General features: G+C 35.7%; 5 long non-coding RNA genes across 6 annotated transcripts in view; 3 read left to right on the top strand and 2 right to left on the bottom strand.

Moving 5' to 3' along the window:
• The first annotated feature begins 62,052 nt into the window (after positions 1-62,052).
• Positions 62,053-69,768, top strand: LOC126825615 (uncharacterized). Its single transcript, XR_007682078.1, has 6 exons — positions 62,053-62,169; positions 65,359-65,486; positions 66,395-66,518; positions 67,146-67,273; positions 68,520-68,631; positions 69,648-69,768. It is a non-coding gene; the product is annotated as an uncharacterized LOC126825615 (long non-coding RNA).
• Positions 69,769-72,577: 2,809 nt separating this feature from the next.
• Positions 72,578-83,161, top strand: LOC126825614 (uncharacterized). Its single transcript, XR_007682077.2, has 5 exons — positions 72,578-72,696; positions 77,086-77,197; positions 82,015-82,151; positions 82,826-82,849; positions 83,144-83,161. It is a non-coding gene; the product is annotated as an uncharacterized LOC126825614 (long non-coding RNA).
• A 7,060-nt stretch (positions 83,162-90,221) lies between these two features.
• On the top strand, positions 90,222-108,794 carry LOC126825613 (uncharacterized). Of its 2 annotated transcripts, XR_007682076.2 has the most exons (9): positions 90,222-90,331; positions 90,839-90,894; positions 98,492-98,533; positions 100,561-100,686; positions 102,326-102,410; positions 102,925-103,058; positions 104,130-104,232; positions 105,765-105,874; positions 107,064-108,794. It is a non-coding gene; the product is annotated as an uncharacterized LOC126825613 (long non-coding RNA). The 2 variants fall into 2 exon arrangements; XR_007682075.2 differs by lacking the exon at positions 90,222-90,331 and having other exon boundaries at positions 90,539-90,894.
• A 2,199-nt stretch (positions 108,795-110,993) lies between these two features.
• On the bottom strand, positions 110,994-139,441 carry LOC126825612 (uncharacterized). Its single transcript, XR_007682074.2, has 15 exons — positions 139,389-139,441; positions 135,263-135,340; positions 133,318-133,383; positions 127,798-127,848; positions 125,730-125,807; positions 125,042-125,116; positions 124,043-124,093; positions 121,382-121,447; positions 120,445-120,480; positions 119,593-119,680; positions 117,291-117,439; positions 116,461-116,557; positions 113,457-113,575; positions 113,182-113,226; positions 110,994-112,229 (listed from the first exon to the last, which is right to left on the bottom strand). It is a non-coding gene; the product is annotated as an uncharacterized LOC126825612 (long non-coding RNA).
• A 2,127-nt stretch (positions 139,442-141,568) lies between these two features.
• Positions 141,569-144,179, bottom strand: part of LOC130013091 (uncharacterized) — an 11,313-nt gene continuing 8,702 nt past the window's right edge. The window contains exons 8-10 of the long non-coding RNA XR_008788431.1: position 144,179; positions 142,426-142,476; positions 141,569-141,615 (exon numbers count right to left, since the gene is read on the bottom strand). The exon at position 144,179 is cut by the window's right edge and continues 65 nt beyond it. This is a non-coding gene — a long non-coding RNA (uncharacterized LOC130013091). The remainder of the gene's footprint in view (positions 141,616-142,425; positions 142,477-144,178) is intronic.

The following is a 144,179-nucleotide window of genomic DNA, read 5'->3' as shown; positions in this document are numbered from 1 at the left end:
TCAAAGACTTGAATGTAGAAATTGGTTAGATCCCTTTAACTTATATACATTATGAACTATGTCTACATGTACACAATCTATCATTTGGTCCACAAAAAGAAGACTAACTAGGTAGACATTAAGGGATTCCAGAACTACATCCTGGAACAGACTGTCGTTCATTGGTTGTTTTTGACAGGACATTCCAAACGGGCGCTCGTGCAGAAAACTTGTAAACCAATCGTCTACCAGGGACTCGTTCTAAAATTCCCACTTTGTAATAATACCTGGAAATAAATCAATTCAATTGTATGTTATATATTGTTTGGAATAAAATACACGTTGGCCAGTTCTATAATTCAAAGAGAATTAATCAACTTTCTTTCCCTTATACCTTAAATAGAAACATATTCATTAGTTTACGTAAATGGAAAAACCCTTTGTAATAATGCTTATTTGGTTACTATAGTCATACGTATAGGTCTATATATACAATGATCTGTCGAGTTATTGTTAGAACATTACAAAACAACTCAAACACACATAACAATCAGCTAGTATTCAAACTTGAGCAAAAGGATCTAAGATTAATGTGTGTAACTATTGAGTACAGGGCAATTCTGCCAATTGGTCTAACTTACACTGTAACATGGACGTAAATAAAATGAATTTGGGTGTAACGCCCATCTTTTCTGCAATAAACTAAATAAAGAGAAAGAGTTTCAAGTTTTTCATGTTTTTTTTTTAGGTTAACAATTAATGACTATAAGTATATAGTGAAAATGCCTGTTCTTATATAAACAGAAAGAGTTTCAAGTTATTCATGGTTTTTTTTAGGTTAACAATTAATGACTATTATTTATATTGTGAAAAATAAACATTGGGAAGTGTGGGAAAGGAAATAATGCAAACAAAACAATAAATAATCCTCAACACGTTTCAGAGAACACTTCCTATAACGCGGAACGAAATATTATTTGAGTCTCATATTACTTTTAATGCCATATTTCTACTAGTTTAATATTGAAGATATAAGAACTGATTTCTTATCACATTGCTGACAACTTAAGAACTGATTACTTATCACATTGCTGACAACTTTAAGAACAGATTTCTTATCACATTGCTGACAACTTGCTGAGAAATGATTTCTTATCACGTAGCTGACAACTTTGAAAACTGATTTCTTATCACATAGCTGACAACTTTGAGAATTGATTTCTTATCACATAGTTGACAACTTTAAGAACTGATTTTTTTTTTATCACAATGGTGACGAATCAATATCTTATTTTAATCACTACATTTTAAGAACTGATTTCGAATCACAATGGCGACAACTTGTCGCAATGGTGGCGTTGCATGAACTTATTTCTTACGAGAGCTCTTTTGGGAAGTTCCTATAACAATGGAATCAAATTTAGGGGTTAATTTGTTATCATAACGTTGAAAATTTAAGAACTATTTTTTATCACTATGACAATGACACATCAACAATCGATTGGAACCGCAATGATAACTGCATTAAGAATCATTACGTATCACGATGGACAGGCCTTAAGAGAGGGGGGTGCAGTCGGTGCGCCGCCCCAGGGCCCATAAGAGTCTATGGGGCCCATGTTGGAATATCATCAGCAAGGGCAATACTGAAGCGGAGGAAAAGTTACATTGAATTTAACTAAAAACTGTACTTGATTAAAGTTTTATAGGCCTGTAAGGCGGTAAATGATATGACTACTTTCTTATGTCACTAACACTTATGGCAGTATGACAAAATGGCCCACAGACGTTTTAAAAAGATTAGTGATTCCTCAGAACAATGGAAAGAGTTTAACAGGTGATTTATTAGACCGGGTCACTTTAAGAACTGATTTACATTTGGTTTATGAAATATCCAAACTGTCAGCTCATACAGCAACAATCAATGACCGGATTCGTGCTAGGATATGGACATGATTTGCATTTTTAGAATACTTAAAGTGAGGGTTTTTTTTATTATTTTGATTGAAACCTGTATCATTGGACGCTTATGGCTGGTCCTCGGATCCATTCACTTGAGTTGATGTATACATAAATATGTTGCTTGTAGTGGCTGAGTGGTTTGTGAGTCTTGTCCGCAGGTTTGTCTTATGTGTTTTGTTTACGTGTAGTGCGGTCCTCCTGCACTTAATATTAATGCCACTTCTTGTATTTTGTGGTAGATCACGTAGTGAATCTTTTATTTTGCACTTTTGTGCAATGGCTACGGCTACCGTTTTAGTCAGTCGAATGAAAAGAGACATTACTCACCTAAAGCCTCGACTCATCTTCTCATAATTCATACAGGAATTATTTTTACACACACCCCATCTTCGTGCAATCTCATTAGGGTTAACTAAAGCGAACATGCCTCTACTCCGATCTACCCATTCGATTAGAGAGGGGTTCGTTTTGCTGCTTTCCAGAAGATTCACTATAAATTTAAATAGTCGTGGTTGCCCTTGAGAATCTGAAATAATAAAGAACGTTTTTGTTGTTACAAGTTCGCTTAAAAATCGAAAATCAGATTGTCGAACGACTCTCGAGAGGCGAACGAAATAATGTTTTTAAATACCATTAAAACTCTTTCTAAACGATAAGAGAGGTTACATGCAAATATGAGTTTAAAGAGGTGTACTTCATAATCCTTAAGTGGCATTTAGCGGTTCGGTTAAGTACATTAAAAACGCAACGCCCATTTAGATGAAACGCAACCATCTGTTAGAAATATATCCTGTCCGCAGTATCTCTAATAGATCCTTATCTGGAGATCTTATTATACGCTGCGAGATATTTATGGTTGGAAGGGGCAATACAATTGATAAAAATATATTTATAAGTTTGTAACAGAATTATTGAAAAATATTCTCTTATTGACAGGTGAACAGTGAGAGTGTTTCAAGACTGGAGTCGTACGTTGAAAAGGTTTACATTTGGCTGGTATACTTATACCTATTGCTGTTTTGGATGTTTTGAAGACGTTGAATGGTGGATGCTATGGCGAATTATTGACAATTATTCTTGTATCATTTTCAAGCACAAATGAATAGATGCACTTCAATTTTAGAATTCCTATCCCTTTCACATTTGAATGTATTATAATGAAGTATATTATATTATGTATTTTATCCAGAACAAAATGTAATGAGCTGAACTATGGGAACTTTTACACGATAATATTTGCATGCAAATCTCAGTTTTATGAGAAAAGTCACCAATTTTAGAATGTAAAAATTGGTGCAGGCCTTCTATTGTACATAATACAGTACCCGACAGAAATAAGTGCAGGGTGTCTTTTGTACGTTATACAGTACCCTATAGAAACCTTCACGTTCACCGATTTCAGTTTTCTGTATTCAGATTGATAATTAGTTTTAATTCAAGGGCGTGTCTTAGTTCACACAATGTTAAAGTTTGTCTGAATCTTTGACGATTTTCACATCACATCTTTTTGATGTCTTGTTTAATAAAGCCACCGATTTTATTTGTTCATTTCTATGGGTGCGGTTCAATGAAACGGGGGGTTGAGATCTGTCTTTTCTGCACCAACTGGGATAATGAAGATGAGCACACACCATGCAATGCGGCATGGGATAAATTTAGCCGGGACAGCAGTGTTTAGTATATTCCACGATTTCCAACTGTCAAGATTTCTTTTACGTGCCGCTCCCGGTGTTGGCCGAGAAAGTTCATCGGGGTTTTCAGGCGTGTTTTCCCTTTATCAGCTGTCTAGTTGTTCGGATGGAACGAAAACCGAGGTCAAGTCAACATATTGGCGTGCATGTAAAAGATTTCTTGGTAATTGGAATTCGATATAAGAGTATTTCCCTCATAGCTCACTGTATGGCGTATGCCCGTCTTCATTATCCCAGTCAGAGCAGAACAGTAGAACGTTAAACCACATTTCATTTCATATTTTCTTTTACGTGCACTACAAAGTTCCAGACACCTCTTCAAAATTCAAAGGAATCAACCTGGGCCCTCCTAGTTAGTGACCCGGTGTCTGGCTGTGGCTCCGATCCCCTTGGAGCACACCACACAAAAACAAAACTCACAGGGACCAACCTGCGGAAATATACACTAAAAGCAATACGCAAAATATATATCAAATCAACTGAATGGATCCGGTTGCAGTATTTGGTTGAAATTTCAATATTATTATGCGTAGGAAGTAAAATTATAAAAACAGAATTTAATAGTATGATTTGAGTTTTTGTAAAATACGGTTAAAATTGCATTACTTATCCATGGTATGCAGACTATAGATTTTCTTTTCTCATACATTACATCAGGTCTTTCAACTCACGATGTATTTTGACGCTAAGGTCATATTAGTCATACTTCAAGCTTCGTTAAGCTCACAATATATTTTAAAATTAACAAAAGATTTAGGGAATTCCCCTCAACTTTCCCAGCTTTACTTGTATGGAGATCAAAATATGCACGATTCATAGACAACTGGTGAAAACTATATGTGTTTGTTTACCTTGTGCATACATCTTGTTATATGTTATTTTACTGTATGCATACATAACTAGCTTAAATAGACATTGTGCGTGAAATATTTTGTAGACATAATAAAATAATAATAATAATCATTTATAACCAATTAAAAAATTACAAGTATGTGCTAAAATTACACAATACAAGTCCAACTAGCTGATGGCAACAGTTTTTGAAATATTTGGAATACATATTTAGATTTGATGTGTGAAAACAAATTTAAAAACTGCAATAATGATGGAATGGACAATTTGTTCATGATTGATCATTAAAACTAAAATCAGGTCATTCGAATAAACAGTTCCAGCTTTCATTATTTTAGTAAAAAGAAACTTTCGGAAATTTTCTTAATTATCATAAGTTATTGTATCTTAGGAGTACCTGAACTTGCTAAAGACATCTATCATCAAATATTTTTCTTTCCACACCAAAAAGGGGGCTGGTTATATCCTTGTAAACCCGGGTTCCTTATTCATCTATTCTTGGAAATACACCACAACACAACACAAGAACAACAATTACAAATATGTTGTTCAAAAGAACTACAAAACGGCTATACTGTGTTTCTTACATAAAATATCGATTTTCGATTTTAATGGACCTACTGTCATATGCATCAATAGTTTTAGTTTATAGTTGGACTTCATTAAATATACATTATGCCAGGTTTAGACAAAGAGATGCCCATTCTTGCTCCAATTACTCTAGGTCAAAAACAGATAATCAAAAATTAATACAATGAATATTACTGTCAAATTACTTTATTCTGGGCAAAGTTATGAATGGCTACGTGTATCGGGTTTCAGACAGCGGATGCAATGAAATTTGTATTAAATATTTTTAATCCAAAAAGGACTGCTAATATTTGAAAATAGAAAACTGTATAACTCCATTGTTTGTTTCTGGAATTACAGGCATTGGTATGCCATTACCTTGAATAATGACAATTTATTAGCGGTTATATCAAAATGGATATCCTTCCTTTAGCACGTCACTTCGCCCAATTACTTTTTTTCTAAACAAAGACTTTTAATATTCAAAAATAGAAAACTGTGTATAACGCCTTTGTTTTTCGTGGAATTACAGTGATTTTTATGTATAGTTACCTTGAATAATGACACTTTACTACTAGCGGTTATATTAAAAGGGATATCCACTTTATGATTAATGATAGCATTCAGATATATGAATGACATTTTGTTGCTATATGATTCATAACTCGGGTAACATGGACTTGTATATATATAAAACACTGCATCTAAAATTTCGCATGTGCTGTATATATATATATATATATACCTTTTTATATAGCACATGCGAAATTTTAGATGCAGTGATTTTTAAACCCGTAATAGAAATAGACAATATTATATGTAGTGTTGAGCAACAATATGGGATTTTTTATTGCCCACATCTTTTTTTAAAGACCTTTATCATTACCATTACTATAGCTTCTGTTGTTTTCCCTGCAACAACTTAGTACACTTTCAAGTCTTAAAGTCAGCATCAAACATTATGTATATCGAATAACTTTTTTATTTGAAAAAATATCATTGTTTCTTTCCATAATTGTATTAATTAATAACACAATATGAATAGTTTGGAATATATACATGTATTTAAGTAAACTAATTGTAATTATGTTGATTTGTTGAAGGGAGAGAGGTGGGTGTGTCTAGGCTGTTCCCCAATCCTAATCTTATTAAATAAAAATATAGTTTAAAAAAATAAATGACCTGGCCACTTAGTTAAACCATCAAGGTTGGCATTTTTACGGTCAATTACGCTTTTAACTAATCATAATGTTGAAGAAATAGTTATATCGTCATTTATTCTTGACTAATATAATATATAAATAGTATCGAAATAATGGCATGAACTTAATCAGCCTGATCCTTAAAAACATCATATACTTTTTATTGAGGTAGGAAAAAGAATTTCACTTAAATTGGCGACCTTATTAATCTCATATGCATTTACCAAAAATGTTCCTAATGCTAATATTAAAACAGTCATTAGTTAATACAGTCGGGGTAGCATTAGTTGTTATAAAAGGTAAAATACAAGTTGACATGCGTAGAATATTTAGGGTAAGTAACAAGGTGGCTTATATTAAGGTATAATGTATAGTTGACCTTGATCTACGTCTAGCCTGCAAAGGCATGCGTTGCATATAACATAAAGTAGGTCAATACCATCCCTTACGATTATAATTCGATACTTAGAAAAGCCGATTGAATACCTAGAAAACTTGAATAAACTCCTCCATACTTGCTGTGTGATACGCCGTAATTGCACTTAAGAGAAGGGTTCTTTTAAATCAAGTATATTAGTGTACAAAGGAATGTTTCTATAGATAGAATTAAAATGCATTATTTGTTTAAAAATAGTTTAATCCAAATTTATTGGTAGACAAGAGCAACAACAGATAAGAAAACTCATTACATTTAACGAAGAAAACTCATTACAAAAAGCCAAAAATAGGAAAACTCTTTACAAAAATAGCCCCAAAATAGGAAAACTCATTACAAATACCCCCCCCCCCCCTCCAAACAAAACAACCCCCCCCCCCCCAAAACCCCAAAAAACAAACTCATTACAAACAGCCAAAATTAAGAAAACTCATTACAAAAAGCCAAAATTAAGAAAACTCATGAAAAATAGCCAATAAATAAGAGATATGAATACATTTTTTTTAAAAAAATCTTTTTTGAAGTATACACCTTAAAATATAATAAAACTTGGTTATTATGAACCACGAAGGCATTATTACGCTTCTTCAACAAATACCATTTGTTTTAGTATGCAGAAAGTATCGGTGTCTTTGTGCACCCGATCCAATATTATTGCCGCCTAGAAGGGGGCAATAATAACGAAATAAATCGGCCTATAAGGAGGTAAACCACACACACAGTAGCTTTATTAAAGAAAAATAAATATTTCAAGATATTATGAATAACCGAGACATAAACATTTAGACATAGTTAAATCGTACATAATAAATTAGACTTTGTACATGCGTTTAAGCTATCTGGCCTAGCTTTAGTTTCTTTTATGGCCAAGTGCCATCATTTAATTTTAACGGGGAATTTTTGTTACAAGTTCAAATGCACTACAATACTATACGCAATAACATATCTACGAGCTGAACATGCTGTAACCGAGACATAAACATTTAGACAATTATTTATATTCTCTGGCGTGTTCGCTCGACTAGTCACTTGAACGTGTACCTTGATATAGGATAAATCGACCTAAATATACCCCACCCCCAAAAAACTTCCCAAAGCTCAAGTTTCTAATGTCGCACATGCGTTTCTTATTACTTTATATAATAGACAAACCCATAGTGAACTTGACTGCTTCTCAAAAAGAAAAAAAAATTCTACCCTTGACCTTATAATGCATAATATAAGATCCACGTTTCTACGGATATAAATGTTTCAAGTAAATAAATTGTTTTGAATAATTTAAACAATGTAAGATTTAAATAAAAACATGTTTAAAATCGTATATTACACCAAATCAAACTTTGTAAAAAGGCTTTAACCTATCTGCATTAAATAGTAGGTTTAGTTTAGGGCAGACTGCCAGACACGTGTATGTTCCATTTTAATAATTGAATTAAACTATAGTTAAATCGTACATAATAAATTTGACTTTGTACATGCGTTTAAGCTATCTGGCCTAGCTTTAGTTTCTTTTATGGCCAAGTGCCATCATTTAATTTTAACGGGGAATTTTTGTTACAAGTTCAAATGCACTACAATACTATACGCAATAACATATCTACGAGCTGAACATGCTAATCTGAAAACACATTTACATATTAATAATTTTTGTAATTATCAATTCTTATCCTACGAGATAAATTTTAAAACAAGATAAACCTTGTATCAAAAAATGATTTTAATAGATATTTGAAATAAAACATGTCAAGTTTGAATATTTTACCTGCTAGCCGATCAAAAGCGAAACAGGGCTTCAAGGGAAACAACTCTCAATTGCTTAGTCGATATCGTATGGACACAGAACACCATTAATTTGCCCAGTTGACTCTAACTCTTTGACTGGCTCTAACTTTCCCCAGATTATCGCGGGGTTGAACGCTTTCTACCACAGATTGAACAACATACTGTGGCAACCTATGGCTCAAAGGCATTTTAAGGTTCACCATGGAAATTTTGAGATACACATACTGGAGTAAACTGTCCGCCCTACGTTTCAACCTAACCAATCTCTTAACTCTCTTATCCTTCCGCCTCAAAATCATGAATATTCACCAAAACCTGACAGGAAATAGTGCCCTGCGTCCATATTGCTCAAAGGTTCCAGATTTACTGACCATTACTGAATGACAGATTGTATTAAAACTATGTTGTTAAAACAGGTTACTAAAGAAACCGACCCTCGGAATTAGATTATTCACCCATTTGTATCTAGATGTCCATCCACGATATAATAAATATTATGGCACATATTATGAACATCACATGATAACTTCGAATACTCCATGTTACCGATTTCATTTTGTAGGAAAATATTTATAGCATTCAATTGTAAGAAATATGGATATTTATCAAGTAAACTCAAATCTTAATTTGATTTTTTAAAAGTCTGGTTTGGCTAAATATTTGGAGTATGTACTGGATAAAGGGCATAATCAAGAGAATCAATTAGGGATCTTAGCCCACCCCCCTCCCCCACTCCACCTCTTTGTACAAGTTCCATAATAGTGCCAACTAAAGCATAAACCTGATTTTAATTGAACATTTTTTCTATTCCGTGTATGCCTTTGTCCACTCCGTTAACGTAGAAAACATGATTAAGAAAATCGCGTTCTTGGTCTCTGATTTTGGATATACATCAATTATACGTTTATAATCCAAAACCTTTCAGAAGAATTTAGTGTGGTAGGTTGACCCGGCGTCGACCAATGACAACCGCTAATTAATGAAAGGTCATGTTTTACGCAATTTAGAATTGGAGTTAACAACCGGGATATTAAACTACTGTAACACCAATGCCATTAGTAATAAAAACAAGAAACAGAACAATAAACAGGTTTTTCAATTCCGAATTGTTAATACATTGAATCAGACGTTTGTTGATCAAAATTAGGTTATATCGTACCTTTATTTGGTAAATGATGTAGTGGTAGAGTTGGATGCGTTGGTAATGATGAAGACGATGTTGAAGATGATGATGATGGCGATGATGATGATGCTATAGTGGTAGTTGAGCTAGCTGTTTCTGGATCTATCAATCCGAGATCTTCCAATGTTTTATCCAGGGTTGCATCGCTGATCTCATCGAAATCATCTGAAATATTAAATACACATTCAAACATAACTGTCAAAATATAATTAAAATCTATCAGTTCAAACTTAATATACTGCCATTTAAAGTTTACAGACTGTCTATCAACTTCACAATGTAATTAGTGTGTGCTTTAGGCAAATAAAATAGTAATCATTAAGTTATATCGGATTTATATTAAAATCATACATCATTGACTTTTGACGGGCTTCTTGTTCGTTTATTGAGGAATAATAAGCTATTTTAGAATTCCAAAGCTACTCCTGACATATTTTGATACAGATGTTTTATTTCATATGAAGATTTGTGATGCATGTGCAATGTTGCTAAAATTATTCAAATAAAAATCTATAAATCAGATAAGCGTTGGCGATGAAATATAGAGTTGTCTCCCCTATCAATCCGACTCGCAGCGTTAAAGGAAATATTTCAATGGGATGACGTCCTATTTTGGGTTTTATTTAGTTAATTCCTTTTGAGAACTATGATGTACTAAAAAGATTATTAGAAATATCAATATTTTTCAATTATCACAATCTTCTGTTTGGAATCTCCAAACATTTAGTGGTTGATAGTAATGCCAAAATATACGTCATGGCAAAATAATCATTTTCACATAACCCAACAATAATAAAGATCAATGTCCATTTTAATAGCGAAAAATAACCTCAACAAAAAATGACGATAAAGATGTGTATTGACATAGGTTAATATTCAACGAGTTACACCATCTAGCAGGAGCTACTTGAAACAAGAGATAACCAAAAGGTGTCATCCTGTAGGTGTGTGTGATCAGTTTATTTGATAGGATTACAGGTAGGGTACGATAAAATATACAGTCAGCGACTGATATTAGCAAATAAAAGCCAAGATATATTAGACCATTGCGAATCACAAGGGATTTTACCTTTGCATCCCTCCTATACGCAGGGACGAGGTGGGGCTAAAACAACAGATACGAGACCATCCAGAAAACCGGCGCAGCTCATGGCGAACCACCTAAACCGGTGCTGCTCTTGGCGAAACATCAAAACCATTACTTGTTACGAATACGGGCGACAGAACCCCGTCGACCAACGAAGACGGTGATATAAGTTCTATTGACTTTATCTCATTCACCCCAGATCGATGCCAACTCTCACCGGGCCACCTCGTCACAGCCCTTTATGTTTAGAGTCAGTTTTTAGTTATAAAAAAAGCACGGAGACTCTCTCCGTTTGTGTTATCTACCAGTCAGAAGGAGTCATGGCAATGAAAGCTCACTGGAACATAGACGGGAGATTGTCCTTCTCCAACAAGAACCTTATCCGGAATCACATTCGCAAACAGATAGATAACTCCAAAGTCATCACAATATTGTAAATTTTGAGAGGTTTCCTTCTAAAAACTCTATGAAGCATCCCACCAAGATTTTAAAAATGATATTGAGAACTTTGTCCTGGATTGCACCATGTTTGCAAGTTGATAATTTTGGAATGCAGATAGAAACTTCAATATACATTAATGAATTCTTTCTTTTTACAAATCTGGCATGAATTGCTTCCACAAAATCAAAAGCTCAAACGGTAAGATAACTAAGTAATATGACCGGAAAGGCATTTCTGATCCTAAACTGTTGAAATTCAAAAAGGTGCTGCCTTACACTGTAATGGTCAGTTTAACTACATTTTCACAAATACAGCCAAAAACCCTGATCTGTATCGAGTTCACCAAATTTGAAAAGTTTGTGAACTTATAAACAATTTCCGCAGGTGTGATTAAAATTTATCAAGAACTCTGATTTATAGTGTGGCATCAAGAAATTATGGACAGACGAATCGAAAGAATCAGATGGCGACAGTATATGGGGTATAAAAGTCATTATTACTAAGAATGTAGCTTACCGTCTTGTAGTTGTAATACTGTAGACGGTATGGTAGATTGTGATGGCTGTTGTAACGCTATGGTTGATTGTGATGATAGTGACCGCTGTGGTGGTGTTATGGTTGATCGTGATGACAGTGACCGCTGCTGTGACGATATGGTTGATTGTGATGGTAGTGGCCGTTGCTGTGACGTTATGGCTCGTTGTGGTGGCGTTGATTGTGATGATCGTGGTCGCTGTTGTGACATTATGGTTCGTTGTGGCGGTTGTGGCCTCTGATGTGCTGGTATGGTTGATGATGGTAGATGTGACAGATGATGTGGATATGGTGATTGAAGTGGACAACAAAGTGATGATGTGTATAGTTGTGGAGGTGTGTATACATCTGGTGTATAAAGACAGGTGGGTGGGCAGTTATAAACATGATGTTGTGATTCCAGTTGTTGGGAACAGCAACTAAAACTGTCGGAGAGATCCGTCAATTCTTGTGATGAGCATGGAGCTGTAACGAACATGTCCAAATCAGTAAAACGTAGAAGCAGTTATTTTATGAAAAACAAGGGCGTGCCAAAGGATGCTAATTAACACAATGGCACATATTTATTGTAGTCCGCCTATTTTAAACAATTCACAAATCAAGGCCAACTTATTAGTTAATTTGCTCTGACATTTTAATATACGACCAACTCTATATTAAGCAAGTAGACAAGGGAACAGAAAAATTGGGCGCTTACATGACTGTCCATAACTGAGAATCAATCTGGATATGTTGATTTGGCCCCTGTGGATACATAGCACATATTCAGAATATCCCTATTTTTATTCAGTGTAATGGAAAGTACCCTCGGTTTATAATTTCAAAAGTAAAGGCAATATAAAGTTTCAAAATCTGTTTTACGTAAGATATTAATGTTTAACCTACCAGTTTCAGTAGTCCTATAGTATACAGATTTACCAGGCTCTGTCTTTACCAGACCAGATAATACAGCATTCATAATTTCCTCAGCTTCTCCAGGCGGTGATACGTTATAAGAGAACTGTAGGCGACTATCGTCAGACGAATTATTCCCTTTCTGAACCATTCTTTCAGCCATGCATTAGTAAGTATATCTGAAAGAGTGACATGAAAAATAAAATTCGATTCAATACTTTATTAAATTTACCAACTTATTAAAATGGATGATAATAAGACAATATGTGAGCATAAAAATATGACATGACATATTTCATTTATATTGTCTATCACAATTATTTACAATTGAAAAAAGCTTTAGAAAACTTAGCAGCCACCATGGGAATTATCAAATATTATATTATTGCAATATAGAACAGCAAGGCCATCATTTCTAGGCAGGTAATGATATACATGTACATCTATAAATTATAAATAAAATTAATCAGAATAATAATGAAAACTATCAACTTTAGATCACCAAAATTTAAATGAAATTTATCTTAGCTTTGTGATGAAAACGATGATCTACAAATGTAACTCTCGAACGTCAGCAAGTTAATTTGTAATGGAAATGAAGAACTACAATTATATCAATCATTACTTGGGTATTTATTATACAGCTTATATTAGAACTAAATTTTAGCAAATCGATTTTTATCAACAATTTACAAATACAATTAACCACAACAGTTTGTAATGAAAAAGATCAACTTTAGAAATTCATCAGAACAGCAAGATCACATCTCAGCATATAAGATGTGCATCAGAACAGCTTTGATATGAAAACAATGAACTATGCATATAATAAGTAGTACTTTAAAAATAGTAATTATAATCACATCTTAGCTAAATCGATGTTCATCGATAATCGATAATTACTACTATTAAACTTAAACAGAAGAAACAGCAATGAAAATTACCAATTGAAAATGTTAATAGCATTAATATTGGTGTTATAACAATGATAGTACGACAAGTTGTAATCCGTAGTAAAATTATTATCATATTTATACCCTTATCAACGTACTTTTATTTCTAAAAATAAAAACACGAAGGTAACTATTTTAGAACTTCATTCACATTTTTCGAGACATTTGTGAACACGAGGAAGTTTTGACAGTAAAGGTTTTCCTGTTCTCCTTAAGCTGCAGACAGTTCGTGGTTATTTATGTTATCAAATATAGGCCAACAGAGAACAACCTGAGGTTTTCTGTGGTTATCTATCACAACCAACCAAACGCGACCACGCCTGATGTTCATTGGCTAAAATTTAATGTTTTGTCTTATTATTTTTTAAAAAGGAAATTAAAAGCACGGATATTGTGTAATTTAATGTCGCTTATTAATATACTTTACAGTACGAAAACGGAAAAAGATGAAAATCTCTGATTCGCCAACAGCAAAAGTGCATTTCCTATATTTAAGTAATATTTTCGACAAATAGATGACAATATCCTTAAACCGCTAAAATGTGTTTCACAGTGTATTAATTCACATTATATTGCACCACTACATACATCTTGTTTTCCCTCACTGCTAAAGACGCCTACGCGCTTACGCATTACCGAAATGAAATTGAACTATATGTTAGTCCCCAAATGACCGGGTTTGTGTCGAGTAGACGTTACACCCCGTTTCTCTGTCTCGCTCTCATACATCTTTTGTATCACTTCAAGAAATTTATTTTTCTTAAAATATTTCTCTTTTATATTATTTTATCAGTTAACCTTTTATCAGCAATTTCGGAACGGGTTTTAAACAGGGGTTTAAATATACGATATGAACACCAGATACGCAACCGGAAAACTCGCCATGTTGGAAAGGGTGGTCTTCCAGCAACATTGAGGTAGGAAATACTTCACATCTTATAAAAACACCACGAAAACGGCCGCTAGCATTAGATCTTCTTGGTCGCTAGTGATTTATAGATGAGGAAAATATAGCCTATACTACATCTACTAAGAAGAAAATATCAGACAGGTCTATCCATATTTGTTTCATTTTTGCCAGATTCAAACATTTACAATCTTAAAGTAAATTTAGAAGACTTCTTCGCCGTAATCTTTGATGCTACTTTTAAGGAATTAAGACCTCTACGCGCAAGCGAATGATTGAAATAAAATTGAACCATGTGTTAGGCCCGAAATGACCTAGTTTGTGTCGAGTGGACGTTAAACCTCATTTCTCTCTCTCTCTCTCTCTTAATAATATGGCGTCACAAATAATAGTTCGTAACTATAATATTCTGGAGGAATATTTTTGGCATAATCGAAGTTTATATGCTGGAAAATTGTGTTTGCTCAAGAGAAGTTTCAATTTATTTTAAAATTTTGCTGCTTTGACGTCACGAAGTTTGAAATTCTTCAAGTAAGAGTAGTTTAGTGACGACCAATGTAATATTTCATTTTGTTCAGCGAGATCAAAACATCAACATTAAGACTAAATTGACGTCATCTGAAACGAACACAAAATAAATGAAATGAGGTTTAACGTCCTACTGTTCTGCTCTGACTAAACGAAAACAATTGTTGCCGCATATTATCATGGTTTAAATCATAATCAAAAGTCTTTAGCATGTCGTATAAATAATTAAGAGAGAAGAAAACAAAGGAATAGTAACTGTTTTAGCATATTATTTATGAACGTAAAACTTTCAAAAGGACAAAATAGCGTAGACGCTGTACAAAACATCACCAAACAGGTGACATATTAAAGTGCCAATCCCAATAATATGTTGGAGAATAAAACTGCTTAATTTTGTGACCAAAGGGCCGAGCAACTAACCCAATATTTGTGATACTTTTTCAAACAACTTAAACCTATCAGTCTTCATCTGGAAATGGAGACCGGTGTCACAAACTGTATTATGCGGCTTATGGATAAACCAGATTTTTACTTATAAAAATAATGTGTAGGGGAATTTTACCTTTCGTTATCAAGTACAGCACATGGGTCATTCATTGTGTAGACCTCTAAAGGAAAGGGGATCGATTATCATGTCACCAACGAAAAAAATGACCAGAAATCTTAAAAGGGTTACGTGTCCGGATAAGCATTTATGATGTTCACGTCCAAACGACTAAATATTGTGAGCTGAATTTTTGAGACAAGGTAAACACACCATTCAAACATCTGGAAATGGAAATGGAGACCAGTGTCCCAAGCTGTATTATACGGTGTCTGGATAAAACCAGACTTTTATTTTATAAAAATAACGTGTAGGTGAAATTTACCCTGCGTTATCAAGTACAGCACGTGGGGCATGCACTGTATAATACCCCTAGATGAACGGCAATAGCTTATTAGGTCACCCAAAGAAAAAATTGACCCAGAATCTTAAAAGGGTTACGTGTGCAGATAAGCCGTTTTGACGTTCACAAAGGTAAATACACAATTCCTCTATATTTTCCGCTTAAATTTCATACGTACACGGACTTTTATTTCCCAGACTCTGTTAAAATCGGGATAGTCCCTTTGTTATTGGGAATTTGACGGTAACTTAATACAGATTTTGCAATGATAGCCATACGGACTAATATAACTGAACAATTTGAAAATATAAAGACCAAGAAAGGATTCATAAACAAAGCTTACCTGCCGTGGAGTAGATATATGTTCCAGGTGTACTAAGCGAAACCGGTAATCATTGTAAAAACAACGATGAAATCCATATCAACTAAATCTTTAAAATTCCAAGTAAATTTATAGGTTGTGAAATTACATATTGTATTGCACAATTCTTGTGTTTAGACAAGACACTTCGATTTCAGGAAGTTTGGGTTTAATTCATAATATATAGTTATGTATAGACAAAGCAAAGAGTGGACTGTCCAATGAATAGCAGTTATAATCGACAGTACTCAAAATATTGCATGGATTCTGGGAATGACATGTCTACGCTTGACCCCGCCGACGACCGTTATTTTTCCCCCATGTTCCTGTATTTTCCCTCTTCCTAGTTAGAAATTTCCAAATCGCCTAAACATGATTAAACGTAATGTCCGTAACATATATAGCTCAGAACAATATTAGCAAACACATAATCAAAACCAAGGTACCGAGGCTTCCCACTGTTCGTAACTACATCTTTTTAGTACATAAACATCTTAAACGTAAAATCAGATCAAATTATGGCAACACAACATAAGATGCAAGCCTGATATTTTCATTTGGTTCTGGCGTGGTTTATTCACTACAATTTATCTCTGGACATCGAGTTACAACTAGGCACAAACCTTGAAAGATTTCAAACGTTGTGTAGCGAATAAACGATCAAACATCCACAGTACCTACCAGCATCGATGATCCCAAACGGCAAAATCTTCAAATCCAAAAGTATCAGGACAAATCGATTTGTAGGAGCTATTGGGCGTTCCGGAAGTTTGTAGACGTAGACTATTTATAATTTTGCTTTGTAACTGATATGTCATCGACACCTTTGATGACATACTATCTGCAGCACTACAGGCACATTATATCATATCCATACCTTATGATTGTTGCGCATTTGTTAATAACAATGCTAATTGTAATTTTTTGACTTTTGAACTATTACTAATTTTATTAATGTCACAAGCGTATCTAAGACGTCATAACCAGCAGTGATTAAGTAGCTGTCTTTTCACTAAAGCCAGCCGCACATTGATTCAAATAAACAAATAACAGAAAATAAAATCGTATATTTGTTGTTGCTCGTATCAATGTGACAAAACAGCTTAGCTAAACAATAAACCGAAAGCTTCCACCCCACCCCCACCAATGTTTGTTTATTGTTTATTGTTGGACCAAGCCTTTGTTGGACCAATCATATTTAAGAGCGCCAGTATCACGTGGCATTCAAACTGGCAATTCCCATCGAAGTTACTTGGGCATCTAAATCCGAGGAAAATCTTATTGATGCATGGGCTGAAAGACGTTACTTGTAGAAATTAAATGAACTAGTACAATTTAAATATTATTACTGTGCGCCACCGTATTGAAATGGAGTGATTTTCCTTTGATTTCGCTACCCAGTCGCAGTGTTATTTGGTCGCTTACGTTTGATAGTGTATGGTTTATGTTTCTAATTTGCGGATAGTACATTATAAACAAGAAACTGTTTTCGGTTTATTTGAATGAGAGTGCACATGGCTTAAAATTGAAAGAACTGAATAAAATATCAACATTGGCAATCTGGTTAAAATACAGATCTATATTTCTTTTCGTTTTGTTATACTTTTGATGGCCTACACTACATTAAGATCTGAAAAGTTGTACTCGAAGGTCATGTCAGGGGTCGTATGACGTCAGACATTGATTCATCAATCAGCGTTGGTGTTTCTAGTGGTTTACCCACAGTTCCGTGCATGGCACGCCAAAAAGTCGCCGTAACAGACTGTTTCATTGCCTTATCCCTCAACGCCACCCAAAACGCCGGTAATATAACAATTCTTCCAGATCCTAGCGTAGTAAAGACAAGTAAAGCAAAATTTTGAACTATAAAAACGAAACAACATTGGTTGAATTTGTACATTCTAATATTAAGAAGTTAAGGGTATTAAAATTACTGGCATAATATGAAGGGGCATGACTTACAGTTAAGGTTTACCGCGCGTCCGTTTTCTGGTTTCAAATGTTATTCATAGACATTTATTCACATGACAAGCCCATAAACACCGGTGGTCGAGATATTGAATGATTAGAACATCTGAATCATTCAATAGCGTTAAGTGGATAATCGAGACTTCGTTTATCATTGTAGCAAGCGTACTTAACAATCGTGAATATTTACTTCCAAACTTCAAACACTTCTAACTTTGCCTACAATAAAGTAATTTGACTGAAATTTTCAATATATTTCATTCTTTATTATCTATTTTTGAACGAGTATAGCAAGGTTAGAACGTCCAGCTCTTTATTTAAATCTTACATAATGCATCATTAATGATTACTGCATACTTAATACGTAGCGCTTTCGGGGAGCTTCGGCGGTAAGTAAAATAGCACATTTTAACCCAGTTTACTACATAGTTGCAGTTAAATTAGAATGTATTCAAAACTAACAAGATATCGCTGAATCTTTAATTATAATTTATAAGTCGTACAACACATACTCTTAAAAATGAGTTTACTGGAAGTAGGTCAGTGCAAGAATATCTGAATATAATATTACGAAAAAAAGTAATTACATTTATTTTATTAAAAACTTTGCAAGAGTAATAATGCCACTTTAATGGCAAATATTTTCGCTATTAAGCGTCATCTGTTCATTGAAAAAACTATTATTTTACACTGTGATTTATGTTCTTGGAAAAAGAGGATTTATGTCAGTTGTAATTTTTTCAAACAAAACAGATAAACCATAAAAAACAAAACGAAAACAAGAAAATGCATCCAAAAAATAAATACTATGGAAGTAATAAATTATATTCTTCTAGCAACGTAAAATTACCAAAGGATTTCAGGTGCTCTGGAAAAATATAAGTATACCCTGCCACGTACATATAGGTTTTTAACTTACTTTTAGATCAAAGGAACGCTCATAGCTGCATCATGCTGTTTCCCTTTCACTTAAACATATACTATCTGTATCCATTTTCCAGTGACTGATACCAAGAGATGCAAATGCGAGGGATATCATATCATTGGGTAATATATTTTGTGGCATTTTATTATAGTTACGTGCTACATATTTGTTTTCCCAAATTTGACAGAAGCGACATCAGAAACTGTCAAATGAACAGATATGTCTAGAAATCTATGAGTTTCGTGATATTAGCCAACGATGAAAGACCGTCAATCTATAAAAAGAATCTTTTGGACAGACGTACTGTCACTTAGCGACCATAATTGTCTTATCAGATACCTTAAGATGAAAATCATAACCCTACAAGTCTCCCGTGATAATATCTTTGTCAGCATTTTACATACATCTATCCTTTAATAAATACACATTTTAAAAATCTACTATACGTGTGCTAAAACAGATATTATGTAAGATTTAGATAAATTGACGGTGTTCAAAAATAATGAAAAATTAATATATTGGAACTTCAGTCAAATTATTTTATTCTGAGCGAAATCATAAGTTTTGAAGTTTGGCAAGAAATAGTCGATTGTCAAGCAGTACCATTGCCATGCTAATAAACGATGTCTCGATTATCAGTCCTTTTATTGAGTGGCATCCATTTAAATACTAAACTATCATATGGAGCGGATGTCCAACCCATTCAATATCTCGGCCATGCGATGATCTGGTCTAGAGAGTTTATTATGGGCTTGTCATGTGAATAAATGCCTCAATAATAATTTATAACATTTGCAGCCAGAAAAAAGACCCAATAGATAGCTTTAGCTCTTTTAAAGACAAACTTCTTCCAAGGTGGAGATCCTACCAATAATTACAATACATACATATTCAAACTATCGACAAAAATATATTTGTTGCTAAAAACGTTACATATCAAGGGATATTTCATGCGAAGCACATTTTAGTCAGTATTAATTCCCTATACATGCATGATACGACTACTAGAACATGCGCAAATTTTCTGTGCGACGATAGCACGTTCTGTTTTCAAATGTCCAAATACTGGTTGAACGTATAGAATAACACACTTTATCAATTTAATACAAGCTTAATATAGTTTGTATATTAGTGATAGTCAAACATTAAAACAGAGAATTAGGCTTAAATCTCAAGGATGTGTGCAATATTTTGAAATACCGAACAAGCAGTTCTCATGAGACCAATCCTTATGAATAACCAATTAATCCTAGCAAGATGACTTTAAAATCTATTTTAAAAAATCGCAACCTGTAGAGCGTTTATATTGCCGTGATATGGGCAATAACTCCGTATAAAATTATTCTATGCTTGACTTTTGATTGGGTTCCTCGATATGGTGTAACAGTAACACAACAGATGATAGAACATCAACGTAATGATAAGAACTTTATTACGAACATGAAATAGAAATAAGTAGGAAGGAACTCTATTCCAAGTCCCTTTTACGGTCAGTAAACTCGTGGTTGTATAGCGTCCAACAATAGGGAAAGTGGATACGAACATCTTATAAGGAACAGGGTCACAAATCACAAGGTCATAACTATATATAGAGTTGTTTTATACCACATGTTATTGTATGATTAACTGACCACTGCGTATTTAATTTGAAGAAATGACCAGACTGTACAGAGACCATCTGTAACTTGCCAATAACATGTGGGATTTAGTAAATCTGTAATTAAAACACTCGAAATATGTGTGTATAAAGCGGTTTGTAGGGGTGAATATAATGAATAGCCAATATCATATACAATTAAAATCAGGCGAGTTTCAGTGCATCTAAATAAAGGTGAATATTTTATATGATAGAAATTAGTCTAAATTTGATGAAAGTTATGGAACCCTTACTTTGTCACAATGGCTATACCAAGAAACTTCAAAAACACCGTTCAGGCAGGGGAGACGACCATATAGTCTATTTTCTTATAAATATATGTTTTATGGGTCGAACATAGCCCACATTAATTAATTGTATTACCCCAAGTATTTAATGGAGGAAAGTTAATGAACTTTAGCGAAGGAGTTTCCATAACTGTTTACCATAGTTGTTATAAGGCACCCAACACGACTGTGTATATTAAGTATGGTGGTCTATAGTGGCCATGTACAATCCCATGAAAGAAAATCGCGACAATGTCTGATATTATTTCTAGGACACCTGATACCATTTCTCGCGGTAGTCCATATAGCTAAGCAGTCGTGGTGCTTTTGTAGGCTGGAAAATGTGAGTCCCAAGGAGCTTTTCGCTTAAACGAAACCAAACTATTGCTACAATTACATATACGTGGTGACGTATGCGGAACACGAGGCAGGTTAGATTAACCATTCCAGAAAATCTAATACCACTTCTCATTCGAGGAACTTACATAGCTAACTAACTTTGTTATACGGTTGTATTTTAGATTTCTTGAATAACATCAAGAATAATTTACGTTTGTACATAAAATGTTTCATAATTTTGAAGAGAAAAAATAAGCTAAATTAATCATTACTGTTCGTAAATCTCTTTTGTACCAGCATTATTTATATTCATTTAACTTCCTTGCATGATGTAATGAGTTTTCTATATTATTTATGGTTTGTACCTTGTAGAAAGAGACTAAGGCGATAAGTCGTTAACGCGACGTTACAACAATCTAGCGATAGCATCGTATATTCCCTTTGCCGGGTCTTCACTATAATGCTATAGTTATTCCGTGGCGTTGACAGATTTCACACATTAGTCAACATTGCTAAACAAACAATGTTTATGTTCTACCACCACTTTGGTATTTCTGATTGGATTTTCTCACATTGTAGGAAGTAATGTGCTCGAAAAGCCGAGAAAAACCTTGATTTTTAACCGTTACTACGAACTGAAAACAAATTTCAGGAAGTTTACTTACAGTTAAGTCTCTTTATATTTGAAGAGCTTTTCGAATGAATTATTTGAAGGACAGATACACTGGTTGTAAAGGTATCTCTAGGTGAACTATCGCCATACTGCTTGATGTACATTATTTACACCTTATTTGAGCTGTCCATCATCCACGGTTGACGTAATTTGTTGGCACCTGCATCCATGGTTCTGTACATTCTGTAAATGTTCGTACAACAAAAACGCGTTCACCATATTTGGACTGAGTATTATTTTCGCTCGAACATCAGTAGGCCATCAATACTGGATCATACGGGACGAGAAGGAATATATACATATACATTAAGTAACGCTGAAGATAAGTTGGAGTAAGATTATTTATACACTTAAACGTTTTAACATCATAATTTTAAAATCAACCAACGCAATGAAGATTAAGAAGTTCCAGAAATAAATCTTTCAGTGACACTTTGAAGCCTATTTTTCTTATTAAGAACTTAGTCACAAGAGATTAAATAGTTTTAGTTGCATCAGCAGATACAGATTGTTTGATCATTGATGGTAATGGTAATAGTTGTAATGGTAATTCTATGCTCATGATTGCTTCACATATGGATCCAAAGTTTCTAACACTAATAGAAGAAGAAGAAATAACTGCATTTTCGCCAGCACGGACTGAGACATCGCCAGGAAGTCGTCATCCAATGATTTATATCACCACTTCCCCCGTTCGATGTTAAACCTTAATTTATCAAACTCATTTGGGGCAGATGGATTAAAGAAATATATAATTGAGTGTGGCCCGCGTACAGTTTCAATGATACACCATGCTGTCGAACAGAGTAAAAGTGTATATGCAGAAAAGTATCTGTCCCAAAACAGAGCCTCGTGGAACACCATTTTGTAGATGGGATTTTTCAGAGAAAATTCCGGTGACATTAACACATTTAGTTCTACCTGATAGGTAAGACCGTACCAGTCAGTTTAGAGTGTCTTATGCGGTCGCCAATCGACCAGCAGTAGTAGCACACAATTTCGATTGTCCAGAGATAACAATACGCCATTATGGACTTTAACTAATGATGTTGCAGTGCTGTAAAATTTTGATGTGCGCGCCCCGAAAGAATTCTAGGAGTTTATTACTCTTAAAATGTGCAACAATTTGTTAAGAAATAAGACATCCCATCAGAAGTTAAGAGATAAAAATGAGTTTATAAACAGGTTTATATGAACTAATTGCAAGCTTAATTAGTTATCATTGTAAGTAAAATAGAGACACATTCCTGTAGGATCTGGGTGGTTACTGGGTCCAAAATACATGATTTAGAGGCAAATTGAAATATGAGAATTGATGTTTCGGACTCATTAATGTTTTGAAAACTTAGTTGTTTAACCATAATGGTCAGATCAGTTGATCGATCATGATAATCCTTCACGATTTTTATCAATCTTTGTTTGACGTAAAGTAGGAGAAGAATCTGTCAGCAAGCCACGACTACGAGTCCCCTTCAGGTAAGATGGTAACACAATATTTGGGGTTAGTTAATGTGTTTACAATTTTGAAGATAATTTAAACTAAATGTTATTTAAAATGGTGGATGTCCCACAAGGAGTTTATCTAAGTTCTATTTTGTTTATAATTGTAATGTATTGTTGAGAGCTAAATATTTTTAATTCTAACATTCAAATGAATATTTTTGACTCGCTTAAGTATCTTGATGTTCATCTTGATTATGAGATTAATATGAAAAACCATGTCACTCAGCTATGTAAAGTCTGCTTCTAGATCTCAGGTCAGTCAGGTTACAAATGATGCTGCTCATTCTTTAGTGAGATTCTCACTACTCCACTATTGTAATCAGAACCGGTTTCGACGGATTTGCACTGGATGCCAATCAGCCCCCCCACCCCCCAAAGAATCAATTTTAAAGTCACGTGTATCGCCCACAAATATTGTGGCAACACTTTGTACACGTTATCCTTTGAATCTCAAAGCTTCACAATGTTTTGAAACTTTTATAATATCTAAACTAAAACTTAATCTGTTTCAACTATAAAACTTTCAAATGAAAACTAAAATTTCATCTATTTTAGCCCTATTATAATTAGTGAAATATGAAATTGGTTTTAAGCTAAAAAGCTAAACAAACTTGTGCTCTAAAATTAAATGGATTTATGAAAGTCGAAAGTCATAACGGTAAGCCAATCAACGCAAGTCCGTTTGGCTGACGTAAGCTTAGATGCGCATTTGTTGATTGTAAAGCCCTTAACTGCTCTGCTGGGTCAAAAGATTTGAAATTCACTTTCTAAGGTTGCAGTCCAATGAGGTTTTAGGCCCAGCACCAATACAGTACAATGGTATTTCTTTTTTTAAACTTGGGCACCATGAGGATATATTTTTAACAGATTGACCGGAAGTTAAATATTATTTCTTAAAATTTATACTTTCTGATCCGATGGTAAATAATTTGATAAAGAATTTCAACCCATAAGCCTCTTTTAAATATAAATTCGATGGTCAAATGAGTAGCGTCATGCTGTTCAAAATATTTTATCCATGCAGTTATATTAATTGTCAAAAAGCATTATATTTTCTTTTTAAAGACAATATCTTTGGTTCTTATAATTTATACAATGTAAAGGCATTTATTTATTTCTTTTCTGAACAGAAAACATCAATTTTGCTTTCTTCTCTATAAAACCCTTGTGACAGATGTTAATTTCAAACAAAGCCTTATTTCTGTAATTTTCTGAGACCAGTGAGAGCAACCAAGCCGTTTATCTACTATAATTTCTCCACGTAATGTAGTTGTTAACTTATTATTAGTTTTGTATATTAGATATTGTTTTATTTTTATCGGAATTACGCATTTCTCCCTGGCGTCATATACGTGTCAGAACAGCTTAATCTTTCTAGGGAATTTAAACAACATTCTGGTTGCAGAAGGATTAAAATTAAGAAGCTGTACATCTTTAGAACATTTGTGCCTTTTCCTGATTTGCAAGGATGTCTTAAATATGCATTTTTTTCTAGGGAATATTAATCGCATCCTGAATGCTAACATACGCATATTTGCAATCAGTTTCCTTTTTTGCGGAGAAATTGACACTTTTCCTGCTTTTTCTAAGTGCAATATTCATTATTTATCAATGAGATGAATGCATTAATATTTTGCCGATGGCATTTATCCTCATTATGATTAGTTCTATGGCGATAGGTTGTCGATATTACAAAAAAGGTAACTTTACTTCCTTTTAAACCCTTGTTTGCGTCGTTTTCTAATATCTCCCTGGTGCTTAATTGGTAAGAATTAGTCAATATAATGATAATTTAATGATGAACAATGCACATATCATGTCGATATAATCTGAATTAGTTTGTAAGTACTGTAAAGTAGACTTCTTCATAATGGGGGAATATTATCATTTCCGTTATACATACCGCCAAATGTTTTAAGGAAACTACGATTATCACTGAAATCTTTTCCATGGCCCCTTTATAATCCTATTGAATCCCAGTCGGGAAATTATTTAACGTTGATTTTTTGATTTTGTGATCTTAATTTAATGTTAAGTAATCAATTTGAGAACATTTTAGAGAAATTTATATTTTCCAAAGAATTAAAATGACGCACACAGACTTAAAACACCTCGTTACGAATTTCACTCATCTAACTTTGCTTGTTGTAAGTTTATTTAAAAGATATACATCTTCCCAAGAACAAGTAACCAAGTGAGTTTATAAATCAAATGTGGATATTGAAAAATTCCAAAGAATTACTTGATGGTTTGCAATCTAGATCCCTTGCTTCAGTCTCTTCTATTCAAACGTTTGACTTTTCTACATTGTACACTAAAATTCCCCATAGTAAATTAAAAGCCCGGTTGAAAGACATTATTCACAGCGTCTTTTCGTCTAAATCAGGTACTGCTAGATATCAATATTTAGTTGTAAATTACAATTCTACATATTTCGTTAAGAATCACAGTGATTCCAAAAACAAATTCACGGCCATCAAGATAATTCAGATGTTGGATTTTTTAATTGATAACATCTTTGTTGAATTTGGAGGGGAAATATATCAGCAAGTGGTTGGCATCCCCATGGGCACAAACTGTGCACCTTTGCTTGCTGATCTGTTTCTCTATTCGTACGAAGCCGATTACATACAGACGCTCGTAAAAACTAATAAACGATCAGTCAGACTTTTTAATTTCACTTATCGATATATCGATGACGTTTTATCACTTAATAATCCTAAATTTAGTGATTATGTAGAATTCATATATCCTGATGAGCTCGAAATTAAAAACACCACTGACAGTGACAATTACGCTTCCTACTTGGATCTGTGTCTCGATTTTGACAATTGCCATAAACTGAGTGTTAAATTGTACGATAAACGTGATGACTTTGACTTTCCGATTGTTAACTGTCCATTTATTAGTAGTAACATTCCAATATCACCAGCTTATGGAGTGTTTGTGTCTCAGCTAATTCGTTACGCGAGAGCTTGTTCCTTTTATTCTGATTTTTTAAGTAGATCGAGGCATTTGTCATCTAAGCTTCAACTACAAGGATACTTGCGCACTAAACTTATTAAAACCTTTAAAAAGTTTTATGGCCGTCATATTGATTTGATTGGTAAATATAACGTGTCTCTCTCGGCTATTATTCTAGATATATTTAATTGACACGTATAATATTACTATCTCCCTGATAATGTCTACTACATCGTTAACACAGTTCATCGCGTGCATTTTGCATACCGATAGTTCATTGGCCAATCACGCTATTTTACCGACATAGTTTGGATGTAGCTATGGCGGGTGTGGCGCCAGGCAGGATAAGCTTACTCTTCCGGACACCTGTTACCACTGTTTGTCGTGTATTTTGTACACGAGGAGCAGTCCATTTGCTGATTACACTATTTTGCTTTAATACACTATTTTGCCTATAACGTTTTTAGGACTTCGAATTTTGTCTTATGGTTTGGATTGTACGTACTTGGTTTTATTTTATTTCTACAGTTTTATTAATATATTAACGATTTCTGAAATTATTTATGTGCACCCATCTTCTACCAATGGGTCAATCTATCTAATTATATATACAACTGTAGAACAACATCTCTACACAATTCTATTTAGATTTGTATACCACCATCCCTACACAATTTTACTTACATTTGTATAACAACATCCCTACACGATTTTACGTACATTTGTATAACAACATCCCTACACAATTCGATTTACAGATGTAAACCAACATTCATACACAACTGTATTTACAATTTGTGTACCAGCATCCCTACACAATTATGATTTACGATTTGTATACCAATAACCCTACACAGTTATATTAATTTACATTTGTATACCAACATCACTATACACTTATGTATACCAAACATCCCTCCACAATTATATTTATTTTGTACCAACATCCCAATATTCTGTATACCAACATTTATACATAATTATATCATCAAGCCGAACATATTACACCTGTATATTAATACAACTCGAAAAGCATATCACAACTACAAATTTCATTTAGACAACCGAATATCATGCCTGCCAACTGTTGAAATCCTAAAGCGTTTTATCTGAACATATATATAACTTTATCAGGCACCAAGTGGGTAGGACAGGACCACCTTAGCGCCATCCGGATCTAAATGCTTTATCTCATTATGTAGAGGATGTCAAAAATTTAAGAAGTTAAGGGATGTCGTACGCGGGTTATGCATAAGCATTTCGTGCTACACAGAAAGTTGTATAAAGTCTTTTGGGTTGGGGCCTGTCTCGAGAAATGTACCAAATACACGAGACAAAGGGATATATTCATGTTAAATATTAAATAAGTAATACCGTCCAAAGTGTCTAGTCCACCAACTTTTAAACCTGAAAGTGATAATTATTCTTGAGTTATTCCCTTATTGTTTCTTCTTGTTTTTCAATTTAAGTGAAGTCTGTATCACTACAGGCCCGCGGCTTCCAGCACAGTGATCTGATATCTACGTTTGTTGTGTGTGGTGTCTGTATATTGTGTTTTGTCTGTAGGTTTGTCTCGAGTAATGTTTGTGTGTGGTGCGGTCCCCCTTCACTTACTATTAAGACTATAAAAAGATTATCTACAGTGAGTTAAATGGAATTAGATACCATAAAGTCATTCCATAATGTATTCACTAACCACTGCACATATCTAATTCCCCTCGTAGTACATTGTATCGCGCATGCCCGTCTTGATTAGCCCAGTCGGAGCTAATTATTTCCTGTGTCTTACAGTAACGCACTGCCCTTGCGATTATATTAGCTAACCCTTCAAAATTACACATTTTTCCCCGATAAATACTGGTTGATTCAAATTGAAAATAATATGTGAGTTATAGGCAGTATTGGCTATAGTAACATTTATTTCCTCAAGATCTGAATAATAAATTGGCTTTTTAAAATTTAAAGAGGCACTGAAACTACAAGCCAGGATGATTTGTTTCCATTAATCGGCTTTATATTTGACTGCTGATTATCCATATTATTTCAGATTTTAGGAATTTTAAGCTCTTGTGTTTGCAATATTCTCTAATAGTGTTAACTGTTTACCTCTCGACAACGTCACTAGGTTTCGAACTAATTTAATAGATTCGAGTTTTCATACTGCATGTGCGAGTTTGTAAGATCTAACAGGTTTGTTGACAACCATTATAAATCCCTGCAAAGACTTAAAATGTTAGGGTTTTATTTTGTTTTTGTTTGTTTGTTTTTTTGGGGGGGTTTTGTGGGGAGGGGGGTATAAATTAATAACAGTATTGCTACTTTAAACAAATGTATAGTAATATCTTACTGTATGACATCACGCAAGGAAATAGACCGGATGTTACCTATGCCGGATTTAAAAGTAACATTAGCTGTATATCATTCAAGTATATCATGTAGTTGATGGTTTACAAAAAAAGGGGAAATGTATTTTAGGGGCATGTGAAGGAGTATAACTATAGATTTACAATAAAGTACACCGCTGGCGTGTTAAAGGCGTAGGGTGTATTAATTGCAATCAATGCTGTTTTCTGTTAGTGACTGTAGTGATATCAATCCTCAAAAACAAAAACACAAATCATCGGATTTAATCATTTTTTCGCCCAAATGTAAGAGGTCATGGGTCATCCAAATAAGTATTTCTTATCCCCCATTCCAGGTGATATACGAAGGAAAAAGTAAGAACTTTAGTTTTATTTTACCATATGTGAATAAATAACACTGACCTATCCACAAACACTGTGAATAGAGTAGCCTACCATTCAAGTTTTCCGTAAAATTAGAAATAAAACAAGACATATGACGCTAAATATAATTTGATGAATTAAAGCACCCCACAGAAGTTATATTCATTATTGGAAACAAGAAAACCACAAACACGGGGAAAAAGAAGCATTGTATTGCTTATCGCCTTATTCGCGCCAAGATTCATACAGAATTCCTAGACAATATTTTAAAATCATTGTGCACATACAAGAATATAACAAAATCAAACGAAACAGATAATTATGTTCAAATATCTTATTTTATTGTTTACTAGGTGAGTTTGGCTAATTGCGAAATATCCCCAACCTCACCCCCTACACCTTCTAAAACATGATTTGCAATGAAAATAGCAATGGGTGGGGTATCTGTAAAATGCCTTTTGTAAAATTTGTATACTAGTCAAGGATATCAATCATGGACTAAAGTTACTATCTTTAAGATCATATATTTTGTATAGAAACTAGTTGAATAAGGATATCATAATACAAAAATGATATCACTTAACCAGGATAAAATAATAACGTTACTATTATAAGAATACATAAAAAATGTGTCTTCACAATATAAACATCAAAACATTTGTACGAATGGGGAGATAGAGAGAGAGAGTGAGAGAGAGAGAGAGAGAGAGAGAGAGAGAGGGGGGGGGGTAACTTCCACTTGACATAAACTAGGTCATTTTGGGACTTCACATGGTTCAATTTTATTTCAATAAAACCGGAAGGATAACGGAGGACCCGTAGAAAAACCACGAGGTTGGACAAGCTACCCTAGTCCTTGTCACGTTTCACGTCCACTCGACACAAACATGGTTCGATTTAATTTCAATAATTCGCTGGTAGCAGTGAAAGGAAACCGGAGGTCCGGGAGAAATCTCACGAGGTTGGACAGGCGACCCTGCTTCTTGTCATATACAACCGGGGAATCAAAACCACGCCAGTTGACTTAATGACAAACCTTATGATACAGCGCGCACACCATTCGGTCACCCCCACCCCCAATCCCCTCCGTATCGACTGGAAATGATTGAGAAAAATTCCAATTTATATACCAATTGATATAATTATCAAGACATTAAAATTAATAGAGTATGATTTGGTTAGAGGATGTTTAAATTTAAATGTTTTCTTTTCTCATTTTAAAAAAGATAACTTGACAGCGATACATGTAAGACTACTGAAACGTTGCATGTAATAAACTAAAAAGTTGTAAATACATAAAGAGTGTCTTCTCAAAGGTACGTTACCTAATATCATATCAGAATATCACTTAAGTACCCAACAACACTTGTCTTAGTATAGTGTAGTCATACAAACAACCTACCTTCACAGCAGTTCTCGAACCAGTTTTCTGAATAAAGATTGGGATTCCACAGCCCTTCACAAAGAGGTGTTGCAGTAATGGGGTTTAAGTATATATTGATTTGAAATTTATTTCGCTGCATAGTAAAGATTGGTGGCTTTATTTTACACTATGACGAAATACCATTACCAGTATAATAAACTCAACACAAGGAAGTCACGAAATACATTTTCAATGAGAGGTTAGGGGTTATGTTTACGTTTTAGACCAATGAAAATTCTTTACTAATGTGAGCCGTGATGACGATTCACAAACTGTTCGCTGAATGGTGGATTTCTATCAATGTGGGAAAACTGTGACGAGGAAGGATAATTAGACTGACAATGTGCACGATAAATATTTCAGTAAAAGATAACTATATTATGGCTAAAAAATTATCGAATGAAAATCGTTTATTTTTTGATTCAATTGTTACATTAAATTCTAAAGTGTGATTTTCTTTTTCAAAATAAATCTCTATAAATTTTTAATTTTCTGTTCTGATAAGCCAATTGTTTAAAACAATTTCTATATCCGATAACCGTATTGTTTACCTATTGATTGCCAAAGGGGTTTTCCGATTATTTCACTGCTAAAAGCAATTTCTATATCCGATAACCGTATAGTCTACCTGTCTAGATAGCAATACCCTGGAAGTTAGGGAAAAACTGGAACTTGTTAAATTTAGTTGAATATAGAATTACCATTTCACATGATACTAGTTAGAGAAACTAATCACCACAAACAAACATTTCTGCTTCTTTTCAGCTTATTGGTAATCATTACTGACCGTGTACGATACGTCATTTTTATTTTTTAATAATATATAAATAGAACTGCACTTAAAAATACATTTTAACTTACTCCACTAGGGTATTGCAACTTTGTCAATTTTAGGCCAACAATGAAATGAAATGGGGTTTAACGACCTACTGTTCTGCTCCGACTGGGCATGCACTATGGCCTGCTCTTATATCGAATTCCAACTTTCAAGGGATCTTTTACGTGCATGTCAATATATACACGGGACCTCGGTTTTTCGTCCCATCGGAACGACTAGACAGCTGTCCTTGTCAGGCCCTCCGTCCTGCATCATTGTCATTGACAAGGGGAAACCACGTCGGAAATTTCCGATGAACTTTCTCGACCAATGCAGGGATCGAACACGCGACTAACGTGGCTCCCTTTAGGTGAACATAATGTGTATAATACTGGATGGAAAGCTGAACTGTCGTGGTATCTTTTGCGTCATCTACTGGGACTGTTCCTTCTCCGATCGCAAGAGTTAGTTTCTGTCCTCTAGTCGATCAGATAAACTTCAAATCTTTTGTCGTGTTTCCCCCCACGGTAATAAACACTGGTCCTACAGTTTCCTCCTACAATAATAACCACTGAGGTCCCCGGTTTCCTCCTTCAATAATAGTCCCAGATACCCCCGGTTTTCTTCTACAATAATATTCGCTTGAATCTTTGGTTTCTTCATCCAATAATTATGCTTGACTCTCACATCTTCTACAGTGACAATAGCCCCGTAGCTCTCCAGTTTCCTTATCCAATAATAATGCTTGGCTCTGACATCCATACTAGCCCCTTGGCTCTCCTGTGTCTACATACAATGCCCGGCCCTCAAGTTTCCTCGATATCAAAGGGGGTAAGCTCACCGGTCAGAAATTTAGGGAATTACATACTCCAGTGTCAGTGTATCTGATAATAACGAACCAGGAACCGAGCATGGGGGCATTGCAGCCATTTTTTTTTTAGATTATGACTTCATATCAAAAATCGAATTTTAATCATTATGGAATAATCAGTTAGTGGATCACATTTGATGTTTTTGTCATTGATGCCTATAATTAAAATACAGTTTCTATCATTTGAATCCGCGGTAAATCGGTCCTACCTGAAAGTAAATTATTGTGCTTATTGTGGACATGACACTCTGCATCGCTTTATCATCTGCTTCGTTAAATTAAGATTTCTTGTAGCACATAGCCGATCATGACTCGCACCAGAAAATTTCGATTTTCTTGGATTGTTTCCATTATTTTTAGTTTAGGGTGAAGCCTATATCAATACGGGCCCTGGACTGTACAGCGCAGTGGATGTTTACAGCTCGCCCCCGGATCCATTCACCATTTTTGATATGTACGTTTGTTGTGTGATGCATCTGTTTATTGTGTGGGTCACGTTTGTGGGTTTGCGTGGGTCTTAATGAACTTATCATTAAGGTAATTGCAGAGATATTTACCACCTCACCTGTGCTTGGTAATAAAACAGTGTTTAATAAAACCGTGTTGGACTATGCAGGTATAAAGTTTTGTCGGTACAGCTTGGTCTGTTCTGACTGATCGACCAGATTTCTATGTAAAGATGCATTGTGTAAACTATTATGTAGACATTATTTATTAACATGACAAGAACATAGTCAACTCTCTAGTCCACCGGATGACATAGATTTAAATGAATTAGAATAAATAGCATTTACGAATAAAACAACAATTCGCTGATATTTTACATACATGTAGCTGTACACCTTGGTTATAATTTCTTTGATCGGAAGTCCAGATTTCGTAACAAATTATGAACTTTGGCGGAATACTAATATCTGCGTTCACGCTGAATTAATGCCGACACTATCCACGTTTTATCAGACGCAACTCTGTGTCAGTTGAAAGCCTTCACACTGAGATACATTAGATATGAACCCACATAATTGTTCAATGTGATCTTGTAGTATCTTTTGCCACACATCACAAGGTTGTTTATGTCTCTTCAAATCTGAAAGCACATCATGAAAATTACGTGGATTATTACTTGCAGAAATATAAGTGCTGAGGCAGTAGGCCCTATCGCTTTGGGTAAATCAATTTCCGACCGATCCGTCTAGAACAGACTCATGCTTTCGAGCCAATTTCACCAAGTAATTTAGCGACTATCACTGCTTGTTTTTTTTCCCTGTAATTAGGTCAGTCTAAGGCCCGTTTTTCATGCTTGCATTTCCGCACGTCTTTTAGCCTGCGAAAAAGTCTGTATAATGCAGATAACGCGGCCGTTCCCGTTTGCGTGTAGCTAATAATAAGCGTGGGAAAAACGTGTGCATTCCGATTTCTATTTACAAAGCCGTGGACTAGTTAGGTCGCGAGTATCAAACTTATAAAGACTCATACTTGAAAGTGAATTATTGAATTAAAAATATACCATATTACATATACCATGGACTGGTTGGTGTGAAGTGGATGGCTGTCTCCTCTCTTGCACAACATTCCATAATAAAAGAAGGACGGTATTCGATTTAGCTGACATTTGGTTTAAATACTTACTTTTGCCGAAAAAGTGGTAAAGTGGATATACCAAATTACAAACGCACTTATTTTTTGGCATCCGGTATTAGCCTAATTCGTCAAATTTAAAGTTACAATTTCATATTTTCTAAGGAAGTCCACCATGGAGTAGCTAACTTCAAACGTTTGAATTTGAAGATGAAAATGATATTTTTGTCAATTTCTCAACTGGCAATAGTGAATTATAGGATTAATAGGATTATTCTTTAACAAGGTAGGACTGTTTATAGATACCATCTATTTTAAGGCTTTATTTTAATAAATTTTAAAAATATAACTTAAAAATATGAAATTGCAACTTTAAATTAGACATATTTCAGGAACCGTTAGTCCGGTCAAGCTAAAATTTGAATAGCAGCTTGTTCAGTTATAATAAGGGTATAAACCAAATTTCAGCATATTCAAACGGGGAGGGTCAACCTCTTTGGATGAGTTGACACGTAATGACCCAAAACACGACTGAAGTATAGGTCATTTATATCAATCATGAACGGCCAGTTAAAAAGGATATTCGTTGAACACTGTTCATCCTTTGTTTGTTAATTTTAGATAAGGAGAATCATAATTAACCGGTATGATTTTAGGTTTTAATTAATTGACAAATTACCAGTTTTTGGTGTCATCCAATATTTGTGTAAATGACCGAATCGACCGTCTCTGGACTTCATCATGGGTTCAGAAATTATACCCAACATTAAACAGCCATTGATACCAGGCGTATATGCCATTATTCATTATATTAGGTGTCAAACAGAGTAGCCAAATGTACAGGGGCGGATCCAGGAATTTTTGAAGGGGGGGGGGGGGTGTCATGTTCCTGAGACAATGTATCTCCCCCCCCCTCTCCCGCTTGGTCTCTATCGTCATTTTGGCGTATATACATACACATTGAGCATTTTAAACAGAGAAATTCAACACCTCGTTTGACGTCAATTTTTATTATGAATTAATACAATGACTTTGTAATTCAATTTCATGGTTGCAAAGCATTAATTGTGATATCACATAATGTCTATATCATTATCTCGTGCTTTGAGTGCCCATCCTGTCCCAAGTCTGACGATAAATGATAAAGCACACGGCCGAGAAACCTTTCTCATAAAAAGTGTTGATTTACAAAAAATATTATGTAGCCGAGCAGGGGGAGGGGGGGGGGGTCGAACCCCCACCCCCCCCCTCTGAATCCGCCCCTGAATGTATTGTTTAGTATTTGTTTTTATTGTGAAAAATCAGAACCATTTAATTTCAAATCCAGTATTTTGAGACAAATAATTTACTTGCCAAAAGATCTTGAACAATCTGTTTATAATATTTGGTTAAAGATACATTAGTTAAGAGTTTAATATAGAGTTGGTCATTCTTGCTATAATAATTCAAAAATAGATGATAAAAAAAGAAAATATTGAAAATTTCATTCAAATTACTTCATTCTCTGCCAAGTTATCATTGTTTGTAGTTTTGACAAGATGTGTGGACACTGGTATAATCGGGCCATTTTTAAATGGAGAACCGTTTTAATCTAGTTAAAATCTCGAGTTTCCGATGCCATCGAGAGTCGATTAGGGTCTTGTTTTGTTAATAAATGTCTAATTTATATAACATTTCAGGCCTAACGAGGACCTGCAATAGGCAGATTTAGGTTGCATAATGTATGTTTAAACACTCAACTCTTCTGGATTTTAACTTTTTTTGTCAGTTTAAATGACGTTTTATTGTCGGTTCAACGTGATACAAGGCCACAGACATAATCAAGATTTAGTAAACAACCACCGTGTAATTTTTATTTCGTGTTTTCTGATCTTTTAATTATGTTTTTATTATACTTATATTTAGGTTGTATACTACTTGTAACATAATGTATATATATATATATCACACTGCGTTTATAACATATAAATAACCGGATAGTTCCCATTGCGTTATAATTACCTGTCCATTAAGTTAGGTTTTGTCATAAAACCGTGCTAGTAGTTAGTAGGTCCATCTTTCTTTGCATTACGAGCGGGGGGAGATGGCCGAATGGTTAGCACGTGCGCGCTGTATCATAAAGCCTGTCATTGAGTCAACTGGCGTGGTTTCCAATCCCCGGTTGTACGTGACAAGGAGTAGGATCGCCTGTCCAACCTCGTGGGTTTTCTCCGGGTCCTTAGGTTACCTCCCACTGCTAAAGACCCTGCGCGCAAGCGAATTATTGAAATAAAATTAAACCATATGTTAGTCCCAAATGACATAGTTTGTGTCGCGTGGACGTTAAACCCATCTCTCTCTCTCTCTCTCTCTGCATTACGAAAATACCGTAATATGTTACTGCGCTTGTTTTAATATTCTATTTGAACATTCAATCAAGAAGAAGAAACCCTATTTGCGTAAGTAAGTTGCTCGCCGTTTAGACGGTAAAGATGACCTATCTTTAAATTCCTGTCTTAAAGGAGCTAAATCGCTAACATTTGGGACCTAGAAATTGACAAAAGTGGGTCGCAACGCATATAATACTGTAATATGATTGTATATAAACTGATTTACATTCAATGGTTTCCGTTTTTACTCCAATTTCAAATGAGTTATGTTTGGCGAAATAAGCCAGCAGTCTCAAGCGAGTGCAAATTTCTAGCGTCTGGTTATTCAAGTCTACATAAGCCGTTTGATTTGGAGCAATGTGTCTAGCCTCGTCCCTCGAGTCTCTTGATACATCTGGGGCTGAAGCGCATTATGGTACACGATTCGTGTACTAATGGTAAAATGTTTATTTTGTCTCAAATATTGGATATCAAAAGCCCATCTTTTCCGGTAAGATCACAACATGAATGTTGAATTAATTTGACAAATAAATCGTGTTTTCAATGTTGAAGATTTTGGATAATATTGAGTTAGATACTTAGCTACTTTAAAGGAGGAGAGTATAGATTCTACAAGGAATTTTAAACATCTTATTTATTCTGAATGCTGAATATGATGTTGTCAATCAGATGTTACACTTAAGTACGTATGCACAGTTGGTGCTTTTGACTTCTTTACTTCAAAAGGTCACGAAAAACACATGCGACTGATAAGCTTGTCATTTTAAGACCTGTTGAGACAGTAAAATTAAGCTGGCCCAATCTATGAAAAGCTACCTAGCGAGAAGATGAATTTAAGTCTGGTTAAGCTAGCTGAACGTAAATGTTTTTTTAGGCTAACTTAACATGAACTTTGCGTAAAATACAACGCGGTTAAACCCACATACGAATTCGATCAAAGAAAATCAGGAAGTAATGGGGATAGAGCTTTCAGTGTAAAATATCGGAGGATTCGTAACAAACACATTGCAAGTTTTCAGTACACCTTCGCATGGACGTGGGCGTGGGATCAACCAGTGGAAACCTGACGAGTTTGATAAGACGAACTTTCTTGATTGTAAACAGATATTAAATCAATGCGAGTAATTTCGATCGAATTTCTCATATTCTTATTCAATCAGCATTTCGGATTAATTCTGGTACTTGTCGACTTATTTGAAGTTATACTTGGACATCGTCTTGTCGAAAGGGTTAGCCCAGAAAGTGTGTGTGTGTGGTGGGGGGTAATTTCTCATTAAGATTTAGCACTGGATAATAACGGTTGATGGTGGCACATTAATACAAATCACTAAACACTCTGACTGTTAGATCGTTTAAAAGAAAAGTCATCCGACGGCAGATGTGAGGGTATAATATGTATCTGAGATGACTTTTATTAAAACGTCATTTAAGGGATGATTAATCTCTTACAAACGACAATAGTATGACAATTGAATCTTCTATTAAAGGCATAATAGTCCAAAATTGATCAAATTCCGTTCAATATTTACAAAGATGTGATGGACTGAAAATTTGTGAACCTTATAAACCTGACTGATATTTTAAATAACGATAAATTTCAGTCAGTCCACGTGTCCTAATTTGAAAGTGAACTAGATGAAACAAGTCAGCTGGGGGGAGATTAAGTTATATTTACCTACACATTAATTACACCCACTACTATGTGAAAGCCTACATTATTTTAGGATCGTGTCTGACGTTACACCTTTAAGAATACGCAATAAAGATCATGACCATGCAGGTCTACCTCCTCCGGGGTTATCGACCCACAATTCGTTTCTATTTGTTCTTGTTATTTTTTGAGAGTCCGATGTTTGCTCATTTAATTCCGGGATCAAAGTTACAAACGTAGGGGGCTGACTGGGATAGGAAATTTCACGCTATCGTGTTCTAATTGGCGTATCCCAAACATTTGTACATATTCCTTTATGGAAATCTTTTTAATGTTAGAAAATCAGTTTCACACAAAAGGGTAATTAAAGATGAATTATGTAAGATTTGGATAAAGAGCTGTTGTTCTTGCTATAAGAGCTCAAGGACAGATAATACAAACTGAATGTATTGAAAATTTTATTTTAAATTACTTTATTGTAGGTGAAATTATAACTGTTTTTGGTTTTTACAAGATGTGGCATATATTGTTTATTATTGTTATTCGCAACTTATCCTAGATTCGCCATTTTGGAATTTAATCATTAACCGATGAGCCAGAGAGTTGACTAAACACTTGTTATGTCAATAAATGTTTTATTAATAGTTTATATAACATATGAAGCCAAAATTAAGACTTTCTTACTTAGGCCGATTTACATAATGCATCTTGAATAAAAAAAAATACCAACTAAAAAAACTATGTGCTTTCTTCGGTAGGGTAAACATTATGCAAATATACGGCACACTTACTTAATAAATTACTTACTTAGCGATGAAAGTGTCTTTTTCAGTATGGAAGGGTGTCGCTGCCAATATTAAATGCTCTGTTAAAATGCCTTTTCCATTGATTATATGTAAAAAGTACAAAGTACAAAGCCCTAAAACCGGTAATGATGAAGTCAAAATACCTCTAAGGCCAAAGTTAAACTTACAAATGTAATGTGTCAAATGACAAATGTTTGATTGAGAAAAGGCTGTTTTTTGACGTCTCTACATTTTACATTTCCCTCAGTACATTTTACATTTGCGTTCTGCCGCATCTGATTTGACCTTCAAGCTTTCTACATAGCATCTTACGCAGAGCATTAAATATGATATGCAAATGTAGGATACCACGTGACTTATTAACATATACGGAAACGAGACTGAGATCAACCTGACACACTATAAGCCAGCACACGATAAGGGCGAATCAACCTGGCGGACTGTAAGAAATTTACTTATCTTGAAAAAACGATCAAATTTGGATGCTACTAAACAATATTACCATAATTACGGAGAGAGGGAAGGTATGCAATGTCAAAATACGGGTCATAATGCGATATTCACGATATCATGTTACATATCAGTGAAAAGCACTTTCATACTCTTTCCTCTCTTTAATTAGCCTACATTATTTGTTGGGCACAATGATTATATTTTGTTTAAAAAATGGATTAAAGTTAATTAGCCTGCACTAAAATTTTTAAGAGAGGGTGTGGGGGTGGTGGCGAGGGTTTAAAATGTCAAAATACGGGTCTTAATACGAAATTCCAGTTATCGCGTTATACATCACCGGAAAGTATGTTTCTATGGCTCTTTAAAGCTATCAGTTATTTCCTGGCACATTCATATTTACGGGCTTTGGAGAAAGAAAAATCCCCCTTGTTTTGGCGAAAGAAATGGGTCGCTCTCCGACAGTAAACTAATTACTAAGTATAGACTATACTGTCAATTTATGTTATTTGTCAAAGGCTCGGATTAGTCATTAGAGATTTGGGGGAGCGGATCTAGGGTGGTTATTGTATCTTATTAAAAATTTTAATGATTTATTATTAATTTATAAGGATGTTATCGAATATCTCTTTATATAATTCTCTGTATAAATTAGTGAACTAATTTTAATCCATCCTCGGTATCCCCACTCATCTCATTCCGTTCCGTTCCATGGGGGAGACACGTATTCAAATTATCTGCCCTTAATGGTTGTGCTATTTTTATCGACCAATACGCTTGATAGTATAAAGACATGCCACTGCCTGTTTTGACAGACATAAAATAACATCTTTCCCATCAACAAGGTGTTTTAGGATACCTTTTTGTTATTTTTGTGCATGTTACTTCTTTTATATGGAATTTCTTGAAAACTTTCTCATAATTATATTTTATGTTTTAGGATACCTTTTTGTTATTTTTGTGCATGTTACTTCTTTTATAGGGAATTTCTTGAAAAGTTTCTCATAATTATATTTTAGAGGCATTTAGTAACTGGATAGAGCAATACACAAAAACACATACTTATGGAAAAATAGCTACTTATTTATTTAGGCGACGTTTTCGAAGAGTATTCTCTCAACATTATCAACGTTAGCTTGATATGGCGACTTGTTCGCTCGATTATGAGAAATACACAAAAACACATACTTATGGAAAAACAGCTTCGTATTTATTTAGGCGACGTTTTCGAAGAGTATTCTCTCAAAGTTATCAACGTTGATAACGTTGAGAGAAAACTCTTCGAAACGTCTACTAGTTTTTTGTGTGTTTCTTATAATCGAGCGAACAAGTCGCCATATTGTTGTAAATGTAAACAATAATGATGCGACTGGTTTGAAAACTGTTTTTGATTGGTTCGTAGAATCAAGCTACGATCAAGGACAGATAGTTTGAATATGTGAATACCCCATGGATGAACCTAGGGTATAGGAAACGAATGAGACCACTGGGACCGAAGATGATTTTAAATGCGGTTAATCAGACTGATGAGCAAAATGGAAAGCGATAATTATGTTTTGAGCGTTGAAAGAGTTTTATCAGTGAAAGTGTTCATGTTGTCTATTGTATTGAATTTCTTAAGAAAACCCAGCAGGTCAGAGATTTTGATATAATCATTTTTTCTGTTCACACGGCAATAAGAAACCCTGTCGGCTACATCATTATACAGGATATAAATTGGGTACATCTTCCACATAAGTGCCCCGATGTGCTTAACAATAAGAAATAAATAACAATTGTAAAACACCCAAAAAAGATCTCAACGGTAAAAAATCAAATTATCAATAAGCATTAAAAAAGGAAAGTTAAGAAGTGTTATAAAAGGCAATTTTTAAAAAAGGCGCGTTCTGGGTTTTGATTTAAAAACAGCTTGTTCCGGGGATTGGGTGCTTTAAACGAAACTTCTCCATAAGAAAGTTCAATTAGTATGAAATTGTCTGAACTGGAACGGAGCTGTCTTAAAGTTTTATAAAATTGAAGGAGATCGGATAGATATTTTAATGCATTTAAAAGTTAATAGTAAAATATTATAGTCAATTCGATAGGACACAGGTAACCAGTGGAGTTTTACTAGTATTTTAGTAATATGACAGTGGCGAGGTGCACGTGTAATAGGTCTAGTAGCAGAGTTTTGTAGAGACTGAAGTTGAAGGTGTCGAGTCAAGCAGTGACAAGGGCTTGAACCAAGGTCTTGATTGTATCATCAGAGTTTCTAATTTTACTTATGTTAATTTAGGATTCCATAGACATGTGGCTGTCAAATATAGCTTCGATGTTTCGAGCGGAAGCAGAGGAGAAGATTGTGACATCACAAACACAATTGTCTTATGGTACATTAAAACTAGGGATGGGACTAAGTGTACTTTTCTACCATCTGAAAATTCTGCAGGGGTGTTTCTTAGGCGAAATTGTTCCAATATGTCTTTTAATAGGTTTTCGAGTATGCCGAGTTCAAAATATTATATTCCAACGTGTTTCGAATAATGGCGGCCATCTTGGATCCAATATGGCCGCCAAAATAGCGGCCATATTGGCCAAAAATGGATTTTTTGGAAATTTTGTTGTCACATGCGGTCAGATGTGTGGTCCAATATGTATTTTAATATGTTTTCGAGTATCCCGAGTACAAACAATTACACTCCAACGCGTTTCGATCAACTGTGGCCATCTTGGATCCAATATGGAGGCCAAAATGGCGGCCAATGGCGGCCATATTGGCCAAAAATGGATTTTCGTTTTACATTTTGTTGTGGCATGCTGTAGACATGTGTTCCAATATGTCTTTCAATAGGTTTTCGGGGATGCCAAGTCCAATAAATTACATTCCAGCGTTATTCATGTAAAGGCAGCAATCTTGAATCCAATATGACCGCCAAAATTAGTACTAAACAGTCAATAACAATAACATAAAGCAACATATAATACAACTAAATAGTATAACATTTTTTTTAGAATTACAAATGCATCATTAATTATACTATATACTATGACTCATTATGCGGTTTTAGTGCATCTAGTCAGTTAGGTGGTGAATCCAGTCTAAAGAACGAGTTTGAGCAATGTAGTAATGCAGGTAATGCAGGTAATGTAGTGTATCTAGTCAGATTCAGTAATATTAGTAGCACAGACTGATGGTCATCAATTGAAAGACAAATATCATTGTGCGCTCTTAAAAGAGCCGTCTCCGTACTGTGGTGTTTGCGATACGCACTTTGGGAGGTCTCTAACAGATTGTAGTCACTAATGTGATCAACGATTAGATACAAAACGTAAATTAGTAACTGGGCGGTGGTTTTTCAAAATGTTCAAGTGCTGCTTTCTCAATCAATGGAGTGACCCCCTCGACCCCCTCCCCCCATTGCAAAATTGACAATTTCTATTACAACTTGTAATAATTCACGAAGACAATCCTTTAAGAACTTGGTAGGAATACGGAAATAATTTACAGGTTTTAGAAGCACTTTTCAGAACAAGTTTGGCAACGTCAGATTAGGTTTGGAGGACAAATCACTCAAGGCAGGGAGTGAAACAAGGATAGGTATACATGTAGAGGCCTAATACAAGGAGCACAGTCGTGTTGACTTGGGGTTGAAGACTGCCATGTATGGTCTGATTCTTGCATGTAAAACAGTCTGAAAATGTGTTTGCCAAGTCAGATGAAGATTCACAATCAGACAGGATGCTTTGTCAGTAGTTGTGGCTGAGTATTATAAAGGCCTAGGTACAGGATATAATTACAAGCAGAGAAAGACATCGGGCCCTTTTAAAAACATAACCAACTTGAATAGCAAGTATCCATATTCACACAATAAACACTTAAGATAAGGGCCCCACTTTGGGTTGTCAAACGAATCGTACATTATGATATACTACATGTATAAGGAAATAAAATAAAATAAACGGGGTTTAACGTCCTACTATTCTGCTACGACTGGGCTAAAGAATACGCCATGCAGTGTGTTATGGCGGAAATTTTAACTACAGTCTACTCTTATATCGAATTCCAACTGCCAAGGGTTCTTTTACCCTGTCAATGTGTACACGGGACCGCGGTTTTTCATCCCACCCGAACCGAACTATTATTATACGTTATTCCTCACCAGGCCCCCGTCCTGCACCACTGACAAGGGTGAAACACGCCGGAAAATCCCGATGAACTTTCTCGGTCAACACAGGCGACCTCCAGGATGCGAGCCAACGTCCTACTCACTGAGCCACCGCGGCTTCCTTATACTATAAGGAAAGCTCCTATTGAAATATTTAGACCATAATTTATAATGTAAGTCCACGTAGTTTAGTTTTCTTTTTACCGCTAAAGCTGACTAGTATCCCTATTTACATAGCCTACGTGATGATGGTGACGTGAAAAAGATAAGATCTGCTTACTCCATCTAGAATATCTGATGTCACTTCTCATCTCAACCGATTAGTCCCCTTAGCTACCAGATGGGTGTTGTACAAATGAACTTTGGTAATAAAACTTCGATAAAGATAATATCAACCATGGCCCATCATTCTATTTGAAAATGGAGGGGGGGGGGGTGGATGGCCGAATGGTTGGCGCGAGTGCGTTCTATCATAAGGTCTGTCATTGAGTCAGTTGGCGTGGTTTCGATTCCCCGGTTGTACGTGACAAGGAGTTGGGTCGCCTGTCCAACCTCGTGGGTTTTCTCCGGATCCTCCAGTTTCCTCCCATTGCTAAAAACCCCTACACGCAAGCGAATTATTCAAATAAAATTGAACCATATGTTAGTCCCGAAATGACCTACTTTGTGTCAAGTGGACGTTACTCCTCTCTCTCTCTCTCTCTCTCTCTCTCTCTCGTTGAAAATGCTTGAGATCTATGGAGATGATATTTTGCGTCAATGCACGCTATATCTAGAAAATCTGAGAAAAGTCAACCCCACCCCGGAAGTACTTTAATAACATAGAAAACCAGACCTTCTCCGAAATTATTCTTTTGAATTCTTCAAGAGCTCTGTTATGTTGAAATAGTACAGAGAACAACGGAATGACATTTGTGACAACAGTATAAGGTACAGTTTACATGTGGGCATACTTTTAACCCAGCATCCACGCCCTTTCCGGAAGTGCAATATAATTTACTCATAGGATTACTGATTATGACAAACCAATAGCTAAATATCTTTCTGATTAGGAGAATAGCTCGCCATTCAGATCTAGTACAGACTTAAAGGACAATATTGGTACCAGTCATTATCACATATGTGATAGAGCTGGTTAAACACATTCCAAATATAATTTTAACACAGAGATCATTGCTACGATAGATGAGTAATACCGGATTTTCTGAATCGGAAGTGACGAACGCCAAAGGAAAACACGAGTCATCTCTCTATATAACTGACTGATGTGACGAGTGATAACAGATGCACGACCGAATTTCTGCTCATTAATAATTCCTTCTTCCGATTCAAGAAACCTGTATTACTCAGCTATCGTAGCAATGATCTGTGTTAAAATTATATTTGGAATGTGTTTAACCAGCTCTATCACATTTTGTGATAATGACTGGCACCAATATTGTCCTGTAAGTGTGAAAAAAAACCAACATTATAGACGGTTGTGATAATATGGGCGTATAAAACGTTTGTGAACGGGACTTAGTCATCGTGTTGTCAATGGATATCCGAGTATTTAGTAATAGTATAAAGAATTAAACAAGCCTATATATTTATAGTATTTTGTTATATTCATATACATGTACGTGTTATGACCAACGGCGTTAAGAAATGGGCCAGTCGGAGAAGGGGATCGGCCTCGAGCATCCATTTCGCGTGGGCATCCAATCAACGAGTGAAATTAGAATTAAGTCTTTTAATATTTTAAATTAAATGTGTTGTACTATAGATTGCCCTACATAATTTTAATAAAAACATTTATTTCATCTATTTATACAATGTTAAATTGCATCCCTTTCTCCCATTTCTGGTGTCTTTGGGGAGGAGACGGGCTATTGATGACATTTAGAATTATTCTCAAACTTTGGTAACTTGGGTGTAGTTCGTTAACAATACCGTTAAATCCCTCAAACGAGAAGTGGTTCTCTTAGGAAGAGTGAGCATACACTGCCCCGTATGGGACACAAACCATTACTTACAGCTAAATGGAGCCATGTTTGTTTACTCTAATTTCAGAATTTCAAGCCAAAGGCCAACAGCAGTCACTAGTCCAGTGGGTTAAATGCATAATGGTTACCTGCGTGAACTCTTCAAATCAGATGAGAACTGTTATCAGGTGTTTGGGAAACAGTAAGCTTGAAGGGAGAATGTTCTTTTATTCGAAATTGCTGTGTAGGCATTTATTTGGGTTATATATGCCGAGATGTGTATAGCGAGTTTTAGAAATTTGAGAGCTACGTCCTGTGTGTCTGTGTGTGTGTGTGGGGGGGGGGGCAGCTTAGTGTATCCCAACGTTATGGATTGTTCCTATAAAATTCACACGGACTTAAATCGGTTACGGCATGTATGTATATTGTATTGACACTTACTACTGCAGGGAAAAATGTTATAAATTTAATAGTCACCGCTTTTTCTGTACTAATTAATATTAATAATCTGGTAAACTTGTCGAATCACGTATGCAGACATTACTTATCAGATATTGGTAAGATTATTTTAAGAATACTATTTTACAGTCGAAGCAGTTGATCAAGGGAAATAACCTACATAAATAATGATTAGGTTTCAGACTACAGTTAAACGGTAGCTGATCAAAATCTCGTATTGTCGCAGATCAAAACTTTTCCTGAAGGTACAGTTAGTACTTTTGACATCGAAGGGATAAATATTAGTACAAGTACTCTGTTAGTAGTGTTAGTCACGAGTGTAGAAGATACCTATCGTAGGACAATGTTACGTTTCTGACGTAATTCTTTATTATCATTAATATTACACATATTCGAAGACATCCATAAATTAATAAATAGTACTAAGAGGTTTCAATTCTCTTTTACATATTGTTGAATCCAACAGTTATATCGCGTGTATTGGTATATTTGTTCAGTTTTAACATTTGTTATGTCCGATCTTATTTTTAAACACTACTGTATATGTATCCATATAGGAAAGAACTTATATGGACCTTGCCTGTTTTAATCATTTTCAAATGAATAAAATAGTGTTCATTGTAAACTAATATTACACAAAACTTACACAATAAACCAAAAAACTCTTTTCTTTTCTTTAAATCAAGGAAAGGTGGTCAAGAAACATTTCTTTTCATTGAAATAAAGGACTCATTTAACAACCTACTAATCGAATATCATAATACCTTTTCAGCTTGTGAAATGATATAATATTTTCATTGTCATAAAGTTGCAATTAGCAGCCACCTATCATTATATGATAGACTGTGGTAGAATCTAAATAGATGGAGAGACTATTTGGGTTATTTTTAAACAATTCGGAGAAAATGTTTCTTTATTTTAACCCTCTTCTTACCCAGTAATTAATTTCGGCAACCCAAATCAAAGTCATTTTTTTTCTTCTTCAGAAATCTTCATGTTACCGTAAGTCAGCTTCTTACCCAGTAGTTTCTGCTATTGAAATCGAAACCATTTTTTCTTCTTCAGAAATCTTCATTTTACACCGAGTCTTACCCAGCAGTTTCATTTTCTGAAATTAAAACCAGTATTATTCTTCAAACTTCTGACGTTTTACTTATCGGTCTCCGCCATAATCGATTAGGTGCATTTAATCACATGCATTATACCAGTTTAACCGAACAAGTGGTTTAAAATTTATTGTTCAACCAGATGAAACGATGCCTATATCTCCCGTAATAAAAGGTTACATAGAGATTTAAAGTATAACTGATTGAGATAAGAATACGAAACTAAAACTCTAAATCAAAGCAGTAGAACCATTTTGATTTAATTCAAAATAAAATGTTAAATCAGGTTATTCTGTTGGCTTTATTAGAAACGGGGTAGAGGATTACACAATTTGAGTTTGGGGAGGCAGATCTGTTCTTTTACTAGTCGGTAAATATATTATATATATCTTTAAAGTACAAGTACTTCTTTGTTAACGGTTATATAGATAAATGCATAAATAAATTAAAAAAATACGTCCAGGTAACGAATTCTCCACTTAACCTCATTCTTACATACAATAAATCATATAAGCTATATATATATATTCAAGTAGATTACATTACAAGTATTTCTATATTTACGGTAGAAATGCAATTAGATTTCATAAAAAATATAGTTTATTTGCAATATAGATATATGCGTATATACAAACGGAATCCGAACAAATTATGCAATTTACGAATCTTCTCCCAGTATATTCTCAAATATATATTTAGAATTACCACTGAAATTTAATTTAATACATAGTTATAGGATATTAATAGTGAATATTAATAGTGATAAACCACTGGATAATTACACAATAATAGCTACATGTGAATATTTTCGTTTCTTTAATATAACCATGTACAGTGAGAAATATATGGATATTAAATGATTTAGGAAATAGTGTAGAGCCATTTAAATAAATTGTATGCAATTCAGGTAGATTGCCAAGTTTATCAAATAAGTGGTGACGCTGTAACATTATTTTTAGCAATCAAAAAAGGAGTGAAAGGAATTTTCAATGCTTTTATTGTTGCATGGATTTTGAACGATGTTTGATTTATTAAGATCGCATAATTTAGATCACTACAGGTATGCCGTATACGATTATGGTTAAACGACAAAGTGGTACAATTTGTTTGAATCAGACTATATACAAAACTATCTAAAAACCATCCCATATTTGTCATTTTTTACTAAGCGTGCAGCCCACACGGAATAGTTATTATGCATAGTCATTCGCAAAGTGGCGTTTTGCTTTATTCACATCTAGGGTGCAACTTGGGGTGACCCAATGTAATATGCAAATTCATCTCCATATAGTCATATAGCGGAACACCGCAGACCAAGTGTATACATGAGATAAATACATTACCATGTAGTACAAAGTATTCAACTGTCCAGTCGCCTAACCTTCTGACCATGTGACATTAACAAATTAATGATTATGTAGGTGACCTGAATCTTGAGTCGGTCATGTGGAGCTTGAAAGTTTATTGTTACAATTTAAAGCACATGAACATGAACTACATGAAAGGAGTCAAAGACATACAGTTAATTGTTTCAGGAGTGGCGAGTCAAAATTTATAGGAAGACCAATGAGTCATTCCAAAATATTATCTGGGGTGATCACCTTCAGTGGTCTCTGGTGTCGATATTAAGGGATGGCCTCAAGTTCCCTATACTTCAAGGTGATTACAACGGATTAAAAACTAACTTTTTTTAAAAAAAAAGTAGATACATCGGACAATACCACACATTTACAAGGAATTATTTCATATCTGATTTTTCTACAACTAAAAGACACCCATAAACACATAATCTCACAAACTGTTTAGTTACATGTACATGTATTCCTATATGAAAATATACTCAGCCAAATTAAAAAATTGACACTGATGAATTTCAACAAAAAAATTTTTCTGGTAAGTCAAATAAATTTTAAAGTGTTTCTTACGATAGTAAGTAGTAAGTAGCCTTTAATTTCATAAAATTGTAAAGTCACGTGGATCACGTGACATTTGAGCATATAAAGATGAAAAACCTGAAAAACACGTGCAAACACAAACTCGTGAGGTCAATCGATGCAAGTTTTCTTAAACTGAACACGCACACGTAACTTGAACTGGAAAAACAAATTAAAATTGTTATTTTCATCTTTGTTAGAAAATGCCGCGCCGTTCAAATGTAGAACGTCTACGTGCTATAGGTAGGCTCTATGCTGCTCAGTCTGTGGTCAAAGTTGCAAGAGCCTTTAATTGTTCACGCCAGACAATAATTAATCTTAGAATGAGAGTGCTTCAAACTGGAACTATTGCCGACCGCCCAAGGGCGGGAGCGCCACGCGTGACGTCACTCCAGGAAGATCAAGCAATACGATTACGTCATCTTAGAAACAGATTTGTCACTGCAACCTCCACAAGTAGAGAGATGTTTGGTGGAACCGTTACTAAACACTTTATTCCGATTGTTCTCCAAGTCTGTGAATTTAATTTTGGGGGGTACTGTGACATCACGAACGTTATCAATGTCAAGGACTTTCGGCAAGACGTATTCTTGCTTTCTGTTGATGGCAAGGTCGTCTGTGCACAACATAACACTAAAATAGTTGCCTAAAACCAAATATTAAAAATCTAGTCCCAAAAATCCCGAGTGTCAAGTTTTTAATTTGGCTGAGTATATATGACGTTTTGTTTGGATAAATGGGCTTAACGTCCACTCGACACAAACTAGGTCATTTCGGGACTAACACATGGTCATTTTATTTCAATAATTCGCTTGCGCGTAGGGGTCTTTAGCAGTGGGAGAAAACCGGAGGACCTGGAGAAAACACTCGAGGTTGGACAGGCGACCCTACTCCTTGTCAGCTGGGAGAGAGAGGGTGCCCCAAATAATATCATATTACCAGTATAGAACTTCGGGTAGTATATATATATACATGCCCAAGAAAGCGAAAGTTTTATAAATACAAAAGCTAATATAGTGACAGTACCGTTTCCTATTACTAATCTTGAGGACGGCATATATTTTAAATCACTGTATTAATAAACAAAATTCCTTCAGTCAATTATCCACAATTAAACGATTATTAATAATATAACTATTCAAAAAAAGTAGGGGATATTTGATTTTGGGGGCATAATACTAAAATATGCAAATAACTACGAAAAAAGTCACTATAGAACCTAACAGAAGAAACATTTCCAGTTACATGTGACGCCCAAACGCACCAATAGCTACCGCATGGAATGCAGGTGATGCTTGGGATCATCATGGGGGTCCAACCCAAGATTTGCACGACTCTGACTTTGAATGTTACAGTCATTGTGGCATTGAATTCCAGGGTGGAAACATCAGTTTAATTGTTTTAGTGACCAGAAAACAAATTTTGATATGCGTCGGCTTACCCAAAATGAAAGGTTACGTGCCCTTGGCATGCAACAGATCGGCACAACACAGGCGGTTGTGGCGCGGACGATGAATGTTTCTCAGTCTGTCATAAGCAGGCTATGGTCCAGATACCGTGATACACAATCTGTACAGGACAGACGACGCTCAGGTCGACCAAGGGCGACAACTCAAGCCCAGGATCGATTTATCCGTACCTTGGCCTTGAGAAATCGTGTCATCACAGCAAATCAGATCAGCGCTCGTCTTCAAACAGACACTGGTGTGAGAGTGAGTGGCCAGACGATTCGGAATCGACTGCATAGGGGTCACCTTCGCGCCCGACGTCCTCGCGTGATCCCTTGTTTGAGAGATCATCACATTCAGGCAAGACGTCGTTGGTGTAGGGATCGTCAACACTGGGATAATCGACGCTGGAGCAATGTGATGTTTTCAGATGAGTCAAGGTTCACTGTTGATTTTTTGGACAGACGTAGGAGGGTGTGGCGTCGTCGAAACGAGCGCTTCCAAGACGTTAACGTCATCAGACATGATCGATTTGGGGGTGGTTCTGTTATGGTGTGGGGAGGCATCACTGTTGCTGGAAGAACGGCTTTACATGTTGTTGCAGGGCGTGTTACAGGCCAGTACTACCGGGACAACATCTTGGCAGTCCATGTTGTGCCGTTCGCACGACGTCATGGCCGCCGTTTCATCTTCCAGGATGACAACGCAAGATGTCACAGGGCCAGGATCGTTACAGGTTACCTCCAACAACAGAACATCACCACATTACCTTGGCCAGCACTGAGTCCCGACCTCTCCCCCATCGAGCATGTCTGGGACATGCTTGGACAGAGGTTACGTCAACGTCAACAACGTCCTGCCAATGTCCAAGAACTTGCTGCTGCGTTGCAACAGGAATGGGACAATCTGGACCAAAATGACCTTAGACGTCTCATTAGGAGTATGCCACGTCGGATCAATGCTTGTTTGGCAAACAGAGGAGGATTTACCCGTTACTGACTTGGTTGTGATGCTGTGGTAACTTTGTTGTTTGACCCCGGGTATCATTTTACCCTTATAATGGTCAGACTGTGCCTTACTTAGTCTAACGATCATTTGGAATAAATCGATGAATGTGAACTTAATTTCATTTTGTCATTTGTTTCTTCGTCAGTTTCATTAGGTGACTTTAATAACACTTAAAAATCAAATATCCCCTATTTTTTTTGAATAGTATATTAATAGCGATAACTACTGAACAGAACAGAACTTTATTTACAAATCAGATCAAATGCATGACATATTATTATGAGTGATAGGTTATTAAATTTTTACAAGATGGGGGGCTTTTAATACCTTTTTCAAAGATACATAATTTTATAGTTATTGATTGTTTGGTTGAATTTAAAAGTTTATTATATTTAAAAGTATTCGGTCTTGTATAATAATATCTGGATATATATATAGTCACATTCTGTAATAAAATAAGTACAACTGAATAAGTAGTGATATTCATCGCCGACTGTATTTACTTCACATAAAGTACAAATTCTTTGTTCAAAATCTACACTCATCCATCTCCCGACCTCGACAGGGTGTTTATGGTTACATGTTCTATATGTTATAAAAGTATATTTATAATTATTCGGCAATGAGATAAGATACGGTTCTAATTTAAATTCCGACTTTTAAATTCTATAATTAACAGATTTATTCGATTTCTGAATATTAAACTACCAGTTTTGAATATACTGATCTTTTAGTCGTAACAATTCATTTTTCAGTTTAACTGGATATTGCTTCTGTTGTAAGTTTCATACATTATCCACATTCGCCAAGAGTACTTCATGTGTTAAGTCCACTACCCACTGGGAGCCGCGGTGGCTCAGTAAGTAAGACGCTGGCTCACTAACCATAAGGTAACGGGTTCGATCCCGGCGTGGTTTCTCCTTGTCAGTGGTACAATGTCTAGATCTGTGCTGTCATGCACGGAAATGACCCCGTGGTGGTTGGAATTCGATATAAGAGTAGGCTGTAGCGCAGCTTTTTGGGAAATCTTTCCATCCTAGCACAGTGTTTAGCGCACGCCCGTCTTCATTAGCTAGTCGGTGCAGAAAAGTAGGAGTTAAACCCCATTTCATTTCATTTCAATTACTTATTGCTTATGAAGAATATTATAAACCCTGCTTGTTCTTTTGCATTAAGTCATAAATTATACAGGTTCATGTCGTTTGACATTGACTGATGGGTTAGACAAATAACCCCGATGTCCAACAATTAATGAGCGCTCTATCATCAAAAACGCTACAAGTTTTTAACCAATGAAAGTCGCTTGAAAACCAGCAGAAGATAAGTATTATTTCTACTTTACGTACGCAGGTTCTTCTTAACCTTTGGAACTTTATGTATATACATCTTACAGAATTGTGGTAACCGATTAACGAAGCACCTGCTTCTAAAGAAAAATAGGTAATCATTATTTTATTTTTACACATTTTTATACAGAAAGAGGTATACATGCTATAAATCGCTATAGATTTTTATTTGTTTTCGTAATTTCATGTCATTAGAATTTCTATTTTGGATCGTACCTGAATTGTAACTCATGTATAAGATACAATAATCTGATCTACCCATATTTTAAAATTTATCTGCACTTTGTTTAAATGATCGTGGTTTCAGTTGGTGTCCAAGCGCACACCCTCTTCAAATAGTTTAAACTATGGCTTGTAACTATAGAAGTTTGGCTTGAGGTACGATACCGGTTAATTTCAACATATACAGGTAAACGAAACGTACGTCTGTTTTGAATCTTTGTGGGCTTGATAAAATAAGTATTGCTTTCTGATTCCATTTTTTCGCACTACTACAATAATAAACTAAGAAAACCAACAGTTACTATTTTGCAACGCTTTGTATTATGAAATTATGTTCTTGAAGAATAAAGCTACTGATTGGAAGTGAATTTTAGTAAAGGCTGTGATTGAAAACATTCGACAACATGAATTTTGGTAAAAGAAAAAGGAAAGTGTCGATTCTATTAATTTTATGTGTTGTTTTTTTTTTTGTTTTTGGTTTTTTTTTTGCGCTTTGTCTCTGTCTACATTTATAGATGTAGGTCCACCCGATGACGCCATTGTTGAGATATACTAATTTTGTATTTAACACTTTAAACTAAAGACCGAAATGCAATGAGTAAACAAACCGGTTGCCGCTGAACATCAATAGTATATAGATATTAACCTATCATGTTATATACGATCGTATCAGTTCAACACTTATAGTAGGAAAGGCAATTTGGTTATGACCAATTAATCTAAGAGATAAGGGAAATCTCCCTTTCAAATATTTCACAGATTTAAAACATTTAGAGGTGCGAAGATACCACTTTAGTCACGCAATTAACAGTAATTTAAAGTAGTTCACTTATTTGTTATTATTATCCATATAAAACATTATTTTTTAGTCTGCAATATTAGTTGGTGGGGGGGGGGGTAAATCGGCTTTCATACGAAATGGCAAACGCAAAATATAATGTCAGTTTTCTACCAATGTCTCATGAGGTCATCAGTTATTTGTTGGGTATAGTGTATGGGATAAGCAAGGGGATCTAATTATGTATTAAAATATTTGAATTATTAGACAATCTCGTCTCTTTTGTCTTGTGGTGAATTGGTCATAAATGTTCAAAACTTCCAAACTGCTTTTTAATAATTATTGATTTCTGAAATTGTCAGAGATTCTATAGGTCTTCATTAATTAAATTCTATAATTAAACTCATAATTGTTTATGGACGCAAATCGGAAACTTGGTGGTAGGAAACCAAGATTATCTAGTTATTCAGTTTCTTATACATTTATTTTCTTTAATCGTGTCAGTCCTGTCAAAATTTAGGTTGACAGTATACTTCATGTAAAACAAGTATTTCTAGATGACCGTGTCTGTTTATTACCCAGGATGTCGTAGTGACTGAAGTCATTCATTTATCTTTCAGTGACCTGCCACATGTTGTAGATATGTGAATCATGTTTCGAGGAGGCTGTAATTCTCAGTTCGTCCGGCATCCTGACTTACGTAATACATAAATATAGCCATTTTACCAACTTTCAAACGAATTTAACAAACAAACTCTACAAAACTAACATATATTTTGAGCAATGGTGTAATATACTTCAACGATGTCAGCCACAATTTAAAAAGAAAATAAGTGGAAGTCTGGACGAATTATGCTAGAAAGAATCAGTAGGCAAATCAAAAGCAAAATATATATAGAGAAATAGACTATTGATTTTATCTGAATAATATGGCCTAATGTGGTTCAAGTTTAATAGGGGGATCACGTGGCTAAGTGGGTAAGACGCTGGCTCGCTAGCCTGGGGATCGGGTGTTCGATCCCTGCATTGGCCGAGAAAGTTCATCCCGATTTTCCGGCGTGGTTTCCCCTTGTCAGTGATACAGGACGGAGGGTCTGACAAGGACAGCTGTCTAGTCGTTCGGATGGGACGAAAAACCGAGGTCCCGTGTACACATTGGCGTGCACGTAAAAGATCCCTTGGCAGTTTGAATTCGATATAAGAGTAGGCCGTAGCGCCGCTGCCCGGGCAAAATTTCCCTCATAGCACACTGTATGGCGTATGCCTGTCTTCATTAGCCCAGGTTAGGAGCAGAACAGTAGGACGTTAAACCCCATTTCATTTCATTTCATTTCAAGTTTAATAATCCACATGCGCGTAGGTGTCTTTAACTGTGGGAGGAAACCTGAAGGCTCGGAGAAAACCCACGAGGCTGTACAGGCGACCCTACTCCTTGTCAGCGGGGAATCGAAACCACGCCTCTTGACTCAATGACAGACCTTATGATCTAACGTGCACGCTTTAAATCATTCCGCCAATCCAACCTACAAACCCGCTACGACAGGATTAAGAAACACACGTAGCCATAGGTTCAGAAATTTATGAAGTTAAAAGTGACCACAAAAAAAATTACAGAGGTCCAGATTGTTGCTTGGGACGAGATTTTATGTTTTATAGTAATTTACATAATTAACAACTATTTAATAATTTTCTGTGGCTACTCCTTTAAACAAACCATAAATATTTGGTACTCATTTATAAAACATGATATTTTAGTCAAATAAAAGCTTTATGGATACATGATACATTATAACAAGGCATATACGTCAAAACGTGTCATTGATATGATTGAATGCCTTCATAAAATATTCATTTCATTTATATTTAACTTACTAACAACATGTAGATGCCTATGAAAAAATGACAATCCTTTGATAATAAAAAAAATTGTTCACGTGGAAATAATAATAAAACATGTAGGGGAGTCGATCCAATTGTTGGGTTTTAGAGAAAAAACTGCATGACACCACATGGATCTAAATTTATCGTCGACGCAGTGGGAGAAAACCGGAGGACCCGGAGAGAACCCACGAGGTTGGACAGGCGACCCTACTCCTTGTCATGTACAACCGGGGAATCGAAACCACGTCAGACTTTATGACAGACTTTATGATGCAGCGCGCACACGCTAACCATTCGGCCATCATTAAAGAAGTGTCTCATAATTTTAAGCTTCATAACATACTGTAAATGCCCTTATATATGCTACTTATATGCCCGTGTACCGTATCATTTTGTCCTTGATAACGATAAGAGGATACTTATCGAAACATCATGTCCGTGTATAATAAACCAGAGATTTGTTGTCCCACGGGCCTATAATTGTTCTAACTTTGACATTGCCCTATGCTCTTGTAATTATATGCATGTCACACCTTCTGGAACACAATACCCTGTTTTTAATTGCGGAGACGGATGGTTGGGGGCGGGACGGGACAAAAAAACGAGTTACCCCCATAGCATACTGCGTGGCGTATGCCCGTCTTCGTTATCCCAGTCGTTATTTTCTGCTAAGGCGAAGCAGTTTAATTTATAGATGCTTTGGAGCACAATAGCTCCGAATCTAATTGAGTGTCTGTACTATAGTTCATTACATCGATAACTTGACAATGTTAGACAATCGTAATTTACATGTACCCTCAAGTTACAAAGTAATAAACAATTTGTTTGGTAGATGCTTTATCAAACGATAAATGTGCAAGTAATTAAGGAGTGTTACCTATCTATTTTGGGGCTTACTGTTGGTTTGTTTTTCTTTAAAGCCCTAACGTAATACCCCCGTCATACCAGGGTGGCGTCTTTACTGCGCGGCTGCGGCGACGGAAAATGGTCGCAGATCGCCATAAGCGTGGTAAAAGCATTGTGGAAACGCCAGAAATCGTGCTGTGGTCTCCATGGTCGTCAATGATCGCCGAGTCACGGCGTTTGTTTTGAGCATGTTCAAAACATACCAAAACAAACGCCAAGGTTCTGTGATCTGACCTTGAGAGCTGTAATTGAGTTTGTAATTTTTTGGGGACATTTTCTCGCATTGTGTTCACGTTTGATTACGACCTTGTGCATTTTCTGGTCGCTGTAATGTAGCAGCAGCTCTTTAAGAACGCCACCCCAGTCTGACAGGGGCATTACAGATATGTAGTTTAATACTATGCACAATAGAAAATATTTTTTGAAAACGGATTATGGTGCAAACATTATCTTGATTGAAAACTCTAACTTAAGACATGCCCACTTATAAAGTGTCACATCACCACCATTGAAGCATGTGCGAATATCTTGTGATTGTCTGCCATTACAATTTAATGGCCTAATTCATTTGAGCTTACTGATCACTTCCGGTCTAAAGAAAATTCAATGTCTTGTGAGTTGCTTAACAATAAGCTTTTCAGATTTCACTATAATAATGACCTTAATGACCTCACCGGAGCTTATCTGTAGTTTCATCTGGAATAGATTTTACAAATTTATGGTATGTTAATTATGTATGTCTGTCAAAACCGCAGCATTTCATTGTTTGAAATATATAGTTCTTATCAAAATTTAAATTATCTTAAACTTCAACTGTTCACAACTGGATTAGTGGGAGATTTTGTTTTATGTCACCTTTAGACATGTGATAGTTGTTTGAAAGACGTGAAGTGTTAGATATGTTTCAAGGCATGTTTGTGTCAGCATTGAGTGACATACGATCATCTCATGCGTCCACTTGCGACAAATGATGAAAACGCCATTTTAATTGAATGATATATACTTCGTAATTAAATTATTAAGAACCCGTCGCTTACATTGATTATCGTGTCTGTCGTTCTAACTCGACAAATAAATTATTATAATACACCCCCCCCCCCTCCCGATCTCTCAACAATGCCATGTGGTACAACACATGGCGATACAACTGACTGTGCTTTAGAATCTATCAAATCCTTTCAGATATATAAAAGTACGATATCCGAGTTAATTAGCCCCTGGTTAACTTCTGAAAGCCGTCGGCTCTTTAAACCATTGCCTCAGCCATAAGTGGTAAATAATATCGTGCATGAGGTAGGATATACTTTTTCCCTAGAAAATCTCTGTTTAAATTACATAAAGGTAGTGGCCTCAATACGATGATGTAAAACTCATAATCGGATGACACGTAGTTTCTCCAAAATGCTAATGCTCATCAAAATAAAATGTCAGGGTGTTGTCGATTTCTGTCACGTTTAGATATATGTTTCGCTCAAGCATATAAAATTATCATGTTTTGATTCACGGTAACAGTTAAAACCTTTCTAAAGTCATAATCTGTAGATGTCAAATTTGACAAGGGCTCTTATTACCCATCATAAAGATTTTGATGTAGATTTATGGTTGCATATTTTGTCTGTACTTCGTGATGTAGACCGTGTTTTTTTTATTCTCATCATTTTCCTTTTGCCTTAGCCGTCCGGTCCAGAAAACGTAGCGATAGTTAAACTAGTTTTTAAAAGACTTATAAGAGCTGTAATAACCCCTGCCACCTGCCGTTTTTATGATACTCGAATGTAGTACATGTACTCGTATTTATAGCAATTCTCTCAATTATCCTTTCTTCTCTTTGCGTTGAATCGGGGGGGGGGGGGCTAAATGGTTAGCACGTGCGCGCTGTATCATAAAGTCTGTCATTGAGTCAACTGGCGTGGTTTCGAATCCCCGGTTGTACGTGACAAGGAGTAGGGTCGCCTGTCCAACCTCGTGGGTTTTCTCCGGGTCCTCCGGTTTCCCCCCACTGCCAAAGACCTCTACGCGCAAGCAAATTATGGAAATAAAATTGAACCGAAATGACCTAGTTTGTGTCGAGTGGACGTTAAACTCACTCACTCTCTCTCTCTCTCTCTCTCTTTGCGTTGAATCGAACAAGAGACGCTCAATTGTCACTCTTTGCTAGGTTGTGGTGAATATTCATGTTTTTGAAGCCTAACGCAGACGATGGAACATAATTGTCGATGAACAAAAACACCGAACAAATAGTTGTGTTTTTGTTGTCCGCCGACGTCGAACATGGTCTTGTCGAAGTCAAGAGTCGAATTCTATTGAGCTAAATGCTGACATGTTTTGTAAAAGGGCCGTGTACAATATTTTACACCCACTGTTTGCATAGAGGGAAGTGTCTTAAACCGTAATCTGGTTTGCTGCTCACTTAGCACATTCCTGAAATGAAAAGAAATGGTGTTTAACCCCCTACTGTTCTGCTCCGACTGCACTAATGAAGACGGCAGTAGATTTCTATACCACGGTTCGCTACCAAAAAGTTACATTATACAAAAGATTGACAAACTGCGAAAATAACGTACATGCGCAGATCTTGCGTCCTAAGCCTTTGGAGCTATGTTGACGAGAAGCACCAGTGTACTATGTATCAGGAGCCGACCATGACCAGGACGTAATCTCGGGCTTCAGATGTGATGGCATACATCAAAAAGCCAAGTCCGACAATAATTGATGAGCAGAAACAAGCATCGTATTTGAATTGACATAGTCTAATGCCTTTTCCGAAGAGACATGAAACCAAGATGAACAACAAGAAGGTCTGTAGAGTTTGGGTCCCATTCCTGATTCAAACACCTGCATTGTCTATTGTTAATTTCTCAGTTGCAATTGATTCATGTTTTGTTAGAAAAACGGATGATTCGTTCATAACCTAGTCATGATTGAGTTTCCCTTTTGTTTTCCTTTATGATAAAATGTAAGATTGTTTGTTTTATAATTGCAGCTAAACAGCGGGTTTTTTCTTAGAAACTTAGATCTAGGACGCCAAAATGCTGAAGTTTACGTTTATGTTTTTATGTAAGTATTAAAACCATCTTATGTGCATTATATAAAAAAGAAAGAATGATGACTTTTATTTTTTTAAAAATAAACAATGCAACCATGTTTTTGCTTTTTAATCATGGTAGATAACTAGCGCTAGGTATGGATTTTAGCCTTAAGGCTCGGTTCGGTATGACTCTATCTTTCCGATTTCTTAAAGTTCCTCTAGTCTAAATTAGGTAACCAAAGAAGGAATTTGAACCCCTTTTAATGCTTAAACATTAAAAGTTTTCTGGATTTTCTTTAATTAAAAGGTCTAAAAGAAATTACAAAACATCACCTTTGAATTCCTTCTGGATCAGCATAGTATTTTAGCTATGTGTAATTAAGCTTCGAGGGTATAGCTGTGATTTATTGGAGAATTTTCCCAACACCACTTTACAATGCTTCTGTTTATATTTTCTCTTTAGTGTGTATCCTTTCTACGAAGACCGTATTGTGCTGTTTCCAAACATGTACAACTACATTTAACCAACAATTAACAATGGCTACACAACACAATGATCCAGATTTATTAGCTAAAAACACCTGCAGGTAAGTAAATCAGAGGCCCAGAGGAACTAGCAACAATATTTTATTGAAGCCCCGGTATTTCAATGGAATCAGTTTAAGTGAATTACACTGATAAAACTACAGTCTTTGTTCATGGCAATAAGTACTTTCCAAAGATCTCCGAATCATTATCGTATAAAACAAAAGCATTCACGTATCGTTTGACGAAGTCGTGAGTGGTTGTAGCAGAAAGTTGTGCCATCTTCAGAATCACTTGAAGCATTTCAATCAAACTGAAAAGAATACTGTTTGGACGGAACTAGTTTTAGATTTGTCTAATACAATGAATGTTTACGCATGAACAATAAGTACTTTCCAAAGATCTCCGAATCATTATCGTATAAAACAAAAGCATTCACGTATCGTTTGACGAAGTCGTGAGTGGTTGTAGCAGAAAGTTGTGCCATCTTCAGAATCACTTGAAGCATTTCAATCAAACTGAAAAGAATACTGTTTGGACGGAACTAGTTTTAGATTTGTCTAATACAATGAATGTTTACGCATGAATGGCGAAGAAGGAGCGATTTAAAGGAAAAACATCGACAACTTAAACGATTTCAACAGTCTAGGTTTTTATTTTGTTAAAATACATTCCATATTTAATATTTTCCAGTTCTTTTTACTAGTCGTACTTCATAATGTTTTGTCATTTATATACTTTCTTTCTGTTTATAGGGCTATTAAAACATATTCGGAATGTATGAAGAATCTGGTTGCACAATGTAATCAAACATCTAGAGTGTTGATAGAAAGTACTATACAAGCTGTTGATGCAAATTATAACAACAGTTGTCATGAGAGTAAGTTTTGTCTGTGTTTGCCACCGTGTTACCTTAAAATTTGGGTTTATGAGAAGTCGACATTTAATGTCGTTACCTATGTATATTAGTCTGTTTACTAGTTCATGTGTACATTCTACAGGCGAAATTTTTGGCATTCTTCTCGCCAGTCTCGAAATTATTACCTGGTTTACATTTTGACTTTATGAAAAGTCAATTGATGCAATAAATGACTTGACTGTCTTTAGGAATTTGTAAAATTATGCTGATCTCTTCATTTGGGTTATCTCCCCGTTTACATAAACATAATGTACAGGGAAGTGACGAAGTTGATCACATGATTGCGTTTTATTTCCATCTACCTTGAAAGGAGCATCCATCAGACATTGAATCAGACTTCCGTGACATTGTTTCATTTCTATAAAGAATAATTTTATATTGGCATGCCATCATAGAATAAACAGTTTTGTATATGACAACGTCATCATATTAGCGGATATGCACTGTAAATATTTTTATCGCAATGTGATATTTTAATTGTACCCACGAAGTCTTTAGATAGTATAAATACCACACTTCTCTAATAAGTTCATCTGTTATAGAGTTGATTTTCTGCTGCCGGTTTACGTAGCTCACCATTTAATGTTCACCATGAAATTTGAGGTCATTTTAGGGAATCTAAGAGGTGGTTTGATTGATTAAAATCACAAATCAAGTGTTTACTTGTGAATGAATTCCATTTGAATGAAAGGTTCAACGTCACCAGGCATGGAGAAATTCTCGTATTTTGAATCGGAATTGCAACTGTGAAGGGAACAATAAGATTCTATATCTGAAAAGTATCTATATTGGAATTCTCAATCGTCAAACCCATATTAAGCGTTTCAGTTTCTGCTCTACTTCTGTATTAAATCTTGGACCAGGAACTGGTTCCCAAGCTCTACCCATCTTATCTGTGTTCCTTGGGCGGCGCTCGTCGAAACGGCACCACGAATCCCTGTACGATCGACATGCTTGTTCTATGGACAATTGCGCCTCGGTTGTCGGGGTTTGATTTTGCTATGACGTCACAAAAAGACTGCGATGACATTATTGTCAGTTCATTGTCCATAGTACGGTGGTACCTATTATTAATCAAAATGCAGTTACACAAATGCATTTTAGTTTTTTTAATTCCGAATATTTACTTGATCTTTATTATTATAGATGCATCTGCTATTGTGGCTAAAGCGATGGAATGTACACAGAAAGCTGGACAATGTATGCAAACCTTTAATTTTACAAATCAGGTGAATGGCGCCGTCGATCCTACAGTATTATGCAAGTAAGTATAGCAAGATCTGTGGGTGGGTTGGTGTGTAGGATCGATTTTCGACAAATACACAGTCTAAGTTGAACGTACATGCACAATATTCCAAACCAAAATGCAAATATAGTCATTGTATGAAGAATAAAACAGTGTATTATTACATCTAAAGTTCCTGTTGCTTCCTACTAGTGCCGACTATCGAGGTAATGGTGGGATCTTCTACACTGTTGGTAAAAACGTTGGATATCGGCGAGTAGACTTATCCAATATTATTTTGGGTGGCACATCATTCAAAGATTTTCCTTTCGATGGTTACTTCACATTTCACAGACAAGCATATAATTGCAGTCTAGTCAAAATACGCCAATATGGGGCCAGCCGACCACAAATTCCTTTAGAATTTTTTTGGGCAAAATTTTTTTGAGTGCCTTTCCCTGCATATCATACTAAAATTCTTCCAATATGCGATTATACTTTCGATGGCCTACACTGCATGAAAATGTGACAAGTTGTAGTGGTAGGTCGTGTCAGGGGTCGTACGAGCGGCTTTCGACCCTATGACTCTAGACATTGATTAATCAATCAGCGTTGACGTTTCTAGTGGTTTACCCACAGTCAACGTAACAGACTGTTTCATTGCCCAATCCCTCACTTCAACCAAAACGCCAGTAATATAACAACTCTTCCAGATCCTAGTGTAGGAAAGACAAGTAAAACGAAATTTTGACTATAAAAAACGAAACGAAATAGGATCTGTGTTTTAATCAGATTGTTACCGTCTGTGGGCCATCCTCACTGTTGGCTTGTTACAATAGGATTTGATATATTACATTAGGAGTTGTACATTGCCGCCCTTATTTACATTAATTACTAGTATCACAATATAGGTTAATATTACAATAGGGGGTTTAACACCGCTCACCTGTGATGCGGCCAGCCATCATTTGACACGCTTGCACCACTAGGTACAGACCTGGCTCGGAAACCAAATGGACCCAACTAAATACGGTAGTGATAATTATGTCCCCCGTACTGTGTGTAATTTTTTTAGGGCCAGAGGCTATGTTCAAGATGATCCCACGCGGCTGCTCAGGTGACTGCGCCTCTCGAAGATGTACTCGACTAAATCCTGTTTCGGACGTGGTGGAAAGATCCACACTAACCCACATTACGGATAATCAGAATATATGTTGTACTTTTGTACAGTATGTAACAGGAAATTCGCAACTGATCGAACATGTCTCGCCTGGCAGTTAGATCAATACACTTTCACCGACGGCAGTACATTTTTCTACTTGATTTGTGAAATTTAATTCTGCTTGTTTTTTGGGGGAGTGAATAATCGAGCCCAGGACTGCCAGGACATGTGTAGGAATCACACGTGGTTTCCCGGGAGGGGGGGGGGGGGGGAGTGTGACCTTATCGATATTTGCTTCCGGACGAAGTTGTTTTTCGCGAGATTTCATCGCATTTTGAAAGGTAAATTGTTACGTCGATAACTCCCATAAACCTTAGGTGGAATTCGGTGGATTTTAAGCATAGTGTACAGGGAAAGGTTATCTACAAGTTGGTACCAACACACATTCTAATGGAATTTGTTGTGGGTCTCTCAGTATTTTGACTAGTTCCTTTAGGAACTGTCTCAGATCGGACGATGTTCGCTGACAGATCATATCCGTCCCTATATAGCTGCAATATTAAAATACGGTAAAATACCACTCTTCCCCACCTCTGCTCTCAGGCTATTTGGAACCCTTACCTTCTATTTTTCACCATGATTCTTTATTTTTCGCAAAAAAGGAGTCACCATATCTGACACAAATTTATGATACATCAACACTATTTTCAAGTTGAATTTAGCGATTAAATAACATGCGGTCTGCGCATGTTTGAGTCTCGTACTGGATGATCAATTTAAACGTATTTTGCTTATGTTTTTAATCGCAAAATTCTACTTGAAAATAGTGTTGAATTATTATAAATGTGTGTGGCAAGAAATGATTCTTTTGGCGAACAAAAAAGAATCATGGTTAAAATATAGTCGGTAAAGATTCCAAAATAGCCGTAGAACAGAGGTGGGGTGGGGAAGAGCGGTATTTTCTGCAGCTATACGGACGGAGAGGAATTGTCAGCGAACATCGTCCGTCCGATCAGAGTATTTTGGTCTTATACTTCAATGTTATGATATTAGACTGTCCATTTCGGAATCTAAACCCGAATGGACACACACATGTCCATAAATGCATATGGGGAAATTAACATACATAAGTAAATGCTGTGCATGCAAACAGACAGGGCTTAAGTTACTTGTATGATTTATCGTTGTATTCACTGGTGTTATCCTGTTACGCCATTATAATATAGATATTATCTTTTTCAAAAACCTGAGGCAGTATGCTTGACGTGACAATGCTGCTATATAGTTACTTTACTTTTGGACATAGCAACAATAGAAAATCAAGCTATGAAATATTCACGCAAGCTTGATTTGTATGCATATGTCATATGATATTTACCACGAATGTTTTAGGATAATAATACATAGCAACAATATAAATTAAAGTCATATTATTTTCATATCAGCGTATTTTGTATTCGTATGCACACGAAAGCAGCATCATCTTGCATTTAAAAAAAACCGAACACAATTTCTTTTGTAGCTGTAAAAATACCTTTCTTTCAAACAAAATATATAATCTGTGCGACTGAACCGTTTAAAAGGGTACGTGCAAATACATATCATGACGTTAAATGAAATGTTACAATTAAATGACTGCCAAATTATCATCCATGTAGGGGGGTTGGATGGCTGAATGGTTAGCGTGCGAGCGCTGTATCATAAAGTCTGTCATTGAGTCCACAGAATCCCCGGTTGTACGTGACAAAGAGTAGGGTCACCTGTCCAACCTCGTGGGTTTTATCCGGGTCCCCCGGTTTCCTCCCACTGCTAAAGACCCCTACGCGCAAGCGAATTATTGAAATAAAATTTAAAAAACCCATATGTTAGTCCCGAAATGACCTAGTTTGTGTCGAGTGGACGTTAAACCCCATTTCTCTCTCTCTCTCTCTATCATCCATGTACATTAATCGCTTATCGCTAAAATTAAATCATGCCGAAGATATTGAAACGTATTTGGATTTTATCGCTAAAGTTTAATCATGTTGAATGCTGTGAAACTTATTGAGATTGGACATTTGTTTCAGTGCTTTAGATGTATATACAAACTGTACAGAGATTTTAATGTTATCAACCGATTGTAGTCCTTATATGGGTCAACCAGCAGCTCAGCTAGAGAACATGAGGAATCAATATGCCCAAATATGTTCACCAGGTAGTACTTTGTAATTGCAATCCCAGTCGCTGCCATCTGACAGCTGTCTAGTCGTTCGGGTCTGACAGTTGGAATTCGATATGAGAGTAGGCCGTAGTGCCGCTGTCCGGGCAAAATTTCCCTCATAGCACACTGTATGGCTTATACCCGTCTTCATTAGCCCAGTTCGGAACTTCATGTGTGAAAGTCGAATCTGTGAAAGCAATGTCAGTTAAAGATAGATTACATTGTGGGAGATCAGATAAGAGCGCACTACAATAGTTAAAAACTAGATAATGTAAAGGGTTTTTACTGAAAATTTCAGTCAAATGGATCTACTCTGAACCGAGAATTCAGCGATTGAATTTTCGTCCAAGCATCGATCATCATTACTAAAGTTTTGATTATCCGTTTCATGATTTAATCATCAATGAAATTTGAGCAACAAATCGGATCCTAATCCAGTAAATATCGGAGGCTAGCGATGACACTGAGGGTTGAGTTAATTAATGTCTAATTAATAATTTAAATGACATATCAGGCATAAAGAAAGACCTGAAATAGGCAGATTTAGCTCTTACATAATGTATGTTTAAGATTGAACATTTGTCAATATCCGGCATTATCAGCTGGCGATGTAATCTTCTCTAGCATCTTTTGGTGGGTCTCCTTTTATTCCGATTGAATCGTCCGAATAAATTTTAGTGCAGATCAAACGTGGAAATCTGCTATTTTCCGAAAAATGCACAGCGACATTAATAACAACTAATCTCAAGCGCCTTATACTGTTGGCCATTCTTTGTACTACTAGGGTGTCTTCATCGGAAGCTGGTACTTTAGTACAACACAATTTATACAGAAAACAATCACTGGTTTGTACAGATATATAGCAGGACGTTTCTGCATATTATGTTTTGTCGTTTTTATAGGGCATGGTGGTGTTCCAGGATCAAACGCTGCCCATTGCTTTAATGTAACTATGACCTGCTATGATACATACAGTAGCGCACATAATCCAATGGATTTTACTAAAGATGTTGAAGGAATGTGTCGGTGAGTTGACTGATACTGCCAGTTCAATATACTCTCAGATATATGTAAATAAAACGGATTAATTATGCGTGGGATACTCCTGGTAACCGTTATCATAGTCCTGTGAAATTATTCGAAGACCTGTGATACATTTTGGACGAAATACTAACTTCCCATGAGGTTATTGCCGGAAATTCCCGGATTCGGTGTTATATGATTGTCTGGATAATCATGTAGTTATTGTTAAGCAAATCGGGCGATCATTTTATTATTACTATTCTTTGGTTCAGTTGACAATGCAGACCAATAACAGAAGTTTGACGTCTACAGCTAAATTTGGCTGGCATTAACTCTACTTTGAAATTTAAGTTATTTTCTCGCCCAACCAGGAGGCTTCAACCCATTTTCGGTGATAAATAGGCATTATCGAGGCTTTATTGTGAACTCAACTGAAATTACCAGACTATATCATATGGCAGTATCAATTGATCTAGGAATCACTTGAGAATCTAGGGAAGGGGGAAATGACTTATGGGGATGTGTCCGTGCACCCTAGAGACTTAACCAAATGGTTAAGCTGAAAGGGGAAGCTATCATTCATTTTAAGTTATTTTTTGCTAATATCTTCTTAATATTTTTTTTTAACAGATCTATGAATAATTATATTAATTGCGTAGGTAATGTGACTAGTAATATTGAATGTCAACAATATGCTCCCAAGATACAATCTGGTGTTTATTCCACAGTACACCAGCATAGAGCACTTTGTAGAACAGGTAAAAACTATAACTTCAAACATATGAATAAGAAATAAATAAAGCTCAATCAATAACGTCGAAGAAAGAAGTACTCAAACGTCTTTGGTTCAAGTAATCCATAATAGAAGTGTTTATTGCGGACAAGATACGATTCTCATCTAAAGACTTCTGAATGGCTATAATTGCTTTGAAAACAAGATTTAAGATACGTTTCGAAATAAGCACCCAGCAAAAGTAATTAACAATTTATAAGTTGACACGAATAAATATTGAGAAGTCCCTTGGTTCGAAAAATGACACACAACTTTATATTAGTGTATGGGGGCTTATTTCTGCGAAGATCAGTAGTTGGCGCAATGTCTGCGATAATTAAAAATTGTAGGCTTAAACAATTATTTATAGACTACAGCGTAAATCTGAACTCAGACATGTCCATGTTTACAAGAAACAGTACCTTGAAAGTACAATGAATTTAATAGAACAATATGGAATGACGGTTTGTTGTAAATGGAATGACGGTCTGTTGTAAATGGAATGCACAATACGTTGTAAATAGAACATCGGACACAATTGTATAATATTGTTTTCTATTTGATCTTATTTGCGTGACATTCTGAAAAAACAACCTCCGTGTTTTACTTGAAAATAGATTAAACCCATGGTTTTTTTTGTTAGTAATAAATTGGTGTTAAGTTCGTTGTTACCATTTTTAAATTTAAGTACCATGATTCAGATTTCATTTTAATCTGTTATTTTTTTTATCACATTTATCGTAATATTTTTTTCGGAAACTAACACTTAAAGAGCTACAGTAAATGAACAGAACAAGGTAAACATTAGTCACAATGTCTTCCCTTGGGCGTTTGTAAATTACGACCGATCAAACTACGGAAGAACAAAACACATCTATACTAAATCTTGTATAATATAGAATAACAATTATCTCTTTTTTTAACAAAAAAAACCCATGCATCTTCTCTACGATGGTTTTGTCGTCTTTATTAAGCAAATGATTTGGAGAAGTTGCGTTAAACATTTGCCCAAAATATAACATTTTCTGGGCTACCTTGATTCCCGATTTTGTTTGGTCGATGCCAGTCATGGCCGTATTGAAACGATTCGCCGATCAGACGATCGTGACCCCAGTCGAAGTGTTTCTAAAGTTTCTACCAGTCCACATTCCGGGAACTTAACATTTATAAATAACATTAGGAAATAATGTTTTGTTTGAAAATAACGAAATACGACCATATTATTTTATTAGATGGCGGTAAAACTGCAGGAAGATGCTTCAAAACCTTTGAATCGTGTTACGGTCCCTTTAACCAGACATACATACCGGCATCAGCATCACATGATTACCCTTCCATATGCAGGTGAGTTTGGTTCCTTATGATACTTTAATGGGTGACTTTATCACCCAAAAGGTTCCACTACTGATAACTTTTGTCTCTGACCCCATCCACAATAGTAGATGGTTCTACGGCCTTAAACATAAAACACCTTCAATTAATCTGATCCAAAGGGTTACTACCGTAGCTTAACAGATAATTAACTAATGCACATTGAAATAAATGTGAAACACTTTGAAAAATCCAACGGCCACTCGAGATTTTGCGTGGGTAACGTCATGGTTACTTGTGTACATATAAAATGTCTCTTAGAAAATGTAAAAGGCATTACCACAAAGAGAAACGGTTCGTTGATTATTTCAATGGTTCCTACTTCATTGGTTCTAATGATGTGTGTTGAAAATTATTCCTTTGGGGATATTTTTACATGCTCCAAGCACCAATGATTGAATAATCAATATTGCAGCTACCAATTCCATATAATTTTGTTAATACTAAACGTAATTGAACCATATTTGGACTGATATTTCTATTGGAGATTCATTTTTCACAATATTGTAGTTTGCAAGTGATTCTATGGCGCTAAAATGACGCATCGGGGCTTTAAAGGGCAATTCACCGCTTTAAACGAATTACATGAAGCTCGCGAAGGTTTATTCTATCTTCATAAAAATGTGCCTTTTGTAATATATGAGAATTTCGATGAATTTTCAGGCAATACGGTAATGCCCGTTGTTCATAACTTTCGTTCACAATTTTTTAAACAAGTAAAAAAAAGGAAACTTTTAGAATATATTCTTACGTCATAAATTCCGACCAGGAAGAGTCTTAGTTCATCAGTAATAGTTTTTATTACATTTTAGTCTTGAAGGAGTTTGCAATTTTTGTCTTATAATTACAATTAAGATACAGTAGGTATTTAAAATCGGAAGGCATTACATTCGGAAGTCGGAACATTTGGTAAAAAAACATTTAAACTGTGAAGAAAAGCCCCATCCCCAAAACCATCACTTTCATTATTATTATTATTATTATTTAAGGGCTGTTGAAAACCTTGTCACGTGTGCTAATGGTATAAGTGAGGAATGCATGTATTATCTAGGAAAAGCTTTAATTGGTGTTCAGAGAATGCAGAGACAGTATGCTTATAGATGTGCACCAGGTAATATGTCATAGATAAAACAATTGATACAAGACAATCCAGGAGAACCGTACAACAAGTCATAGACAAGCGGTGGTCGAGTTGTCTAACGCGTGCACTTTAGATTATTCGGTCTGTCCGTGGCGTTTTTTCGATTCCCATCTTTTACGTGTTAAGAGATAGATCCGCCTGTCTGAATTCGCCGGATTTCTCTGGGCCCTCCAGTTTCCTCCCACCGCTAACGTTCCATAAGCACAAATGAATTATTGAAATGTTAGTCCCAAAATGACCTAGTCTGTGTCAAGTGGACGTTAATCCCTCTCGTATGATGTTAGTTTTCGGAACAGCCCCACTATCACTATCTTTGCCCCGTATCGAGTTCACGAGCGTTAAAAGTCAACATATAACCAACAGCTAAGTCTGCAATCGCGTTCGAAATCTACGAAAATATTAAAATTCGATGGGATCTGAAATCTTATACCCCACTGAACAATCGCATTCAGAACTTTAAAGCAACTGACTGTGTAACCCTGTATAGGTTCTTCCATATGACCACACATCGCATACCTGCAAATTTGAAAGTGATCCAACATGACCTCAGATCTACTGAGTGTTCACAAATTATGTGCCTGATTTTAGTGGGTGAATTGTCTTTGCTTGGAACGTAACCCCGACCTCACTAAAGTGTCGAACTTACAGTTGGATGGTCACTTTGACTGGTGGTCGAAGGTTCCATCCAGTTTTGAGTATGTATGTGGCTTTGAGATAGGGGCGTCTTCTCGTCGTTGTGAGCTTACTCCAGGTATCCTTGTTTACCCCCATAGGACGATTGAATGGTTTGAATTTAAAGGTTGAATCTATATAAATACGTTATAGTTGTAATTTTTGTATACTTACCATGGAAATGCCAGTTGCTGTGGCATATTGCCGCACTTTGACTATGCCGGTGTTATTTGGGACGCGTGCACAGACTACTTATCTAATAATCTCGAATCCCTTCAGCTTGATGCACTACGCACTATTTGCGGGGCAGTTAAGGGTACTAGTCATGCTTCCCTCTACGCGGAAATTGGGTTTATTCCACTCAAAGAACGACGAAACCGACACAAAGTAAAATTACTATACAAAATTATAAATAACCTTACTCCTCCCTATCTTAAGAATCTCATAAATCTACATATTCATTTCAAAACGCAGATAAAATAAAAGAAATTCGATGTCGTACATTTTTTCTAAATCATTTATCCCATCCAGTATAAGAGAGTGGAATAAACTCAGCCCCCCCCCCCCCCCCGTAAGAAACTCAAGAACTCTTAAAATATTCTCCGATCATCTCTCCAAATCAGATATAAAAATTCGATCTTTTTACTATAACGGTCAGCGGAAACTCCAGATAACCCATAGTAAACTTAGACTCCGATGTACTGACCTACAGGGGCACAAATACCTCAAACATGTTGCTGACAGCCCCGCATGCCTCTGTTGTCACATTTTTGAAGATCCTGGTCGCTACCTCTTGCAATGCTCTTTATATTCAAATGCACGAAAGGAAACCATAGACAAATTACAATACGATCTCAAAAACATTAACTGTCTTCTGTTCGGGTCCTCAACCCACTGTATCGATGTAAACAACAATATTTTTAACCAAGTCCACAAGTTTATTGATATGTCAAACAGATTTTAATCTTGCCTACTAGTTGTTTAATTTACAATATTAATTTTAAATTACTTACCATGAAACCTTTAGTATGTCTTGTACATTCCCATCCATATCATTACATATGTATTTACACTTATATGTATGTGTTTGTCATTTTAACTGTGTATATTCACCCATTTTGTTCCTTTATTTTAATACTATGTATGTATATTATCTAGGGAGAGGGGTTTTACATAGGCTAAGCCTGTTCCCCAATCCCATTCAGACATCCTGAATAAAAATATTGCAGAATTCCATGTACTTTTACACTCATCAATCTTTTTGTATTTACGGACTTGGGTTCTATATTTTATTATTCGTATTAAATGACTGTACTATGATTAAGATAATATAGTGGTGTAAAATGCATGGTTTTATTGTTTTATATTATTAGAAAATGAACAAGCTGTAGCATGTAAAGCACTGGACAATTGCACAAACGAAATGATTAAATCTATGATGGTTAAGCCCACTAGCCATGCACCATCGTCGCCCATGTGTTCGTAAGTATCAAATAAAATGTCAAAACATTTACAAAACAATACACACTACAAATTATGCTTAAATATCATAAACTTAAAGTAACAATAGAATAGAACAACATACAAATTCAAGCTACATTCATTAGCATTTTTTAACTTGTAAATAAAATGAATGAAGCAAATCGGGTTTAAATTAACGCCCTAGTCTTTTGTACCGACAGGGCTAAATTAAGAGGGCTTCTTTTTTTCCCGAATTCCAACTGTCAAGGATTGTTTTACGTATACGCTAATGTGTACACGGGAACTCGGTTGTTCGTCCCATCCGAACGACTAGATCCTGTTCTTGCCAGGCCCTCCGTCCTGTACCACTGACAAGGTGAAACCTCTCCAGAAAATCCCGAGGATCTTTTCTCGGCCAACACCGGGAATGAACGTGAGACTTACTGGTTAGAGAGCCAGCGTCTCACCCACTGGACCAGCGAGGCTTCCAATTTACCATATGTAAGCAATAAGTAAGATATTATATACACTGAAATAAGATTAGCATTATGCAGTGAAACGTCTTTCATTGGAAAACCAAAAACAAATATGATAGTTAAAGTCCAATAAAACAAACTACAACATTCTGTAACATTTAAATTCCAGAAGTACTATTGATCAATTGTTCCCATGTGTTGAGAAAGCCTTTGATAGATGTAGTATTACAGAAACTGGTGTTACCGTCAAAAAGATTTCAACTGTTAGTCGGGATTACTGTTTAAACTGTAAGTATATTTTTACCATAATCATGAAACTGTTCATTTTTAAGCTATTTCTAAAATGCTTTAATCTTAATTTTAAACTATGTCTAAATGCTAGAATATTTTTCTATAAGCTATGTCTATAATGCTAGGCTGCTAATTTTTAAGCATGTCTAAAATGTTTTATCACTGTAATTTTATTTAAAATCATAGTTGTGTTGTGTTCATTGTGGCGATACCTCTGCATGCCCACACGACCAGCTTAATTTTGTTTTTGTTCACAAGGTTTTCGAGTTTTTTGGTTTTCTTTTTTGTTTCTTTTTACATGCACATTCTACAAAATGGCGATGTCTTTTTATCTGCAAATGAAAAACAACTAATTATTGCGGACCATCATGCTTATCTAATTTCATTATATATGCGACAATAGAAGGTGTCGCTAAAGAATGATCAAATATATTCCAGCACTACGTTGTTATATATCTTTTATGTTGTATTTGGAGGTGATCAAGTGTGTTATATTTTTGTTTTGCAACACTTCAGTGGTTCTGTATGATTAAACCTGACATTCGATGTATTGTGAAGAACCAGACAATAAATACTTAAAGTTATCTATATACTTATGCCACCTACAGTAATGTACATCAGATAACACGAAAACTATGTGTATGAAATCGATAAATAACAGGTTAAAGTTACTCCGACACTCAAAAGTCTTCCTGACATAAAATTTACAAGCAAATTTACAAAATTTTCTGAGAAAAACTTCTTAAATACCCAGAATGACATTTCTGACACAAAACCTCGATAAAGCAGCGACATATTATTACATTATCCCATTCCAACTGGCACATGAAATATAATTCTGGACGGATTTTTTTTATTTTATTTATGCATTTATCTATCGTAAACAAAGAAGTACTTGTACTTTATTTACTTTAATATATATCACTTTAATATATATATATATATATATATATTAAAGTAAATAAAGTACAAGTACTTCTTTGTTTACGATAGATAAATGCATAAATAAAATAAAAAAAATATATATTATATATATAATAATAATATAGCAGTGGTATTATGTAGAGCATCTAGACCTAACGATCCTTTGTAGTCGCATCGATGCCCCCCCCCCCCCCCCCCCCACACACACTTACCAGATCGTCAAAGTAATAAAGGTAATGATGCGAGGGATACAGGTATGCTTATTCGTTCTATAGCATATGATACAACTGCTCCCCTCCCCGCTCACACATACACAAACCATCTATTCATAATTCTTAATTGATTGTTTTCGTAATCGAAAACGTTACCATAGATGTGTAGCAATCACTTGAAATTTATGAAACGATTTTCTTCACGAATCAATGATTTGCAAGTTGTAAATGGACTTCATTAGATAAGGGGAAAAAGTTTCAACAATAGAAGAAGTGTTCATGTTATAGATTTTATATGATCGATTCAGACGTGACTTGGGTAGAGAAACAAACCCACTGATCGAATACATTTTTTCTTATCAAAATAACAAACAGGCACATCCCTCATGGAAGCAATGGCCCGACAGCCCTTTGTTTAATCTGGGGTCTTCCCTAAAACTTTGGACAGTGATTTATGGTATTAAAAACGGTTAAAGTAGTGTTCGTCTCCAAACAGTATTGTTTACATTGTAATCGTTGATAGCCTCGTTTGTCACGCAATTATTTTTTTTGCAATATTTTGATATGCACTGGTTAATTGTACGTAAAAATTTCGTGAGTCATGACGTAACGTTATGTAAACAATGTAGAGCTCTGTTTAAACCTGGATGACATTGTTACGCAGTTAGGCATTGGTTTCAGAAATCAGAAATTTGCTTTCATTACGGCAGTGCTTGGGTGGGATTGGGTCTAATCAAACGAAACACTGTGAGGAGTATGCAAAACATTATGATATTCAGTATTACAGGAAGTTGCTAAATCCTATAAAAATAAATAACCACAAAAGTAGTATCATTTGCACTCTAGGGCATTTTTAGGGGTTATTTGAACCTTGTTTACGATGGAAGAGTTATCAGTCCTTGTGGGCGTGGCTATGTTGACCATAGGTACATTGATCACGTGATGGTCGATTTAATTTGTTCCATTGGAAGAAAACAGTAAAATAATGTGATGTTTGTACGAATGTTTCCCATGAAACAAATTGTGATAGGTGTATTTGTTTGCTGATGAAGAGTTTGTATAGTACACACTGTTTTAAAATCGGCATCAGATTTGGTCAGTTGGTAAAAAATAATCGGGTGTATCAACCTACTAGATGTTTGTTTTAAGTTAGACGCCTATAGATGTATGCCAAAATTATGATTAAATCCTCCAAGCCATAGCCGAGATATAACTGTCTTAATTGTCAATTGGTACGATGTTGCCCCGGATATATATTATATAATGGACGACTTGTACTAACAGGTGAAGCCCACAGCCAGTTTATATCGCAGAACAAGCTGGAAGGAAATAGAAAAACATTTATGTGCACCTTTTCTTTGTTAAACGCACGACTAACCCAATCGTAAAAGAAACGAAATGCTTCTTAAAATAAAAAAAACAAATACAGGAGTGAGGGCATGGAGGCGTTATTGATGTCTTGAAATAATAGAGAGCTATTGAAAAAAAAAAACCTATGGAAAGTTTGTGTTCTTAATCCAGCTCATTGTTTCAAATTCAGTGGGAACCAAGGGGGTCATGAGAGGAAGAACCCTATAGATAGTCAGCGTTCCGCGAAATTCCGTTCCAGAATTACCCCTCCTTTGCCGAAATACTTGTGAAGGTGATAGAGGCTTCATTGTTTTATGCATTCTTTTAAAATTTGCCTTGAAGCATGTGAGCCACGGGAGGAGAAACCCTTTTTAGCGTTCAGCGACCTTCCGTTTCCGAATTAATGCCTCCTATCCCCCCTTTCCGAAGACTGTGTGAATAATAACTTTCTCTTCCAGCGATATAATAGTATATGTCTAGTAACGCTTGCGGTCAACATCCAAGTTTTTTCTCTCGGAAAAGCTTCTGTCTACAGCAACATTGTTTAGTGACATAGCTGGGCGTATTTCCGCACTTTGCCTGACTATATAAGTACTGGTATCTGTAATTTAGAATCACTTAATATAATATTATAATATGATACACGGGACAGCATGTACCACGGATATTGAAAGAGTTGTCAATATGGTTGCTATTGTTATAAATTAAGAAAGGATCAATGTAACATAGAAATAAACTGAAAAAATCCTTGACATATTGCATACAATAGTCTTCTCTCAAACGGTCACAATAACAATGGATATTGACCAGCGGAATTCGCCCATCATTAATCATTTATTACAAACCCAGTTAAATTTATAACACAGAAATGAGAGCTGAAAGATAATAGATATGGATAGAAATCGTGTAAACGGTCATGTAAAGCTTCGATTGGAAACAGTAGCCTAACGTTAAACGTTAAAAATCACTTATTGTGTTAATCCATAAAAGTTGTCGGACGGCCAATCAACCTAATCAAGATTATTCATAATAAGACAACTTTATGGATTTATTACTTCTTGCTTTATTACATGCAACGTTTCAATACTCTTACAGGTATCTTTATCAAGCAATGATCAATAATGAATACAACCATACATTTATAGTACATCCATAAGTAAAACTATTTATATCAGGCATAACATCGAATTAATTAAGACATAACAACACTTTCCTTTGAATGTGACGTCACTATCTAAATGTCATTTAAGGATATCATCAAGATAAGATTACAATTTTGTTTCGTTTGTTTATTCCTGGCTTTTACACAACGAACTTTTAGTCATCACTTCTGACAAAACTAAGATGTTTCTGACATAAGAACTTTATAAAATGTATTGGACATAAAAATTTTATAAAATTATTCTAAGACAAAAAACGACATATTAGTATGTTATTCCACTACGAATATCAGACAAACGTATTTCAAATGATTAAAACCCCTAAACTAGCCTACTCGGCAAAATCCAATACGTATTCCTATAAGTCACCACAATATACGCACTCAAAAAATGAAAAATTAAAACGGAACGCAATTGTCATGTATTTATAATAATACAAATTCTTGGTAGTAGTTGTTGTTACCTTAAGGTCGTTCCCACAGTTATTGCTTTAGTCCCCTGCTTTAGTATGCCCTAGTTTACATCTAATTCAGTAAGCGTGGACATAACTTTACCGTTTCGATGTAACACAGCGTGCCTCTTAGCATAATCCCAGGTCTGCACAATATCATTATATTAATGTATATTTTATTTTATGCTTTGTTTTATTAACTAAGGATTATATTTTATAATATTGTGAAATATTATGTTCTATTACAGTCGACAGCATGGCGTTAAACTCCCTTTCATTTCTATTACAGTCGCCAGTGATCCTAAAATTCACAACTGCCAACAGATCATCATGTGTCAAATGAATGAAAACTATACAATGAGTGATCCCTTACAGATGACCAACAGTACCTTCTGGTGTGGGTATGTAACCATTTAAATACATTGTCAAAACATTCATTCAGTTTATTAAATTGTCATGGCTAACGCATGCGAAAAAATACACGCTTGTGGAAAATCTAGACGCGTGTACAAATTGGTAAATGATGTAAAAGAATAAATCCATTGGCAGTATTAATGCGAAAAAAGAATTGGCGGAAACACATATTTTTCAAGAAAAAGAAAAAAAAAATCACGATAAAAGTATAAATAGAAAACTTTTTTTAGATTTTGTTATCATACATTATCTTTCGAATAGAATAACCTTTTTTCAGCCAGAAGTCCGTTCCGGTTTCTAGATTCAAAATAAGTATACTATTCAAAAAAAGAAGGGGATATTTGATTTTGGGGGCATAATACTAAAATATGCAAATGACTACGAAAAAAGTCACTATAGAACCTAACAGAAGAAACATTTCCAGTTACATGTGACGCCCAAACGCACCAATAGCTACCGCATGGAATGCAGGTGATGCTTGGGATCATCATGGGGGTCCAACCCAAGATTTGCACGACTCTGCCGTTGAATGTTACAGTCATTGTGGCATTGAATTCCAGGGTGGAAACATCAGTTTAATTGTTTTAGTGACCAGAAAACAAATTTTGATATGCGTCGGCTTACCCAAAATGAAAGGTTACGTGCCCTTGGCATGCTACAGATCGGCACAACACAGGCGGTTGTGGCGCGGACGATGAATGTTTCTCAGTCTGTCATAAGCAGGCTATGGTCCAGATACCGTGATACACAATCTGTATAGGACAGACCACGCTCAGGTCGACCAAGGGCGACAACTCAAGCCCAGGATCGATTTATCCGTACCTTGGCCTTGAGAAATCGTGTCATCACAGCAAATCAGATCAGCGCTCGTCTTCAAACAGACACTGGTGTGAGAGTGAGTGGCCAGACGATTCGGAATCGACTGCATAGGGGTCACCTTCGCGCCCGACGTCCTCGCGTGATCCCTTGTTTGAGAGATCATCACATTCAGGCAAGACGTCGTTGGTGTAGGGATCGTCAACACTGGGATAATCGACGCTGGAGCAATGTGATGTTTTCAGATGAGTCAAGGTTCACTGTTGATTTTTTGGACAGACGTAGGAGGGTGTGGCGTTGTCGAAACGAGCGCTTCCAAGACGTTAACGTCATCAGACATGATCGATTTGGGGGTGGTTCTGTTATGGTGTGGGGAGGCATCACTGTTGCTGGAAGAACGGCTTTACATGTTGTTGCAGGGCGTGTTACAGGCCAGTACTACCGGGACAACATCTTGGCAGTCCATGTTGTGCCGTTCACACGACGTCATGGCCGCCGTTTCATCTTCCAGGATGACAACGCAAGATGTCACAGGGCCAGGATCGTTACAGGTTACCTCCAACAACAGAACATCACCACATTACCTTGGCCAGCACTGAGTCCCGACCTCTCCCCCATCGAGCATGTCTGGGACATGCTTGGACAGAGGTTACGTCAACGTCAACAACGTCCTGCCAATGTCCAAGAAGTTGCTGCTGCGTTGCAACAGGAATGGGACAATCTGGACCAAAATGACCTTAGACGTCTCATTAGGAGTATGCCACGTCGGATCAATGCTTGTTTGGCAAACAGAGGAGGATTTACCCGTTACTGACTTGGTTGTGATGCTGTGGTAACTTTGCTGTTTGACCCCGGGTATCATTTTATCCTTATAATGGTCAGTCTGTGCCTTACTTAGTCTAACGATCATTTGGAATAAATCGATGAATGTGAACTTCATTTCATTTTGTCATTTGTTTCTTCGTCAGTTTCATTAGGTGACTTTAATAACACTTAAAAATCAAATATCCCCTACTTTTTTTGAATAGTGTTTTCATTTGTTTCAGAAATCAATTAGTTAAAAGACTCATTAATTTGTGTTATATTTTGTTATTCATCTTATATTAGATATTGATTAGCTCAGTCGGAGCAGAACAGTAGGACGTTAAACCCAATTCATTTCATTTCTTAGATATTGTGCACCATAAAAGAAAACATTAACCAAGTTTATTCTTGAATTATTACGAATCGCTTGAAGTATTATTTTTATTTCAAGTTGTAGTTAAAATCATAAATAATGGAAAGTAACATGCTCTCAGTGTTTGTACTTGTAGATCAATTTTCTTCATTCGGATATCTTGAGTTCTCTTAATTACGTTATCTATTTCTCGAATTGCACATAAATCAGTATATCTTTTCATAAATGAATTATCTATGTTCATTTCTAGTCCCCCAGTACAAGCGAAATATATAATGTAGTACGTTTAATTTAAGAAAAGTTGATTTTAAAGTAAAATTCGAAAATATAATTGTTTCTTTGTCTGCCCTATTAAGAAAATATTTCCCGATTATTATTCAGCGGAAACCTCTAAAGTTAAATATATACTATTCAAAAAAAGTAGGGGATATTTGATTTTGGGGGCATAATACTAAAATATGCAAATGACTACGAAAAAAGTCACTATAGAACCTTACAGAAGAAACATTTCCAGTTACATGTGACGCCCAAACGCACCAATAGCTACCGCATGGAATGCAGGTGATGCTTGGGATCATCATGGGGGTCCAACCCAAGATTTGCACGACTCTGACTTTGAATGTTACAGTCATTGTGGCATTGAATTCCAGGGTGGAAACATCAGTTTAATTGTTTTAGTGACCAGAAAACAAATTTTGATATGCGTCGGCTTACCCAAAATGAAAGGTTACGTGCCCGTGGCATGCTACAGATCGGCACAACACAGGCGGTTGTGGCGCGGACGATGAATGTTTCTCAGTCTGTCATAAGCAGGCTATGGTTCAGATACCGTGATACACAATCTGTACAGGACAGACCACGTTCAGGTCGACCAAGGGCGACAACTCAAGCCCAGGATCGATTTATCCGTACCTTGGCCTTGAGAAATCGTGTCATCACAGCAAATCAGATCAGCGCTCGTCTTCAAACAGACACTGGTGTGAGAGTGAGTGGCCAGACGATTCGGAATCGACTGCATAGGGGTCACCTTCGCGCCCGACGTCCTCGCGTGATCCCTTGTTTGAGAGATCATCACATTCAGGCAAGACGTCGTTGGTGGGATAATCGACGCTGGAGCAATGTGATGTTTTCAGATGAGTCAAGGTTCACTGTTGATTTTTTGGACAGACGTAGGAGGGTGTGGCGTCGTCGAAACGAGCGCTTCCAAGACGTTAACGTCATCAGACATGATCGATTTGGGGGTGGTTCTGTTATGGTGTGGGGAGGCATCACTGTTGCTGGAAGAACGGCTTTACATGTTGTTGCAGGGCGTGTTACAGGCCAGTACTACCGGGACAACATCTTGGCAGTCCATGTTGTGCCGTTCGCACGACGTCATGGCCGCCGTTTCATCTTCCAGGATGACAACGCAAGATGTCACAGGGCCAGGATCGTTACAGGTTACCTCCAACAACAGAACATCACCACATTACCTTGGCCAGCACTGAGTCCCGACCTCTCCCCCATCGAGCATGTCTGGGACATGCTTGGACAGAGGTTACGTCAACGTCAACAACGTCCTGCCAATGTCCAAGAACTTGCTGCTGCGTTGCAACAGGAATGGGACAATCTGGACCAAAATGACCTTAGACGTCTCATTAGGAGTATGCCACGTCGGATCAATGTTTGTTTGGCAAACAGAGGAGGATTTACCCGTTACTGACTTGGTTGTGATGCTGTGGTAACTTTGCTGTTTGACCCCGGGTATCATTTTACCCTTATAATGGTCAGTCTGTGCCTTACTTAGTCTAACGATCATTTAGAATAAATCGATGAATGTGAACTTCATTTCATTTTGTCATTTGTTTCTTCGTCAGTTTCATTAGGTGACTTTAATAACACTTATCCCCTACTCTCTCTCCTGTCTAGGATTATGATTGAAATGTATAATGCTGATAACTTTTGTTTGGTGTACGAATATATTATACTGATGTTTTAAAAAAAGAATTAGTGATGTTCTTGTCATTAATGTTTTGTGACAATGTGTTAATTGGATTAAAAATATGACCAAAGGTCAATTTTTAGGGATCCCCATTAACTCTATTATTTATTATGGTCGTCATTGGACATTATCCATTATGTACCATTTGAACCAAAGATAAACAGTACTAAAAGGTTTTTGGTCGTTCTCCAACTTCAATTAAAAGATAAAAGAAATAACTACGGTAATGCATTTATAATCTATATTTGCAAATGGATGCTATGGATATACCATTTACTTTTGCAACTATTAATTACCATAATCCGTGTAATGTTTGCATGTATTTGTTTTAAATTATAACTGACAATTAGAAAGGTTTATTCATATTTATCTTTATCGTGTCATTCGAAAAGTCGGTAAGCAGTCAACCTTATAGATGTGTTTAGTCTTCCAATGTTATACATTTAGGTCTGCTTGTAGACCAAACATAAATAAATTAATTAAAATATTATTTTGGAACTCGAATATATTCCATGCATTTCGGTATGTCTGTAGACTAAACATAAATTTAATTAAAATATTGTTATTATGGAACTCGAATATATTTACATTGTTAGCATAAATAACACGATTTTTGACATGGTACACCAAGACGATAATAGAAATGATTCATATTAATGGGTACAGTAAATTTATCAGTTCATGTATATCTTAAAAATCCGAACCGACTAATAATATGCTTTCTGTCAAGTCTAATATATGTTATTCAATTTAGGCCGGTTTGTAATTAAAGTTACGATTTTGTTTCGTACGTAAAAATGTGGTCCGTATTTTGTATCTCTTTTTTTCAGTTATTACGCAGCTTCCATAGATTGTATTCATGACGTAATTCAAAAAGATATGTGTCCTGATATAGTACCAATGAAAACTCAGTACTTGACAAAAGTTGGTAATATACAGAAACAAGTAACAGGAGTTTGCACAATCCGTAAGTTGAATTTAGCTGTCTGAAAATGATTATGTCATTATTGATAATCGATAATTTGATCGATAATCTTTGTAGTAAATACATCCTATTGATTGGGATTATCCATAGTATAACCGTAAGCAATTCGAATTTTGTGCATCAGAAAGTTTAACGCATACTGTAGAAATGATTTTAAAAAGCAATATAGTTATTTATTCATAAAATAAGGACGTTTAACCCTATTTCATTTCTTTTATTAATTCATAAAACATACAACATAGGGTCTGTGTGTATGTGGTCTTCAATGGGTTAAAATACTCTACCACTTACTCAATCTTGAATGCCTACTTTTTTTCGAAATGAAGCGCGTGAAAACTCAATTTTATAGAATCCATTTTTGTTTTTTATTGGTAACGGAAGATATATTGGACAATTAGTATTGTTAAAGGCAGACTTGCGCAGACATATTACATCTTTAATGATTGTCTGTTAACTGGCAAGGGGATAATATTATCATAATTAATCAAAACAACTACTTAATGCCATATTTTATTGCATTAACAGGCAACCCCCATTAACACTTACTTTAAACTTTGATTCGATAACAATAACAGGGTTTGGCATTTTCCTATAACTGACTCTGTTACTTATCACAAAATACTACAACAATATATTGTTTGTCTTATGTTTTGTAGATAAAGTATATACAGAACATACAGGTAAATCAATTTATAATATTGAACCCGGTGTTAGTTAGTTCTTTGCATTGTTTCTAAAAAGCAATTTGTAATAAAAAGATTTTTTTTTATCTGATTCAATATAATCATAATTCGGTTCTGTATTGAATGACAGATGGGCGTCAATCGGTAGAAGCTCTAGCTTTATGTGTACGTGCGTTAATAGAAGCCCATTGTTACCAATTAAATGTATTCGTATAGCAAGTTCATTGTTGTTTATTAACAAAACGTGTACTTGGGAGATGTTTAATTTGTATTTCTGTCTTCTTTTTTCAGAACAAACGGATAACAACAGTAAGTGGAATTCCAAATTCTTAACGCAAATAAAAACAAACAAACTCCGATTTCTAAACAAAGAAACTATTCAAAGTCTTGCAATTATTTCTGCACCAAAACAGCTTATGTTTGATTTTAAATATGAAAATGAAAGAAACACACATGAATTTACAATTTATTATTAATGTGTACTGAACAATAGCGTATATTTTATTTTATTATTCGTTTTTTTTTCTTTTTCAGAAAAAACAGATAAAAACAGTAAATGTAATTTCAAATTACAAATAAAACCCGACTTCAAAACAAAAATATTCAATGTCTTGCAATTATTTCTATCAAAATAGCTTATGTTTGATAAGAGTAGAATTTCAAATTACGAAAGACAAAAGAAGCAAAATCGATTTCGAAAATCATGTACAATTTAATATTAACACTGCACTACAAAATAAGGCAGTGACGTATAAGAAACACGTACTTTGAAGACGTATAATTTTTTGTTTTCTCTTTTTTCTTTTTCAGTCCAAAACCCAAGTAAGTCAAATTTCACATTAAAACTAAGTCTATTCCTAGATGACTTTATTTCAAATGAAATGTTTTAAACATGGAGAGAGAGAGAGAAATGTGATTTAACGTCCACTCGACACAAACTAGGTCATTTCGGGACTAACATATGGTTTAATTTTATTTCAATAATTCGCTTGCGCGTAGGGGTCTTTAGCAGTGGGAGGAAACCGGAGGACCCGGAGAAAACCCACGAGGTTAGACAGGCGACCCTACTCCTTGTCACGTACAACCGGGGATTCGAAACCACGCCAGTTGACTCAATGACAGGCTTTATGATAGGGCGCACGTGCTAACCATTCGGCCATCCAACCCCCCCTTTTAAACATGGACAAGATAAACAAAATGTTGACATTTTACTCCTTATACATTAAAACTAAATTCATGCCCACAGATATCTTTATGTCAGTGCTATATTTAGCTGGAAATATCAGCCATTGCTGAAAATATCAATCATTAACCGAAAATATCAGTATTTTGTCTTTAAAGAGGCATTATGGGAGATTAGATAAAGAGTTGACTGTTCTCGTTACAATAGTTAAAAAATAGATAACGTAAATAGAATATGTTAAAAATTTCAGTCAAACTGTCCACTCTGAACCCAGATATTAGCTTTTGATTTTTAAGGCTCGCCTCCATCATCATTACTAAAGTCGGTACGATAAAAACATAGTCTCAATTATCCATTTTTGGATTTAATCATCAAAGAGCATTGAGCAGCAGATCGGATTCTAATCCAGTGAAAATCCGACACATAAGATGGCATCGAGAATTGATTATTGTTTGGATAAGTTAATTAATGTCTAAAGGCCCGGTCCCAGTGGGCGATGGACACAAAACGTATGCAAACAGGACACAGCGGACGAGCAAACTTTCGGGGGTGGCTCCATCCGTTTTCATCCGCTCCAGAAATGGAAAAATTGAAGGGAAAAGAACGAACGTGGGAAGTATGTAGCGGGGATGTTAAATGGATGTTCATCGGAAGCCTAGCTGATGAAAGCGGATGGAAGTGGATGACAGCTCCGAAGGGCTTCTACATACTCTAGGCCAACTCCAGACATCCTTCAATATACCAGATACATCCCAGATACAAACGCTTTGTCCGTTTTGAAAACATTATATACGAGATGCATACGCTTACATCCTTTCTATTTCCGTGCTACTAACGATGTATAGACGTTCCATGTACCTTATCTTTCCTCCTCTTTCCGTTTTCAGCTGCGAGTTATGAGGATGCAGAGAGGATACAGTGGCCGTTTAATGGACGATAACGGACATAGAACGTTTGGTGCTCGTATATGTCGCGCATTTACATCGTACACGGCAGAAAGTTCATCCTTTATAAAAGTTTTGTGCAGCTCAAAACTTTTTGCGCGAATGAAATCAAAGTGAACGGATGCTCGATGGATAGAGCGTATGAAACACGTATGCAATGAGTACACAACGGATGCATGGCGTTATCAAACGGAGGGCAAGTTGTTTTTCCCGTTTTACATCCTCTTTGCATCCGTAAGTGCAGTGGGACGGGGCCTTAATTTACAGTTTATATAACATTTCAGGCCAGGTCTACAAAAAGACCTGCCATAGGCAGATTTAGCTCTTACATAATGTATGTTTAAGTGAAAAATATGAGTCTTAAAGTGAAAAATATGAGTCTTAAAGTGAAAAATATCAGTCTTTTGTCTGAAAGTGAAAAAATGCCAGTCTTCAAAGTGAAAAATATCAAGTGTTTTAAAGTAAAAAAATATCAGTCGTCAAAGTAAAAAATGTCAGTCTTTAACTGAAACATATCTTTGTATTGTCTAATTGAAAAATATCAGTCTTAACTAGAAAATGTTAGTGAAATGTTTAACTGGTAAATTTCAATCTTTAACTGGCAATCATTAACTGGAACTATCAATCATATCTGGAAATACTAATTTTTGGCTGGGAATATCAGAAATAACACATAACACAATTATATGGAATACAAGTTACTTTAAGAGATAACCATTTAGAAACCACCAAGGGATGGGAAGCCATAAGGGTTGGGTAGTAATAAATATCAGTAATATCTTTAACTGTAAAATGTTGGTGATATATTTAACAATCAACATACACATGTATAGATGAAGTTTGGTATATAAACGTAAAATCTTTGATTAAAGTAACATTGTGAGTACTCACAGCTCTTTAATCTTGATGTATTTGTATCGTTTCAGCCGGTGGGTCAAGTCAACTAAACTACGGATTGGTAGTACTGGTATCGTTTCTTATAACTAGCATCTGGTATTAAAACAAAATCGCAAGAACTGTTTACCACAACTTTGATATGCTAATAACACATTACCACAAAATTGCTCTTCGGGAAGAAAATATCAGTCTATTATTTTGCAATGGGTCTTGATTTGGAAATAAATCTTTTATTAGGCTAATTGCTCTTTATTGATTTAAGCCTGAATTACATGTCTTAGGTTTACATTTTATTTTCTATAAATTTAGTACAGCTTTCACTTATATGGCTATTTATAATTAATAATGTGTTATTATTATTTTACCGTTTTGTCATATGCGAGGATATATTGGATACAGTATTTATTCATTTCAATACATTTGGTGTTCATAAACAGGGTCAAGTGTATAAAATTGTGGTATTAATGTTTTGAGATTGATCATCTTTGAATGTGGCAAGTATAGTATAGTTTGTAATGGACTATTTTTTTAATTGATTAGAAGATTCATTAAATATCTTACACTTACATGAATGTTATTTACCATATATTTAATACTCATCAACAGTGAATACACAAAATGCTCGTATCTAAAGATTTGACACAAGAATTTTGCATTTGGTCTTGTTTGAGAATGGCTAATACAATCTGTTACTAAATGATGAATTATAAGTACCTAACACTTACAACGTGACTCTTCTGGACTTATCTCGACGTGGGGCATGTCGGAGTCGATCTGTTCCTACCGAAAGTTGGAATCGAGGGGACGGTTTATCCTAGTTATGTTTATATAGTTCGGTACTTTGAAATTGTAAGCGTTCCCCAGGAGACTAAATTATTCCTGTATGGATTTATGTTGCCTGCCTGTTATCATATGTATGGACAGTTTTTCTATGACATATGTTGAATAACCTATCATATGTTTATATTATTCCCGCTTTGAAAACAATGGGAATATACGTTTGTAAATATCAAAACATTTTTTTAAAAATTAAATCTAATATATTTTAGTTTATATTTTAATGCTTTGTATATTCTGTAAATAACTGAACCGGATTTCATGTAAATTCTTTTCTATACCATTATTATACGATTAAATTACAGCAAATAAAAGCATCAATGGATTAAATATTTTACTTTGTAAATACATATACTTATTTTTATTATGTATGATAATATGCAACGTATATTGACATATTGACATTTATTTGTTAATGTTTCCCTATAAAGAAGTATACCTTTTGGTGTAAATGCAGTATAACACTTGTAGGTGTATAACTTACCAAAAACATCATTTAATGTCCGCAATCACAACCATTCGTCGTTTCAGTTGTCAGGAGTATTAGATATACTTGGTGCAGTCCATTTAGATGGTTATATATTTAAAGGGAGTATCCCGATTTTAACAGTCTCAAAAATAAAAGTCCGAGTATGTATGAAATTTAAACTCCAAAATATAGAGGAATGATGTATTTACCTTGTCTCAAAATATCAGCCCAAAATATTGAGTCGTTTGGTCATAAACGTCAAAACTGCTTATCCGGACACGTAACCCTTTTAAGATTTCGGTTCAATTTCTTTGTTGGGTGACCTGATAATCGATTCCTATTCATTTAGAGGTCTATACAGGGAATGATCCATCGGCTGTACTTGATAACGAAAGGTAAATTTCACCTACACATTATTTTTATAAAATAAAAGTCTGGTTTTATCCAGACACCGTATAATACAGCTTAGAACACAGGTCTCCATTTCCAGATAAAGACTGATGGGTTTAAGTTGTTTGAAAACGTATCACAAATATTGTGTTAGTTGCTCGGCCCTTAGGTAGAGGGTTTTAAAGGATTTTAACTCAAAATTAAGCAGTTTTATTCTCCAAGATATTATCGGGATTGTCCCTTTAAACCGGGAAATGGTCCCTAACGGCTACTAATCTTTTTGTTGTTCTTCGAAGCAAGGCCTAATGCTCCGTCAATTCATTTACGATCGACATGAAGCTTCCATATAAGCGATTTATAACTCTGTCACAATATATGGATAACCTTGCTGAGACGTGCATTTGATCCCATCGCAAGATCTGTGTCACACCATTGCATGTTTTGTCTACGAATGTCCACAGTGGCCCACGAGTTGTAATATTGCAAAATATCGTCCTAATGCCGCTGTCACAACATTGTGTACGAATGTCCACCATGGCACACTATTTCAAAAATCGTGCTAATTGCTTCTCTTATAAGTTAATGCCAGGTCCCCACTGCCGTGCGATGGTTACAATGTGATACTACGGCCCGTGATACTAGGGTGACACTATCGTCTAGGGCTTTCTTTGACTTCACGCTGTGATCAATTAACTGTGGAACACTTTTTACGTTAACTATGTTTTTATATCTTTATAAGATCCATAATACAGGAAACTATATACACAGCTGTGGCATTAAATATAAGCTAAACATAAGCTAACTATAAGTTCTCTTTCCCCAGCTTGTGTTTACTAGATTACGATTAACATCATTCTCTTTACCCCACCATTTCGTAGGACAAGTTTACTGACGATACCCCTCAACATCATATGGCTCTCCTACGACTTAACGGGGTGGTGTAATCCAAGTAGTGTCTAAATGATGTCCGAATGATTTTTGTTGCCCTGCCTCTCAGCCTAGGAGGCTGTGGGTATGATCTTCCGATTTCGGATCGCTTTATGATATCCGAAGTGACTTCAACCGCACACGTTCTTTATAAAGAGGTTATGTGCGTGAGTCATGTATTGAGCCCCGGGAAATTGACCAGGTGCTTCCATTATCAGATTGGTCAGCTTCACAGACGCTACCTGGATTTCAATCAACACAGTGCACCTATATGGGCACCTAGGAGGGCGGCTAGCCACGTTTCTAACGCATGGGATTACCATTATTTGGATTATCAGACTTATCCTTGTTAACCTAGTTCTTGTTGTCACTGGTACTTGCTAACGACTTCAATACATTAACCAGAACATTTTACAGAACTTAAATAAACTCTGTATATAGGCCCTATTATAACAATAGGATTGTCCCTATTGATTCCACGATCTGCTACGTGCAAATATATTCAGATATGTTTCAATACGGTCAACACGATTGCTACCACTGGCCTCAATATATGATAAGACCTGATAAGATCATCACGATTACTCCTTGATTAAAACCACGATTTCAATCATAGCACGAATCGTTATAGTGGGAACCTAGCATTAGACAGTACACGACGATTGGTCCATACACGATTTGGTATTGTTCAGTATGGCAGATTTACGACGCAATACGACATATAAAAATCGTATGATAAAGTACGACAGTTTTAAAAAGTTTAAAAGTTTAAAGCGCATGTAGATTAGATCAATCAAGACCATACAAGAAGGAGTACAAAGCACACGAATACCAGTACGAATATAGACTGTGGTTCAAAATGGTCATATCGTAGGGGAACAGTAGCGAAATATCGCACTAGTGTGACAGGGGCTTACCAAATACAAATTAGATTCGTTTTAGGTTTCAATTTTCTGTTAGGGACATTGGAAAATTTACAATTACATCGATGTCCACTTTGCTAGAAACATTCGAGAAAGCAAGTCCAGTATTGAGTCTATGCAACCAGTCTTACGAAAGTGAATTAAATCTATAAAATATAAATTTATATAGGGATATCTAATTGTATATTGTGTATATAAATCCATTGCTTCACAACAAGAGAATCATTACTGAAACCTTACTCCAGCTAAATTCAGTAATTATTTTCCACAAATGGTTGGTGTTTTATTGAATGTTACTAACTACTAAACTGCCTCTTAAATCTATGCATTGTCCTACAAATGGTTTGTGTTTTATTGAACGTCACCAATTAATAAAATGCCTCTTAAATCCACGCATTGTCCTACTTAGAGTAGGCTAAGATAGATACCTTCAGCAACCATTCGTCAAACTCAATGAAACGCACTTAAAGAACTTGTACGACTGATAGAAAACGTTCATATCTGACCAGTGTCTCAGAAGGTGTTTTAGAGTTTGCACACAGCCCCTTAAGAACATGCACAATGTACCTGTATAGTCAAATCACGTCAAGTCGATCTTTTTTTAAATAACCTGCAAAGAACTCCAAAGCACCTTAACTTATGCAGTACCACAAAAAAGGGGTTAGACCACTTTTTTTCTATGACTATACTCGTTTTAGTGTCATCGTTGTAGTTTATACCCTTTAATTTCAATACGCAACACGAATCGATAGACAACAATCCATGCAAATTGACAAGAATTGGCTTGTGGAGATCTTCATCGCCAATCGAAATTATTAGAGAATAATAAATGTGTTTCCGTGCAGACTACGGTTTTGATAATGTACGCAAGTGTCCTTGACGGGACAAACATTTTACAAGTAGTGCAACGTACGTATTGCCTTTGTTGATTTTTATATATTTTTTGCCATAAACATGAAAAGAACAATTGATTAAACAGAAATGTGTTCTGTATTGATTTTTCTGTATCCATTGAAAATGCTTCTGGATTGTTCAATATGCTCTGTATGTGTAGTTTCCATGGATAAATTTTACGCCTCAAAAAAGATTTGATTGTCGTGAACAGATCAGTGTGTCTTAACCTGCAGATGAACTAAACACCAAAGCTGATACGCCAGTTCCATATTAAGGCAAATGTGGACTAAATGTATTAAAGTTTTCAAAAGATAGTTTAACTCAAAAGGCGGGATAAGTTTAAAACTTAAAAACCCTTGTTTTCGGATTGATAGATGCTATTAAAATCGGCAGAGAAACCATACTGAAATAGTATTGCGGGTTGGTTCTAAATTTCAAATGGTAGCATATTTCGATAGTGTTCATTTTGATTTCGAGAATATAATTTAGCAAATTATCTTGAGATATTATGTTGTATTGTAGAGTTTTACAGAAGTTTCTGTTCTAAAGTGCGGATATGTTGGCTATAATTTTAACAGGTAAGAATATTTTAAGTATTTTTCTTTTAAAAAGTTATTACTTTGGAGTAAAGGTTGGTCTCGCCCGAAGCGATAGTGTACATTATCTACGGATGTTGTCAATTTCAATAGGCCACCTACCTCTACTGCACAAAAGCGTGACACACAAAAAAGGTTCACTAATACCCGGCTTCCACATGGGCTACGAATGCCACGAATCTCCCCGAATCCAAACTTTTTCCGATTCGCAGATAAGTCGTAGACGTTTCTTGAAGTTCTTAATGCTAGGTTCCCACCGTCGTGCGATGTGTTGCGATAGGATTGTCCTTATTGAGTCCACGTATAAAGATACGTTCGGATACGTTTCGATACGTAATGATAAGATCTGATAGGATAACCACGATTACTCCACGATTTCAATCGTAGCTGAATCGTGATAGTTGGAACCTAGCATTAGTGATTTTTTAAACAAAACCTTTCGTGTCTCCTTTTATGGGCTACAAATGGCACGAATCGTCTCTAATCGAAAAAAATTCCGATTCGTAGATAAATTATAGACGGCGAGTGATTCTTATTTGGTTCTTACATATTCGCATTGAGCAGTTCGTAGTTCGGTCACGAAAGTTTTTGTTTGTCAATTCGTAGATGTATCGTAAACCCGTCGTAGCTCTTCCTATTCGATTTATTGATGAATAGTGTCAAATATTGTAATTTCGCCCTAAGTGGGTAAGGCGCTGGCTCGCTAGCCTGGAGGTCGGGTGTTCGATCCCTGCATTGGCCGAGAAAGTTCATCCAGACTTTCCGGCGTGGTTCCCCCTTGTCAGTGATGCAGGACGGAGGGCCTGGCAAGGACAGCTGTCTAGTCATTCGGATGAGACGAAAAACCGAGGTTCCGCGTACACATTGGCGTGCACGTAAAAGATCCCTTGACAGTTGGAATTCGATATAAGAGTAGGCCGTAGTGCCGCTGTCCGGGCAAAATTTCCCTCATAGCACACTGTATGGCGTATGCCCGTCTTCATTAGCCCAGTTCGGAGCAAAACAGTAGGACGTTAAACCCCATTTCATTTTCATTTCATTTTGTAATTTCGCCACTATTCGGGGCTATATTCGTAGCATTCGTAGCCCACGTGAAAGCCGTTTCTCATTGGAAAGATTTTCCGATTCGTAGATAAATTATAGACGGCGGGTGATTCTTATTTGGTTCTTACACATTCGGATTATAGCAGTTCGTAGTTCGGTCACGAAAGTTTTTGTTTGTCAAAAGGTTGGGTGGGCGGTCGGAATTCGTAGATGTATCGTAAACTCGCCGTAGCTCTTCCTATTCGATTTATTGACGGATAGTGTCAAATATTGTAATTTCACCAGTATCCGGGGCGATTCGTAGCATTTGTAACCCACATGAAAGCCGTTTCTCATTTGAAATTGTTTTATTTAGATAGCACTGATGCTTTACACTATTTTTGTGACTGTATTTTTGTAGTAAACGTAGTAGAGAACGCGTACATTACCTTTAACAGTTTTAAAACTGCTATTAACAAATAAGGTTGGCGGCATCAGTGTTTTGGGTGTCTTTTGCGACTTTGGTCTACAGCATTTTGATAGTTTTTATTAATGTTTTGCGGCTGAATCATATACTGTTTGTTCTATATTCAATAAATTAGGCTACATTGTATATATAATCGGGGGTTGGATGGCTGAATGGTTAGCACGTGCGCGTTGTATCATAAAGTCTGTCATTGAGTCAACTGGCGTGGTTTCGATTCCCCGGTTGTACGTGACAAGGAGTAGGGTCGCCTGTCCAACCTCGTGGGTTTTCTCCGGGTCCTCCGGTTTCTTCCCACTGTTAAAGACCCATACACGCAAGCGAATTATTGAAATAAAATTAAACCATACGTTAGTCCCGAAATGACCTAGTTTGTGTCGAGTGGACGTTAAACCCCATTTCTCTCTCTATATATATATAATCATAGATATATTTTCCAGAAAATGGCTGTCCCATGTTGATATTTTGAATGTCTGCTACCTTGACAATTAAATTCTGTTCTTTGTTTTATATTTAAAATATTGTTTATTTTATTGAACACGGGAAGGAAGTATTTATTCAGCTTCTTATTATATTTAATTTGTTTGCCAATGCAATGTCAATGAAACAAAACGAGACGTATAGACAACTGAGCATATTATCGAGCAGAATGTTTTCGATTAGGACGTATTGGCCATACAATTCGAGCTCTGTATGACCAAATTACAATTCAAACTGTTTTCAATTTTACCTAATACAATAAACTATTTAAAACTTTGTTTGACAAGTCTGTAATTAAAGTGGAAATATCTGTAATTAAAGTGGTATAAATCTATTTTGGATCGACTTCGACAATGATTTTTAAGACGAGTTGCCTCGTAGACTCCTTTTGAATTGTTAAATACACTGCCTATCAAGAACATCAATTCATTGGATTTACGTTTTTTGGTGAAAATAGGTCTTATAGATCTGCTCTGAACGATGATTATTTACATATGTTGATGATTATGCTACTTATAGTCTATGGAAATGCCCTACTTTTCTGCACTGACCGGGCTAATGAAGACGGGTATAGTTTCTTGGTGTATTTAATAACATATATTCATATAAATCGTGACTACCCCACAAATTCACCACCCGGCTGGTTTTTAAATGTAAAATAGCTTACTGACGCTAAAGCAGTCTACTGCGCCATGGAGGAGCCAGAAGACCATTTTATACCAAACAACATGAACAGCTAGGAAATTATCCGAATTTAACAATTTAATAATTTTATAAAACGGAGAGAACCATGCTGTTAATATCAAATTCTTGTAGAACATATAAATTTTCTAAACTAAAAGATGCAGCACCCAATTTGTATCCAGACCGATTTATTGGGCATGCGAAATTGAAAAAAAAATGTTTAGGATTGGCAGATTTGGCTCCATAAAAGACAGTGCACTTACGTAATCACCTTAGAAATTGTCATTTGACCATTCGGAAGTATCCCTGCTTTTCCTTAACTGAGTGACGATGTGTTTATAAAGGTACACGATGTCATTGTAAATATTACCAAGTATAAATTATGCATGCTATATAAAACAAGTGGTATGAAATTCAAGACAAATGTAGTGTGCCAAATAAATAATTCAGTACAAGCTTTACCCGACGGGTAAGCGGTAATCTTCAGCTTGTAACAGATCGAATGTTTACTTGAAGCTAGACCTCGTTGAGGTGTGTCTATGGCCGAATGGTTTAACGTGTGTCCGTTTGATCATAAGGTCAGTAATTGGGTCAAATGGTGTGGTCTCGCTTCCCCGATTGTACGTGACAAGTAGTAGGGTTGCCTGTCGAATTTCATTTTTTTCTTTTTCCGGGTCGTCCGATTTTCTCCAACAGCTAAAGACCCCTGCGCGCAAGCTAATTGTTGAAATAAAAACACAGTCATGTTAGTCCCGAAATGACCTAGTTTGTTTCGAGTGGACGTTAAATCCCATCTCCCCCTCAGATTGTAAACCATAGAAAATACCCAAAACATAACTTGCTCGACACGAGTCAATAGATGAGATTACAGGGATGGAAATACTAAAATTGAAATGGGAATTGTAAAGAAAAAAAACAAATAGTCCAACGCTACCGATTTAAACTAACCCAAATATGCGTATCTATTGTATATATGTTACCATAACATTGTCAAATTGCGAGTTCTGTGAAATCCCGGTACATTTAAGCAACTTTATAAGAAAAAATACGTTTAGCTATACGTAATGTATTCCATAATTTCGTAAAGTCCTTGGAGGTTCTAGAAATTGCATTACTGTAAGTGGAAAATCTAAATAGTTAAATAGTGTACTAGTTAAATGACTTGTCAGTGGATTGCAGTGGTTTGATGATGTCCAGAGCCGGCTTCTTGACTGAATGACCACAGGATTCAATCATAGAACCTAGAACTGACAAATGTGGGAAGGGGACATTTTAAATAAGTAAAAGCAGACCATATAAACTTTTATTAAAATTAAGTAGAATGGCGTGTACAACAAAGTTAACAGCGACAATTTCAAATTATAAAAATAATCAATTTAATTTCACTCTTTCATTGTACTACAACCTCTGCCTTTCTGAAATAAATGCCCAGGGATCTGAACAGTTTTTCAACCTAGCAATAGATTGGCCATTTGTTTATTTTCAACAATTAGTGAAACGTAATATATTAGTCTATATTTATATGGAATAACACAATAGCTTATTGATGTTCCCTGTTGGTTTTGGAAGACAATATGTATTTGTACTTTCAACGCACTGGTAATAAAATGTTCTAACAACCGAGTCAAAATTATCAAACTCGATAATCTTTGTAATATTCTAAAATGATTTACCAGAGTTCACAAGTGATAATAATGTGACTAGACCATCACTCTTATTTCTGTTCAAGTACTCCACAACAAACATAGACATTGTCTACCTCATCATCAGAGTTATTACTATTCAAACTTTCTGTTCATTCTTCAGTCTGTTATTTTGATCCTTCTTCAGGCTGTTCTTTTGATCCTTCTTCAGACTGCCCTTCTGATCCTCCTCCAGATTGTTCTTTTGACCCTTCTTTCGACTTTTCTGTTGATCTTTCTCTAGACTGTTCTTCTGATCCTTCTTCAGGCTGTTCTGCTGAACCTTCTTCCGACTATTCTTCTAATCCATCTTCAAACTGGTCTTCTGACCTGTTTTTCTGATTATTTTGCCATCAGGGTTCAGATTAGAATTTAAACATTTCTGGCGTGCTTGTTAGACCCACGCTTTCAGTTTACATTGCCTTTGAGATTAGATAACCATACTGCAATATAATTGGTATTTATACTAGCTCCACTGTTATGATTACGTGTGATAACCCAAACTCCATAATCGCTAAATGTGTTAAATTACCTGAATTCAAGAGCCACGCACCTCCTTTCTGAAGCCTTCAAAACTTCTGGAATGAGTACATGCTTGGACAAAGGCTTGCTGAGGCAGGTTAACATTTAAATAAAAAAGCTGTTACCATGATCCGCATCCCCAATATCAACACTTATTATTGCTCACATCAACAATGCCCCTTCAACGTGATATTTTGTGAATCTATATACAAATGCATACCCGTAACAATTCTTTATCCACTCGGTTGTAAAAACAATTGATTAAACAACATTAACAATATTCAAGTGAAGTTCAGACCACTGCGCCCGTTATTTGATATCCTTCGGTAGTGCAGAAGGGGGGGGGGGGTAGGAGAACGTTTCAAAGATATAAGGCATCGAATAAAGTTGACTATTGTGAAAATTCCTTGTTATTTGGGATTTTCTAATTCTTATAAAGGCATTATAATGACTCTTATTTAATCAGATTTATTCGTATTTAATTATAATCCTACCCATGCGTCAATTGACGTTTTCTTGAATAGTGAAGCAGCACAAACTTATCAGTCTCGGATCTTTTCATCTGTGTACTATAATGTATATTAGAATAACCTTTGGGGGAATAATTGTTATCGCAGAACACCCCAGTCATTTTGGAAATATAATTTTTAAGAAACTTGCCGTGTACTTAAATTAATATCGTTCTCGGGTAATACTCGATGTACCTAAATCTAGTAGGTTCATAATATACAGTATATTACTATATTATATGAAATCACGTACTTGTGTACCGGAAATAATGGAGATGAAACTGTACAAATATAAAACAAAACAAACAAGCCCATAAAATGATAAAATTATTTCGGATCATTTCTGAGATCTTGCAATAAAGCAGCACCAGAAGACTATCAGCATCCAGCGTAATAAACCTACATTTAATGTCCATCTCAGTAGTTCAGTTTTAAACCCCAATCCCACCCATCACTTTGAGTTATTGTTTCTCTATGGTTCCGACCCGATTATTTTCCCATTAACAGTCTTAATGATATTATATCATAATCAAATATCTTAAGTAGTGCCACTCTTTGAAGTTATCAAGGCGTTAAGTTTTAAATGTTTTTCATTGTTAATGTTGCATATACTGGATCTAATTGATTACCGACTGTTCCTTTTATTTCTATCTCATAGTTACACGGATATAATTGATCATTAGGTCTCTCGAGAGTTGATCCTTCGCTGGTAACAAGGAATATTCGATGCGCTGCTTCATAAAGAAGAACTTATCATCAGAATTAATCAACTGTTCGACCAGTTTGCTTTATCGCGAATAGCACTGACTTTTGAGTAGTGCCGGCTAAACACGCAAACACCATGTTAACACATAATCTCACATGTATTAATATATTACTATTCTCACACAATTAAAATGTGTCGTGCCTTATTCAAAACATCTTAAGGTTATTAAAAAAAACCTAGATTTTAAGACTAGGCTTGATGTTTACTAAATTAAGTATTCGAACTCAATTAAAAGATGTTTACTAATATAATAAGTATTAAACATCAATTAAAGGATGCTACTAATATAATAAGGTGTTTACTAACATATAACTCAATTAAAGATTGCTTACTAATATAATGAGGATTCGAACTCAGTACAAGGATGTTTACTAATGTTATAAGTACTCTAACACAATCCGGTTTCCTCCCACTGCTAAAGACCCCTACGCGCAAGCGAATTATTGAAATAAAATTAAAACATATGTTAGTCCCGAAATGACCTAGTTTGTGTCGAGTGGTCGTTAAACCCCATTTCTATCTCTCTCTCACTCTAACTCAAATAAAGGATGTTTACAAATATAATAAGTATTCTAACTAAATTAAAAGATGTTACTAATATAATAAGTATTCTTACTCAATTAAAAGATGTTACTAATATAATAAGTATTCTAACTCAATTAAAAGATGTTACTAATATAATAAGTATTCTAACTCAATTAAAGAATGTGAAAGTACTGTATAAAATATGTGTATAAGATTGAAAATAAAAATTCAGAAACACAAAATCGCTCAGTAACATTTGAATCTTTGTATCATCTATATTATCATCCAATATTCGGCAAATGTTCGGTAGTTTCACTACTGCTCAATGTGTTTAGCTTAAATATCCTTGATTGAAGTCAAAAATAAAATTGTCGAGTGTACTGGATTTTATGTTGACTTGCTTCGTGGGATGACACCCTGTCCAAAATTGAATCGGATATAACGAAATAACACACCAGACCGACCAAATTCAATAATTTATTTGAACTTATATAAAGGGATTTATCCAGTGATGTCGTGGTAATTATATAATGACGTATTCCCTCCAAATCGTAATCACCTGAGAAGCAAAGCCCCTATATAGAATTTAAGTGAATCTAAGACTCCTACATACTAAAAAATGGTTTATTTAAAATATAATTGTCAAACTTGATACAGAAAAATTTCATTGGCTACAAACTATGTGGGCGATGCCGACAGTCGAACACCTTTGACTACAACCCTGGGTGCAATTGCTATAAAACAACAAGATGAAACTAGATTTCGGATAACCGACGGGAAACCAATAGTATGTACAAAGGAAGGGAGCGGGATAACATCGGTTATTTAATTACACCTTTAGTATGGTTAAAATAAACACATGCCTTATTTTCTTTTGTCTAGGATTAATCTATATTTTTTTCAGCATTGGTCCTTCAAGAAAAGATACAATGGTCATTTCAACAAGGTAATCAATAATAATAATAACAACCTTATAATGTATAACAATTAAATTAGTTAATTGAAACGTGTAAAAGCTCACTGTTTGGTAAAATCCTGTAACATTAGTTATATTCCGAAACTACTAGTAAAATTTTGCGTGTAAATGTTTATACAATTATAATGTTTTTGGTGAAAGAAAACTACCAAATTTGTAAATCCAACACAAAATTGCCGGCAGCTTTAGCATAAAGTTTACACTGCAGTGGTAGTCCAATCCATGAAAATTCTAGGTTTTTTCATAACAGCATAATTATCGCTTTATGCCTTGCTTTTGTAGACTGAGCCTGGAGAACGAAACTCAGATCTTCGCCCTAAGTTTCCATAATGATGGCATCCAAAAACGCGTCATTGGTACTTCTTTAGCAACGATACCACCTTTCAGCGAATTTTTGAAATAAAATTGATCCGTATGTTTATCCCGAAATGATCTATTTTGTGTCGAGTGGACGTTAAACCCCTTTTCTCCCTCGCTGCCTTTCGAGTAGTAGGACCCAAACGCGTCATTGGTGTAACCTGTCGATTCTTTAGTATCGATAAACAAAAGAAACGGGGACGACCCCTGAGCCAGTAGGACGCGGTCAAGTACTCTTCTCCACCCGATTCAATGTTAAATCTAGAATTATCTAGAATGAATGAAATGAAATAGGGTTTAGCGTCCTACTGTTCTGCTCCGAACTGGGCTTATGAAGACGGACAGACGCCATAGAGTGTGCTATGAGGTAAAATTTGCCCGGACAGAGGCACTACGGCCTACTCTTATAGCGAATTCCAACTGTCAAGGGATTTTTACGTGCACGTCAATGTGTACACGGGACCTCGGTTTTTCGTCCCGCCGGAAAATCTGGATGAACTTTCTCGGCCAATGCAGAGATCCAACACCCGACCTCCAGGCTAGCGAACCAGCGTCTTATTACCCACCTAGCCAACGTGCCCCCCTCCCCCCCAGAATGAATGACTTCTGATACATAGTTAATGGTACGTAGTTAATGGTATTGAAATTAAAGGGAGATCACTCACAATTAGCAATTGGATTAAGACTAACAATTCTCTACCACTCCCAGGATCTTAATCTTTATAACCACACATAGCCCACAATGGTGCAGAACGGAGGCATGACTAGAAAAACTGAGGTCCCGCGTGGACGTAAAATGAAAATAAAACGACATAATTAATGACATGAATAAGAACTGCATACACGTTAAGTTGACTTTAACAGGAATTACCAATGCAATTAAGTTTGAACAATATCACATTTAAACACAGGACACAATTGACAGCACAAAATATTGTCAATTCACGTACTGGAACATTGATCATAAAGCTATTGGTAGAAAAATATGTTTAAAATATTATTTGATTGCACTATTACATGTACATGTGCGTATAAGCCAAATCAATTTAAGCCCTGTCAGTAGACAATCTGGTTAAAACACAGATCCTATTTCGTTTCGTTTTTATAGTTCAAAATTCGTTTTACTTGTCTTTACTACACTTGGATCTGGAAGAGGTGTTATTTAACTCGTGTTCTGAATGGTGTCAGGGATAAGCCAATGAAACGGTCTGTTACGGCGAGCTTTCGGCGTGTTTTTCACGGAACTGTGGGTAATCCACTAGTAACATCAATGCTGATTGGTTAATCAAATGTCTGACGTCATAGGGTCATAGGTCGGTCTTTTGACCCCTGACGTGACCTATCGCTATAATTTGTCAGATCTTCATGTAGTGTAGGCCATCGAAAGTATAAAAAAAAACGAAACGAAATATAGATCTGTATTTTAATCAGATTGTGCCAGTAGATTGCATTTGGTTTAATTTTCATTAAAATGATAAGTAATTGTTCAATTATTTACATCAGACGTAATATTTGTCATTTCTAGTAAATCCTGGATATATTATGCCATACACTAGTAGAAGTGTACATGGTAACTATCGGCGTGTATTCAAATAAAAAATGGACCAATTTACTATGTTATTTATTAATTACACATACAGATTTTAAAAGCAATATTATCAATGATACGAGATTTGGGGATATAAAGGATGGCAAGATATATTCGCCGAATAGAAGATATCGAAGAGAAAGTGGAAATTCCCTGCAACTCGAAACCGTATCTACTGGTAGGTTTAACGTCTTTATATAATGAATAGAAGCAATTAAGAAAAGTGTTGATTTATCTAAAGGATTCCTGAATGCTAATCCATACTGTGGACGTATGTATTCCCCCCTGCCTCCCTTTAAAAAGTACAACACATGTTAGTAATCTATGTGAATTTATCAGATGAGAAGAGATTGTTTAATATAGGCTATACCTGTTCCCCAATTTCTATCCAGATACAAATCTGAATGAAAATATTATTTATATAAAAAAAAAAGTAAAAAATTATATTAACATCTCCTTCTATTTTATCTTTTGTTAACAACCCACCATCGTTGGTCAACAGGCATTTCTTTAATGGGTCTATTTACATGTAGTAAAACGTATCTAATTATCATTTCCGTTACTGGCCTTCTTGGCTAATCCAGTGGGTGTCTGCAAACGACATGGCATGCGTAAGACCATTTCCGCTTCAGAGCGGATCATTCACAATGGTCTATAAATCGAACAACACCTCTAGCATTTTAAAATATATATATTTATATGGAGTAACAATTACTGATTTACAAACATACAACATATAAACAATGGTCCCCATGTTTTTATCAAGTACAATTTTTTATATTGGCTAGATCTACATTCAGTATTCTATCTGTCGTTGTGTTAGATCTACATTTAATATTTTATCTGTCGTGTGCTAGATCTACATCAAATATTGTACCTGTCGAGTGCTAGATGTACATTCAATACATTATCTGTTGTGTGCTAGATCTGTCATGTATTCAACATTTTACCTATCGTGTGCTAAACATGCATTAAATATTATATATGCCGTGTGCTAGATGTACATTCAATATTTTACCTGTCGGGTGCTAGACATATATTCAATAATTTACCTGTCGTGTACTAGACCATCAAATTCTTGAACAGTACGATAGTTGCATATTTATAAACCAGTAATTGTCATTCCATATAACATCAATTACTAAATGCTATTCGAAGAAGTACCTCTAGCATCTAAATCAGGGCAAATGTCTGTTTTGTTAACTTTACTAGCCCAGAAGGTGAGAGCTGTCACCGTTAGAACACACGAACGATCACCTTAACAGATTCCTCTAGTGCAGTATAAAGGTGATATACAAAATGTTTTCTGTCTCCACTTGATCATTAGAAGGTTCTGTCTGAAGTGCCAAAAACAGAAATGATTTTAAACATGCCATATTAGAAACATAAATTATTCTAAACATGTCATACTAGAAACAAGAATGATTCTAAACATCGTACACTAGAAACAGGAATGTTTCTAAACATCACATTCTAGAAACAGGAATGTTTCTAAACATCATATTATAGAAATAGGAATGATTCTAAATATCTCATCCTAGAAACGGGAGCGATTCTAAGTACCCCATACTAGAGACAGAAATGATTCTAAGCATCCAATATATAGGAACGCAATTGACTTTAAACATTTAATACTAGAAACACAATTGATTTCAAACATGACATACTAGAAACTACAACGGATTTCAAACATGACATACTAGAAACTACAACTGATTTCAAACATGACATACTAGAAACACAATTAATTTCAAACATGACATACTAGAAACATAATTAATTTCAAGCATATTATACTAAGTGTGCATATATTTCAGTATGTGTAAAGTTGGATGCGTGTTTAGATGACTTAAAAACAGTTATAACAGGCACAGACCTGCAACTATTCGGAACATCTTGCATGTAAGACTTATCATTATATTTGAGAAACAATGTTTTCTATTTTTCAATTTTAACTGACTTCACATTGTAAAACGATGTAACCAAAATCAAAAAGTTCATAAAGAAACGTAAGTAGACTTCCAAAATGAAATAGCGGTTTTAACGTCTTGCTTTCTAAATAAAGCGGAATAATAAAGACCGCATGCAGTGGGCGGAAACGAGGCTATCCGAGCAAAATGTCCCCCATAGCACAATGCATGACGTATGCCCTTCTTCATTATTCCGGTTGGCACAGAAAGTAGGACGTTAAACCCCATTTCATTTCAAACATTTTAAATTTTCGACAAGAGCTATTACGTCAATATTCGTTAGTTGTCAATTTCATCAGTGAAAGCCGTACCAAGTACAAAATAAATAGCACAATTATATTTATTATTATTATAAAGTTTTTCTTTTTTTCTTTTTAAAGTTCAACCGTTTGATATGCGGTAACGAACATAATAATGTCTTATGTTTCACGTTTATCTAATTTCAGACCTATAGTAAACCAACTGATGTGTATGCATAATGTCATTGAGACGTCTGCAATTTGCTTAGACTTAAGATTCTATTTTCAGGCATCTTATAAACTAGACATGATGTCTATACAATTAAAACTATTCTGTAGAAGTGAGTATACCTAGTTTATGTATTTCAAATTCAACTACTTGTCTGGCTTTGCATACCAATTCAAACTGTTTAAACATGGGATCGCGGTGTTGTTACATGTGCAATTGAGTTGGGTCGGGCGGGCAGCGTCGTGTCCGCCTGCTGGCATAGGATCGTTTAGTTTACGCAATTTACCCACGTATGGTAGACTGTGTAGCACCATAGGTCTTTCTGTCTGACGGGGAGAGCGGGAATTCCAAAAACTGGTCGCCACATCTTACATACGACCCATGCATCTTTTCTTACTACATATTTCTGTAGCCTTGTGATCGTCTAGAATTTGTCTCTAGCCGTCTTTACTTCTGCTTCACGTTGTGTATTTACTTCATAATGGTTTTCTTAAGACGTTTGTCTTACCAGGAATAACAATGCAACAGTTCGCTTCTACATTTTATATAACATAGCCGAATACATATGGATACAAGCACAATAGATAACAATACTAGCTAAAACCATTTCTCAACCCTATCCAGCCTTGCGGCTGTCTAGGAACTCAGATAGAACTGGAACCTCTCTGGAATCTAATGGAAGTCTGACTTGAAAGGTTCAAATAGATATCTTATATAGCACCCACGTTTATCACGCATAAATAAGCGTGTTCATGGCCCTGAACCTATGCAATTAACGATATGATTGGTTAAATTAAGCTAAATGATGCAATCCTAAATTTCCTTGCACGTGATATCTGGTGGTATTTTATAGGCAAATGTTTTATATAACAATATGTCATTTATACCATAAGTTGATTTAGTACACACTACATATGTGAATATGTTTGAAATTACTAACTTGCCAAAGATATTAATTAATGAAATATAAAGCCATCTTATTTCTCTATTCCTTGTCTATAAATTTAAAAACAATGTCGCAACGACGATAGTGCTACAACTGGCCATTGTCTTCTAGCAAGACCCAAGAGCTTTACGCCTAATACGTGGAATCGTGGGCTTGGAAACCCCCTAAATGACATTTCAACATAGCAAACTGTAATGCCCAATGAATTAGTATTTTTCTTTTTCCTCATTTAAACAGAATATGAAGCAGTTGCTAACTGTACGGAAATGAACCAGTGTACACAGCACATCAAGTTTCCATTGCGTACACCGTACCTTGCTGAACCACAATACTGGTGTGCGTAAGTACAATCATTTCAATGTTAAACATGAACTTTTAATATGCAGCATACAATTTGTGGGTTCCACTCTAATACCTAAATTCTCTTTTGGTTTTCTGGTTTGTAAGTTTTCTACAATAACTTGATTTGATATGCTCATGACATCTTGTCACCTCATGCGGGGCTTCTTGGTTGATGTAGATTGCACTGGATGTCCTTGGTTTGCCTTCAAATCTCTGTTCCTTAAAGTTATATACATTCGAATTCAACAACTGGAGTGGCGTCTTCAGATAAATGTTGTTTGTCCAAACAGTGAAATCCTATCTTTGACAACCGTTCATTTCCCAAAGATTATCAACAATATTGACTAGACAGACGAGCTTTTCCAGTTCCTCGAAAACGCTACCATCTTGTAAATGACATTACATGTAAAATCTAAACCGGGAATGGTTATATCGTTTATCAATGTATTTTTAAAAGGCCTTGGAAGACGGTATCCTCACCTCAACGTCATTTAAAACTTGTGGGAGCAGACAAATAATCATTAGTGACGTTGTTTTGTTAAGAATTATATGACCTGTCATTGATCACACTGATCGGAAGTAAATATTCGCTAGGCCGCTAATATCACTGACAGAGATGACATCGGTACGAGTTAATGAACTTGTGATATTAACTTTATTCCTTCTGCAAATAAAATTCTTGAACATTTTTTTGAAGTAACAGAAAAATAAATAAGGATGTTTGAAGTATATCTGGATAAAAAAAATATTTTCTATTTAGTGTAAATAGGTATGAAATGATTAAAAGGCATCATTCTGCCCGGACCAGTTGACGTTGTGTAAACATTTCTCGAGCTATCGAACCAATGATCGACGTCATGTGATGTGACGTCACACGTAGATTGCATAATATTATAAGTTAGTCATCTTACCCAGAGTTATAAGAAGAGGGCGCGGAGTTAATTCCAATGAAGGGGAGATTACTCCGATTGGTATTTGAAGTGAAACAATCAATCTTGGTGCTGACTTTATTAACATAACCACATAGAGCCGAATCTGTTAACAAAATTAAATGGGGGTTATTTTATATACTTAATGATCTCAAAATCATAAATATTTACTATAATTTGGCAGACAATGTAAATTCAAACCCTATACAAATATTATCATGCAAGGGAAGAGAGAATTCTTATAAATAGTATTATATCAGGTGAAATAATTACTAGTTATATTCTAGTTCAAATCTACTCGGAAAATGATTGATTTTAACCACTTCTTGTCTAACACATTGTTGGTGGCTTTTTTATTTGTTTGATTTATCAATAACACGAGGCAGGGTATACGTAATTTTCTAAAACCCTAAAAACAACATTGCCATAGAAACCCTTGTTACCTTGGTAGATTTAGTTCACATACAATTATGAATATTATTTGACCTTTTTGTATTTACGGAATTTGATTGCCATTTAAGATCGATGTTAATATAATTTATTCATTATCATCATCATCATCATCATCACGATAAGAATTGCAAGTCTATTCCCATTTCAGATTGTTGAAAACGGCCATAGCTTGTGTTGAAGCATATAAAAGTACCTGTGATAATTCTGGTTTGGATTTGACAAATATGAAGTTCACAGTTGACACGCTTTGTCCTAACGGTAAATATATATACACGTATTGCTTTATAATGAAACCCCATTGGTTAAAATAACCATAAATATTAAATACCACAGTCATAGTGTCCTAGGGCCTACGCAATTTGTGAACTTGGTCACAGTCTTTTAAATCTAAAGGTACAATATATAGATATATATAGACTTTGAGACCAATAGGCTACAATTAAAGATACATTCCCGCCGCGTACAAACTGGGTGATTTAATGGTATATATGGACTAAAAACATATTCAAACTAATTAATTTGTCAATATTTTTGCTTCAAATCCTTCTGAAACATTGTAATTGCGAAGGAATGCCCTGCTATAAAAATTCGATCAAACCAGGTCATGTTTACGTCACGTGACTTACCTCTCTTGGAGAATTCATTGCGTTCATAAGACAATGTTGTCTTTAATCGCTTACTATTTATTACAAATATCGAATCCTAATTAAATTCTCGGATTATCCACTACCCGCGTCTTTTTCCGTCATTTTTATCTCAGAAAGTGTTGTACGTCTAACTCTTCATAAAGTTTATCAACTTGTACACCAAGCGCTCAATGTTCGCGTGTGACCTTTGACATCACGCGTGCAGAAATTCCTAATCGTCAGGCTGTCGATTAGGGGAACCCTTACACTTTTGTCCTGTATACGCTCCATGAGTGTTTTTCGAGGAATCCAATATATTTCTAGTAATTTTGGATATCTCTACTTTCCGTATATACCCAAATTGCCATACTTTTATTGGAAATAACCACCCGATAAATACTTTTCTGGGACCCATCTTTAACTTTATCAATTGAATGTTAGTCTAAAACATCCTTATATGTTTTGTTCTACGGTCGTATGCCAAACCCTGAATAATAATCCATTTCTGTCCGCGAAGATCGACACAAATATGGCATATAACTTATGTTTTAGCGATTTTTACGGCCGAGATTTGTATCTCCTTTTTTACGTTAAATTCAAATATGGCATCTAACTTATGTTTTAGCGTGGTTTTTTTTACGGCCGAGACTTAAAAGTGATTTGCTACTTAATTTAGTTAAACATTTTGCGCTATGTGTGAATCAGTCTCGTCACTTACTACGAAACTAATAATAATGCAATTCACGCCATCAAGTGAAGTTGATGTTATAGAGAAATAAGTAGATATAATATCAAGATGTATTTTTAATCTTTTATTTCAGCGGTTGATGTGTCAGTTGTGGTTTATGAAGGAAATGGTTCAACGACAAAGATGGCGTCGATTGGTCTTTTGGCGATGTCCTTAATGTTACGTTTGGCAGTGTCTTAAGTTTGCTTTAAAATCGGAATAGGACCAAAACACTTTATGTTGGATTAAATTATAAAATTATTTTATTACCTTAACATTAATAATATTTATCAATTTCGCTTATTATCTAGTTATTGAACTGAGTCCCATAATCCTTCCAAAAATAACCCCGTATTTGTTCTAAATCAGCAACCAAATACTGTCCAATTGACATTAAGTTTAATTAGTGTATCTTTGCCGCCCGGTTTTAACCTTTTCCCCAAAACTAAGAGGGGGATTGGATGGCTGAATAGTTAGCGTCCTCGCGCTGTATCATGAAGTCTGTCATTGAGTCGACTGGCGTGGTTTCGAATCCCCGGTTGTACGTGACAAGGAGTAGGGTCGCCTGTCTAACCTCGTGGGTTTTCTTCGGGTCCTCCGGTTTCCTCCCACTGCTAAAGACCCCTATGCGCAAGCGAATTATTGAAATAAAATTAGAAAATATGTTAGTCCCGAAATGACCTAGTTTGTGTCGAGTGGACGTTAAACCCCATTTCTCTCTCTCTCTCTCTCTCTCTCTCAAAACTAAGTTCGACTAAAAGCTCTCTAACGCAGACGGGGCAACATCTGTCAAGCGCCTACTAGTAAAAATGCAACTCTCCGCCGTGAATAGCACTTCAGATCAACCCAAAACTAGCAGACCACGATGGTCCAGTGAGTAATTCGTGGAGATACTAACAGTGCTGAGTGTCGGAGTGCCTCTCAAGGACAAGGATATCTAGTCGGATATGGGACGAAATTCCGAGGTCTCGTGTGCAGTTGTCTCTTGTCCCTTCATAGTTGGAATTCTAAATAAGAAAAAAGGACGTAGCGTCCCTCCACACAAACATTTCATAGCACACACAAAATCATACAACATTTATTAAATATTGTTACTTTCAAATAAGATAATTAAAAACTTTCAATGTTTTATCACGTTATTTAGTTTCTGGTGTAGAGCACGATGCATTATACTTTTCTGATATTTACTGCATTATTGTATTACAATCTTAAATATAGTTTTTATTTATCTCAGCTATAACACATTTTGCATTGAAAATGTAATAAAATTGCTATGCTTAACTACAATTACAATCATTATATTACTTTTGACAAAAACTAAAGCGGTTTAGCACAAGCTTTGCACAAGCAAAATCATATAATTGTTTATATATATACAATCATAAGATGTTTACGAGATGCTTAGTTGCATTGCTTTCAAAGTTTACGAATATAATAATAAGATACTGGTGCCGAGCATTATGCATGTTATTTATTTTATAATGTATTTAAGGGTTTATGAGGGGTGGGGTTTCGATTCCCCGGTTGTACGCGACAAGGAGTAGGGTCGCCTGTCCAACCTCGTGGGTTTTCTCCGGGTCCCCTGGTTTCCTCCCATTGCTAAAGACCCCTACGCGCAAGCGAATTATTGAAATAAAATTGAACCATGCGCTAGTCCCGAAATGACCTAGTTTGTGTTGAGTGGACGTTAAACCCCATTTCTCTCTCTATTTGATGGTTTCACATAGACGATGTCGTGCATTATTGTATTACAATCATAAAATATATTTTATCTCAGCTATTACGTATATTTGCATTTGTTTTGTATTAAAAATGTAACAAAATCTTTAAACTTTTGATAATGCTTTGTTTGTTTTAGATAGCTATATATAGCTTGAAATGAGCTGCTGGCATATATTATGTGCATATAATACGTAGAATAAATACGACTTGGCTGGAGGGGGTGGGTGGGTACAGCATATTTTATGTCATGGATACTTGCATTCTCTAGACTTTGTCGGGTCATTTTAAATACAGTAAGTGCTGATCATATTATTTCATAACATTCCCAGATTAATTACTGAGCAAGGTTCCTGTTATGTCGGTAGAATATGGAAATCAAAAAACGCAAAGCTTACCACCATTCCTGCAACACATCTCCGTTTTGGCCCCTGTCTTCCAGGTATGACCGGCGTGTATACTGTTGGAACACTCTAATCTTGGACTTGGCGCTATTTATTTAAATCCGACAGGAACACAAAGATTTTCGTATATACGTTTTCGTATCAAGCAGGATGCACAGTTTAGAAGACTAAGTTTACATAAAACTTACAGATCAAATGTCTCTCATTCTCCTAATCCTATCAGCCATGCTGAACATTTAGATTTTTGGAAAGAAAACACTGCGTCGTGAACTCCCCAGAATCGCAATAACATCTGAGTTAACAGGACTGATTTTGCTCTTTTATATTCCCTGGTATCTCGTATAAATTAAGTGATTGGTTAATAACATCCAAATGACGTCAAGAATTAGCTAAATATGGATGTGTTATGACTGATACACTTCAAAACATCCTATCCTAATTTGGTCAGCTAGAGATACTGCCAATCTGATTAAAATACAGATTTATATTTCGTTTCGTTTTTTTTTATACTTTCGATGGCCTACACTACATGAAGATCTGACAAGTTATAGCGATAGGTCACGTCAGGGGTCAAAAGACCGACTTTTGACCTATGACGTCAGACATTTGATTAACCAATCAGCATTGATGTTACTAGTGGATTACCCACAGTTCCGGGCAAAAAAGGTCAAACACTCGATTCGACAGACCATTTGATTGGCTGACCCCTCATTTCAAGTAGAACACGAGTTAATTAAAAAGTCTTCCAGATCCAAGTGTAGTAAAGACAAGTAAAACGAAATTTTGAACTATAAAAACGAAACGAAATAGGATCTGTGTTTTAACCAGATTGGAGATACTGCGTATATATCGGTACATATCATCACCATTTAGTTTTAGAAACAAGAGAGGATATGGTGTGTATTTAATAAATCCAGGGATCATTTTAATATATCAAAATATTATCAATTTCCATTGCATTATACCACATACACACGTAGGTTTTTTTTAGATTAGACTGGTACCATATTCATATATAATCCATATACATTTATCAGCACATGAATCATTTTGTTTCTCTTCTTAATCCACTGACTCACTGAGTAACACATGGCTCGGTAACTAGGAGGTGTCGGATTCGCCCCCAGCGTTGGCCGAGAAAGTTCCTCGTAATTTTACAGAGTGGTTTCCACTTCCCCGTGATGTAGTACGAAGAGCCGACAAAGAACAGTGTCTAGTCGTTCGCATAATTATGACAAAAATCCAAGGTCGTGTGCACACATGTGTGTGCACGTAAAAGAACCCTAGACTGTCGGATTTCAATACCAGAGAAGGCCGTAGTGCCATGTCAGGGCAAAACGTATGCCTGTATTTATTAGCACATGTGCAGGACAGAGGGCATGACAAGGGCACACACTGGAGTGCACGTAGGAATTCGGTATAAAAGTAGGCCGTATAGTGCCGCTGTCTGGGCAAAAATGCCTTCATACCACACTGAATGGCTGATGCCCGCCTTCATTTGCACAGTCGGAATAGGACGTTTAACCTCATTTCATTAGCATGGTTGGTGCAGAACAATAGTACGTTAAGCCCCATTTCATTTCAATTATTAATCCACCACATCTTTAACATGGGCTACGTTCCTTATTCCTCTGTAAAATTACCTTGACAGTTTTCCCCAAAAAACTACTAGAGCTTTCTGTATTAACTGATCAATAATGTATTTACATTTTCCGCATGTGTAAATATCTAACCCCCTTTTATACCTTACAACAATGTTCAATTATTCAGAAAACAAGGATGCATACTTGGCTCATTTGAATATTTGGCATAAATGACAGGGGAAAGCGTGGTGGCTTTGTGGAGGTCCTGGGTTCGATTACTAGTTTATTTGAACAAACACACACACAAGATATCGCTTGCACTTTTAATAACACAACTGAAATGTATCAATAATATAAACATTAAAAACTAGAATCAACCCACCGAAACAAACGAACCGCAATTCTCAGCCCTTGGTCCCACATAAAAATCACAGAAATGCAAATGTCAAAAATACCACACACAAATAAACAATATATTTATAAACAAACAAACAAACTCATATATCAAAAATACAAATCTCACATCTATATTATATATACACAAAACGTCTTACAATTAACGTTCTCTTTTCTCAACAAGAGAAAGAGAACAAAGCAGGCCGTTCGATTTCTCGTCGGCATCATACTCTATCAACAACAATTGGTCAGAAATCATTTAATCAGACAGATGGGCTTTAAATAAGCACGATCCTGATTGGTTATAAACGGGATGCATACACCATCACACGCATCTAGAATTCACAAACATTTTAGACTTCCGACACAAAGTGTCTTGGTAACACCCTCGTGGCTGTTACACTAAAGAGTATAATAACCAACAAGTAATCACGTCGCCAACCATATTCAAGGAGTTATCTTGGTCATGATTGGGTCATAAATAGCCATGCTTTCATAGACCTTTCTTGTAACCAGATGTTGTCCCGCCACTATGTGACGTCATAAGATAATTATCCATACAATCACTACAAAATATTTAAAAATTGCAAAAAAGGTTTCTTTCAGTAACGACATGGTTTGCACATTTCAAAATCGGAATCAAATATATATTTTTTTCTGTATAAGGATTGGACGGAATTTGAATACGAGATCATTAGAATAAATATTGGAAATAAAACATTTTTATACAGTTGAATCCCGCTTTCTCGATATAAAAGAGGTTCATGACATCCATATTAAGCGTAAACATGCATATCGAACACAATAATAATTACATGTTATTATATTAAAAGGTCCAGGTTTCAACATAAGTAAAGTATAAAAAATATGTGCACTAACAATTTAAAACACCACAATACAAGAATAATACATTCTTTGGTTTAAATCAGTAAAGCTCTGGTATGATTATATATATATATATATATATATATAGTCCGTCGGGTTCCAAAGCAGTATACTTTTGTTGTTCTTCACTGTGATTGGTTCGTTTGGTTGGGGGGTTTGTTCGCAGACCATAATCCATTGCCATGTCGTCAGGGTCGTTGTATCCACTGTTTTACAACATTACTTTAAAAGTTGTCATCAGAGTCAGGACAATTGTAATCGCCCCGTAAGTCGCTGTAACATAGTGCGTACAATAAAATAATCAAAATTTCGAAATGAAATGGGGTTTAACGTCCTACTGTTTTGCTCCGAACAGGGCTAATGAAGACGGGCATACGCCATACAGTGTGCTATGAGGGAAATTTTGCCCGGACAGCGGCACTACAGCCTACTTTTATGTAGAATTCGTCAAGGGATCTTTTATGTGGGACCTCGGTTTTTTCGTCTCATCCGAATGACTAGACAGCTGTCCTTGTCAGCCCCCCCCCCCATCCTGCATCGCTGACAAGGGGGAACCACGCCGGAAAATCTGGGTGTACTTTCTCGGCAAATGCAGGGATCGAACACCCGACCTCCAGGTTAGCGAGCCAGCGTTTTACCCACTTAACCACCTTGACCCCAACACGCAAGCGACTGATCAATAAATTATTAAAATTGACCATTCAAAGTCTACATTGCTTCATAATTCTGATATCTTTTCGTATAATCCTGGTCAATTTGCTATTTCAAACAAAAAAAAATTACAATTCTATTCATTAAAGTAGTACATTGCAGGCCTTTCTTTGGGCCTTAAATGTTATTCAAATTATTAATTAAACATTTATTAACATGCCAAGATCATAATCAATTCTCGATGCCATCGGATTTCTACGATTTTAAGTAGATTAGAAAAGTTCGGCCATTTAATGATTTAATTTAAAAATGGAGACGCAAGTCTACGACTCAACTTACCAGGACGGTGGTTATGATCAATGCAAACATCTCTGTCAAAACTACAACCATTGATAACTTCGCTCAAATAAAAGTAATTTGAATGAAATTTCAATATATTTATTTTGCATTATCTATTTTGAAATATTATTGCGCAAACGGCCAGCTCTAAATCTTACATAATGCCCCATTGATCTCGTTAATATAGAAAATATTTTTGTTTATATATACAGAAAATAAAACATAATGTTGTTACCTTTAGCACCATAGCCATTGTAGGTCTCTGTTGTCAGGTCCGGTGCTACAGAAGAATATAATTGAATCCAGAATTAGTTATTCGTATTGTCAATCTTTGAAATAGTTATTGTCGCGTCATAATTTCATAATTTAATTGACGGACAAGAACAAGACACTGAATAAAGCAAGCCCATTCAAGTGACACTGGGGATTTCTGAGAGAGAGAGAGAGAGAGAGAGAGAGAGAGAGAAACCTACTTCAGAAGTTAAGCAAGTGCTAATTATTAAAACTTACCGTTAGGGCAATACCCGGCGATTGACTGTACACGATCATCATCTGGTTTGATAGAATTCGCAGTACAGTCACCTTTACCGTCATTTTTTGTACCACATGCCATTGTAGTCTTGATCACACTAAGATATGAAATAAAGATAATAATGTATTTATTTTATTTTTTGGTGTTTTAATACAATTTTCACTATTAATTAGTGACTTATAGTGACTTATTACAAAACGCCCAAAACAGTCGCTATACTTGTTTTAAATTTGTATTACGGATTACGGCGTATAAGAATAGAGGTAGGCCACGCCAGTATATGCCTTGTCAAGCACAGTGTTAGCTATATATCAAATACCGATTATACGCTCAACTGAAAACTGATTGATGTACTTTTGTTCTAAAATAAAGGAAAAGCTGTCGTACCCCAGACAGTAAGTATAACAACTTTACCAACGCCAACCAATTTTTTTCTTATTTCGTGAAATGTTTTGCACAACAACGTAGAAACACCAAATAATTTTCTGCATCATAAAGTCTAGCATTATCGTTCCAAAATATATCCAAAGCAGCAATACAACTATTATTCTCTCCATCAAATAAGTATGTTTTCACTTCAAAATAGTCACAAAAGTACTCTATAACTTTCATCCAATTGAACGAACATTTAGGTGCTTGAACTTATTGACCCTAGCTGTTTTTGATAATATATGATATTGACTTTTCAACTCTGTATATACTTCTTTTTAGTCACGTTCTATAATTAAACACGTAATTAATCCCATATGTGATTTACAAAGGAATACACACTAGTCAGTAATCATACCATGACGTAATAAATAGACAATTCCATAGGCCGAGAAAGTTCATCGGGATTTTCTGATGTGGTTTCCCCTTGTCAGTGGTGCAGAACGGAGGGCCTGGCAAGGACAGCTGTCTAGTCCTTCGGATGAGACGAAAAACCGAGGTCCCGTGTATACATTTCCCTCATAGCACACTGTATGGCATATGCCCGTCTCCATTAGCCCAGCAGAACAGTAGGACGTTAAACGTTTCAGAAAACAATTAGTTAAAAGACTCATTAATTTGTGTTATATTTTGTCATTCATTTTAGATATTGATTAGCTCACTCGGAGCAGAACAGTAGGGCGTTAAACCCCATTTCATTTCATTTCATTTCCTTGATTTTATGTCAACACAATAGATTTAGTTGTCTTTAGCAGAGCTGTTATTGTTTGGGGTAAGGCAGCTTTTCTCTTATTTTTAGAGCAAAAGTACATCGTGGTTGACTTATTTCGTCTAATTAGTAAAATAATATTATACCTGACCAGACATAATAATTGTGTAGCAATAATATTTTCAATAGGCTGATCGTGAAAATAACATCAATCAGTCGAGCGTATAAATGGTAGCTGAAATATAGCTAGACGGATGTGGACACTGTGCTTGACAAGTTAAATACGTCGCCTGCCTCTATTCTTATACGCCGTTTTGTAATCGGAGTCAGCTTTAAAGCGCCATTAGGTAAGATTAGATAAAGAGCTGATAGTTCTCGCTATAATAGTTAAAAATAGAAAATGAAATGGGAATATGTTGAAAATTACAGTCAAATTACTCCACACTGAGCCGAGTTAACGTCGTTAGAAGAACAGTGTAGCTTTGATTGGAATTGCTACCGTTGTTAAGATAATAAAAAAAAGTCTTAAATGGACGAACCGTTCTAATGTACTTAAAATCGGAGCCATCCGAAGGCATCTAGAGTTGATTATAGTCTGGATAAATTAATTAATGTCTAATCAATAATTCATATAAGATTTAAGGCCTAAAGAAAGACCCACAATAGGCAGATTTAACTTTCGAATAATGCCTGTTTAATATTTTGATACTATGAAATAAGTTTAATGTGTTAATCTAATTTACGTCATTACGAATTGATCATTGGTCTCAATTTGAATTTTTACGACAGTTTTATCCAAGACCCAAACTGAAATTAGAAAAAAAGATAGCCACACAGCAGCTTTGTCTCGATAAAAAATACAGCCATAAACAATAGCTTATCCAAAAGGGAAACCTTGGTTGGTTACCACATTTGAATCTATTAAATTAAAAAGCTTTCGGTAAGTCGCAAAGAAGTGAATATGTACAGGGTTAATCCTCCCTTGACCACAATGCTGCACACCAAATTTGAAGAAGAATCTGTAAAACACTGTAGCTTCTATCGCGTTCATAGGATTTTAAGCAAAAGGAAGTTAACTATCGGAGCGGAGAGTGGCGGAACAATGAATATCCGTAAAAAACTGTAGCCTCTGTAGGCTTCGTCCTCCTTTGGTCCGAATGCTACACTCCAAATTATCAATAGCTTTCGTTCTCTCATGAACCCAATCTTTCGTTTCAATTTTGAAAAAGATCTATTGAAAATCATAGCCTCTATCGCGTTCCCAATGTTTCAGACAAGGGCAGGACAATAGCCTATATCACGTTCAAAATGTTTTATCGATAGGCTTCGTCCTCTCATGACCTGAGGGCTTCCCACCAAATTTTAAAAAAAAAAACCAATTAAAAAACATAACCTTAACCTGTATCACTTCACAAGGTTTTCGGAAAAAGAGGAATTACTCGGGAACGGAAAGTAGATAAAGTTCGTTCTCGCGTGACCACAATGCTTCACATCAGATTGTTGACGGACCGACGATACACGAACAGACGTGTTAGCGTATAATAACGACTTTCGTTTAATAAATCGAAACGAAAATCTAACTGTATATGGCAAGTCCCTAAATTCGATAGTGAAGTGATTGCTGGGAATTAAATAGTCATTACGAGCTGATTGTCAATTGATGTCTGGATCAGAGTTTAACTTGGTTTTGAACACGGGACTCGGGTGAAAAAAAACCCCAAAACATCGTTACGTACATATATCTAGAAAGCTTTACAATACCTCAACTGTTTATGATTACAATAAGGTTGCAATGGTTTTACCTAAAAAGATATGGTATTCAGTCAAATGAAAATAGTACTTACGCACACCAGTATTCGGGATCGGTGTATAATTTTAATTCTGAGGGCTTTTTGATCGTCTTGAAGCAATCAGTGAATTCTGTACAGGGTGAAGCTTTTGCTGTAATAAGAAACAACTGAATTGAACAGCCCCGCTTAGAACAGTTCATAACGAATAACGGCGATATTTGATATACCTATTTTGTATTATAAGCAAGTCAGATGTTACCAGATTAGCTAAAGATCTATAATAATCTTACTACAAGAGTTGCAAAAGTCCTACCAAACGAGTTACAATAACCTTACTAAAAGAGTCACAATAACCTTACTAAAAGAGTTACAATAACCGCAATAAATAGTTACAACAACCTCACTAAAAGAGTTACAATAACATTACTAAAAGAGTCACAATAATCTTACTAAAAGAGTTATAATAACCTTACTAAAGGAGTCACAATAAGTTCATACTAATGTATTAGTAAGCCATGTGAGACCTTTTATACACCCACAATTTGTATCAGTATATATTGTTGTCCATCAGTCCGTACTACTCATTTTACCGCAGCCTCGTCAACATTCCACAGGCAAGATTGTTTCGGTAATGCAAGATTGTTAGGATTTTTTAGGTAGTGCTAAGGAGGAAATCTATCGTAATTTTAGAAACCCGGAATGAATTTACTGTCCCATTAGCCCAAACTTTTATAAATTCTTTTAAGATCAGAGATGTGACATATTATGTGTATAACGTTAAATAAGAGTTGTGTACTGAAATATGCTCTATTTATATGTACGCAAGTCGAATAGTACTGAGTTTGTGAAACAGGAACATCACAATTAAACTTTTAACAACCTACCTGTTGTACCGCTCACCGTACAATAGTCAAGGGAGGCTGTTTGCAGGTTTAGAAACGTATATGCTAATCCTTCATAAGGTTTGTAACTTGTGCATTTAGCAGTATCATTTAACAACATTTCGTATGCACTTAGAGTATTTAAAATTGCCCTGAAAGTTAAAAAAAAAGTCAAAATATTATATTTAAAGAATTCCAGTTCAATTTGCAAAATAAAATTAAGCAAATTGTGTTTTATGGCTCGCGCCAGCATCAAATGGGTTATATTGTCCAAACATGATGATCAAGATTTAAATAACATTACCACAATGGAAAGAACTAATACCCTTCTTTTGTCTATAAAAATCACATGAAAACTTTAAATATTAAAAATCATAACACAATTATAATTCTAAAAACTTTACAAATAACTCGGGTGGGCAAACAAAATGACGCAAATATTGTCCACGGTAAACAGCAAAAAGTTTATCGACCTAGATGTTTACACTCGATTCAATGAATGAATGATGCAAAAACTTTTGACCAATTTCAGGGCGACAGCTTCTTTCCTTCTGATGGTGGTTGGGTGGCCGAATGGTTTAACGTGTGAACGTTAAATCATAGGGTTTGCCATAGAGTCAAGTGACATGGTTAGGATTCCCTGCTTTTACGTGACAAGGAGTGGGGTCAAACCATAATATTATGTTAGTTCCGAAATGACCTAGTTTGTGTCGAGTATAGACACTCTCTCTCTCTCTCTCTCGTAATGTTTGCACTACTAAAATTTTTTGTTACACTTCATGTAAATTCCTAAAACAGGACCAAAGAGCCAATAATGGAAAGATCAAGAAGTAAGTATATTATATGGTCGAGTCATGTGTAGAAAGCACAAATTATTATTGTTAGCAAACGTCCTACTGTTCTGCTCCGACTATACACCATACAGTGTGCTATGAGGGAAATTTTGTCAGGACAGCGGCGTTACGGCCTACTCTTATATCGAATTCCAACTCCCATGGGATCTGTTACGTGCACTCCAATGTGTACACGATACCTCGGTTTTTAGTACCATCCGAACGACTAGACAGCTGTCCTGGTCAGACCTTCCGAATAGTAAAGACACATCATGTAATATTTAGATAAAGAACTCGCCGTTCTTGTTATAATAGTTTAAAAATAGATAATACAAAATGAATATATTGAAAATTTCATTCAAATTATTTTTTTCTGTGCGAAATTTCGACCTTACTTCTTGCCACGTACAAGCTTGGAATCGAAATCACGTCACTTGCTTCAATGAAAAACCTGATGATCTAACACGAACGCATTAAACCCCGCTAACCTTTATGTAATGAACCTAAGCATTAAAATTGACCCCACCCCCTTTATCGCTGACATTAACGTTCCATATTTGGTAAGTCGTAAATAAACAGTAGATATGGCGCTGTCAGGAGCTTTAACCTCTCAACTTGGCAAGTGAGAATAGATGTTTTAGTATGTTAAAAAAGTTTTTTGTTTTTCTTAAAGATGCATTATGTAAGAGCCAACACTGCCTATTGAAGGTCTTTATTTTGGCTTCAAATACTATACAAAGTATTGAGATATCTATTAACTTGACAAGGAAGAGGGGTTTTACATATAGGCGAAGCCTGTTCCCCAATCTCATTCAGACATCCTGAATAAAAATATTGATTACATAAAACAAACACTTAAATCGGATGGCAGAGATTTAAATGGATTAGAACGCCCGCGAGATAATGGATAACCAGGATAATAAACAATCTCCCAACATGTATAACTACGCTCTGAGTAAGTTAATTTAAATAAAATTGTGAATTCATTTCTCATTATCTATTTTGAAACTATTATAGCAAGAACGGACAGCTCTTTATCTAAAACTTACATAATGAATCTTTAACGAGGACCTGTACAAAATCGGAATCGTAAGGTAAATATCATATTAGTCTTTCGATATTTCCATATAAATCGATCTTCTGATACGAGAATTTCCTTATGGAATTGTAACGACATGCAAATGTTGTCATGAACCGCTAATAAATGCATAGATGGGTCGACGACTGTAATCCAGCGAATTTCATTATATGAAAGGACAATGGCTTGTTATCTAACAAAGCTTGTTACATCTAGTTCCAAGAGAAATATAGTATATGGCTTCGGTTTTATTTTTTTAATCTAAGCGGCAATTGATTGTTTGTCGACCAATCGAAATTTCCAACAAAATGCTATTCCGTCAAAGAAGGCTTTTGTTGACGTTTAGAGAAAAGAGAATCCGTGTCAATTGCAAAAAAAACCAAAAGGAGCTTACAAACACACAGCATCAGTATACTGGAATCCAGGAGCTAAACTGGCCTCAATTTTCATAACTTCCGCATTTAATTCTGTGCAGCCTGTGCCTAAAATTTTAATAAATTCTACATTTATGTCGAATGTATACTCCTACTTAAGTTAGAACAGGTCAATTTAATTAATTGTAGGACCAAAATGTTTTACAATAATACAACTTTGTGTTTTGTCTTAAACTCCTTGAGGGCATCGGTGTTTCAGTGACCGAGAACTTCATCGGGATTTACAGGTGTGGTTCCCCTTTGCTAATTGTGCCTGGCAAGAGACAACGTTCGGATGGTACAGAAAACCGAGGTCCCGTGCACACATTGGAGTGCACGTAAAAGAGCCACTGGCAGTTAAAATTCGATATAAAAGTAGGCCGTAACGTTACTGTCTGGGCAAAATTAACCTCATACAGTATGGCGTATGCCCGTCTTCATTTGCCCAGTCGGGAAAAAACCTCAAGACGATAAACACCATTTCATTTCATTTTCTTAAACAGCATATTGAACTGTCATTGTGCCATGTTAAAGGCTTAAGATGATAGAAATACCAACAAAACTCAGGTACTGAGTTAAAGACATATACGATCAAAGGTACTTTTAAAAAAACCAAAAAAACCCAACCACTTCCAGATATTATAGAAATTGATCAGTTCTAGTTGTATAGGAATTGTATGATCGACCAATGATTAAATCTACGACAGAATGCAAATAATAAGCCCGGAAAATGATCGGACAGTTTTAAACGATTATCCATCCCTCTCTATTCCAGCAGTATAAATTGATATCCCCTACGTCCACCCCCGTGGTATATAAAACAAAATACATACCGGGATCGGTTTGTTGTGATGGTGGTGGATTACCTACTGATTAAATAAAACAGTACATATTATATTACTAAACATTACGAAAAGTAACCAATTCCTGATAAACGGTTTGCTAAACATAATTGTTATATTCCTGAAAGTTATTTTTTCTTATAAATGAGTGACATATTACATGCAACAATGAAGAGGATAACATTGGGTCTACGGATGCTGGGAATATAATCCACACCTCTTAACTCAATGACAGACATTGGGGCCACTCGTTAAGTTAGAATTGTGGACCAACATGTTTTACAACAAAACTACTTGAAATATATGCAATCTCCATCAACATATTTTTCGAGAAATATAACAAATCAAAATTTAAACAACAGGCCTACCCTATTCTTTGCCAAGGATGAAGTCATCGGGTGTTTTCGCCAATATTTAATTTTATACCAGAATTGTTAGTATAAATATAGCATTTACTTGGCAATTATGGCGATTTTCATCAGGCCCTAAATCGAGTTATTGCAAGCATTTTTCTTGGGACTCTCGAATTTGTGTTCCTGGTGTTATAAGCTTTCCAAAAGTGTTGTGAAAGAAGAGTTAGAAGTTGAATAAGATAAACCCTATTTGGGACATGTGATGAATGGAACAATTCATGACTGTATTGTAATTTAACGCGCATGTGATTATTCATATTTCAATTTCTATCAGTTAACTTCAAAGAAGCTGAGTCATATTTTTGAAAATTGTATGCTGACATCATCGTTTAACGTCAAACTAAGAGGTGATGACGTCATGGGATTAATTTAAGATAAGTTATGGCCATGTTTCTATCTGTTTCTCACCACTCGCCCACAAAATCCATCATTTAAATATGAAAATTCCCATAAGCAAGACCATTATGTGTACACTTCATGTCAGTATTACACAGTGATATAGCTTTTGCATTTACCTGTACATGTCTTAGTTGCAATATCACACGTCCCACTTTCTTCACAATCTGTATCCTCATTACATTCTGAAATGATAACAGAAGTAGAAATTTTAAACTGGTTATTTTAAAACTAATATTAAGACGCCGATGTTCTTTACAAAATCTTGATCACTTTCACATTTTTCGGTATAAAGGGGATTATCAGTTAAGTAAGATTATATTGTTATTTGTTAGAATATAGTACCGGTACAAACAGTAATTTTAAAGTAGCTTTTACTTCATTTCGGACACCGGTCTTAACAAATAAAGGAACACCTCTATCCGAAATGACCAGGGTTGGTGTTAGTATGAATTAGGCACGGAATAGCCTGCACTTTAGACATCATGGCGTATATTGTTTCAGATATATCATAGACATGCTGTAAACATTATAAATATAACGTTTAAATAGTTGGGTCTGACTATAGTTTATATTATATTTAAAGTGATGAATTTAAACTGTAAATGGTAGTTTCTTGTATTGTTTGCTGGATGTAGCGTAAAGTATTCAGATACAATTCAGATAACACCCAGACATCATGAAAACATAGTTTGGAACGGCCAGGTTTCTTCCGCTTAAGGCAACGATGGTAGCTGATCACATATTATAAATTAAAATGACTTGTATTGTTATCATATGCAGACCTTGTGTAATGGTAATGTGATGTAATCATTACATTTTTTTAAGTAATGGTCATGTAATGAGTAATGGAAGATTCCAAAAATCATATAATGGTCAATTATATTTCAATTTCATTTCATGGCACATATAACAAATATAACAAGCCCCAAATTTTATAGCACCAAAAAAGTAAATTAAGTCTATCTGACACAAATCCAATTCATTATAATTTAAAAAAAAGATTTAAATCAGTTTTGACATATTATAATAAGAATAAGAAGGCATTAAACATTTTCTTTTATTACTTTTTTTTATGTAAGACTCTTTAGATACATAGCCTAAAATGTGGATTTCTGCAAAGATGTATATTGTAATCAAAGATCTGTGCTAATTTACAGGCAATCATTCAACCAGTTAGATTAAAAGACATTAATAGTCATACTAAACTTTAATCTTAAATTCAAGGTAACAAGTGACAAACCAAACAATGGCTTTCAAGTATCTCATTATTTTATGGTTATTTAAAACAAATATATATTTTGTTTTAGAGTTATGCTGAATAATTTATTAGTTACACAATTATTATAGACAAACTATTTCGATTGCTTAAGAATTTTATAAAGTTACTTAAAAGAAAATACAGTTAATTAACTATACTTTCGATTCATTTTTAAAGTCGTACAGTGAAAACATCACCACTGCCCATCTTTTGAAAATTTGCCTTCATGTTATAATATATAGAAATAACAATTCATACACAAATATCTATTAAAGTAAATCAAAAATTGTGTTGAGTTTGATTTTGTAGGCGCCCCATGGCAGAAAAAAAGGTTGTATGTTTAATTTCTATGAAAAAAAATGTTTTTTTATTTATATAGTCATAACGTAATGGGTAATGGTAATTAATTACTTTCAATGTAATGATTAATGGTAATTAATTACATTGCTAAAACTGAGAAAGGAATTGTAATGATTACATTTAAATGGTATTGGTAATGTAATTAATTACATTGACAATGTAATGGCCCCAGCCCTGAATTCTTGACTAAATATTAGTGATGCTATGGTGCTCTTTATTTTAAACTATTTATTTAAGAATCTCTTATTAGGAATCTGGATATATAAATGTATACATGCAATCACAGATTGTAACCATACTGCTTCCCGTGACAAAGAATACTGGTTATTTATTAATACCGGGTGGCGTCCAATAGAATACCGCCCGAAATTATCTATATTTCAACTATTATAAGCACGAACGGTCAGTTCTTTATCTGAAACTTACATAATACAGATTTAGGTGAGAATCTAAAATTAAACGTAATGGGGATATTACGACTTTCAAAAATTCAACTAACTAAGTAAATAAAAGAAATGCGAGATTTGGAAAAATATGTAAGATTTGGAACTTTTAAAAGAAATCAAAAGTACACACTTTACAGATAATAAACGGTAAATGTAACGGCATTCAAACTCCAAATTGTGATAATATCGTCAATTCTGAACATTTCACATCTAAATATTTTGTCGTTCTGAAATGATCGCTAGATTTTCTCATTTCAGGAATTTCCCTGTCAGTCCCACAATCTCCGCCAATGGGAAATGAGAGGCGGATTTTAAAAATTTCTAAGATTCTTATCATTAGTCAATTAAACATGTAAAATGAAAGTTTACACTTCGTCAAAATAATATTACAGATTTTCAGATACTTGCACTGACATAGTATAAAGTTTTATTCTAGTACCCAGCGCCTTAGAATTATCGTTCTAATTAAGGCAGTTTTACTGATATTTCAGTAACCTGTAGTTAAAAATCAGATGTTATTCTGTTATTCGCATAACAGTATAAAAATCTTTACCTACATGTTGGATAATCACAAACATGTGTTGAAACTATTGTGTTTCAGGCATACGATAAGTTAGTCCTCTTTGATTTGTCTCAAGTGTGGGAAGCGTGACTTTGTTGTTGATGGGCTCATGGATGTTATTATTTGTACTGGTAATTATCTTGCCACTTACCTACGCACTTATCTTGAGAGCCTGTCTCTAACATTTTCCCTGCTGGACAAACTGAAAAATATCATGGTAGTCAATATCAATATTTAATCAATAACAGAAGAACAATAAATCGTACCTCTAGAATCTAATATATAATATACTTGGAGATTGATACCTGTATAAGTCAAATGTAATATGGATCTATTAACAACGGACTTCACAAAAACCTAGGCCTATAGCGTATATTGCATTCACAAATCATGATCCCAATGCCTCCCTGGGGGGTTGGATGGCTGAATGGTTAGCGTGCGCGCGCTGTATCATAAAGTCTGTCATTGAGTCGACTGGGGTGGTTTCGAATCCCCGGTTGTACTGACAAGGAGTAGGGTCGCCTGTCCAACCTAGTTGTGTCGAGTGGACGTTAAGCTCCATTTCTCTCTCTCTCTCTATCCAATGACTCCCACCAAATTTGAAAGGAGTGAATTTATAATTATGGCCTCTATCGCGGTCACAAGACTGCTTAACTCTGGCAAAACAAAGTCGCTACCATAACCAAATTGCTTCACACAAAATTTGAAAAGAATCCGTTAAAAATGGACGGATAGACCGACAACATAGTAGCCCACATTGGAAATAATGCTAAAATGTTAGTGGAAGAAACTAAAGACGACAGGGAGAACATATGAACTATTGTAGATCTTTGGAAATTTGACAAAAATCTGTTTCATACCACAGTAAGAATAAATCAGTATCACATAAAAGTGTTTCTGAAGACAAGCCTGCATGTAGTAGACCTTAATGTCTTGGAGAGGTGTTTTCAGCATCATCAGAATACATTTTGTTCTAATAACATGTTAATCTAAAATTGTAGACAAATTAATACCATTTCACAACATCCCTCTTCCACACAAATGGCACTTGCGAAATAAGGAAACACACAATGTCGCGCGTACGACATTCGTTACAATTTCTAATTAAGAGGTATCGCGTTGTACAAACCATTATATTGTTTTCACTTACCGGCACAAGTATTAGTATCAGTATTACATACTTCACCGTTTTCATTAGAGGCACACTGGGTATCCACATTACACCCTGAAATGATAACACTTTAAAACTGTATATTTAAGATTTTTTTATTAGGAAGCTGGATAAATAAAACTATACACGTAATCACAGATAGTAAACCATGTGACAAAGAATACTGGTCATTTATTAATATTAGATGCAGTCCAATAGAAGGTCGTCAGACCTGGTCATTTTAGGTGGTGGTAGGTACCTTGATACGTGGAACAATAGAAGATTGTCCGATATAGTCATACTAGGTGGTGGTAGTAGTGCTATTTTGTTTTATTGCTACGACAAAGAGGGATCGAAAATTGAACAACAGAAATTTGGTACCTTGATTGAGGTGACAGTTTACATAAGGTTTTTTCAAATTTGGAGTGTAGCATTTGAGTCGTGGCAAGGTGAACCCTATTTCCCACAACCCCCTCCCCCTTTTGCAGAAAACATTGGGAACGCGATATTGGCTACGGTTTTAGCTGACAATTATTGTGAGGCATTTTGGCCATGAGAGGGAGCACTCTATCTGTATTCAGCGTTCCGCGAACTTCTGGTTGGGAGTCCATCCCTTCCGTTTCCGAGGCTACAGTTCTTAACAGACTGGCAGTCTTTTTAAAGACTGGGTCACTATTGTACGACTTACCTACACATACTTTAAGATCGCCAGTACTGCATACTGGTGTAGCAGCAGTACCAGAACAGTCATTATCGCTAGTGCACGCTGAAAAATATCATTCAAAAACACTATAGAAGGTTTATATTCTACTAATTTCTCATTATTATAATAACACTCCCTAAAACCTAAAACGTATCCAAATTATCTTAAGATAGATAAATAGAGTCGATAAAAGGGGTATTCAGCAGTGGGAGGAAACCGGGGGTCCAGGAGAAAACCATGGAAGTTGAGAAGGCGACTTTACTCCTTGTCACGTACAGATTTGGGATCGAATTGACGCAATGACATACTTTATGATCAGAAGCGGACGTGTTAGACTACTCGACCACGAAGCCTCAATTCTCTAAGCAGTTTTGGGTGTAATATATTTTATCTACCAAGTCTATTTTACAATGGGATACAAATAATGGCGTGGCTTTAAAGTATGTGAATTAGATTGTCGCAAGGTATTTAAATTAACTGTGTAAGTTAATCGTTTTATTTTTGTGTACTGACTCTTGTAATAGTGATGCTATAGAACTGTTTAACAATATAGATTTAAACTATACGGAAATCCAGAGTCTTTAAAAACAATGTTAAAAACATTATCCATAATATTTACGTCACATAAAAACACGAATAAGAATTCTTTATTGGTCCATTTCAATCAATATTCATGTTATTAACTTATCGTGAAAATATACACTTCAAAAAAGTAGGGAATATTCAGAAACAATATAAAACTGCAGAAATGCACTGATGTTTTTATTAGAGGTAACCACTGAATAACAGACCAATTGCCTACACAGGAACATAAACAGTTCATATGGGCGGCCTATCTGACGGCCTCATTTCACTCGCAAAGAGAAACACTGTCAAAAGTGAAAATGGACGTTTTTGATTTTTGGCTTAATTGCTTCACCACTCCCCAGACATTCAGCAATTCGTCGTGGCATGCTCCTAACCAACCGTCCAATCACGATTTGGGGAAATCTGACCCACTCCTCTTGCAGTGCCACGGGCAATTCTTGCATCGTTATCGGTTGAGGTTGACGAACACGTCTCCCGATCATGTCCCAGACATGCTCTATAAGGGAGACCAGGACTCATGGCTGGCCAAGGCATATTGACAATATGGCGACGCTGGAGGAGTCATTCACGACACGAGCGCGGTGAGCACGGGCATTATCATCTTGAAAGATAAAACGTCGTCCTGCATGTTGAGCAAAGGGCAGAACTATCGGTGCCAGGATGTGGTCACGGTAGTACAAACCAGTGACCCTTCCTTGAACAATATGCAAGTCCATTCTGCCAGTCATGGTGATTCCTCCCCACACCATAACAGACCCACGTCCGAATCTGTCATGCTGTCTGACGTTAACGTTAGCATGACGCCCATTTACACGCCTCCAAACGCGAGAACACCTATCGGTGAAATCCAGAGAACTCATCTGAGAACATTACACGCGCCCATCGACGATTACCCCAATTTCTACGCTGCCTATACACCATTGACGCATGTTTGCCATGTGCTGGCGAGTTTGGGTCTCTGTTCTCGATTTATGCTCATTTTGCGCTGTTGCATTTAATATGCTGTTTTGATAGAAATTATCTCTGTGTATAATACATTATGCTGTTTTGAGAGAAATTATCTCTCTGTTGTAATCCAAATTTTGGATTATTGTTGTGGATTCTTATCAGGTCGATTTATATAGATTCAAGGATTATTCATCCGGTCAAGTTTGGATCATCAAGATCCTGTGTAACTCTGCCAACTTTCTTGCAAGTATTTTCATCGTATTAAAACGAGTCGTCAGACCATTAGCTGTATTCGTACATCTTAACTTCTCCTTGTAGATCGGCAACAATTCCAGCTATATCTTCCAAACTGGTAAAGTATCTGATACGGTAAATTAGTTTTGTTTGTGTACGATAACATATCTGCTACTTATTTTACGAATGTTTAAACAAGGCATAACTTTGTAATATTACATTAGTTGAATAGGGAGTTCGGTTTTTAGCTTTCATTAAGTTTTATCATTATCTATACACTTACCATCTACACACAATGCCTTAGCTGAGTCATATACTTCGGTGGTTTGACATGCTGAAAATATGAACCTGGATATCATTATTTTACAATAACAAAAGAACAACTATTAACTATCATACATCTTCATAAATAATAGCATTCACCTCCTTTTAATCCCTGTTAGAGATTTCTGTTGTGTAGGTTTAGTTCTTAATGGCCCCCTAATCAAAGGTGTTAAGCTTTAATTGCATTTTATTCTTATTTTTGTTGCATATTCTGTATACATTTTCCCACATTCACATATTTGTATCATTTGTTTGATAAAGACGAGAGTATCCTCGTCGAAATGTCGCTTAGCATTAAACTCAGTAATTGTGTATCCATAAAATTGTAACTTGTGTTAATATGTTCAATTACTAAATGCCAACCAAAGAAGAAAGCATTCTTATAAGTTTTGATGTGGTTAATCTATACAGCAATATAGAAGTAAATTTAGGACTGTCGGTTGTTGAATATTGGATTGATAAGCACCACGATTTAATCGAAAAACGTTTTACAAAGAAATTTCTATTACGGGCATTAGAATTAGTAATTCAAAATAATATATTTTATTTTGATGGTCAATACTTGAAACAAATCAAAGGTGTGGCCATGGGTACAAAGGTTGACCCGATTATTCTACTTTGGCTTTAGGATACGTTGAAGAATTATGGTATGATAGAATAGGAGAGCAATTTAGTAATGAACTAAAACTATACATAGAAATAAACTGGAAGAGATTCTTAGATGATTGTTTCATAATATTTAACCAAAATGATTCTGTTTTAGCCAATTTACATTGTTTACTTAATTTACTAAACGATAATATTCAATTTACAATCGAAAAGAGCAAATCTAGTCTAAGTTTTCTTGATGTAACGTTAGTAATTACGACAGATGGCAAAATTGAAACCGACCTATACTAGAAGAAAACCGATACACACCAATATCTCAATTTTTTCTCATGTCACCCATCACATATAAAACGTAATATTCCCTACAATATGGCTTTAAGAGTATGTACTATTGTGTCTAATAATAAAGTTAAATACTCCAGACTTTATGAATTAAGAAATTTCTTAACAAGACAAAATTATCCCTTAAATTTGATTACTAACGGATTCAATAAAGCTTTAAAAAGGGACAATAAAGACTTGAGAAATAAAAACCAAATGAAAGAAAGTAATAAATCGGATTTAATACTAGTCACTGCTTTCAATCCGTTGCAAGAAAAGAGAATGGATGTGTTTCTTTCAAATCAGGGTGAATTAAACAAAAGTTCGAAAATAAGATACATTCTGAAAAATAGTAAATTGAAAGATAGTCGGAAACGGTCTCCAAATTTACGCAGGATTCTGACGAAATCCAGATTCGATTCGGATTTTTCAAAACCTTCAGTATCCAAGTGTAGGGACTCACGATGCCGTTTATGCACATATTTAATTGAGGGCGATTCAATCCACATCACTACAGATACAAAATTTTATGTGAAGTCCAGTATGTGATATATCTAATAATATGCAATGGGTGTTCTGAAAAATTAATTGGGAAAACTGATGACCAACTAAATATTAGAATGAATGAATCTCCATCGTTCGCAAATTAGGCAGCCATAAAACAGTACCCATTTGGATAATTACGGACGAGGCGTATTCAAGGTTTTCCCTCTTTACAAGGAAAATTCTAAAAATAGTCATTCATTAGAATGTAAAGAAATGAATTTTATTTAAAAATATATGCCCTCCTTAAATCGGAAAATTGGATAATTGAATATTAATAATGTAAGATGTTATATTTTATTATATTTTGCTATCTGGAATTGTACTTAATTGATCTGATATTTTTTCCTGTTTCGTAACTATGCTCTGACGTAACGTCATTGTCTTATATTACATTATAATATAATGTAATATTATTATATCAATATGGCCTGAAGAGGTTCAAGAGAACTGAAAACGTTAGCCATAAACATGTGTTTATTTTATTTTTTTTTCAAAGTAATTTTTTATATATTTCTCTGGGAGTAGTTCAAAGGACCTTTTTTTATGAATAGTCCCAAGACGAACGAAAAGTACCGTACTTTAAAATGTTAAAATGTTATTAAACCAGTGTTGAAATCAGTTTGTGTCGGCATACCTTTTTTTATATATCTTTTCATCAACAAACAAAGTAGTGCAGCTTTGCACAACCGTGAAGCTGCACAACTCTTCGTTTCACGGTAAACGATGAAAAGGTAAAAGGTATGCCGACACAAACTGATTTCAAGTTACAGATAACTACTCTTAGATATAAAATGCACAAAAATAGTACTTTCGCTTATTTTATTAAGCTCTTCAGATAATCAAGATTTTGGTAATACAACAATGACTATGACGGCATAGCGTCATAGTAACACAGTAGTACACAGAGGGAACATAAATTAAATATCAAATCATACAACAATAACTAGGCCTATATGCAATGAAATTACTAGAATTTTGCATTAAAAGCTGGCCGATATTTGTCAATAAAATATACCTCTATGGCTTCTAAAAAATCCTTATTATTGCTATTAAGCTTGTACATCGGAAAAACGCTAAATTTGCAACCACCACAAACATCTATATGTCCATTATAGGATGATCCCCTTAGTGGACTTTGGATCCAAATCTGTTAATAATTGCAGCTTGTAAATCATTTACAGACAAAATATCAAAAAAAAGTGGGTGTGGCACCGCCGAAAGGGCTGGGGGAGGAGGGGTCGTGCACCAACAACAATAGTTACCGTCCTTAGGGAATAAGTATACCAAGTTCAAAGATAATATATTCAGAATTGTGACCTTCGGGCGCTAAAGACAAAAATTGGACGTGACTCGGCCCCTGGGGGGCGGGGCATTCACCAAAATCAATAGTTGACGCCCTTAGGCTATAAGGGATACATATGCCAAGTTCCAAGTTGATCCATTCAGAATTGCGGCCTGTAAACGATAAACATAAATAATTGGGCGTGGCTCTGCCCTGAGGGTCGGGCAAGGAGTTGTCGTCCTTAGGCTATAAAGAATACATATCCCAAGTTCAATGACGATCCATTAAGAATCGTGGCCTGTAGACAAAAATACTCTGCCCAGTTGGGCAATCAGCAAAAAAACAATAGGGGTCATCCTATAAGGAATAGGTATGCAAAGTTTCAAAAGGATCTGTTAAAAATTGTGGCCTGTAGGCGAAACAAAAGATACACAAACACTGGACGTGGCTCTGTCCCGGGGGGTCAGGCATGCACCAAAAATAATACAAGTCAACCTTAGGGTATAAGGAATAAAAAGAAAAAGGTTTTCAAGACGATTGATTAAGCATTGCGGGCTGTAAGTGACACACAGCCACACAAAAAGAAAATGGGCGTGGTTCTGCACCTGGGGGTCGGGCATGCACCAAAAACAACAAGGATCATCCTTGGGGTATAAGGAATAAGTATGTAAAGTTTTAAGATGATCACTTAAGAATTGTGGCCTGTAGCCGACACACAAAACGAAAATGGGCGTGGCTCTGCCCCTGAGGGTTGAGCATGCACCCCAAACGTTCCTAATGGTACAAAGAATAATTATGCAAAGTTTCAAGATGATATATTAAATGCGGCCTGTAGTCGATAAACAAATACAAGAAATGGGCGTGGCTCTGACCCTGGGGTATAAGGAATAAGTATGTAAAGTTTCAAGATGATCACGTAAGGATTGTTGCCTGTAGGCGACCCACAGTCACCCCCCCACCCACACACACACACACACACACACACAGACACACACAGAGGGGCGACGGCATAATACGTCAATATTATGAATGTAGACGTATAAAAATCGGCTCCCTAAGGATTGTTGCCATTTGGAGTAGGTAGGATCAATATTGATTTGAAGAGGTTTTTTTTGTAAAATCCAATATGGCGGCCAATTTGTTGAAAATGTTATTGAACAAGGTCTTTGAAAGTGAAAGATAATATCTGTCATATTTTGTCTATTTTCAAAATGGAGAGAACTATTCACGTTCGAAAAAAATCGGAGGCCTCGGTAATTTCCGGAAGCCATCACAAAATATTTGAATATGCCATTTTGAAGGCATCGATGTGTTCTTTTTTTCCTACCTAGTTTCACCTTGATAATCAAATAATGACGGACATACACCATCTTGAATGTCGAAAAAATGACGAAGAAAACTTTCGTAAATAATTGGTGCTAATATTAATCGAACGAACTTCCGAATTTCGAAAACCGTTTATTTTGATACCACATACATGTTAGTGCAGAGCGACGACGAAGTGTGATTCGCCCGGGCCCAAATCCAATGGCCTGAAACATCCACATCTTCATGCTGGTTACTTTCGCAATACGCAAAATAGAATTGAGGTATCATGTCTCAAACAAGGTTTGCTGAGATGGCTGATTTGGTATGGTGTTTACTTAGTAACCAGGAAGTCCAGAGATCGGTAAGAAAGTTTCTCATGGATTTTCTTGCCCGGGTTCCCCTCGTTGGTGATATAGGACTGAGGCTCATGTATACCATTGGCAGCACGAAAAAAAACCGTGTATGAGCGTCTTCATTAACAAAGGTACCGTACAGAAAAGCAGGGCTTTAAACCCCTTTTTATTTTATTTTAATGTCGATTAAAGGTCAAAGACAAGTTAAGACTTGGCTTTCTTGGATTAAAAACTTAGACTTTCAACACTCTTAATAAAACCGGAAGTTATACTTCAAGACCAAATGTTTTGATATTAGTTGTTAGTAGACGTTAGGATCGTCATATGTTTAAAGGTCAAGGGCCATTGAACGGTTAGGTCAGCAGATAGTAGGTCAAAAGTCGAAAAAACTTCAAAGTTAAATTGGAATCAAAATGGCGGCTGAATATCGTTTTAAAGATTTTTTGTAAAATCCGATTTGGCGACCAAACGGTTGACATGTTATCGAACAAGGTCTTTGAAAATGAAACATAATATCTGTGGCTAACACCATCCTATGTCAGTTTTGGTATATCTTTAAAATGGAGATATATATATATATGTTTAACTCAAATTTAAATATAACGCACCACGGTAATTTTAAGTTCAACTTAGTGAGAAAATTTCCACTGATTTAATGTGGTGGCTCAACTTTAAGGAAATGTCTATAATACGAAAAATACTGGGATATAAGCCGGAACTTCCTGGTTGTAAGTCAGTGCCTTATATACTGAGACTTTGTATACATATAATTTGGGGGAGTATGAAGAACGTTTGTCAGTATTTGTTGCATCAACAGAGGTGAATTCACAGAGCAAAGTTAGTTTATTTATACAGCCATTTTGCGAAACCCCATAGTCGGCGTATCTACCCAGGCGGCCTCTAAAGCGTGATTAAAGAATATGTCTATCATAGCACAAAACCCGACCTGGGGTAACCTGGATATTCAATTTTGACGAATTACGATAATCAGTAGTAAATAAATTCTAAAACCTAGCCCTTTACATATTACAAAGACCATGATCATCAGCTTAAATCTTACCTTCACATGCATTATCAGCATTACACACTTGTTGTTTAGCAGAACAATCAGCGTTTGAATTGCATTCTGTAAAATATAATCGCATATCAATATTACACAAATCTATTATAGACGAAGAGTTTTAAAATCATTTATCAAGGAACCTCCGATCGTACTAACGTCGAGAGCAACCTGCCACAGCCAGCATTGACTAATGATAATTGATTAAGTTTTTATCTAAGGTCGGATGGAATTTTTAATAACACCAACTGCCAATGACTACCGGCAAATTTTATCTGAGAATCTTGAAATGGTCACGAACTTTTAATGTATTTTACAATGCGGTAAAATATCTGTAACTAATTTGTGACCAATTTCGAGTTTATCAGTCAATTTTGTAAATCTTGAAAGGCTACAGAATCAAACAGTAATACTAATTTAATTATGAATAATCTAAAATAGAGATTAATTTGGAATATAGACTGAAAATCGACAAAGAGTGGGAGAATATTTAGACAACCACGAATTAGAACTCGATATCGGTCCATTTCAATCAATATTGATGTTATTATCTTGACTGAAAAAATATGCGATCCGAATATCCACTATTTAAGATGCATTAAACGTTTTTAAATCACTACATTAATGGCTTTCTAATACCATCTGTAAAAACCAAAGAAAAACATATTCCTGAAGACAATGCGGAATTAATTAAAAATGACCGATTCAATAACGAAAAAAAACAATAAGCAGGCGCAAATGACTGTTGTGGATGGACATTGAATTTTAACTCTCATTAAATTTTGGAGGTTTAGGGGGCAGCACAGGTTACAAAACTTAAGACTTGGCTTTCAAAAATGATCTAGGAGTAAAATATGTGTTGCATACCTCAAACCTTTTGGACTCAATATTTCGATTAAATCTCACCGACTCCCGGGTTATATTGACTCTATCCTAAATGAATTATATCTTTCAGGGAGAGAATTGTCTTTATTTGCACAAGTTCATCACAGATTAAGTCAACCGTGCTTGCAGATATGCACAGGTCTGACCCACGATTGGGCTCACAGGTAACGAGATATTTAGTCTCTATCAATCAGAAAGGTATTCTACGAACATTAGTTTGGATGCGTTGTCAACATTTGAGAAAAACAGATCATTGGCTAGAGTATACGGTCGTTTACATTATCATAAACAGAGTCTAATTGACGCCCATGAAGTTAATTCAAGAATGACATTTCAAATAATCCATTTGCTTTGCATGCCAGTTCAATATCCAGCACTCTTATTTTTTTTATTGTGTAGTTTCTCTCTTCATGGACCATATCTATGTTTTTTAAATTAATCCTAATTCGTCGTCACGATTCATGTTTGTTTTTATTAATGCAACAACTATGGGATTTATTGGGAAAAGGGGCGCAACTCTTACGTGGCTTGTCCAGAAGATACTGGACAATCAACCACATTAAAAACAAAACTCCCGGTTAAACATGGGCAGTGGACCTTTGATATTTGACATTGGTCCCAGACCGTACGTTGAAGACTACGAAAACCCGAGGTCACGCGTACACTTTTGTGTGCACGTAAAAGATCCCTTGGCGGATGGAATTGGATATAAGAGTAGACCGTGGCGCCACTGTCCGGGTACAATTTCCCTCGTAGCACACTTTATGGTGTATGCCAGTCTTCATTAACCCAGTCGGAGCAGAACAGTAAGACATTAAACCCCATTTCATTTTATTTAACGGGACTGAGGGTAAAGGCTTTTTTTATAAATTATTTCTTTCAAATTCGATGATACGACCTTCCATTCCTGAGGTACCCCCCCCCCCCCCCTTTGATTTCCTAAAACTTTTGAACGCGATATATACTCCACCTTACGCCTATCATCCCCTCCTTTCCCGAGGTTACAGTTCTTGACAGATTGGTGGTGATTTAAAGACCGGGGTATTACTGTAACACTTACCTACACATACTTTAAGATCGCCAGCACTGCATACTGGTGTAGCAGTAGTAGCAGAACAATCAGAATCGCTAGTGCACGCTGAAAAATATCATTCAAAAACACTATAGCATGTTTTATATTCTACTAATTTCTGCTTATTAAAATAGCAAGCCAGTCCTCTCTTCATGACAGCGGGTTATTTCTTAAGAAAATCTCGTTCCTTATTAACCCAATATTGGGTCGGATGTATAAGATCGTTGCATATCTGTCGACTGCAATAAACCTGAGCATATAAAGAAAGTTTCTCCCTCAAACCTATAACGCATCCAAATATATTTTAAGATAGATAAATAGAATCGATAGAGGGGTATTCTGCAGTGGGAGGAAACCGGGGGTCCAGGAGAAAACCATGCAAGTTGGGCAGGCGACTTTACTCCTTGTCATCGATTTGACTCAATAACATACCTTATGATCAGAAGCGGACAATTCTATTTTACTATGTGCTACAAATGATACCCAGAAGAACTTACGGTCTGAAAGTCGGGCGGCTTTGAATATATACAAGGGAATTTGGGGTTATTCTTCCAGGGTAGGCTTTTTCCATAAGAAAATATTATATAAGGTTTTTCTTACTGGAATTCTGGGATATTCTCATTTTATAAGCAAGATAAATTCCCCGACTTGTCCTCGACTTCGGTTATGCCGGGAAAGACTTCAGAAAAAACGTCGAAAGAAACACCGAAGCGTCCGGCCTTGGTTTTTCTTTTCCTCTGGTTATTTTCTTCAGTAATTTTTTCCGCGGAATAACTTCAGTCTCGTGCTTTATCCTACACTATATTGAAATTATCTTAACACACGCTGTAGGTTATACATTTTATTTTGTGTACTGACTATGTATTAGTGATGTTATAGTACTGTTTGACATACATTTAAATCAAACTGAAATCCACAGTCTTGCTTAAACATTATTACAAACGGTGCATTTTAAAAGAACCAAACCTTTAACTCATTATATTATTCAGATTATATGACATAAAAAACCATGAATTAGAATTCAATATCGATCCATATCAATCAAGATTGATGTTATTATAATCTTACTGTCAAATTATGCAATCCTAATATACACTATTTGAGACACATTGTTACATTATCGGGTCTTTAAGTCAGGTTCTGGACGACAACGCTGATTTAAACTTCATATAATACTTTTATTCTTCTTTAAACATATGTAAAAAACTGAAGACTCCGTAATTAGCTAGTGTTGAGGGAGACATGGTCCTAGCTTGGCTTGACACCCTTGGGTGCCAACTCCTAACTAACTTACATGGCTGCTGTCCGGTCTTAACTCGAGACCTGCCTGGTCACAAGCTAACTTCTAGGCACCCTCGTCTAGTGTCATCGCGTCTCGTCTCGTCTCTGGGTTTATAAACCCTTCTAGACAGAGGATGCCATTAAACATCTGGCTACTGCATCATGTCAGATTTAACATTCAGTACAGTTTGCGTATAAGACAAATGAAAATAAATAAAACAGGCCAACCATAAGTTCATAAGTTCAGGTTGATATTAAAATCAGTACCACTTTCACGTGTCAAGATGATCCCCTACTTTTGTCAGTCTACAAAAGACAAGATATGTGAGAGATCCTAGAAAGAAAAGCTTCGGCCAGGGTATCAGGGAAACAATCAAGGAACTGCGACTGGGGGAGCTCGTGATAAATGAACACGACCCCCCCCCCCCCCAACAATCGCTCCTTGGACGCTCCCTATACCGCCGGTCAATCTAGATCTACTACAGAAAACCGACAAGAAAAACAACCCCACTGCTGTACGTGCTTTCTCTCTAGAACACCTGGAAGACAACTGGCCATCTGATGACTGGGACCATGTGTACACGGATGGCTCACGCAACCCTGAAAGGGGCACAAGCTCGTTTGGAATATATCTGCTAAACGGGGAACAGGGAATAAGCAGGAAACTGCCCAATAACTGTTCAGTGTACATTGCAGAGCTTGTGGCCATTCGTGGCGCTATAACATGGATCTCCCATCAAAAGACTAGTAAGTTCGTCATTCCAAGCGACTCTCTGAGCAGTCTGATTTCAATCCAAAATGACAACTCAGACTCAAGACCAGAAGTCATTTTGGAAATCAGGCAGCTGTACCAGAGGGTCCTAGAGAAGGGAAGCAAATTAGAGCTCGTGTGGATTCCATCACATGTCAACATTAGAGGAAACGAGGAGGCAGATCGACTCGCCAACGAAGGTCTCAAGGACACAGCACCACTCCGCACCATAAACTACAGCACCACGGAAATCTACAGTATGGTTAAAAGACAAGTCAATTCATTCTGGGAATTAAAACTCGTTGAACTTGACACATACAGATTCCGACTGGATGACAAAATCTACACGAAGACAGCGATCAATCACCCTAGAAGAGATATATGCAGACTTATATCGAAACTAAGGGTGAAAGAGCGGCTGCGAGACTACAAACACCAAGTCATCGTCTGTGAGTGCGGAGAAGAATGTACCACCAACCATGTCCTGGTAGACTGCGGGGTATACAAGGAGGAGAGAAGGGAACTAGTGAGAATGATTGAGACTAACAACATACCATTCAACACTAAGAACTTACTCTTCCCGAGACCAGATCTGAAAAAATCCACGCCCTAATGGACACAGTTGGGCTAAGTGGATGGTGAAGTAAGAGGGGGTCACGGTTAGACGGGCTCGGCATCTAAACACTAAACTACATAGGGGATTTATACCAAACTGGCAGGATAGTGGAGTAAGGGAGAGTCACGATCAGACGGACTCGGCATCTAAACACTATTCTGGCAAAAATAGACATCAAACCTACAGAGTGAGATAGGGGAGTAAGGGGAGGTCACGATAAGACGGGCCTGGCACCTAAACACAAATCCCACAAAGATGACATCTACCAAACTAGCAGGATAGTGGAGTAAGGGGAGTTACGGGCAGACGGAATCGGGACCTAAACACTATTCCGCAAAAGAAACAGATACCAAATCCATAAAGTGGGATTTGTGGAGTAAGGGGAGGTCACGATAAGACGAGCCTGGCACCTAAACACTAATCCCACAACGAAGACATCTACCAATCCAGAAGCAGAAGAAAACATCTACCAAACGATATGTTTTTTACTAAATAAATGGAAGAACTTCCCACAAAACCCAATCCATGGTCTAAGGCCGAAAATGGAAAGATTGCAAAATCATATTCTAAAAACAGGAAGCAGCTTCGGCACTCCTATTTCTTGTCTGCAATATCACTTATGTGGAAGCAGACGTTAAACACAAGGATACTACTACTACCACTACGTGTCAAGATAGCACGAAGCGTATATAACATCTGTCATAATGTAACAACAGTGAACATTTTATATTACTGCACGACTTGTGTAGTCTATGGAAATCATGGTTTCGAGCGCCATATTGTTAGTGACCCCACTTTGGTCAGGTAGGACCCATGATATTCATAGATACAGGATTATACCGATGATTTAAGGAGTATGATCACCCTGTCAGTTTTAGATGACCAAGATCCTGTGTAATTCTGTCAACTTTGGAATTAATACAACAACGCCCAGAAGACATCCATACGGGACTGTCTACAAACTACTACTTCCAAGCCGAGAGCAAAGACGACTTCAAACGAATACTGGTAAAATTGGACTGAATACTGACGACTGTTTAAACACGATGAAAGCACTAGCCGGAAATTGAATTTTCATTTTTTTTCAATACTTCGATCGTGTATTTGTAAACTACAATCGATACTCGGAGATTTAAAAAAAAACCCTAGGTGATTGTTGAATGACCGTTCGTGTGTGTTCATGTGTGTATGTATCCGTTGGGTAAGGGGTGGGGTGGGGTATGGTATGGTATGGTGTGGTATAGGAAAATGACTGCCAAAATATCGGACATGTTGAAATACAATCATTTTACTGGTAATGTATCTGCTACTTATTAGGTAAATTAGTTGTTTGTGTACGATAACGTATCTGTTACCTAATTTACGTTAAATTGTTTAAATAGGGCTTAACTGTGTATTATTACATTAGTTGAATAGGGAGTTCGGTTTTACCTTTCAATAAGTTTTATCATTATCTAAACACTTACCATCTACACACAATGCCTTAGCTGGGTCATATACTTCCGTGCTTTGACATGCTGAAAATATGAACGTGGCCATCATTATTTTACAATAACAAAAGAACAACTATTAACTATCATACATTTACGGTCACGGTTTCAAGAAAACTGAAAACGTTCACTTGACAAAAGAAACTTACCAATTGACATCCAGTAACTGTGTGTATAGTAAAATGTCGTTTTTGAGATATTTTATAGAAAACAATCAAAAAGATTCGTATCGAAATTTAGCATCCTTACTATCATACAGTGTCAAAAATGATCGAAATAACCCTTTATTAGAGTAATAGACTCTTTTATTACTGTTGACAGTTGAATGGAACTCCAAATCCACATTCCATATGATATTGCGCTTGAAGAGTTATAGTAGACATTCACAACATAAACGACAGACAAAGGCAAATAGACTTAAAACAAAAAAGTAAACACCTTCTTTGCTATTATGATTCAGACTGAATTCCTTGACCAGTCCTAATATCAACAAAAAGTATAAAATGCTCATAACTCTAAACGGCAATATAACTTATAAATTCTAAACCCTAGCCCTTTACATATAATATCACAGATCACGATGACCAGCTTAAATATACGTTATGGGAGATAAGGTAACGAGATTGCAGTTCTTGCTATAATAGTTAAAAACTAGATAGTGTAAAGGTAATTTGCTGAAAATTTCAGTCAAATTGATCCACCATGAGCCGAGAAAGAAGCTCGTGAAATTTTGGCATAGTCTCGGTCATCATTACTAAAATCATTAATATAAACAGCAAGTCTCGATTATCCGCTTTTCGTGACTTAATTATCAACGGCCGTTAGCGGCATATAGGAATCTAATCCAGCCAACATCGAAGGCTAGCCTTGACATCGAGGGTTTATTATGGTCTGGATAAGTTAATTAATGTCTAATTGATAATTTAGATAACATTTCAGGCCTAAAGAAAGACTTGTAATAAGCAGATTTTGCTCTTGCATAATGCATGTTTAAGTCTCACCTTCACATGCATTATCAGTATTACACACTTGTTTAGCAGAACAATCAGCGTTCAAATTGCATCCTGTAAAATATAATCGCATATCAATATTACACAAATCTATAATAGACGAAGAGTTTTAAGAGATAAATATTAACCTAATCGAGGGTTGATATGTTAAATAACCCAAGGCCGGAGTTAGGGTAGATATCAGATATCACCCTCTGATGACGTCACTACAGGTTGATACGTTTCATAACATGCATGGGAGATCAAAGGAAATATCATCCCAAGGTGTGTAAAATCATTTATCAACGAAGCTAAGGTCGTACTACCATTGAGAGCAACCTGACACAGCCAGCATTCAATAATGACAGGTGACTGGGTTTGTATCTAAGGTCAGATGGAATGTTTAATACCACCAACTGCCAATGACTACCGACAACTGTTATCTGAGAATCTTAATCTGGATTACAAATATATTTGAAGTGGATTTTTTTAACGGGTCATGAACTTTTAATGTATTTTACAATGCGGTAAAATATCTATTACTAATTTGTGACCAATTTCGAGTTTATCAATCAATTTTGTAAATCTTGAAAGGCTACAGAATCAAACAGTAATAATAATTTACTTATGAATAATCTAAAATAGAGATTAATTGGGAATATAATCGTAAAATCAGCAAGGGGTGGGAGAATTTATTTATTCATCTAAACTTGTAGTTGATAAAGAGATAATACAAGATAGTTCTGTTGCAAATCAACGTTTGGGAGAAACAGAACACTACTTTATGCAAACCCAACGGAATAAACGGCAGGTATATACTGTAGTGTATACCCTACCCATAAGCAGAAATATCGGCACAGAAATTATTAAATATAAGTTAGGGCCATCTGATTTCTATTGTTTCCGCTATAATGGGATATAGACGAAGAGAGTTTCAATTGAATTTGAATTCAATGTTTACATTAGATTTATTTCAAATTTGGAATATAGCATTGGGGTCACAGCAGGGTGAACTCTATCGATGCTGAATGAACGAATCCTATATTCCATGACCTATCATCCCCTCCTTTCCCGAGGTTACAGTTCTTAACAGATTGGTGGTGATTTAAAGACCTGGGTATTAGTGTAACACTTACCTACACATACATTAAGATCGCCAGTACGGCATACTGGTTTATCAGTAATACCAGAACAATCATTATCGGTAGTGCACGCTGAAAAATATAATTCAAAAACATTATATTTAAATAGCAGGCCAGTCCTGTCTTCATAAAATGGAGTAATTTCTTAGGAACATTATTAACCCAATGTATAAGATCGTTGTATATCTGTCGACTGCATCCACGGTTGACCTAATCTGTAATAAACCTGTGCATATAAAGAAAGTTTCTCCCTCAAACCTATAACGCATCCAAATATATTTTAAGATAGATAAATAGAATCGATAGAGGGGTATTCAGCAGTGGGAGTAAACCGGGAGTCCAGGAGAAAACCATGGAAGTTGGGCAGACGACTTTACTCCTTGTCACGTACAAACTTGGGATCGACTTGGCGCAATGACATACCTTATATTTATACATGTCGTATGAAGCCACATACAGTAAACAAAATTCAACTATGAACTCTCTTTGAAAAGAGTTGTCGGGTAACGATCGGCCATTTTGATTACTCCCCTTTGTTTTAATCACGCAACATCAAATAATCACCGCTAATCTATTTGTTAGGGTTAATTAATATGACGAATAAAGACAAGATAAAGGCTTTATTATCGGCAATTAACAATCAGTTGAAACCGTTAATCCCAGACAATTGTTTAGTATTACTCATGACACGTTCGGGATTATCAGCAAGTTGATTGATATATAGTATACCGCTATGGTTAATCAAGGATAAATACGATTAGAATTTTAAGGATTTTTTTTCGCCAATTCTAAAAAAGAATCGCCAGTACCCCAATTACATTAGTTGAATAGGGAGTTCGGTTTTTAGCTTTCATTAAGTTTTATCATTATCTATACACTTACCTATTGCACACGATGCCCTAGCTGGGTCATATACTTCAGTGCTTTGACATGCTGAAAAATGAACGTGGATATCATTATTTTACAATATTTTACAACAAAAGAACAACAATTAACTATCATATATCTACGATCACGATTTTAAGAAAAGATAATAATTATAGAAAAGGGCATCATTTCAAATGGAGTCTATTATGTTAGTAGGTACAGGGGTTATACGAAAGCAAACATATTTCAATGACCAGGAAAATCTCTCGATCAGGAATGTATTGGTTCTTACAAACATTTCTCAAATACAACTTTTAAATTGTAATCCTTACATTAGTCAGTAACCAAAATAATGTTTCTTTGTAGATTAATCGTGGGTATTATTCTGGAGTTCAAGGTTGTAGACAATTTTCAAAACTGATAACGTTCACTTGACAAAAGAAACTTACCAATTGGCATCCATTAACTGTGTGTATAGTAAAATGTCGTTTTTGAGATATTTTATAGAAAACAATCAAAACGATTCGTATTGAAATTTAGCATGCCTTATTGATATTTGTTTATATTTCAAAATACAAATTAAAGAAGATTGACATCCTTACAATCATACAGTAATAGGGTAATAAACTGTTTTATTACTGTTGACGGTTGAATGGAACTCCAAATCCACATTTAATATGGTATTAGGCTTGAAGAGTTATAGTAGACATACACAACATAAACGACAGACAAAGGCAAATAGGCTTAAAACAAAAAAATAAACGCCTTCTTTGCTATTATGATTCAGACTGAATTCCTTGACCAGTCCTAATTAACAAAAAGTATAAAATGCTCATAACTCTAAACGGCAATATAACTTAAGACTTTAGGTTCTATTAGTAAAATCCCCATTTTAAAATTTCACAATTAATGTGAACGTATATTGATGTCAACTCTGCACACGTATTCAAGGAACTGCATTAATCTCAAGTAACTCAACTTTAAGGAAATGTCTCTAAAACATGAAATGTCTTGCACACTGAGGGCTTCTGTCTAAATGAAACTTTGTACATATAATTTTGGGGAGTATGAAGAACGCGTGTCAATATTTGTTGCATCCACAGAGGTGAATTCACAGAGCAAAGTTAACAACCAAAACTGAAGTTCATTTATACAGCCATTTCCGAAACCCCATAGTGGACGTATCCGCCCAGGGGGGGGGGGGGGGCTCTAATGCGCGATTAAAGAATATTTCTATCATAGCACAAAACCTGACCTAGGGTAACCTGGATATTTATTTTTAATGAATTACGGCTTAAGTCTCACCTTCACATACATTTTCAGCATTACACACCCCTGCACACGTATTCAAGAAACTGCATTAATCTCAAGTAACTCAACTTTGAGGAAATGTCTCTAAAACGGGAAATGCTGGGATAGAAACGGGATCTTTCTGGTTTGTAAGTCGGTGACTTGCACACTGAGCAACCAGGGCTTTTGTCTAAATGAAACTTTGTACATATGGTTTTGGGGAGTATGAAGAACGCGTGTCAATAATTGTTGCATCCACAGAGGTGAATTCACAGAGCAAAGTTAACATCCAAAACTGTAGTTCATTTATAGAGCCATTTCCGAAACGCCATAGCAAACGTATCCGCCCAAGCGGCCGCTAAAGCATGATTAAATAATATTCTATCATAGCACAAAACCTGACTTGAATTACGGCTAATCAGTAAGTGGTAAATAAATTCTAAACCCTAGCCCTTTACATGACTAGCTTAAGTCTCACC

This window comes from Patella vulgata, chromosome 6, assembly GCF_932274485.2.
Source record: "Patella vulgata chromosome 6, xgPatVulg1.2, whole genome shotgun sequence".
NCBI lineage: Eukaryota > Metazoa > Mollusca > Gastropoda > Patellidae > Patella > Patella vulgata.
This window is presented reverse-complemented; position numbering and strand designations above follow the sequence as displayed.